The 125,008-nt window shown below is 47.6% G+C and overlaps 4 protein-coding genes and 1 pseudogene across 5 annotated transcripts; 3 read left to right on the top strand and 2 right to left on the bottom strand.

Annotated features, from left to right (window-relative positions):
• Window positions 1-3,285: 3,285 nt before the first annotated feature.
• On the bottom strand, window positions 3,286-3,848 carry LOC130870366 (60S ribosomal protein L19-like; annotated as a pseudogene).
• Window positions 3,849-16,017: 12,169 nt separating this feature from the next.
• Window positions 16,018-21,881, top strand: Pdcd5 (programmed cell death 5). Its single transcript, XM_057762286.1, has 6 exons — window positions 16,018-16,200; window positions 17,296-17,333; window positions 19,525-19,586; window positions 20,244-20,335; window positions 21,352-21,423; window positions 21,701-21,881. The coding sequence occupies exons 1-6, from the start codon at window positions 16,135-16,137 to the stop codon at window positions 21,746-21,748; spliced, it is 378 nt and encodes a 125-aa protein (XP_057618269.1). The 5' UTR covers window positions 16,018-16,134; the 3' UTR covers window positions 21,749-21,881.
• A 2,730-nt stretch (window positions 21,882-24,611) lies between these two features.
• Ankrd27 (ankyrin repeat domain 27) lies at window positions 24,612-77,910 on the bottom strand. Of its 2 annotated transcripts, XM_057761678.1 has the most exons (29): window positions 77,806-77,910; window positions 72,482-72,613; window positions 61,816-61,926; window positions 60,579-60,735; window positions 59,712-59,866; window positions 58,787-58,846; window positions 58,650-58,703; window positions 58,494-58,559; window positions 57,820-57,896; window positions 56,254-56,375; window positions 54,869-54,947; window positions 53,500-53,632; window positions 49,903-49,995; window positions 48,183-48,310; window positions 47,636-47,718; window positions 46,786-46,901; window positions 45,808-45,900; window positions 43,468-43,665; window positions 40,995-41,054; window positions 40,752-40,871; window positions 39,376-39,420; window positions 36,222-36,344; window positions 34,137-34,334; window positions 33,273-33,392; window positions 30,999-31,160; window positions 29,616-29,727; window positions 27,461-27,539; window positions 27,202-27,274; window positions 24,612-25,870 (listed from the first exon to the last, which is right to left on the bottom strand). In XM_057761678.1, exons 2-29 carry the CDS (start codon window positions 72,581-72,583, stop codon window positions 25,643-25,645), a joined length of 3,147 nt encoding a protein of 1,048 aa, XP_057617661.1. In that variant the 5' UTR covers window positions 72,584-72,613; window positions 77,806-77,910; the 3' UTR covers window positions 24,612-25,642. The 2 variants fall into 2 exon arrangements, with proteins under 2 accessions (XP_057617661.1, XP_057617662.1); XM_057761679.1 differs by lacking the exons at window positions 24,612-25,870; window positions 27,202-27,274; window positions 27,461-27,539; ... (2 more) ...; window positions 33,273-33,392; window positions 34,137-34,334 and having other exon boundaries at window positions 39,376-39,416.
• Window positions 77,911-78,947: 1,037 nt separating this feature from the next.
• Window positions 78,948-79,664, top strand: Rgs9bp (regulator of G protein signaling 9 binding protein). The gene has a single exon (XM_057763296.1). It carries the CDS (start codon window positions 78,948-78,950, stop codon window positions 79,662-79,664), a length of 717 nt encoding a protein of 238 aa, XP_057619279.1.
• A 30,072-nt stretch (window positions 79,665-109,736) lies between these two features.
• Window positions 109,737-115,926, top strand: Nudt19 (nudix hydrolase 19). The gene is made up of 3 exons (XM_057763339.1): window positions 109,737-110,543; window positions 112,172-112,379; window positions 115,126-115,926. Exons 1-3 carry the CDS (start codon window positions 109,863-109,865, stop codon window positions 115,335-115,337), a joined length of 1,101 nt encoding a protein of 366 aa, XP_057619322.1. The 5' UTR covers window positions 109,737-109,862; the 3' UTR covers window positions 115,338-115,926.
• The last annotated feature ends 9,082 nt before the right edge of the window (window positions 115,927-125,008 follow it).

Here is a 125,008-nt window from a genome sequence, read left to right as displayed (position 1 = left end):
TCATACCCCTTGGACAGAGACGTGCTAATTTGGAGCCGTAGACATTAAAATCTTATAAAGTTCTCAAGCAAGTGACATTAGGCTCGGTTTCTTCATCTGGGTGTTCTATCAAGACAAATCTGTGGGCATCTGGTTCCTATGGAGAGCAGATTCGTCAGTCTGTGAGCAGGTGACCCTATCAGACGTTCCTCTCCAGGCGGGGGGTTTGGTGTACGTGTGCACGAAGTACTGGGGACTGAACCTAGGGCCTTGTGCATGCTGGGCTACTAGGCAACCAGTCAACAACCCAACTACAACAACAGCCCTCTTCATTCACTTCTTTTTTAATTTTAGTTTAGAAATTTTCCGTGTATACAGGTATCTTGCCTGCATGTATGTCTATGCGCCATGTGTGTGCCAGTGCCCATGGAGGCCAAAAGAGGGTGTTGGATCCCCTGGAACTGGAGTTACAAACAGTTGTGAGCTGCCATGTGGGAATTGAACCTGAATCCTCTGGAAGAGCAGCTGGTGCTCTCAGCTGCTGAGCAATCTCCAGCCCCTTAATTGTTTTCAGGTTTGTTTATTTAGCTTTATGTGCATAAGTGTTTTGCATGTACGTTTGTACCGTGTGTGTGCCTGGTGCCTGCTGATGTCAGAAGAGGGCGCTGCGTCTCCTGGAGCTGGAGTCACAGATGCTAATTCTGGGAATTGAACTCCGGTCCTCTGCAATATGCCCTCATAACTGTTGATCTGTCTCTCCAGCCCCAGGGAATTTTTTTTGTAACCTTTCATTTTTAGGCATGTAAATATATTTTTATTCCAAAGTTAAATATGCATGAAAGTCAATTAACTGTTAATTGAAGAAAAGCAAGTCATGTTACAGTTATTTCACATTCATTTAATAATTCATTATTAAAAATAAATCCATTATTCTGTTAAGAGTTACCTAACATATTTAGATAAATAAAGGGATAGGGAACTAACCAGATTGTTCCCTTCAACTTTTCATTTAAAGTTTATTTAGCTATCTACTTATTTATTCTTTTTTTTTTTTTTGTGGGAACCAGTGGGTTTCTTGGGCTTCTAGAGCGCAGTGAGGGGTCACTTACAGGAGGATACGTGGCCCTCAGGCAAATGCAGTAGTACAAAGTCACGCCCCATCGTGGGTGCCGACCTCGTGAAAGGTGCCCAGGGTTCTGCTTTGCACAGCTTTTCACTTTTGTAGTCTATAGTGTCCCAAGTTCACTGCAGCCATCTGGATGACGTCTGACCCTTCAGAGATATTGAAAGAATAATGTGGCAAGCCTCCACATAGCACTCTTCATTGGGGGGGGGGGGGGAACGGCAGGCAGGATGTGTTCATTCGTACAGTGCCACAGAAGCCAGAAGAGGGCACCAGATTCCCTGGAAATGGAGTTACAAGACGTTGGATGTGAGAACTGAACTCAGGTCCTCTGGAAGAGCAGTGAGCACTCCTAACCCCTGAGCCATCACTCCAGCCCTGTCTTGGAGATCCGTGCTTGTTTGCTTGTGTGTTTCAAGATATGGTCACTCTGTGTAGTCCTGGCTGTCTTGGAACTCACTCTGTAGACCAGGCTGGCCTCAAACTCAACAGAGATCCTCCTGCCTCTGCTTCTGCCTCCTGAGTGCTGAGTGCACCCTCACACCCAGCCTTCTATCTTAGGCATTCTTGACGCAGACATCTTTAGAATCTGGGCATGCTGTTTTGTTGACTGCCCCTCAATCTGAAGTGTTCCACTAATCCCCATGATTAGATTAAGTTCAACATCCTTAACACCCTTCAGTTCTTACAGGAAACAAGTCCTTCATCAGGAGGCTCACAGCGTCAGCTGCTCTCTTACTGGGGGTTGAGTTGGAACCCTTATGTCGGACCTCTCCATAGAGAAGACCCCTTTGCTTCTTTTTTCTTAGATTAATTATCTTTATGTGTATGAATGTTTTACCTGTATGTACGGACATTACCACATACCTGCCTGGCATACTTTGGAGGTCAGAGGAGGCACTAGGTTCCCTGGAACCTGAGTCACAAATGGTTGTGAGCTACCATGTGGGGCCTGGGACCCACAAGAGCGTTCTCCACAAGAGCAGCCAGTGCTCTCACCTGCTGAGCCACTCTATGCCCCTTTTTCTTCTGTGTGGTGAATGAGTCTTTGAGGTGATCCGTGGAGGCACGAGCATCCTTTCCCACCACATCCTAGTCAATGCTGTTGTAGTTGGAGTATTCAATGTTCCCAGAAGCTCCTGTGTTGAACACTTGCTTCTCTGGCAACCATATTCAGAGGTGGAACTTTTGGGGAACCAATTGGATCATGAGATCTCTGGCCACCCCAAAGAAATAACCCATTGATAGATTCGCAGCTAAAGATTTATTGTTGCTGCTATTTAATTCTGTGTATTTTGTGTGGGTTTTACACATGTGAGTGCAGAGCCCATGAAGGCCAGAAGAGGGCACTGTGTCCCCCGAATCTGGAGCCTCCCAGTGAGTCTGGAACCTGAACTTCAACCCTCTATGCTAATAACTGCTGAGCTAGCTCTCCAGCCTCTGGATTCTGAGCTTAATGGGCTATTGGGAGGTGGTGGAAACTGGTGATGGAGCCTGGTTCAAGGGAGTGAGGACCAAGGATTACCTATAGCTCAGAAAGGTATCCCAACATGATGGAGGAAGGTCATTGGTTAATTAATAAAGAAACTGCTTGGTCCTGATAGGTTAGATCATAGGTGGGTGGAGTAAACAGAACAGAATGCTGGGAGGAAGAGGAAGTGAGGTAAAACGCCTCAGACAGATGCCATGCCGCTGCTCTCCAGGGCAGACGCGATGAAGCAAGCTGCCAGGTCAGACATGCTGAATCTTTCCAGGTAAGACAGGTGCTACACAGATTATTAGAGATGGGTTGATCGGGGATATGAGAATTAGCCAGTAAGGGCTAGAGCTAATGGGCCAAGCAGTGTTTAAAAGAATACAGTTTGTATGTTGTTATTTCGGGGCATAAGCTTGCTGGCGGCCAGGAGCCGGGCGCCCCCTTTCAACACCAACAGAAGTGTTACAGTTCTGTTCCTGTGGGGGTCGGTTTCCCCAGCAAAGTGTTCCAGTCCTTGCTCCAGGCAAGGGTTTCCTGATGCAAATCTAAGGACTCTGCTCCAGATCCTTACTTTAGGGGATAGATCTTATCCCAGTGCCTGGATGTGCACTTTTTTTTCTTTTTTTAAAAAAAGGCTTGTTTCATTTCAGTGACTGAACCACCTGAGGCTACAGGCAGCCCACTATGTACAGACTGGAGGTAAACTTTATTTCTTGGTCTCCTCCTCCTTGGACAGGGTCTTGATAATCTCCTCCTTCTTAGCCTAGAGGCGCTAATCCCTGTGCTTTTGTGCTTCCTTAATCTTAGATCTATGAGCCTCAGCCTGGGTGCGGGACTTGCCTGCCTTCAGCTTGTGGACGTGCTCCAAGAGAATCTGCTTGTCTTTGGAGACGTTCCCTTTGACCTTCAGGTACAGGCTGTAGTACACGTGGCGGTCAATCTTCTTGGATTCCCAGTATCTCCTATAAAGTCGGCACGGGCGCCCCATCCTTCTCAGTTAGGTCACCTTCTCGGGCACTTGAGCATTGGCATGCCCGTATGCCTGCCCTTCCGTTGAGCCAAAGTGTTTTTCCAGCATCGAGCCTGGGAATGGACAGTCACAGGCTTCCGGATGTTCCATCCATCTTTGATCAGCTTCCAGATCTGCTGACCGGAGTTGGCATTGGCGATTTCACTGGTCTCATTGGGGGTCCATCCAACCAGACTTTCTTTTTTACCACAGCAGAGAACGCTAAAAGCAAGTCTCTTCTGTAGCCTGAGCATACTCATGGCTGCAGACAGATGCAGAAGCGAAAGAAAAGAGCTCCCCCCCCCCCCGCCCCCATCCCGTCTCCCACCCCCTCCCAACACGTGCGCAAATACACTTAGTTCATCTCTGCTTCCTAGCTGTCACGAGGTCAGCAACTTGGCTCCATATTGACTCCCCACAATTATTCACTATCTCGCCGCAGATGCAAAAACAAGACAGCCAAGTGACCTTGAGCTGAAACCACGGTCAAAAGAAACGTTTTTCTTCTCGGCTGTAGTGTTTGGTGTTCTGCCACATTTAGGGAGCTAACTGACACAGAAAATGAGTTAGCACTTGTCACGCTTCAAACACCTCCCAGAGGATCATGCGTTTGAACAGCTGATCCCCTGGCTGATAATCTGTTTGGGGAGAGTTTGGAACCATTAGGAGGTAGGGCCTACCTAGAGGAAATGGGTTCCCTGCCCCCACTTCCAGACCAAATGTCCATGTCCTGTCTTCCAGGGCGATGCGGCAAGCTGCTACAAGCTCAGGCCTCCATAGACAAGCTGCTCTAGCCACCATGCCTTCCCTATCCTGAAACCATGAGCCAAACTACCTCTCCTCCCTTCCCTTGCTTCTGTCAGCAATCTTGTTATCTTTTTTTTTTTTTTTTTTTTTTTTGGTTTTTCGAGACAGGGTTTCTCTGTAGCTTTGGTGCCTGTCCTGGAACTAGCTCTTGTAGACCAGGCTGGCCTCGAACTCACAGAGATCCGCCTGCCTCTGCCTCCCGAGTGCTGGGATTAAAGGTGTGCGCCACCACCGCCCAGCAGCGATCTTGTTATCTTGAGGAGAATGGTATCTAGTAGGATATCCACTGGTGAATTTTGTTTAAGTCAGCTACAAAGAAGACTTGCTTCAGAAAGCTGTTTCTGGGGCTGGAGAGACATGGTTCAATAGTTAGGAGCAGTTGCCACTCTCGTAGAGGACCTAAGTTCGGTTCCCAGCACACATGTAGGGTGGCTCACAACAACCTGTAACTCCAGCTCCAGGGACTCTGATGCCCTCTTCTGGCCTCCACAGGCATCTGCACTCATGTGCACACAACCACAGCTGAAGCTAAGTCTGGTGTCCTCTGAACATGTTTCCATCAGTCCCGAGAATCTTCAAGTTTGATTTGTACACATATATGTACTGTCTGCTTTTCTCCACATCTGGAATCCTTTTAGGAAGGAATGATGCTTAGAGACCATGATCCAGGTATTGGGTTTTTCACAGTTTCTGAGCTTTCTGCTGCGTATTTCCTCTGGGAAAATCCACACACACCACTACACTACCACCAAAGTCTGGAAAGCAAAACAAAACTAATTTTTGGTTTCTGCTTGCTTCTTCCCTTTATCTGCCCTCATTTTCCTCCCAACTTTCTTTGGGCATCAAATCTTTGACAAAATGTTGGTATATTTGAATGAAGACTCTGAACCCCTGACCCTGATGACCCAGAGTTTGGAGGACGTCAATGTCCTTTCTTTCCCATTGCATCCCCTAAGCTGAAATCGGTCATAAGAAGTTGTTTGGGGGGTTCCTTGGGGAGAAGAGAACTGCAGGAGATCATTTCCTAGTCAGATGTTTTCCTGGGGCTTGGGGAAGAGGAGGAATTTCATCTAATACAAATATCATTTGAATTTTAAAACACTATGTCTAATTGCTACTTATGACTATAGTAAAAATTGATTTTATACGCTGTAATTGTATGGTTTGAATATGTAATCAGGAATGCAAAGTTTGATGCCTTTGGTTTTAATTTGCATAACGAGTGTTTCTCGGCTTACTTATTTCAGCAGTGTTTGGATAGGAATACACTTTTCTAATGAGGGATCAGATGCACACAGTAGGTCAAGATCTTCTAGGGGTCCGGACCTCCCCAAATGATGTCATTCATTTCTTGTCATTATTGTGTTTGGCTCTTTACTGAATTGGTCCTTGCTTTAGTCATAGAAAGACATCCCATCTGCAAATCAGTTCTTGAATTCCTAAGTGCCCCAAGATTTAGATAATCCTGACAGGTAAAAGGGTAAAATTTGCCACCACCCAGCACATATTAAAGAAAGAAGATGAAGAACTCCAGCTTGAGGGCCAGACGATGGCTCAGTGGTTAAGTGCACCTGCTGCTGTTTTGGAGTATCAGGTTTCAGGTCCCAGCACCCACATGGAAAGTTTGATGCCTTTGGTTTTAATTGACACACTGAATTAAAATAAATAAATTACATATTTGATTTGCTAAACTCACTTATTTCAGCAATATCAGGGATAGGAATATGTTCTCCTAATTAGTGATCAGATGCACACAACAGGTCAAGATCTCATAACTGCTCACAGTTGCCTGTAACTCCAATTTCCAGGGATATGATGCCCTCATCTGGCCTCTGAAGGTAACTGCATGCATGTGGTGTCTATACACACATGCAGACACACATAGCCATAAACAAATCTTGTAAAAATGTAGCTGTTGTACTCTAGTGTTTTCATGAAAAGTTCTTCATAAACTAGAGATTGGGACATCTCATAATTTCCCCAAGAAGTAGGCTAAGCCATGGGCTGCCTGTCACTCTGGCCTCCCTGGAGTGGTAAAGCATGCTAGTATATTTGCTTGGGTTTTGAAGTCCATTCGAGGGGCTGGAAAGATATGATCACAGAATATGCTGCTCCGGAGTTTGGTTGTGCTCATGTGATGGCTCTCAACTACCTGTAACTCCAGTTCCAAGGGATCCAGTTCCCTCTTCTGCCATCTGTGGACATTCATTGCACCCGGTACACATATGTACACTCAGGTACATACATGTAAAATAAATAAATAATTAAAACATACAATGATCAGGTAATAAGGGCTCAGACTTAGTCAATGATTTAATCTACTTATGAGCAGACTATTAGGAGATGGGGGATCATGGCACTGAGGGCATGGTCACTGGGGTCACACCCTTGGGTCTTGCCTCACTATTGCTGACCATAAACACAGCCACTCTTCTGTGTTTCCCTGCCCTGGGGGATTGAACACTTTCCTCCCTCACGTTATTTGTGTCTGCTACTCTGTTACATCAGACTCTGGCTGGCTCAGTTCCCAGGGGCCATGACAAGAGACAGAGCTTTGACAGAGTGCTTGGATCCCGAGGGCTCTGACATCATCAGAGGATCCATCCAGCAATGGCACCTAACGGGGGATGATGGAAATTCAGGAGTGGGGAGGAAGGGGGTCCTTGGAGGCACAGAGCTGTATTTCAGCCTAGACCCTTCCTCTTGTTTTCTCCCTCCCTCCTGGTCACAATGAGGCCATCCCTTTGCTCTAGCACACGACTGTCATCAAGATGCTGAGCTTTGGCTGGAGAGATGGCTCAGCGGTTAAGAGCACTCACTGGCCGTTCTTCCAGAGGACCTGAGTTCATTGCCCAGCAACCACATGGTAGCTAACAACCATCTATAATGAGATCTAGTGCCCTCTTCTGCAGGCATACATGCAGGTTGAACACTGTATACATAATAAACAAATAAATCTTTTTTTGTTTGTTTGTTTTTTTGTTTTTTTGTTTTTCGAGACAGGGTTTCTCTGTGGTTTTGGAGCCTGTCCTGGAACTAGCTCTTGTAGACCAGGCTGGTCTCGAACTCACAGAGATCCGCCTGCCTCTGCCTCCCGAGTGCTGGGTTAAAGGCGTGCGCCACCACCGCCCGGCCTAAATAAATAAATCTTTAATAAAAAGATGTTGAGCTTCAGCATGGACCCCCTGAAGAGACAGATGATAAGCATGGTCTGAGGCCACAGACCAACATTAACTTCTCCTGAAAGTGATTCTCTCAATCGTCTGTCACAGTGACAGGAAGCAAATGATGAAGCCCACAGGAATGTCCACTATTCATCCAAATATTTCACCATCACAGAATCATGTGAGATATGTATATATATATGTGTGTGTGTGTGTGTGTATATGTGTATGTGTATATATATCATAAGCTTTTTATTGTTGACAATGACATTTTTTGTTTTTTTATCCAAACACATCCTCTTGGGGGAAAAAAAGATGGTATTTTTGTGAAGAAATCTAGGAATCGTGAACTAACTGCAATAATACAAACAAAGGGCAAAATGAGATATGAAAAGATTTAGAATCAGACAGAGGGTTTTTAATTTTAGAAAAAAATTAATTCATGTCAAAAATCAATTAAGGAGAAGCTTCTAATTCTTCAGGCATTCAATACACTACTTTTTAAAATCCGATCTCATGTCACTGGCCTCCTATGAAAAGAGTGTAAGTTGAGGGACCGGGAGATAGCTCAGGGTCAAAGTGCTTGCACCCTGAGTGTGAGAACTGGAGGTGGGACCCCAGAACCCACTAGAGGCCCAGTAGGTGTGGTATCCCACTTGTAATTCCAGCCTCAGAAGGAAGAGAGACAGATCTCCAGAGCAAGCTGCTTGTGGAGAGCAGCCACATCAATGAGCTCTGGGTTTGATTGGAAGGCCTGCCTCAATGACTAAGGTGGAAGAGGGATTGAGGATGATGTTGAATATCAAACTCGGACTTTTACACATGCAAACACACACGTGCAAGTGTGTACACACATGTGCACCACACACACATGAAAATGGAAAATAAAGGGGTGGTTGAAGAATATAAGTAGGACCCAAAGTAACAGGACCCCAGGGGAAGTGACGTCACACAGGTCACTTAGCCTTGTTAAATGACAACCCTGTGTTACGATGCTCTGGTCTCTTAATGCATGGCCTTAGTGATGTTCTGGGACAGTCATCTCTTTCTGGTGTATTGAGTGGTGGCTGTTGGACACCAATGTGCCGGGCTTTGATCTGAAACTCCAGCACCAAGAATTCTGTGAAGACACAGAGCAGAGATCCATCTACCAGGCAAGGAGAGCAGCCTCAGAAACCAAGCAGAATTGTGACAAAATTTGTCTCTCTTGTCCCATCACATAGCCAGTGGCTCATTGTAGCCATGGTGGGGCCCAGAGGTCTCATCTGGTCTTCCTCAAAAGGCAAACTGGGGCTGCTGCTGTGGGTGGGTGGGTGGGTGGGCTGGGAGGTGAAAAGGAAAAGAAGGCCCCAGCCAGCCCCTTGCTCATCAGAGAGGCTTCTGAGGAAGGAGACCCTTATCACCTGCCTGCCCGCACCCTCTATCTCTTTTCTCCTCAGTCTGCCTCCTCTTGGGGTAGATGGACCCTGGAGCTTGGGGGACTTCCCTGGAGGATTGGGGGTGTCTCTAGACCTGTTTGTTGAATGTTCATCTTTCCAGGAGGATAATAAACACACCTTCACAGTCCTGAAGATGCCTGCTGGTTGGCTCATTGATGTTAATAACTTTTGACTTGGGGTGCCGACCGCAAAATTTGTGGGAGGATTTTAATTCACAAAAATAATAGGTTAAAAAAAATAATAATAGGTAAAACTATTTGGTCCTTTGCCACCAGCATTTATCTCGATATGGGAGCTGTGCATACATACACATATATTCATATGCATACATTCCTGTGTGGCACAGTTGGCTTAATTATGAATGAACGCATAGATGTAAGAAGTCTCCTCACACTGAATAGTAATTTTCTCTGACTTACAAAGTGAAATTTACATCAATCGCTTGTATTTGTTCAATTTTTTTTCAACATTGGGGAATCAAACCCAGGGCCCTGCACATGGTGGGCAAGTGCTTTCTCATCCAGCCGCAAGCCTTACCCCTTGGGTTTTTAAGGACAGGGTCTCACTATGAAGCTCAGGATGGACTTGACTTACTATGTAGCTTAGGCTAGCCTTGGGCATCATGATCTTCCTGCCTCCATTTCCTCAGTTCTGATGTTACAACTGTAGGCATCAGGCCTGTTAAAAAACATTTTCAAAAACCATCCAAAATTTTAGGATTTGTTTCTAGATAGATCAGAGTTATGAGATTTATGAGTCACGGGAGGCAGATGGAGAAAGGTCAGAGCTGTGGCAGAGGAGTTTAGGGTGTTTAGAGCTGATACTGGGTGCCTGTCACTCACGCTCCCCCAGGACTGAGCATGCTATCAGACACTGAGTAGATGTAGAATGGCTCATCCATCTGTCCGTCCATCCAGCTGTCTGTCCATCCATCCTTCCGTCCATCCGTCTGTCCGTCCATTCATCCATCCACTCACTATTTGGATTTTAGATTGTGATAGGATCTTCATATTCAGGCCTCAGTCTAATGATTCTCCTGCCTCAGCTACATACATGCTAGGATTATGGACACGCATTACCATATCTGTCTACTTCTTTGCCGTGATGGTTTCTCTTGGTCGTCCACTTGACTGCGCCTGGAATGAACTACAATCCAGAAATCGAGGGCACACTTGTGATCCGGACCTTGAGGCAAGAAGACAACAGGCCTTTGATGCAGATCCTGAGGCTGGATGAAGATGCTTTTAATCCAGATCTTGAGGATGAAAAGCACAACCTAAATATGGGCCAGCTCTTCTGCCAGAAGAACAATGGAAGAAGGAAGGGTTTGTTCGTTCTTTGCCTGCTTGTCCTCCCCTTGTCGGCACGTCCATTCCTTCACCGGCATCGGAGCCTGCGTCTTCGGGATGCCAACATCTACAGAAGAGCAGCTGAGATATCCAGCCCTGTGGGACTGAGCAACTACTAGATTCTTAGACTTTCTATTCACAGCTAGCCATTGTTGGACTGCAGCCTGTAGGTCACACACACACACACACACACACACACACACACACACACATATATATATATATATATATATATATAGAGAGAGAGAGAGAGAGGTTCATTCTATAAGCTGTGACTCTAGGGAACCTTCACTAATACATTTAGTTATCCATGTATTGAGACACAGTCTCTCTGTGTTGCCCAAACAACCCTGTCCTGAACTCCAGGGCTCACGCACATGATCTTCCTTCTACAGCTCCCCCACCAAGGAGCTAAAACTACAGGCACATGCCACTGCCCAGCTTAAAACACTTCTTGAATTAGTGGATGGATGAGCATTAAGACTAGGATGTCCCTCCCCATTTTATGAAAACAACAGTTTTTCAGATTGTGCTTTGCCCAAGAGACTCAATTTTACAAACATATTTTGATTTCATTCTGAGTGTGGTGGGTGGCTCTGAACCTGTGTGGACACGTAAGTGCCAACAAACACTTGGCACAGACCAGTAATAACTTATTCCTAAAACCAGAAAGAGGGTAGAGAGATAGCTCAGTAGTTAAGAGCACTGGATACTCTTCCAGAGGACCTGGGTTCAATTCCCAGCGTCCATGTTGTACCTCACATCCATCTGTAACTCCAGTGAGATATGAAACCCCCTTCTGGCCTCCACAGGCACTGCACACATGTGGTGCATAGTCACACATGCGGGCAAAATGCCCAAACAGGCATTGCTAACAATACAGTGTTTTTAACCAAAAAGAAACTGGATGCCCCATAAAGTGTTCTTTGTAGATGCAATGCTGTGCTCTTAAACTACATTATAGGGTAAGTGCTTTCTGTTGCTGTGACAAAGTCATGACCAAAAGTAACCCGGAAAGGGTTTATTTAACCTTTACCAAACAGTTTCATCACTGAGAGACATCAGGGCCGAAACTCAAGGTAGAAACCTAGAGGCAGGAACTGAGGCAGAGACCATGAAGGAAAGCTGCTTACTGACTTCCTCACCATGGCTTGCTCAACCTGTTTTCTTATACATCTCAGGACCACTTGCTTTGGAGTAGCACCACCCATGGTGAGCTGGGCTCTCTCCTAAGTCAGTCATCAATCAAGAAAATGCCCCATAGACTTGGCTACAGGACAATCTAATGAAGGCATTTTCCCAGGTGACTATGCTTGTAGCAAGCCCAACCAAAAAAACCAACCAGCACGGTAAACATAAATTTAAACTATTGTTTTATTTTTATGTGTAGTATGTGTGTGCTTGAGTGTGTACGTGTGCATGTGGGTGCCCCTGAGAGGCCAGAAGAGGATGCTGGATGCCCTGGACTGCAGTCATAAGTTGTAAGGTGGCGTGTGGATACTGGGCACCAAACCCACGTCTTTTACAAGAGCAGTGAGTGCTTTTAACTGGTGACCTATCTCTCCAGTCCTGGAAGAATAACTTTTATATGCATTGGGTAGAAATCATGGGATTAGCTTGACAGTAAGAGCCTGTAGCCAAACTTGCCGTGTCCCCAGGCGATGCTGGTGGAGTTGAAGAAACATTTGTCAGTTAGTATCTCAGCCTCTACTCTTGCTAATCATCTACTTACACACTGAGTTTGATGTGGGAGAGAGGAGTTCATCGCTCTGTTAGATAGATTATAAAGCAAGGGATCAGGGAGGTGCCAACCACGACGCTCTGCCAGGGAGAGAAGTCCTGAGCAGGCAATCGGGCATTCATCTACAACTGCTGTGGCAGGAGACTGACTAGCCGGTCTGCCTCTTGCATTTTGCTGTCATTGGTGATTTTCATCGCGTTTTCCATGACATAGCTGATCAGCTGATGCCCCATAGCTGAGAGATGGCCAGGAAGCAGTCAGTGAAGGTACAAACCCTGGGTGTGGGAGGTGACAGCACACAAAACAACATGCAGCAGGAACCGCACTGAAGCCCCAACTCTCCCACCGAGCCGCCTGAGGCTTTTGTGTGTATGGGCCCACAATGGAGCATGGATTTCCAGCAACGGGGATGTACGGGGGAGATTAGAGCTCTGTCTGTGAGGACATACTGTGTGGCACACAGGAACAATCCTGGTCCCTTCTGCTTTGTAGTATAACGAGGAACTTGATCTCTTTTGGTAGAGTATGGGCTCCCTCTGCTGCTGACAGGAGACAGCCAGGGCTTTGCTGCCTGGGGCCTCAAGGATATCAAGCAGAAGAAGGTGGCTTCACCAGCGGTAGGGGTACGCATGGCAAAAGAACCAATGGATGCTGTACGCATTGCCCCTGTGGGTTCTAGGATTGCTGTCCGGTCCAGATGCTGTCACCTGAGCAGCAAGAACTGAAAGCAATGGCCAATACAAGGAGGCCAGGAAATACCGTGTGTGTCACCTGTGTTCCTACCAAGTGCATTTTCCATGTTTTCCTTCCTCCCTCCCCTCCCTCTGCTCTCCTTTTTTCCTGTATGTGTGTGTGTGTGCATACCCGTGTGTGCTGTATGTCAGTATCCTCTGAATTGATCCTCTAGAGGGGAAGGCTGGTAAGACCCAGGAGATGGACCATTACTCTTTGTCACCATCATAAGACCCCATACTCCAAAGCAACCTACAGACATTATAGAAGGAAGAGTCTATTGGGGCTTATGATCCTATGGGGAGAGTTAAAGATGGCACGGCAGTGGGTGTCTAGAGCAAGAAGTGTACAGATCACATCTTCAACCAGGAACAGGAACAGAAAGACCCAACAGGAAGGTGGTGAGGCTATAAATTTAAAAAAGCCCACCCCCAGTGACATACTTCCTCCAGCAGCAAGGCTCCACCCACTAAAGGTCCTATCCCCAAACAGCACAACTAATTGGAAACCAAACATTCAAATACATGAGTCAACGGGGCACATTTTTCATTCCAAACACAATAGAAGTAAACAAACTGTCTCGTCTGGGCAATCGTCACCTGGTGGGAGGGGAGACTCACCAGATGAGAGGTTTCTCAGGCCTAGACACTGCCTGCAAGTTGTGCAGAGAGCCCCAGGGTTGCAGCTTTCATGGGTCCCCATCACCCATACTGGGGTGGACTTCTCATCCTCACACACCCTCCTGTCCGTGAGCCCAGTAAAAATGCTAAGATTCACAAAGTTGGACTTTGGTGCAATCATTAATTTGGTCTGTTTTCATAGGTCCCTTTCTGGGCTAAATTGATGAATACTGTGTCTTCCTGGGGAAAATCTACCACACTAGGGTCTACTTGTGTGTTTAGACATGCATGAATGTGGAGGCGGGAGGTGTATGAATTTTTTTTTTTTTAACTTTTAGGCTCTTTGAGGGGCCCATCACTCAGTTCCCAAATAAATACACACAGAGACTTATTATCTATAAACACCTGGTCTTAGCTTGACTGTGTCTAGCCAGCTTTCCTAAACTGAAATTATCCCATTTATTTTTTACCCCTGGGCTTGTACCCTTCTCTATTTCTGTGTGTCTCTTCTTTCCTTCTTATCTTCTGTCTGGCTGTGTGACTGGGTGGCTGGCCTCTTCTTCTCTCGATCCTTCATCTTCCCTTTTCTCTTCATCTCCTTCTATTTATTCTCCCTGCCTGGCAGCCCAGCCTATTTCTCTCTCCTGCCTTGCTATTGGCCTTTCAGCTCTTTATTGGAGCAATCATGTGTTTTAGGCAGGCAAAGTGACCCAGCTTCACAGAGTTAAACAAATGCAGCAGAAAGGAATGCAACACATCTTTGCATTATTAAGCAAATATTCCACAGCATAAATGAATGTAACACACTTTCTTATCAAGGAAGGCATTTAAATGGGGCTGGCTGACAGTTTCAGAGATTTAGCCCACTGTTATCATGGCAGGAAGCATGGTGTAGCTCGGACAGCCACGGAGCTGGAGAGGTGGCTGAGAACTCTACACCTGGATCAGAAAGCGGCAGGGAGAATCACACTGGGCCTGGTTTGAGCACTTGAAGCCTCAAAACCCACAGGCTTCCTCAGCAAGGTCACACCTACTCCAACTAGGTGACACCTCCTAATTGTGCCTCCCCCCCAGTCTATGGGGGTCATTTTCATTCAGAGCACCAGTAACAAAGACAGCATAGATGCAGCAGTTCCCCTACCCATGACTATATATTTAAACTGACTGAAGGCAGGATTGCAGGCTAGCATTGCACACCAATATTGATAAGAGCTTTACCTACAATAGGCACAAAGTGAAACAAGGCCAAACGGATGCAGGGATCTAATGTGCTTTACACAGCGGGTGTGTTCAGCCACGAAAGCAATGAAATAGAGGAGGGTAAAAGTTACCTGTTTGGAGACAAGGTCTTACTCTGTAGTGGCAAGCTGGTGTCCAATTCTAGATTCCCCTGCCTCAGACGCCCCTGGATTGACAGACTTGATAGGCAAACGCCACTAAGTCTGGTTAGGAATGAAGTTCTGTCACATGGTACAACATGAATTAAAAACTTGAAGGTTCGATGACTGACCAAATATGCCAGTCACACATTGAGAAATACTGCATGAGAAGTCAACTTCACAGAGATAGAGGGAGTATTGTTTGTTTGGGGATGGGAATAGGGGGAAATAAATAATACAGCATTGTGACTGGAGCGCCAGTTTGTGGCGATAAAAAGTTATAAATAGAGTGATCATTGCTCAAGAGTGGACGTAGGTATTCGATGGGCTGGAGGGATGCTTCAGTGGTTAAAAGTGTGTATTACTATTCCAGAGGATCAGAGTTCGATTCCCAACACTCTGTCAAGTAGTTCAAAACTGCCTGGAACTCCAGCTGCTGGGATCCGACGCTAGGTCCTCAAGTATACCCCCCCCCATACACACACACAATGAAAATGGTTAGGTATATTTTGGCATAATTAAAATATGTACACCTCAAGTAAGTCACAGGATTGGAGAACTGAGCGTTTTTCTCAGCCGCTCCACCCCATACCGAGACCCCCCACTTCAAAAGCAGTGTGTGTGTGTATACTGACAGAATTCACACACCCACAGCATCTTCTCGGAGAAGGGCCTGGGGGCGGGGGTAAGGCAGTCAGGGTATCCATCAAGGAGTTTACACTTTGCAGCACGGCCCCATCGCCAATCTCTGGGGATTATTTGCAACCCCATCCCAGCCTCCATCTGACTTTGCTTTCACTGATTTTTTTTTTAATGGCCAGGTATTTTCTTCCGCTTTCTCCTTACAGTTACGCGTCTCAATCCGCTAGAAACAATCAACTAGGTTTTAGTGTCTGTAAAAAATGTGCTACCATCGCCACAATCCACTTCTAGACCATGTCCAATCCCCACTTCGCCTTTCCAAGGCCCCGCGTTTCACCAGGGAAGCTATGAATAAATTGCACTAATTATTGTCCTTGCTAATCGATGTCTTATAACTAGACGATTTCGGGGAGGGGTTAAGAAGCATCCTCTTAGAGCGGCTCTGTGCCTCCTATCATCGAAGCATCGGTCTTCTGCAAGGCGCCCTGGCAGGGGCGGAGCAGCCGCGGCTCGGGACTCTATCTTTGATGCCTGAGCGCCCCTTGCGCCTGCGCAGTAGCGGGCGTCGGACTCGCGCTGAGGAGCTCCGCTCCGGGTGGACCCTCGGAGTTGCCGGTGCGGCTGCGCGACCCCCGACGGCGGCTGCGGCTGCGCGACGTGGGACGGCCGCGCCATGGCGGACGAAGAGCTCGAGGCGCTGAGGAAGCAGAGGCTAGCGGAGCTGCAGGCCAAGCACGGGGTGAGCGTGTGCGGGTGGGCTGCTGGGGCGCCGCCCTCGCCCCGGGCAAGGGCTCCCAGCGTCGGTTCGTGGACCACGGCTCCCCGCTTCCCCCGCATAGCTCTTTGGGTGTGCGGGATTGGGGATGTCCTGGAGGTCGCCTCAGCCCCTTCGACTCGCGCGGGGTCCCGCGTGGGCCTTGTGCGGGCCGGAGTGTGCGCGCCCTCGGGTCGTCCCCACATCTCGGCCTTGGCCGCCGTCGAGCCTGATGCCAACCCTGTCGGAATTCTGGTCGTCTGGGATTCGGTCTGCCTGACCGGAAGTCAGTACCGCGTGGGGGGGGGGTCCTCTGACCCCTGAGCGCGGAGGACACCGGCCCGACGGCGGCCTGTCCCCGGCGGGAGTCAGAAGCTGGACCCCAGAGTCGGTGCCCAGCCCCCGCGGTGCCATCTAGGAGGAAGTAGTGGCCTGGAAACGCGTCTCAGGGCCATCGCTAGTGATGGTGGGTGGCCTCGGTGGCAGCACCCATTGAGCCAGCATCCCTCAGGCCAAGCCAGGGTGTCTTGAGACAGTCTTCTTACTGGCAGAAGTAGGGCTCCGTGGTTCAGGGCCTCTCCAGGCAATGTGTGTGTTTCCAAACATTTTATCAGATTGTGACTTTAGAAACTCGTCCTCACTTTGTAAATGTGGGGGTGGGGGTTAGCCTGGGCCACAGTGCCAGCCTGGTCTGTCCGACACCCTCCTTCCCTTCTCCCGGGGTCCACCCTCAGCCCTTCCTTATTTAATAAAACAAAACATTGCAAATGGAAATCGACTCACTGATTTTTGTGAGGCCTAGTTTCCACCCCAGGAGTTGATCATAGCAGAAAGAAAATCTAATAAACCGTTTATTTTTGTTTTCATTTATTTGTTCTTTTGTTTTCTTTAGAGATAGGGTCTCTGCCTGTAGCGCAGGCTAGCCTGTCACTTGAGGTCCTCCTGCCTCGAACGCTAACTGGAGTTTTTAGATGTGTGTCACCTCGCCCTTTCCCCCACCCCTGCAGTACCTTCTCTTTTTCCTCCTTCGAAACGCCACTTGATGAAAAGGTAAAATTATCTTTTTTTTTTTTTCTTCAGGATCCTGGTGATGCAGCCCAACAGGAAGCAAAGCAAAGGTATGAGCTAGAGTTGGAACTTTCTGGAAGGTTGTCTTTTTTACGTAGTCGTTGTAATTGGTTTGACTCTTAACAGGTTTCCTAAGGAATGATTTACTAATAAGTCTGTCCACATCAGGGTAGTTCCCTTTTTAGTTTGATTCAGTAAATACTCTTGGCATTCCCTTAATGTCTTGTTTTGAAGTTTTGCCTGATGCCTCTCTAAGGATAATAATAGAATTACTTCATAGGGATGTCTCAACTCAGGGCCTCACAGTAAGTGTTCAGTCAACATTAATGTCCCTGCTATTTTACCCCTGCGCGTGGCAGAGCATTTTCACAAAGTACAAACATACATTTGATGGGTGGACACACCCTACTTTTGCCTCTTCCCTTCCTGGGGTGTACTTCAAATCTTAGCGCTCAGTCAAGTAGTTCCTTGTTCCCCACTCCCCTCCCTGGTAGTATAAATTCAGATAGCGGCCTGCAAGGTTAAACCTCTAAGCCCATGTTCCCGAGGAGCTGGTTTCATTTTCCTTCTCCACTCAGGATCTCTCATCTAGGGTCTCTTTTTCGCTCCCTTGAGTACATAAAGCCCATGCATGCATCTAGTCTCAACTGCTTGGGAGGCTGAGACAGGATCTCACGTTCAGTCTGCTTGGGTAGCTTAGCAAGACCCTGCCTCAAACTGGAAAACGAAAATGAAGAGGGGCTGGGGATGTAGCGCAGTGGGAGAGTATTTTCTAGCATCTGCAGAGCTCTAGGTTCTAGTACCAGTATGACGAAAACAGACTGGCATGTCTTATAACCCACAGTATCTTAGTTAGATTCAGAAACTCTGAGAAAATAACCTGAAGAAATAGTTTGTCCAGTTCCCAAAGCCCTTGCTAGTGGGCACAACTAGCCCCAGCTGTTCTGCCAGACCACGTTGCTACTGTCTCTAGGTTACTTGGATGGTTGCCTTGGAGAAATATTTTAAGTCACCTATGTTATAGAATATTATTTTCAGATGTGTTACATTTGTTTATGCTATGGAACATTTGCTTTAATGTTCTTTTTTGTTGCATTTGTTTAACTCTGTGAAGCTGTTTCTTTGCCTGTCTAAAACACCTGATTGCTCTAATAAAGAACTAAACAGCCAGTTCCAAGGCAGGTGGAGCTGGCAGGGAGAGAGGATACATGGGAGAAATCTGAGAGGAGAGGATGAAGCAATGAGAAAAGGGAGGAGGCCATTAGGGGCCGGCCACCCAGCTACACAGCTAAGCCATGCAGTAAGAAGGAAAGAAGGGTACACCGAATAGAGAAATACAAAAGCCTAGAGGCAAAAGACGGACAGGATAATTTAAGAAAAGTTGGCTAGAAAGAAGACAAGCTAAGGCTGTGCATTCATAAGAAAGAATAAAACTGTGATTGGGAGCTGGGTGACAGGCTTTCACAAAGAGTCAAAAAGAGCAAAGAGTAAAAAACAACCAAATACACTCCTACTTAGAGTCTTAACGCAGGGTGAGGTGGCACAGACCTGTGATCCTAGCACTTGGGAAACTGAAGAAGGAAGTTGAGGAGTTGAAGACCAGCCATGGCCACACAGTGAATTCCTAGCCAGCCTGAGCTCTGTAGCTAAGCTTTATCTCTTTAGAAGTTTGAAAGTAGTACGCCATGGTTCCTACTTGCATATTCAGGTTGAAGAATAAATGCAGAGTTAGAAGTCACAGGATCTGGTTCTACCTCGGCCATAGTTTTTCGGAGTCTCCCAGGTTTTTGTATCCTCCGTAATGAAAGCACACTTGTTCTCAACTTCCAAGACCGCACTACAAATGCGCAGCACGTGTCACACTAGGTACTTAATCGTTGTTGCACTGAAGTACTGCGTGAAATAGTGGGCTGCCATTCTCATAGGTTTACACCACAGAGCTGCCTCTTAGAAGGCAAAAACACCTAGCATCGTGCAGTCTGAACCACAGGTGTCTCATAGTGGCCTGCTGGATGGCTCAACAGGGAGGGGTACTTGACACCAAGCCTGGTGATCTGAGCTCAGTCCTCAGGACCCACATGGTGAGAGGCGAGAACACCACCCTCCATATGTATGCTGAGGCATGTGCCACCCTAATAAATAAATGTAAAGATTCTCTTAAAGAGGCATTGAATAAATGACTTTGTACTCAGCATGCTGACAGCTCAGTTCTAATCTTGTGTGACCTTTGTTTTGTTATAGGGAAGCAGAAATGAGAAACAGTATCTTAGCCCAAGTTCTGGATCAGTCAGCCCGGGCCAGGTGTAAGCATCTTCAATTTCCTTTATCCCCATAAAACTGGCTTGAGGTATTGGATGGGTGGATACATACAGAGTCACTGCTCTTGTCAGGGCAGACTTTTAAAGTACTGGAGATACGTTGTCCGGAAGTTCACAGTTTATAACCCTGGAGAGAGTTACTACTGTTGAAGCACATTCCCTGCCTTAGGAAGATGTCCCTTGGAGACATTTTCAGAAGGTTTTAAGGATTGACTTTTGAACAGTCAGAGTTGTGGTGGGGGCTAGGGGTTGATTGTATTCTGGGTTTTAGTGCTATGTCTGCAGTTTTTATAGTAAAATCTAGAAACATAGAATGAACCACTCAGAGTAAACTAGCATCTCTTCTTTTGAAAACCGAGTCCAGCCTCTGTTTAGAGGAGGCTGCTGTAGATGGATCATGCCGTCATTTCATGACCAGAAGTAGGAGATTAGAACCTGAGAACTCAAGCGTAGCCTTGGCTGTCCCACTATACTGAATGACTGTCTTGAGACTGAGAGGCGTAGCTGTACTGTCTGCCCTAACTGCCCTTTGCTGTCGACAGACATAAGCTTGTGAAATACTTTGGAAGTGTCAGTGGATAGTTTGAAGGTATAATTAGTGCATTTAATCTTCATGCTTTTTTTGTGTTTTTTGTTTTTTAGTAAGTAACTTAGCACTTGTAAAGCCTGAAAAAACTAAAGCAGTAGAGAACTACCTTATACAGATGGCTCGGTATGGACAGCTAAGCGGGAAGGTAAGCCCCGACTGCTTGAAGGAGTGCGGTGTTGCCTGTAGTCTGAAAGCCTGGCTATGGGGCCGGAAGATGGCTCAGCAGTTACAGTGCTTGTTCTCTCGCAGAAGACTGGAGCTCACAACTGCCTGTAACTCCAGCTCCAGCAGATCCAGTGCCCTGATTTCCATACATGCATATGGTACATATAGATACACTGTAGCAAAATATTTACACACTTGAATTTTTAAAACTTAAAAAGTCAGCTGTACCAAATTCTGTATTTGAATATAGAATTCTTGCTGACTCAAAAAGTTTTAGCCGGGCGGTGGTGGCACACGCCTTTAATCCCAGCACTCGGGAGGCAGAGGCAGGCAGATCTCTGTGAGTTCGAGGCCAGCCTGGTCTACAAGAGCTAGTTCCAGGATAGGAACCAAAAAGCTATGGAGAAACCCTGTCTCGAAAATACAAAAAAAAAAAAAGTTTTAAAGGAGAGAATAATCACTCCCACTGTAAATCTTGAGTGATGATTGCCTGTCCTAAAATGCTCAGCTTTCTCCTTTTCTGGTATTGTGTGGAATATCATTTGTATCAGTGTTTGCAGAAGCTCGGCTGTTTTTTGCACTTGGGAGGGGAGGTTGAAGTCCTTGGTTCATGTGTGTCTCTGTGTATGTCTGCTGTATCACCGTGAAGACTATTTGGGAAGTCTAGTCTTCAAGTTTCAAGTGGCCACACAAGCCCTGTCTGCACTGGGCTGGAGCTGGAAAGAACCAGCTTTTTTGAGGATGTCGGTCTTTTCTAAGTATGTTGTCTTTGGGGTGGTCTGGGCAGAGGTGGCATTATCCATTCATACATGTGACCTTTCATTGCTTTGCTAGCAGTGACAAACATGGCCGTAAACCCACTCACTTTCCTGAGGGCTGTCCTTCTACTTCCCTCCTGATCTATTCCTGCACCTTGGAGAAAGGAGAGACTTTACCATGATTGGTCTGCTTAAAGATGTTGTATGCTTTGAAACACTTTTTTCTTTCTGGTTATAGGTGTCAGAACAAGGTTTAATAGAAATACTTGAGAAAGTCAGCCAACAGACAGAAAAGAAAACAACAGTTAAAGTAAGTGCCCCGCATGCATGGCAGAGGGCGCAGCTGTGTTGTTTTCAGTGTGCGCCTGAGCAATCAGTGCCTTTGAGCTTTTAGACACTGATTTCTCTGATGGGGTTGGGAGCAGTCTGGCTACGTGGAGAGTTAAGATTCTTACCTCTAATTACTCCACTTACTAAGTTGTTTCAAAGACGCACACAAAGAAGCCTCACTTGAGTAATTAAAAATGTTTTTCTCAGAAAATTAGAGGCTTTAGAAAGTGTCTGACATTCATTTAATTTTCCCCTAGTTCAACAGAAGAAAAGTAATGGACTCCGATGAAGATGATGATTACTAAGAGGAAAAGTTTAGACTTACAGAGCAGCGTCTAGGGCAGTTACAACCTTTTAAATGTTTACTTTGTTTATTGTCTATATATGCCTTTCGAAAAATAAACTTGTTACTCAAACTAAAGCAGTTGGGGTGTTTCAGAATCACAGGCAATTCAATAAGATCTGCATTTGGAATAATTTTTCTCTTCCTTCCAAAGCTTTTAAATGGTGGCTGTGCAAGTTTACCCTTTGCAGCTGGGATGTTAACATGGGTGGAGAAATAGGAGCTGTGCCAGCATGCTTCAGCAGCCAGAGACATCGGGGGAGCGAAACTCTGGGCAGCCGAATCTGCTTTAAGATCTGAGCACATTAACCCGAGCAGTGGTGGCACTCGCCTTTAATCCCAGCACTTGGGAGGCAGAGGCAGGCAGATCTCTGTGAGTTCGAGACCAGCCTGGTCTACAGAGCTAGTTCCAGGACAGGCTCCAAAGCTACTGAGAAACCCTGTCTCGAAAAACTAGGAAAAGAAAAAAAAAGATCTGAGTACATCCAGCATATCCAGCATTCTTCAGGCAGAACTTGTAGAAGCAGGGACAATTCCTTTTCCTGTAGGTAGCATTTAAATTCCCAGCTTTTGATTTATTTTACTTTCCAGAGGTGTTGAGTTTACTTATCCAACAAATACCATTCTGATCTAAAACAACTAGAGTGGCACTTCTGCAAATAAGTAAGACAGCCTGGGGTAGCTGTTGGACAGTGACATGTTTACAAGAGGAGTGGGCTAGGGTGATGGCTCAGTGCTGACCAGCTCGGGACACAGTTCCTTTTCTAGCACCCATGTTGGGCAGCTCACAACAGCCTGTACCTCCAGCTCCAGGGGATCAGACATCCTCTAGCCTCAGAAACCTACACATGAACCCCCTTATAAGCACACAAATACATGATAAAAATAAATAGGAAAAAATGCAGATAAGTGAATTGTCAGTTTGACTGTACCATCGTGGTCGATCTGCTGACGGGTTCTGTGGGTGGATTTATTTATTTATTTATTTATTTATTTATTTATTTATTTATTTATTTTTTATACAGTGTTCTGTCTGCAGGCCAGAAGAGGGAACTATATCAAATTACCGATGGTTGTGAGCCACCATGTGGTTGCTGGGAGTTGAACTCAGGACCTCTGGAAGAGCAGCCAGTGCTCTTAACCTCTGAGCCATCTTTCCAGCCCCCTGTGGTCCAGAGGGTTTTTGTTGAATATGTTCGGGTTTGTTGTTGCTGTTATGTCAAAGCTGGTCTCCACTCTCCATTTAGCCAAGGATGATTTCAGACTGATTTCCTGCCTCCACATCTCTAGTGCTGAGATTACACCTGGTCTTTGTGATGCTGGGAACTGAACACGGTACTAAGTAAACAGTGCACACCTTCAGATTACCAGTTCTACTTCAAATTTTCAAAATTGATATGAAATGATAGAAAGATACCCAATATGTCTCTGCAAGTTTTGTTACATGTTTCCTTACAGTCACCAGTCCTGGTGCATGAGGTGTGCTGTTGAAGGACACATGGGAATGGAAAGTTGACTGTGCAAGGATGGGGTCCTGAAGACAGCTAACATGCTATGTGCAATCAGCCTGCAGGCAGGGTACTGGCAGTACTTGGAATTACAAACAACACAGGTTTGAGTATTGCCAATTTTAATGGCCATGTCAACATTTCATTTTAAGTGGGGAAAGCAACTGCAGAAACACATGGAAGAATAATTGCTCCAGTACTCAGTGCAGTGGTTGGCAAGTGAGCCTGCGCCCTTTAAGCTGAAACTCTGCTCAACTGCCTGTGTCTGCCTCTTTAGAATCTGCCCTGATGAACTATGAGGTCACAGAGCTAGAGCAGCACACATCAGTAACGTGGGTTTGTTAAAAATGAAAAAGGAAGGGCTGGAGAGATGGCTCAGCTGTTAGCACTGGCTATTTTTCAGAGTGTCTGGATGGGATACCCAGCACCCATAGGGCACCTCACAACCACCCAGAACTCTGGTCTCAAGGGGTCTGATGCCCTTTTCTTTCCTGTGTGGTCATGAGGCACACAAACAGAAAAGTAGGCCAATACCCATTCTCATTAAGTGGGAAAGAGAAGAATCAACAAATCAACAGAGTACCCATGCTCATTCTGTGCCAGGAGGCTAGATTCGTTCTTAGGAATTCCTGTTTCCTGTGCTGGTGCAGACCTATAGTCCCAGCTCCTTGGGAAACCAAGGCTAGCCTGGGTAACTTGTTTTACCAGGAGTGTCTGTGGGCAAACTTGAGAATTGTGTGTCCATTGAGTCATCTTCACTGCATCGATCCTGAGCGGGTGCATGGGCGATGGTTTGCTCTGAGTGATGGAGGTGAGTGTGCTAGTGACTCTCACAGGAGACACTGCATCCGTCCAGTGAGGACTGCTTTCACACAGCACGGTGTTGTGCAGGACTGTCCCCTCAGCCAGACTACACCATGTTCATCATAGTGGCTGGGTGGGTGTGTTGAATGTTACTGATCCTTTACAGTAGGAGTGGGTGTGACAGTCATGTATCCACCTCCTCCAGCCTGTGATTGCACATGGCCTCTGGGAGGGGCTAGCGTGCATATATAGAAAGGCAAGGAAAGACTAGGGAAGGGGGCTCCTATACAGGCATGATTCCTCATCCATGACCTTCCAGTGTGACTACTTTTAAGGCTTCTCATCCATTGCTCTGTAAGGAAGCTCAAGCTCAATAAACTCCATTCCCCAGAGTGAACTCCAGTGTAATCAATCATACCTTGGTTTGTCATTGGGACCTCAGGAAAAAGGAATAGGCAAATTCCATCTCCCTCGGGGGGAAATTTTCACAAGAGGTTTACAGAAGGGTGGCTGAGGAACTACACAACAAAATTAAAAAGCTTACATGACATGCTCAAGAATCATAGAGTTTACTGTTTTCGTTTCCATCATTTGGCACATATCCAAGGCACATTAGAAAATTAGAAATCATAAATTACTTTGTAGAAAAATAATCAGCCCCTCCCTTCTATACATCCACACAGATCTCCAAGAGTGTGCACAAAGTCATTTCCTCTTTACAAAGTCCTCTGAAAACGGACTCAGGATGAACCCATGTTTGCAACTTTAGGATCAGGAACATAAAAAAATAATAGAATCTATAGAAAGTTATAAAAAGGAATCCATGGCGATGAATTCTAACTGAAACTTTGACCTGGCTTGTGCTGTAAATTTTGAATTTGAATCAAAAGATTTAAGATGTGCCAAAGCTGCTCTCCGGTAACCATCGTCAGGTGTGCTGTCAGGGAGCTCTTAGTGGAAAGTAGTGTGAGCAGAAACTGCTACAGGTGCATACGTGCAGTGACCCAAGTGTCCGTGTTGTTGGGAAAGTGACGGCCAACCTTCCCCATACATGTGTAGAACAAGGCAAAATGGTAGGTCCTTTTCAGTGGGACGGACATCAAAATGGCATTCAGGCACTTCCCAGATCAAGTGTTTCCAGGTTCCATTTCTTCATCCCAATAGGATGCTTCTCTGCCTGGCATCCAGTTCCACGGGACTGACATTGCTTCTCTTGACGTCTCCCGGACATGAGGATCTTTCTAGCATAGGGTTTGCCTGCTTATCAATACCACAGACACCCAGCACCTTCCAGCCAAAGATCAGAATCTGATGGTGTGAAGCCTTTGCTCATAACCAGGAAATCCAAATCCTAAGCTGAAGGGGCTCATTCACTCCCTCTTATTCCTTTTCAAGTATATTAGTTAGCTTTGAAGAGAGAGGGTGATAAATCCAAGGGACGGTCTCTCAAGCTGGTTAAAGTATGCTTAGTTCTAAGCTGCATCCATGCTCACCATCTTACTGCAAACTCACGTCTCGGTAGCAGATTTACCAACCCCTTACTGCTAAGATTGAGAAACACCACCCTCTTGGGTGGTCAGGTGGCCAGTCACCTCTGGGAGCTGGAGTATGGCTGCTTCATTGACCGTATGCCGGCGGACCATCCGCCTGTGTCCAGGAGCATGCCTTGGTACAGGCCTCTCTGGGATCTCCTTGTTTTTTTCCTCAGAAGCCCGGCCTCTGTTCTGGTCTGATGAGTCATTCTGAATTTCCGTGACTCTTTGCTTCTCTGGCTGAAGAAAAGAGAAAACTGAGGTTGTGGCCGTACTGTGTATTTTAAACTATCACTAAGTAACACCAGCTCTATCTGATTACACACTGACAACCCCACAGACACAGTGACAGTTTGATGTTCCTGTGACAGGTGACTGTCATGCTCCATGAGACACACACTAAGTGTTTTGTGTGTTTTTCTCCTTTTCCCCCACTTTTTAAGGATTTTTGTTTAGTATGTATATAGTATTCTGCCTGCATAAATCCCTGCAAGCCAGAAGAGGGCACCAGATCTTATTATAGGTGGTTGTGAGCTACCACGTGGTTGCTGGGAATTGAACTCTCAACCTCTGAGCCATCTCTCCAGCACCACTTTGTGTTTCTAATCTCTGATCAGTGTGTGCTGTTGCTGCTCCTGCTTTTCCAGCAAGGAAACCACACAGTACGGGTATCTGTCACGCAGCAAGGAAAAAGCACACTTAACTGACCCTCAGCAAGATGTTCTACCCCTGCTCCTGGGCAGGATACCCAGCAAAGCTATGGAACATTAAATATGAAATCACACTTTGTCATGTAAGCTGCACATGGCAGCTCACACCAGTAACCCAGGCCCTTGGGAGACTGAGGCAGGAAGATAACCATGAGTTTGAGGACAGGTTACATTACTATGAAATTCTGTCTCAGTAAAGGGGGGAGGGTGCTAAACTTGCCACACTAATTGTTAAGTAGGTTCTCTAAAATGATCATCTGTAAGTTTTATGTATCTGTCCCAGCAAACCTGTGGCGAGCATGCCATTCTTTCTGCAGCAGCCGGGAAAGGCAGAATAGACTATATCGGAGTTTTTCTAACCAATTGATTCAGTAGGAAGTTGGGTACATAAAGAACCATGGGGGCGTATAACATTACATTATGCACACACTGTCCATATTCCAAATATTAGAAGGCAGTAAAATCTGGACTATTCTCTCTGTTCACACTGAGTTGCAGCTTCCCATGTACACCACAACTCTGCACGTCTCCCTGACTTTCTTGGCTCAGGACTGTAATTTTATAATTTTTGGAGACCAGGTTTCACTATGTAACCCTGGCTGGTCTTGAACTCAGAGATCCACCCACCTCTGTCTCCCAAGCGCTGGGAGCAAAGGCATGCACCACCATGCTTGTCCAGAGCTGTAATTTAAAATTTACTCCTAAGTCCACACTCTTGCTTCACGGTAGAGCTGAAGTTTCAGCTGCTGCTAATTCTTTCAGTGAAGGGGGCAGTGAGATGAGGAGTATTGAGGAGACATGTCCACTGTGGGTTATTTTTGAAAAAATCGGGTGATAAGCCCTTCTTGGGTAATCACTCACCTCCTGCAGAGAACCTCCAGAAAGATCAGGCACACTTGTATCCCTGCCCAGAGTTTCCCTTGAAGTTCTTGCCCTGAAATGCAAAATAAACCAAGTAGTAATCCAAAACCAAGTTAAGCATCTGGGTAATGGCTGGAAGCCTTCTGTCGGCCACAAGATGGCAGCATTGCACGCACAGTTAAAGCTGCACACTTCAGCAATCCCCTGGAAGCAAACCTCAGCTCAGAACCACGAAGGTCAATTGGAACTAGATACTCACTGGAGCCGCGCCCCAGAGTTAACGAGGCAAAACTGTCTCCTAAAAGGCTCTTCTGGCAGGTTGTACATTTTGGGATTCCCTGTGGAAAAAAAAGTAAAACATGAAAATTTATAAGTAAGAGGAAATGGGCTGGGCGGTGGTGGCGCACACCTTTAATCCCAGCACTCTGGAGGCACAGGCAGGCGATCTCTCTGAGTCTGAGGCCAGCCTGCTCTACAGAGCAAGTTCTGGGCTACACAGAAACCATGTCTCAAAAAACAAACAAACAGAAAACCTGTAGCACAACAAACAAGTTCTCTGATTTCCAAGCTCAACAAAACTCGGAAAACTAAGTGGGGAATCTACTTTAAAAACCTGTACCTAAAAAAAAAAAAAAAAAAAAAAAAAAAAACCCTGTACCTATGCAAACCCTGTACCTTATGCAAACCCTGGTTAGACAAAGCCAAGTCTACATACTGATGCTTCTCAGCTGTGGCCCATTATGGCCAAGGTCTAGGAATGCGAGCGGGTTTATCTAAGCGGTTGCAACTGCATTCAAACTCAGTTTTGAAACGCTCATAAAACAATCCCTTTCAAATAACCTTTTAAAGAGAAAGTATTCGGGCTGGAAAAATGGCTCAGCAGTTAAGAGCACTGATTGCTCTTCTAGAGGCCCTGGATTCAATTCCCAGCACCCATAAGGCAGCTAACATCTGTCTGAAACTCCTGTTTCAGGGGATCTGACACCCTCATCTGTGTCAGTATACATAAAACACCAGTGTACATAAAAATAAAACTGAATTAAACTCCTGCAAAGAATAAAAATAAAAAAAGAGAAAGTACTCAATCAGACACTGTTGGCCAGGTGCTGTTCCAATCACCACCACCACCCCTTGGCGCCCTGCAAATTTGAACCAAAAAGGGCTGGGGAGACAGCTCAGCAGTTCAGATAGTTAAGAGGGTGTACCACTATTAGAAAAGACACAGCCACCTATAACTCTGGTGTCAAGGGCTCTGTCGCCCTCTTCTGGACTCCAGAGCACCTGCACTCATGTGCACATACCCACATACAGATATGCACAAATATACATAACTAAAAACAATCTTAAAAGAGGGAGGAGAAGTTGGCAATTGCCTAGCAAGTGCAAGGTCGTAGTTTACATCCTCATCACAGTGGAAAAAGGGAAAAATCTTTAGGGCAGTGGTTCCTAACCTTCCTAATGCTGTGGCCTTTAATACAGTTCCTCATATGGTGACCCGATCATAAAATTATTTAATTAAAAAACAGCTCTTCACCCAATGAATCATGATGTAGCATGGTTTTTACGGTCCCCATGTCCCTCCACGTCATGACAAAATTACACTTTTCATTTATAATTAAATGAAAACAGAGGCAGGAGCATGACTCAGTAGTAGAGCACCTGCTTGGCATGTATGAAGCTGAAGCCACAGGTTCATGCCCAACACCACAGAAATGCCAAAACAAACAAACATACGTATGTATGTATGTATATATACATATATACTGTACTACATACATACATACATACATACATACGTACATACACATACACACTGTATATGTACTATATACACACTGAAGGGCTGGGGAGATATCTTGGTTGGTAAAGTGCCTATCATGGAAGCATGCAGATCTGAGCTCCTGCTCCAGTACCAAAGGCTCAGTGGTTCAGAGCACTGGTTGCTCTTCCAGAGAGCCCTGGTTTGGTTCCCAGCAACCACATAATGACTGCAACTCCAGTTCCAGGGCATCTGATGCCCTTCTAGTCTCCAAGGGCACCAGGCACACACACGGTGCACAAATACACCACCAGGTGTGGTGCTATATGCTTGTACTCTTAGCACTGGGGAAGCAGAGACAGATAGAGTCCTGCTTTGCTGGCCAGCCGGCCTTGCCTACTCTAGAGGCTCCAGGCCAGCGGGAAGCCCTCTGAAACACAAGCTGGGTGGCTCCCAAGGAATGCCACCAGGGTTGACCCTGACACACACACACACACACACACTCACTATCTCTCTCACAAAGACACACACACAGACCACACGCTCACTATCTCTCTCATACAAACACACACACACACACACACACACACTCAAAATGCACTAGCTACTCAGGAATTCCCAAATGGACCCCGATTAAGAATTTAGAAGCACTTACATTTTTTTCTGATCTTAACAGTCACACATTCCTTGTGGTCTGTCTCAGTGACATTGTTTAAGGACGCAACACAACTTGGCACTACCTGCAGCAACTCCATTATTTTTGAATCCTGCAGTTGGAGAGGGAAAATGTCACTGGGCAGGTTTAATGTTTTCTCAGCAGACTGTGGCTCGGGGTTCCATCTAAATATCAATATATTGGTGTGGCTGAACCCTCACCCTAACTTAGCTCTGCAACATCACAGCAATGAGAACACATCCGGGCTGTGCCTGCTGTCCCAGCACTTAGGGCTGAGGTTAGAGGACAGCTTGAGCTGAGGAGTTCAAGCTTGGGCAACAGAGAAACACTGTTTCAAATAAAGATTCTGTTCTTCCTTTAGGAGCTGCTCTGGCCTTCACTAGGAACCCCAGCCTGCATGTTAAACTGGGGTAAGCGCAGTAGGGCTGTCACTATATGGTTATTAAGAGACTGTTCAGGAGCCATTGCCCAGCCCACAATAGAACATTCTTGGCACCACCCATCTTTGAGAAAGTACTAAACAAAAAGTTATGCACTATCTGTTAAGTAACACCAGCCCTCACAGGTACTTCCACCCATTCAAGGACACCCAAAATTCACCAACACCTGACACACCTTACAGTATATCCCATCTCTAGATTAAGGCAATAAGAGACAATATTTAAAAGTTTTTCCTTTTGAGGTGCTAGGGATATTACTCAGGACCTTGCACCTCCAGCCCCTCACTGGGGGATTCTAGGCAGGTGCTCTACCCACTGAGCCATGTCACCACCCTTAATATTAAATAGGCCTAGAATAAGTTGGATTTATAGTGACTTTAACATCTCTATTGGATCAATCAGCAACCAACTGGCTGTCTATTTTGAGTTTAAAGCCGAGATTTACCATGAAGACAGGAACAGAGGAAAGCAACTTTCAGCATGATTGGCTGGAGGGAGTAGAAAGCTGGGGATCTAAATTCTCTCCGGATCTGAGGAATTTAAATCCCTACAATCTAAGACTCTCCATTACGCTACAGGGCTGGCCAATCCATCCTGGCGTCTACCCTGCCACTTCCCAGATGTGACAGCATCTCTGTGTACTAGACCAAGGTGTCTAATGGTGGCAACGGATAGGTGCTCTGCCTTCACTCGGGCCTTGGAACTACCCTAGAAAGAATGCGCACTGGCATTGTGAGCATGTCCAACCAGGTGACAGTGGCTAGTATCCAGCCCTACCAGTGGATGTCTGGCATGCTCACTTAGCTCGGCACAGAGCACCAAGGAGCCTGGCTGTTGCCCTCTCACACCTGGCTTGAACACAAGGGCTCTACAGTGTGCTTCAGGGAGCATTGGTGCTCAGCCTGCAAAAGCTGCGCATCACCTGTTCTGCACAGTCCACGGCCGTGTACTGCCTCTTGTTCAGGATGTCAACAGATGCTCCGTGGAACAGAAGTAGCTCCACCACCAAGGCATGCCTTCCCAGCACAGCCTCGTGCAGGGCTGTGTTGCCTTTGTTGTTGGAAGCATTGATGGCGGCCCCGTGCTAGGAGAGAGAGGGGACAGGAGATGCAGAATCTATGTGACTGCTCACTATAAAATTACTTTTTAAAATTTCCTTATGTGTGCCACAGCATGAATATGGAGGTCATAAAACAACTCTCTGGCCGGGTGTTGGTGGCGCACGCCTTTAATCCCAGGACTCGGGAGGCAGAGGCAGGCGGATCTCTGTGAGTTCGAGGCCAGCCTGGTCTACAAGAGCTAGTTCCAGGACAGACTCCAAAGCTACAGAGAAACCCTGTCTCGAGAAAAAAAAAAAAAAGAAAACAACTCTCTGGTTGATCCCTCCTTCTCTCTTGTTTCTGCTGCTCTACTGCATAAGGGAGCATCTTGCCAGCTCTCCTGTCCCTGCCTCCCATCTGGAGGTTGGACTGCTGGGATTATAGGCATGAACCCCAGGGCATCCACAGCTTTTTTTAAAGGTCTATTTATTTTTATTTTATGTGCTGGAATGTTTGGCCAGTGTGCATGTACGTGCATTGTGTGCATGCCTGGTGGCTTTGCAGGCCGGAAAAGGGTGCCAAATACCCTGGAAATGGATGGTTGCAAGCCACTGTGTATATGCTAGGAACAGAACTTGGATCCTCTGAAAGAGCAGCTAGTAAGCCGGACATGGTGGCGCACACCTTTAATCCCAGCACTCGGGAGGCAGAGGCAGGTGGATCTCTGATTTCAAGGCCAGCCTGGTCTACAGAGTGAGTTCCAGGATAGCCAGGGCTACACAGAGAAACCTTGTCTCAAAAACACAAAAATAAAAACAAAAAAGGAAAGGAAAGAAAAAGAAAAAAAGAAAAGAAAAGCCGGGCGGTGGTGGCGCACGCCTTTAATCCTAGCACTTGGGAGGCAGAGGCAGGCGGATCTCTGGGAGTTCGAGGCCAGCCTGGTCTACAAGAGCTAGTTCCGGAACAGGCACCAAAGCTACAGAGAAACCTTGTCTCGAAAAACCAAAAAAAAAGAAAAGAAAAGAAAAGCCAGTGCTCTTCATGCGGCTGAGCCATCTCTCCAGCTCCAGTGTCTACCTTTCCCTGGATCCCGGGCTGGAGTTTAGAATTTAGGGAGCTGGGCTTGCACAGGTCCTTCTACCTGCTGGGCCATCTCCCAGGACTGTAAACTTAGTTTCTAAAGACAGGGTAGTGAAACATACCTTTAATCCGAACACTCAGGAGGCAGAGGTAGAGGCAGAAGCAGCCTATCTCTTTGAGTTTGAGGCCAGCAAGTCTACCTGGTGAGTTCAAGGCCAGCCAGAGCTACACAGTGAGAACCTATCAAAAAAAAAAAAAAAAAAAAGTAGTCTGTTTTTGAGATGATGTCACTATGTACTCCAGGCTGGCCTCAAACTCGGTCTCCTGGGTGTTAGGATTACAGGTGTGTGATTCACTAGAAAATTCTTGCAACTTCTTTTTAAAAACTAAGTTGGACTTTTTTGTCTTCCCTTTCAATTTTTAATGATGTGCACATGTGTATGGTTGTGTGGGCCTGTGCGGAGGCACACAGGTGCCTAGAGGGGCAGAAGCAGCAATAACCGGGGCTCTCGTTTCTGGTGGGTGTAGGCCACCTGATATGGTGCTGGGAGCCAAAGTCAGGTCCTCTGCAAGACCAGGAGCCTTGACAGCTGAGCCATCTTGTTTGTCCCCAAAGCAAGGTTTTAAGCAACAGTTTTCTTTTAACAACAATTTCCTATGTTAAACAGAAAAATGTTTTCTTAAATTGCTGAGGATTAAAGACAGCAACAGTTCCCAGCAACATCAGACAGCTCACAACTGCCTGTTAACGTCAGCTCCAGGGGAACCTGTGCCTTCTGGTCTCTGTGGGCACTGCATATACACGGCATACATACAGACACGCAGGGCAAAACACAAACGCACATAAAATAAAAATAAACAAATCCTTAAAATCTATAAAAACAAAAGTTGTTTTAAAAAGTCTAGCTGAATGGTGGTGGCTCATGCCTTTTATCCCAACACTCAGGAGGTGGAGGCAGGCAGTAGAGAAACCCTGTGTAGATTTTGAAACTACAAAACCAAGAAAGCAGGGAGGGAGGGAGGGAGGAAGGAAGGAAGGAAAAAGTCTGGTATGGCAGAGAGGAGAGGGCTCTCACCTGCAGCAAGAGTGCAGCGACTTCATGGTGGCCACCAGAGCAGGCATAAATGAGGGGCGTGTTCCCGCTGAGGTCCTTTTTATTAGGTTTTGCATTGGAGTCTAAGAGGCATTTTACCACCTAGTTCAGAGAAGAAAAAATGTCAATCTTAATTATAATTTAGGAAAAGAAGTCTTTTTCCTCAGGGAAATGGACCCTGTGGAGGACAGAGATGACTAGCAGAGGAGGGTGCTCACAATGGACCAGGCATTGGGTTTCCATCTTTACTGCTGCCTACGGAGAGTTTGCAGCCATTGCTTCCAGTGCATGGTGGGAAGCAGCCTGCTGACTGGACACATGGTCCTGCCTTTAAAACCCATAGGGGAACGTCCCACAGCAAAGGGAAACATGCACACATAGACTCCTTCCCAAAGGAAACAGACTTTAGGAAGCTACTTGGTTCAAAGCCAGGTGCAATGGCACACAGTTGTAATCCCAGCACTCAGGAGGCTGAGGCAGGAGGACTGAAAGTTTGAGACCAGGCTGAGTTACATACTAAGACGTTGTCTCAAAACAAAACAAAGACTAATAACTGTAAACTCTGTATTGGACTGCTATCATACAATAATAAGCTATTTTGCACAGATCTAAGGGGGTGTAGTGATCGGCTCCAAGGCTCAATCTTGCTGCAGTCAGAATCACAGCGGCAGCTCTGATTGGCAGTGGGAGGGTGCTGGTATCCCCCAGGTGTGGGGTCCCACTGTGGGAAGAAAAGAAATGCTCTGTCCTCTAGGATCCCTGAACCCCGCCCCAGCGCACTGCCACTAAGTGGGGGTCTTGCCAAAACCAAGCATCTACTCAGCTGTCCAGGAGGTGGGGCCATACCTGGAAGTGGCCCTGCTGGCAGGCCAGGTGGAGCGGCACAGCTTGGCTTGTGTTTCTGGCACCAGAGTAGGCACCGTGCTTCAGCAGGAGGGGGACAAGGTCCGTCCGGCCATGCAAGGCGGCCATATGCAGGGGAGAGCAGCCGTCCTGGTTGGTCACATTGACACCAAGGCCACTGGCAGGAATCCTTGCCAGTTTCTAGTGAGGCCAGAGGGTGTAAATAAATGGCATTAACACTTAAGAGGCTAGGCCAGGGGTGGTGATGGAAGCCACCTCCCTGCTCCCTCCTGGCTCCTACACAAATTCTGGAATCACAGAGGGATCTGGATTCAACATGGCCCATGAGTGACTTCCCAATTCTCTGGGAGGAGCTGAAACACCAAAAGACTGACTTCTATTTTTCAATAAAGTAAGCCCTCCACAGGATGCCTTATCATGTTATGCAAGAGCTCCAAAGAGAAAAAACTACGCCTGAAGGAAGGGGCAGTCTATGAAATGTAATGAGAAAACCAAGCCTGTTCAATAAAAAAGACTGGAGCGTAGGGTGGTAGTGGTGGACGCCTTTAATCTCAGTACTTGGGAGGCCGAGGCAGGTGGATCTCAGTGAGTCTAAGGCCAGCCTGGTCTACAAACTGGGTTCTGGGACAGCCAGGACTGTTACACACAAAAACCCTGTCTTGAAAAACCAGAAAAAACAAACAAAAAACAAAAAGGACTGGGATGATCAGGAAACCACACAGGCACACTGGGCACCAACCCTAACTGCAAACACAAACTGGAAGGCATCACAGCCAAGAGAAGCGATGGTCATTCGGTGGAACAAAACGCTGCTCATGGCAGTGCTCGGCAACGAGGCCAGTTACCAAGGAAACGCACATCAGCGCCAGGAGTGACAGAGCCCAGTGCCAAGGAGAGACAGATCATGGGTCTGTAGGGACAGGAAGGGTGCGGGCTTCATCAGCAGGGGTACTGACACATAAACACAGTCTCTCTCCGTGAAGGTGGAAGACTATATGTGGAAGCTGGCAGGGGTGGGTAGCACACAGCTGTAAACCCATCACCTGGGTAAAGTAGGAGGGTCAGGAGTTCAAGGTCATCCTTAGTTACAAAGTGAGTTTGAAGCCAGACTGAGATTAAAGAAACAAATCAGCTACAGGTTTGCCAAACCTCCTGAGACAGTCAATACATTCCTCACCTCCCCACTTCCCTTCCATTCCTAGCATGAAACTGCCTTCCTATCCCTGATGGCTTTAAAGTCATGCTGAGAGGAGAGGAATCAATCAAAGGTCAAATGGAACTGCTCTGTAGAGCATCTCATTGAGAACAAACATTAAACTATGCATTGAAGGTTGGCTCTTACTACATGTAAGTCACACCTTTAAAAAGGTGTGTGTGTGTGTGTGTGTGTGTAGGGATGGATGGCTCAGTGGCTGCTCTTCCAGAGGACCAGAGTTCCCAGCACCCACATGGCAGCTCACAAACATCTGTAACTCCAGCTCTAGGGCATCTGATGCCCTCTTCTGGCCTCTATGAGCACTGCACACACGTGGTGCATCAATATACATGCCAGCAAAACACCCATACATAGAAAATAAAAAGTCTGGCAAGCCATGGTGGTGCGTGCTTTTAATCCCAGCACTTGTGGTACAGAGGCAGGTGAATCTCTGTGAATTCAAGGTCAGCCTGGTTTACAGAGTGACACCCAGTCAGGGCTACACAGAGAAACCCTGTCTCAAAAATAAATAACAGCAGGGCGTAATCCCAGCACTCCGGAGGCAGAGGTAGGCGGATCTCTGTGAGTTCGAGACCAGCCTGGTCTACAAGAGCTAGTGCCAGGACAGGCTCCAAAACTACAGAGAAACCCTGTCTCGAAAAACAAAATAAAATAAAATAAAATAAATAAATAAATAACAGGTGGGCTGAAAACAACCAAAGAAGGGATGGTGTTCTCCTCATCACATGACTGATCAGCCCCTGGGGATGCCTGTGTCACTCAGGCATGACTTAGAGAACTTCCTAGGCAGAAAGAACAGCACGTGCCTCCCACCTCTCCACCCTGTCCCACAGATACAGGCAGAATCGAACCTTCTGGACTGGAGCACACTTGGGGCACTGGCATAAGGGGTGACAGAATTCTAGATCCACTGAGCTGACGGCCTCATCCCCATCGTCCAGGTCATCCTCTGTCCACTCCAAAAGGTAGCGAACCTGGTGGTAGGCAGAGAGGAGAAACCGGGACTCGATTATTCTGATGCCTTTACTAGTGGATGCACATGCACGCACACTTTCCAAGTCAGCTCCTTGGACCACTGAAGTCACTGACAAAAATCATTTGTTCCTCAACAATAAATCTAGGCTCCACTTGTGTTCAGGCCATTCTAAGTTCCCTGGGTAGCATAGAGGGATTAACCTGTCATTTCCCAGCATATTAGTCTCTGCCACATTAAGAGGGACAGACTGAAGGAGGGGAGGAGGGCAGGCTGTCAGACCCTGGCCCTGACCCTTATACCACCTAAGCAGGTCAGTTCCAGATGCTCCCTTACCGCCCAACAGAAACCTCATGATAAGTGTTCCGTGCTGTACTACATAAAGAGTGCACCCCAGAATCCCCAACCCTCTATCACGGTCCTTCCATTGGTACATGCCAACATGCGTGGCAGAAGCAAAGAAACCCCCAGACTGGGCATGCATGGGTTCCAGCGCAGGCTAGTTGCTAGCCTGTGTGGTGGCCCATGCCTAAAATCCCATGCCTAAAATCCCAGCTGAGGCAAGAGGGTTGCAAATTCAAGACCAGCCTGAACTACATAGTAAGACCCTGTTCCCCCGTAATAATAATTCATTTGAGAAAAGAAAGCAGCCACAGACGTGCATTTCTCAGCTTCACTGCCAGTGTCTGCAAGGGGACAACTTGCAGGGAACCCCATCAATGCTAAACCTCCTGTCCCCCATGGCCCTTCCAGATCCTATGCAGGGGTGGCAACTACAGAACCAGCCAGCTCTGCTCACAAGTCAGGGTAGGAACCAGATGGGCAGGTGGCCTTGAGAGGGACCCTTGTGACAGCACAAGGTCAGTCGGATGGTGACTCAGAACACTGCGTAGGATGTCACTGTCCACCCCTTTCCACAAGGGGCCTGAACCCCATCTGCCCCCAGTGGGAGCAGAGTAGCCGGTCATAACCCGGGCTAATCTTTGCCTCCCACACAGACTATAAACCGGGCTCCTACAGCGGCTTTTAGGAACCTAGAGACCACAGGAATGCTGGGTTCTGCAGAGCTGGTCTCATGAATGCAACAGCCTAACACCAGCTAGGTGCAGACACCGAGACAGCAGTCCGTCCCAGAGGCTGTTAGAATGCGACCTCACAATTCCTGTTCACCGCCTCTGCAATGGTTTGACTAGGAAATGCCCTGTGCAGGTTAGATGTCTATACCCCAACTAATGGTGCTGCTTTAGGAAGTGGGAGAACCGTAGGGGGTGAGGCCTAGCTGGAGGACGCAGGTCACTTAGGGGTGGACCCTTGTGGTATCTAAACAACCTCTAGCTCTGCCTTTTTAAAAAACGTTATCATTGTTCGTATGTTTGTGTGTGTGCACAAGCATGCCTGGGGGGGGGGTGTCATATACATGCCTGGGGGGTGTCATATACATGCCTGGGGGTGTCATATACATGCCTGGGGTGTCATATACATGCCTGGGGGTGTCATATACATGCCTGGGGTGTCGTATACATGCCTGGGGGGTCATATACATGCCTGGGGGTATCATATACATGCCTGGGGGTGTCATATACATGCCTGGGGGGTGTCATATACATGTCACAGCGAAGTGTGGAGGTCAGAGCAGAAGACAACTGGCTGTCTCCTGACATGGGTTCCAGAGCAAGCTCAGGTGACATCCAGGCCTGTGCAGCAAGCCCCTTTACTCACTACGCCATGTCATAGGCCCTCTCTCTACAGCTTTCGCCTGCCACAGAGTGAAGAAACTCCTTGCCCAAATTCATAAACCCCAGTGACTCTGCTCAGTCCCGAGACTGGAAGCTGCAACAAACCGGTTTGCTCTCGGGTCATCTTGTTACAATAACACAAGGAGCAAACATGGCCCCACTCAGTCCTCAGTGAAAAGGCACTTCTAAAAAAAATGTATTCATTATTTTATGTGTATGTGTGTGTGTCTGCATAAATTTGTATGTACCACATGTGTGCCTGACGCCCACAGAGGCCAGAAGGTGTCAGGTTCCCCCAGGACAGGAGTAGGTGGCAGCTCTAAGCCACTAACGTAGGTGCTGGGAACAAAGCCTGGGTCCTCTGCAGGAGCAGTGGGTGACCGTCTCTCCCCACAGAAGCACTCTTGTTTTTTTTTTGTTTGTTTGTTTTTGTTTTTGTTTTTTTTGTTGTTTTGTTTTGTTTTTTTGAGACAGGCACTCTTGAAAGCTGTACACACCCTTAGAAGGTGACTCATTCAGAGCTCCAGGTTTGCTGCTTTCGGAAGCCAGTGGAAACTGGCCGGGAAGACTTGTCTCTACCAGCTGCTGCCCTTGTGAGCCCCGTCCTTGTGAGCCCCGTCCCTGCTTGTGACATCCCAGAGCCCCAAGCCTGCTGGCCCGGGAGTCCACAGACTATCTTCACTGAGACTCATGCAGCCCTGGCTTTGTTTGCCTTCTCCATTCCTCCCGTTCCTGTGACCGTGGTCTGGATTCTTGCCAACATCCCTTTGACTCCCAGAAGGGCCCTCTCTAGAAGGCAGGACCTAGCTTGCTAGGCACTTCCTCCCTGAATAAGCCTAGCATTACCATGACAAAGTATATGCAAAGTACATGTAAAGTAGATGCAAAATACAGGTAAGCTTCCTGAGGAGCTTGCAGGGAGGCCAAAAAGCTAGAGGATCAAACTGAGGTCACTTCACACTGAGAGCTCTAAAAATGCTCTTCCTTGGGATTTTAATCTCAAAATGTCCCTCCTGTTTTGGATGCCCACTCACTAGCTGGGGCGTTGTGATTCATGTCACACCAAAGATGGTGGAGCCTTCAGGAGCCTGGACTTAGCTGTGGGATATCCCACACTAGGGACAGGCCTTTGGGGGGGGGGGTTCTCTTTGCTTCCTGGGCCACCCCATGTGAAGAGCTTCATGCTCCCAGTACCACAGTGTCCCTGCAGTGATGGACTGAACCCTGTTCCTCTTCAGTTATAAACTTCAGGTATTTTGACACACAGTAGCGAGAAAAACACTCTGAAAAACTCACCATTTCGAGATCTCCATCAGCAACCGCTCTTAGAAGCTTTTCTACCTTAATGGAAGGAGAAAGCAAGTCAGGGAAACGGTTTCATAATAATCTAACAACGGGAACGACACTAGCATTCTGAAAACCTGGTAGCCCTCTCCTGGCCCAGCGACTCGCTTGCCACCTTTAAAACATGTCCCCAAGACTTCATCTAGATGCCCGACAGCTGCACAGGACCCCTCCCACTTAATATAAACCAGAACGCTATTTATATGAGAGGTAAGATGACAGTGACCCTAACACAAGATGACTTTCTTCTTTCGGCTTGGTGGTACTAAGAACAGAACCTAGGGCACTGCCCATCCTGGGCAAGTGCTCTGCTGCTGGGATAAACCCCAGGGCTCTTTACTTTGTATTTCAAGACAGAGGCTCACTAAGTTCTTCAGGCTCAGCTGTGAACTCACACTAAGGCCCCAGCAAACCTTGGGTTGTGGTCTTCCTGCCTCACCCTCCTGAGTAGCACGTAGGTATCTGCCACCAGCGCAGGTCAGGATCCCTTCTGAAGAAGCCAGCTACCCTGACCCACTTCATACACCAGCTCTCATACTTTTTGCTAGGTACAGGGGTGTGAGTAGACACCGCTCCCAAGGACCATCTCAGGCCTCTGAGAGACTGGAGGCCCTGTCTGGGCACACCTTGGCTTCTTTTCGATGACTCTGCATGAAGTTCACTGGATGCTTTGTGTGTGTGTGGGGTGACCCCTCTGGGGTGGTCAGTGACCCATGAGAGGGGCAATGGACAGGGCTACAATGGTCCACACCTCTGCAGAAGGATGGGGCAGATTGGTTGCATGGACAGGGCTACAATGGTCCACACCTCTGCAGAAGGATGGGGCAGATTGGTTGTGCTGAGACTAAACAAGCATGAAGAACGAAAGGAAAAAGACAAACCGTAAGCTTTTACAAAATGTGGGCCGTGCACACATCAGACTGTAAGGGATGAAGTGTGCCAGGCTATTCACAGGGATGCTCCGGGGGCGGGGACAGAGGATATACTAAGAGTCTGAACTTGGAGCTCTCAGCTATCTCTATACAAGCACATTTTTCTTAGACTACAGTTTCTTCGGCTACTTTTTGTTCTGCTCCATCTCTGTGTTTGTCTCTTTCTGTGTGTGTCTCTGTGCCCCCCACCGTCTCTTTTTCTTATATACACACATTCCGAGAACTGCTATGGAGAACAGACCCAGAAGAGCCAGAAAAAGTGAAGGCCACGTGGCATGCAGTTGGGCGCATCTCAAAGGCATTGACCTTGGAGCCACAGACTGGCTGATTTGTAAGCAGGCTGCAGGCTGGCCCAGCTCTGGCTAGCCTACGGGTCCACCCATGTGGGAGGCTCACCTCCCTGTAGTCCTGTCTGACTTCTTCCTGCCTGAAGCTCGCCGAGATGGAAGAAAAGCTGGAAGTGGAGGAGCCCTGGCTGATGGAATCCACAGAGCATGTAGGGGACAGTGCAGGGACCTGTGGGAAGGCAGCACGGTCAACGAAAGGGACATGGGCATGGTCACAGGCATGTCAGCTCTAGAGGAGGGGCGCCAAGCTCATGACAGCAGGAAGCATGACCCTACAGACTTAGAGACTTACCTCAGAGGGCCTTGGCCTCCGTTCAGAGGACAGCTGATGGGCTTCCATGATAGACAGAATCTAGGTGACAATGAGGACAGGAAAGGCATCCAATGAGATGGCTGTAACATTCCCAGACTCCTCGGCCTGCCTGTCCCCAGGGGACAGTGACAGAGATGGCTGTAGGTCTATGAAAAGGCTCATTTTGGGCTCTACAGAGACTGTTCTGCAGGCGAAAAGCAAATGCTACCAAGCCTGACCAACGGCGTTTGATACCCTGAACCTATGAGTTAGAACAAGAAAATTTCTGACATCCCACACACAAAATAAAATTTAAAATGTAACATTTTTAAAACTAAAATTTACAATAATTATTGAGAATTTTCCCACTATTTTTAAGATTTTTTTTCCCTACCAGATGCTAGTCTGTTTTACACTGGTGGGGCTGGGCTTCACAAAAGAGCCGTCTGCTAAGCGTCCCCAGCAACCTTTCTCCTCTTGTGATCAGAAAGAGTCTTCTAAACAGACTTTTTTTTGTTTTTTTGTATTTTTGTTTTTTCGAGACAGGGTTTCTCTGTGGTTTTGGAGCCTGTCCTGGAACTAGCTCTTGTAGACCAGGCTGGTCTCGAACTCACAGAGACCCGCCTGCCTCTGCCTCCCAAGTGCTGAGATTAAAGGCGTGCGCCACCACCGCCCGGCTAAACAGACATTTTGAGACGTAGGGTATTCTACTACTGGCCACACTTGAGGAGATAACTTTAGGACTGGCTGAGGAACCCCACCAAAGATGACTGCTACCATGGATGCCCGAGTCCCCACCAAAGATGGCTGCTACCATGGATGCCCGAGTCCCCACCAAAGATGGCTGCTACCATGGATGCCCGAGTCCCCACTGAAGATGGCTGCTACCATGGATGCCTGAGTCCCCACTGAAGATGGCTGCTACCACAGATGCCCGAGTCCCCACTGAAGATGGCTGCTACCACAGATGCCCGAGTCCCTACTGAAGATGGCTGCTACCACAGATGCTGAATCTGATGCTCTCTTCCTCTTATTCCATCTGTTGTTAGAGCTGGCTTGAAAGTTTGACAACAGCAATAATATTCAGGGACTGGAGAGATGGCTCCGTGGTTAAGAATACTACATGCTGACTGCTCTTCCAGAGGCCCCAAGTTCAGTTCCCAGCACCCACATCGGGTGGCTCCCAGCTCCAAGAAGATTCAGTGCCCTTTTTTGGACTCTAAGGCCACTGTACTGACATATGTATGCATTCACACAGACAAGCATGCATACACGTAATTTAAAATAAAATAAGTAGGGCTGGAGAGATGGCTCAAGGGTTAGGAACACCTTACTGCTCTTCCAGAGGACCTGGGTTCCATTTCCAGCAGCCATGTTGGGTGGCTCACAACTGCCTGTAACTCTAGTCCTAGAGGATCTGATGCACTTGTCTGGCCCTCAAGAACACAATACATACAGATACATATAAATTAAAAAATAAACTAATTGAGCCGGGCGGTGGTGGCTCACGCCTTTAATCCCAGCACTTGGGAGGCAGAGGCAGGCGGATCTCTGTGAGTTCGAGACCAGCCTGGTCTACAAGAGCTAGTTCCAGGACAGGCTCCAAAACCACAGAGAAACCCTGTCTCGAAAAACCAAAATAAATAAATAAATAAATAAACTAATTTAAAAAGAAGTATCTAACACCAGATAGTGGCTGCACACAACTTTAATCCTAGCACTTGGGAGACAGGCAGAGCTCTGTGTGTTCGAGGCCAGTCTGGTCTACAAAGTAATTTCCAGGACATCCAGGGCTACACAAAGAAACCCTATCTCAAAAAACCATAAATAAATAGATAGATAAAATCTTTTAAAAAAAAAAGAGAACATGCCTTAGGCCCTGCAAATCCTCCATACCCTCAGACAGATGGAAAAGCCAAACTTCCTCTTCCTCAAGACCAAGTCTAGAGGCACAATAATCCCAGCACTCAGGAGACGGAGGCAGGAGAATTTCTGTGAGTTAAAGGCTAAATACAAGACTCAGTCTCTAACTTATCGAATTCAGCCGTTCAATTTCGGGCCAAACTAAAATGCAGTTTCTAGAAGCAGAGATGAAGGGAGAGGAGGCGGCGCTTGTCTCTGTGGTGTCTTGTCCCTCCGTTTGCTCTCTGTGGCTCCTCACAGCCACTGTCCAGTCTCATACAGCAGCACACAGTCCCTGGGCCGGGAGAGGCACAACACTCAGGCCGGAGCCGAGTCTGCCAGAAGCTGCTCCTAATGACAACACTGAGAGAAACTGCCAACAAAACTGGAAACTCTGTCCATCAGGAAAACCCACTAACAACAAGGTCCCAAATAGAGCAAAAGGATGGAGTTTATGGAGTTTGAGTTCTGTCCTCGGGTGCTAGCGTGCATTTTCTCAGGAAGGCTGGTCTATGTGCTGATTTTTTATTTTTTAATAGTCGCATAGCTGCTCAGAGATGGAAAGAGCTACCTTTGAGTTCAGAGCACACTTGAGTGGCGTTTCTTTCAGTCTGTTCTGGATCTCTGTGGGGGCTCCATTCTGCAGCAGCGTCTCTATGATGCTCTGGTAACCCCAGCGTGCAGCAACGTGCAGGGCTGTGTCTCCTTTCTCGTTTCCAATGTCCATTCTGCAGGCCTCGACATCATAGTAGACCAGAGCCTTCACACACTGCAAAGACATAGCAAAATCATCGTTCTCTAACACGAAGGAACGCCTAGGGCAATGCCAGTGCTGCCCTTAGCCAGGGGCCATGCCCTAGTTTGACTGAGGCTCCACTCACCAAGATAAAAATACAGAAACCAGCAGTTCTAATTCAAGGGTTCCACATTCCCTGATCAAGAAACCTCATTTTTTTTTTTTTCAAAAGACCCCAACTGGGTCATTGGTAGAGTCTGAAATCCTCCAGTGGGAGGTTGGGGACATGGCTTAGTGGTGGAACACTTGCCTAGAATCTTCCGGTGAGGGGCTGAGGCATGACTCAACGGTAGAGCCCCTGCCTAGGATCCCCCAGTGACGGGCTGGGGGCGTGGCTCAGTAGTATAACCTTTGTCTCCTAGTCTAGCATGCAAGGAGGCCTTGGGACAATTCCCAATAAAAAGCGAAACATGAGGGTGAAAAAAAAAAGATTCACTAATCGCCAGTCAATAAGAGAGTAGCCTTGCTCATATTCCCAGTGTTTGGAAAACTGAATGGGCTTGAGGGAAACCTGAATAACAGACAGAGATGCCTGTCTAAAAATAATCCAAAAAAATAATAAAAGAAGTTTTCAAACTTGCAAAACAAAGTTGTACCACTGCAAGTTAATTACATATATTGGAAAAACCTTTAAGAAAATGAAATTGGCCAGGTGGTGGTGGTGCACGCCTTTAATCCCAGCACTTGGGAGGCAGAGGCATAGGAACTCTGTGAGTTCAAGGCCAGCCTGGTCTACAGAGCTAGTTCCAGAACAGCAGTTAGGGCTGTTACACAAGGAACCCTGCCTCAAAAAAAAAAAAAAAAAAAAAAAGAAAAGAAAAGAAAAAAAGAAAGAAAGGAAAGGAAAGAAATAAAAAAAAAAAGAAAATGAACTTGTTTAGTAGACTGCAGAACCATCCAAAATGAATCTCAGAGCAGGCGCTGGGTAAGTATTTACCAAGGAGGTTATACACAGATGGTGGGTGATTCCAGCTGGAACTAGAAATGACTTTTCTTACTTCGAGGAGCAGTTACATAAACAGATACAAATTATGTAACATTAGATGTAGATTTTCTACAAGGACATCTGCGGTGAACCCACACCTTTGACCCCACTACTCATTGACCAGACCACACAGGAGGTCTAGGAGGTTCAATGCTATCCTGGGCTACACCATAAGACCAGGAAAAAGGGTGTGTAACTCTAGAGATGGGAGGGGAGTCTACGACGAACATGTGCATAGAAAAGTCAGAGGAAGAAGCGGAACTCTCAGAGTTCCTCGATGCTAGCATCAAATGTGAAGGAGTTCAGAGTCAGATGGTCATGTGGGTGATTAAAACTGATTTAACGTCAGGGTGAGATCATGGACAATTAGGTCTTAAATTTCTCCAGGTATCTATCACATCTATAAAGCTTTCGACATTTAAATGTTGTAGATTACAGGGCCAGCAGGTGGCGCCATAGGTGAGCACTTGCTACACCAGCCTGCGTTCCATCCCGGAACCCCCGTAAAAGTCAGCTTGACAAACAAGAGTGCTCTGGGAAGAGGGAGCCTCAGCCGAAAATGCCTCCATCGCATTGGCCTGTCGGCAAGTCTGTGGAGCACCTTCTTGATTTGTGATTGATCTGGTAAGCCCCAGTGTGCACCGTGCCATCCCTGGACTGACGGTCCTGGGTTGTATAAGAAAGCAGGCTGAGCAAGCCACGATGAGCAAGCCAGTAAGCAGCACCACTCCACAGGCTCTGCTTCAGCTCCTGCCTCGAGTTCCTGTCCTGACTTCCCCCAGAATGGACCGTAACCTGTAAGGTGAAAGAAACGCTTCCCTTCTCAAGCTGTGTGAGGTCACAGGTTCATCACAGTAATAGAAACCAATCTAGGACCCGGTGGGAGGAGAGAACGGGCTCCACACAGCTGTCATCTTCTGCCCTCCACACACATGGTGGCCCCTGTCCCATCGGGTACATACCATAACCACACAGGATGGCAAAAAGTAAACAAAATTTTAAAAAAATTACACACCAACATTTTGATAACTATCCACACGCAACCCACCACAGGGCTAGTTTCTAATCTGTAACTCTTCACAAGGGAGAAATACGTAAAGCAGTGGTTGGGCACAGCGGGGGCCACTTACATCCTCGTGCCCGTAGGTGCAGGCCAGGTGCAGCGGGGTGTTGCCATTGTTGTCCTGCACCTCCGCGCTGGCCTTGTGGTGTAGCAGCAGCAGCTGAGAGGAGAGAAGACAGCAGCTGAGCTCCAGGAGGAGCAGGGGGCGCCACAGCATCCCCAAGGGTGTCCTTCTGGGGCTGGGGTCATGGTCAGATCTTAGACATTACACGGGCTGTATACTCTTGGCCCTAGATCCAAAATATTATTTTCATTCTTTTATTTTCACTGCTAGGGGAGGAACGCAGGGCCCCACCCATGGTAAGTAGAAGCACAGAGATATGCCCCCAACTCCCCAAACCTGAAAAGTGAGCTTTTGACATAACCTAAGCAGAAAACTTCATACCAGGTCACATGTGACAGAGGCATGGAGCATGTGCCAAAGCACAGGCACACAAGAATCTTAGAACATTATACAAAATCACCTTTAGGCTATGTGCCCGATATTCCAAAATCCAAAACACCCGAGCATTAAGATGTGGGATCCTCAACCTATACCCCTGCTAAAATGATGCCACTGCAGGCTGGCAAGATGGCTAAGCAGATAAAGACACTTGTCACCAAGCCTGACACCCTGAGTTCAAGCCCTGGGATCCGCGTGGTAGAAGGAAGAGAGCAGATTCCAGCAAGTTTCCCTTTGACCTCCACATGTGCACGGTGGCTCACATGCACGCATACAGATGTAACACACACATAAATTATGACATGCTCACTGCTTCCTGCCAAAACAACATTTAAAGAAAAATGTCTAGGACCCTGCCCTTCCCTCCCTGAGACGATCAGGAAGTTTCCCATCTCAGCCCATCTCCAGGGAGGTGCCTCGGCCTCCGGGGTCCTTGTGCCTGGCAGCAGTAGAGCCAGCCTTGGACTAGCGCATGGTACCGCCACAAGTCCCTACACAGAGAGGAATCGGCTGCACAACGCTCCACACAACCCTGCCGCTCACCGTCACACTTTGGAAGCCTTTCTGACATGCCAGATGGAGGGGAGTGGACCCATGATAGTCGGTGGCGTTCACTATGGCACCTTTGGAGACCAGGAAGTCAATGAGGGATGCCTGACCTGCAGAGCAGAAGGACCTCTCACTGGAGGAAGCAGAGTGGCTTCCAATGACGATACCACCTCACTCTCGATGGCCCTGGCAGGACACCCACCAGGGGACATAGTCCCAGCTGTACAGGAGCCAGAGCTGACAGGGGTCAAGCACTGAAGACTTGAATCACTGTGGGATGCCCTATAAAGGGATCACACCCTGGTCTACTTCAACAGCAAGAATGCCAATGGGCCAGGGGCTCGAGAGATGGCTCAGTGATTAAGAGCGCTGGCTGCTCTTCCAGAGGACCCAGGTTCGATTCCCAACACCCACATGGTGACTGACGACATTTGTACTCCAGGCCTCTAGTTTTGAGATGGAGTCTCACTATATAGCCCAAACTGGCCTTGAACTCATAATCCTCCTGCCTCAGCTTCCTGAGTGCCTGAGATGACAGGTCTGTGCCATCACACTTGGCTCAATACTGTCTTTAAAGACAGAGATATGTGAGCCCCAAACCACAATTCTGAGACGTCTTAGCAGACATTCCAGCCGGTCCTCACTGACCAGTCTCCAACCTGGAGGGCTACACGAGTGCTCCTCCAGCCTGCGAGGTGGCACAGTGGCTAACAGGTTTGTGGGGATACTAATCAGTCAAAGGGACCCTTGCCGGTACCCCATCAGCTGGGCCTCCACTGGCTTTGGGGGTATTAATCATCCTTTTGTCTCAATAATTCATAGGAGCCAGCCCAAGGCCACATACCACAGAGGGCAGCCACATGGAGGGGTGTTTGACCCCGGTCATCTCTGGAGAAAGGAGTGACAACCGATGGGTCATTCAACCTCCTGAAACAGAAAGAAGATGGGGAAAATACAACAGATAAAGGCACGGCAGAGCCCTCCCCACCAGGCTGCACGAGACGAGGTCAAACTGGACGCCGTCCAAGATGAGAGCCTTCGCCACTGGTAAAGGATCAGGCAGAGGTGCCTCTTATTCTCCCGGGCGCTGAGGATCAGAGGCCTGTGGCTCCAGCGTCCTTCCCCACTGACCCTTTAGGCCTCAACACGACAAAATTGCGCATCAAGCATAATGGGAAACCAAAAATGGTATCAGAAGAAACTGGCATTCGCCCCTCTCCCTCTTAAAAGCCCTTGTGAGGCTCAGGCAGGACCGGTGCTGAGGATGCGGAAGAGGCAGGTGTCTCCCTGCACTCAGGACACAGCCAACAACTGCAGGGCAATGGAAAGCGCCTTCTCTGCACCCTGTGAATTCTCACCCGGGCTCTCCGTGCCCCCGAGGCCCATCTTACCCAGAGACAAGCTTCTCACAGTCCTCGCAGGAGCAAAGCGGGTGGCACATCTTTTGCATGGTGTCTTTGTCCTGGTCATCTTGGCTCAGAAGTCTTTCCACCTCCTTCTGGTTACCAGACGCAATGTGCTAGATAAAGGGGCACCCCAACAGTATCAATGCTAAAGCATCACTTGCTGGCCTCAAGGGGTCTTGAGGTTTGCTTTTCGCTTGATTTAGCAGTACTTGTGGCTGGACCCAGGATGTCACACACCCCAGGCAAGCACTCCATCATGGAGCCACATCCTAGCCCTTCTTCTATTTAGACAGGGTCTCACTAAGTTGCTTATGCTGGCCTTGAACTCACTCTGTACACCAAACTGGCCTAGAATTTGCAAGCCTCCTGAGTCACTGGGATGACAAGTCTGACCACCGAGTCTGGCTTATTTTGTTATTAAAAGATGTCTCAATCTGTAGCCCAGGCTATCCTCGAACTCTTTTGTTTGTTTGGATTGGTTTTCAAGACAGGGTTTCTCTGTGTAACCCTGGCTGTCCTGGAACTCACTCTGTAGACCAAGCTGGCCTCTAACTCACAGAGATTCACTAGCCTCTGCCTCCTGCTTCCTGAGATGGGACTAAAGGTTTATCTGCGATTACACTGAAATGGCTTGTTCTCTGGGGCTGGCTTCAAGTCTGTCTGGGCAGATGGAGACACTGGGCTGGTGACTGCAATGAAACCAGCCTGGGTGGCAGCTTCGGGATAGCTTTTACATTTCATTACATGGTTTCTGAAAACTACCTAACAAAATTTCCAAAGTACCAAGAAAAGGCCCGCAGTCTCTCTCAGACCCTCAGTGTGGATTTTGACACTTTATTAGCAAAATCCTTGACTGTGCCTGCTGACATGCGCCTTTAATCCCAGCACTCAGGAAGCAGAGGCAGGAGAATCGTGAGTTTAAGTCCAGCATGGGCTGTACAGGTAGGCACTGTTTCAAAACACCTAGGCCTGAGGGGGTGGCTGAGCTACGGAATACCCATCTAGACTCCAACAGTCAGAGGCTGGGCTGTGGTTCAGATGCAGAGGGCTTGCTTAGCATGTGCGTGATGTTAGGTTCAATTTCCAGCATCAATGAAGGAGTAGGAGAGAAAGGAACAGACAGACAGACAGAGCCTCAGTGCAATCCCTATAGTAATCAAGCAGAGCCTAGGCTTAAGAGAAACAAAACACCTGCAATTAGCAGGAGACCCCCCACCAGCACACAAACCCACAGGGTTTGGCTTCTGTAATTCACAGATGTGCCCCCTTCTATGGGCTCTCCCAGGAGCCTGAAAACATCAGTAGACCCTCAGAGAAGGTCCAGTCTCGTGCAGTCCTCGGTGATCAGTGATCTTTAGAAACTGCCTCAGGAGCCTTCCAGGAGTCCATGAGCATCTGAAGAGAGCTTCCGGCATTCTGGATCAAAGCCCCAGGGCATCAGATACTACACTCTCAGCTGAGTGCCTCGGGTCCAGGAGAGGTCTCAGCTCTATCGGGTACCAGGGAGAGATCCCACTGAGCTGAACTTGAGTGGTGGACAAAGGTTCTGAGGCCCGGCAGCCCCAGTGCCGTGCCATAGTAACGGCACAGCGTCCACTGGGGAATTAGGCTGTCTTCCTGCCACCCTCCCAGACAGAACACAGACACCGAAAGATGGAAACAACGCTCCTGTGTCTTCGCCCTCAAACACATCCTGGGGTCTTACCTTAAACAGGCAGTCGATGGGTGTTGATGTCATCTGGGACAGTACGTTCATCCTCTGCTTGAGAAACAGTCTGTCACCAACTCCCTCGGAGTCCTGTGGTCATCACACATCACAGACCCTGTCACAGATCCTCCCCAGAAAGGGCCCAGGCACAAGCCCTGACATTCAACCCAGGAGTGGCCCTCAGGGGCTCTCCCCACCCCAGATCTGCTCTCTGAGATGAAGCGCAGATCAGCCTCAGCGCAGAGAGGGAACAAAGGGAGGTGAGCTCTGAAGTTTGTAGCCTGGGGCAGCAAGGCGACAGGGTGAAGACAGTCATCTAGGAGTGGAATATGCCATATACACGCCGCCATCCTCCAGACGGAAGACTGGCTTGGCCTGGCCTCCGCCCCTCAGACTTCCCTCCCATTGCCCGAATGGCCTGACGCTGCCACTTTGACCAGGGCTGTGGACAGTACCGCCGGACACACTGGTTTCTACTCCCTGGTGCCAAGCAGCAAGGGAAGTCTTGTTTTATGACTGTGCCCATGGGGACATGACTCCCTAATTCATGGGGAGGAAATCTAGGCAGACACAGGGGAACTCGACAGATCTCTCAGCACCAATCACTCATTGCATTTCAAGGAGCCACCAAAGTTAGTAGAATCAGATCCTCCCAGCAAAGGTAATGCTTACCTGCTTATCTGGGCAACAAATATCTAGAAATCTGGGACTGAGGAGATGGCTCAGGGGTTAAGAATGCTTGCTGCTCTTCCAGAGGACCCGAGTTCTGTTCCCAGCACCCACATCCAGTGGCTCACAACTGCCTGTAACTCTAGCTGCAGGGAATCTGACGCCCTCTCTGGCCTCCACAGGCACTTACATGCGTATGCACACACATAAACATATGCACACATACACATATACACACATACATATGAATAAGACTAAAACCTAAGAATGCCTAGAAATTTACACCTTATCATTTATTATAGTCATTGGTTACTGTTACTCCCTGACTGTAGGGTGGCTGAACCTCTGTGCATGCGGTAGTGGTAGTATCTGAGCCGAGATGTTCAATGCTGTGCTCTGTTTCACTGTGGGCTCCCTTTGTTTTGCAAAAGCCCTGTCACAGAGAAATGACCCCAATCTCTCAATGGAAAATTTGAAGCAAAGTGATCAACACTGAGTCACACCCCCTAGTCTCTCACTGTGGGGTTCTAGGCAGGGGCTCTACCACTGAGCCAAACCCCAGACCCTCACTGGGGGATTCTAGGCAAATGCTCTACCACTGAGCCACGCCCCCAGTCTTGAGCCTGTTTTTACGAATGCTTCCATGCTCACTTGGGCCCCTGGAACCAAATGGCACAATGACAAATGAACTCCTCCACAAAGAGTCTTGGTTGGAGGTGAGGGAAATCCCCCTCCACAGGTGATGCTGGAAACTCACAGGCCCCTGGCAACGTGGTGGAACAAGGTTCTTTCTTCACCTGTCTCTAAGATCTGCCTAGGCTATAGATAAAGCCAACAGTGCCTCAGGGGAAGAATCATTTCCAAGGTCCCCTCCCAAGCGCCATCCCTCCTGTCTGCCCACCTCCAGTGCGGACTAACTAAAGTGACATACAAATCCTGCCAGCACCTCAGAAGGAACCATTTCTGTCCCCAGCTGCCTCATCCTATATAAAGCTCCAGCAATCTGCTTTGTACGGTGACTGACAGCCAAGTAGCTTAGAGCCAGAGAGACATCAAAGGCACTGGTCAACACGTCAGACAGGGCTCTCTGCTCAAGTCTAGGGTGCTTCCTGAGGGGCAGTGCTGACGGTGGCGCCCCCAGGACTAAACCTAGAGGGAAGAACAAGCACTCAGAGAGGCTGTGCACCCCAGAGGCTCACGGGAAATGAGCAGACACTGTTATTAGGAGCTCAGAGCTGGGCATGGTGGTGCATCCTGTCATCTAAGCAGGAGGACTGGGCACTGAAGGTCAGCTGAGAGATCTGCCCTCCAAAAACAAGGGTTCGGGACACAGCTCCAAAGAGGCTAGTACGCCTAAGGACCAAAGTTCCACCCCTGGCATCACCTTTCCAAAAGCAAAACACCAACAAGAAAGCGAAGCTGACCAGGAGTGATTTAAAAAGAGGCAGGGAAATAAAATATTTTAAATATCTAGGGCTGGAGAGACGGCCTGGTGGTTAAGAGCTCTTGCTGCCCTTCCAGGACCTGAGTTTGGTTCCCAGCACCCACATCAAGGGGCTTCGAACTGCCTGTAACTCCAGTTCCAGGGGATCCAGCACCTTCTTCTGCCTCTTCAGAAACCTGCACACAATGAGCACACACAGGCACAGACACACGTAAATAAAAACTTTAAAAATGAAGTAGGGAAGTGTCCATTTATTCCAAGCTCTCTGCCTGGATCCTGAGGACATCACTGCAGTCCTTGTTTCTGGAAAGCTGGCGTCTCCATCAGAGGACATCCTAAGGGTGCCTGTGGCCAGCTCGAGTTTCACGACCCTCTGGAGAGAAAATTCTCGTGACGCGGAACTGACGGACGGTGAAACCAGTTCAACCGATGGACATGCAGAAGCCTTGCCCGCCACGTGGAGATGCACACAGGCTCTCTCCCCAGGGACGTGGCATCGTGACATCACTGCTGGCTTCACACATTCCTACCCAGACTCCGTGACCTAAAACCCGGGCTGTAGGAAAAGCCGAGTCTGTACTTACAGAGTCCCATGTGGAGCCATAAAAGACAAGGACATCCAGTACTGACTGGGTCCACAGGCCAAGCAAGGTGAAGTTGCAGCGTCTGTCAGGCCTGACTTGCTCAATACCCGGGGGACAGTATGTGTGTGTGTGTGTGTTTTGTTTTGTTTGGTACAGGTCTTACCATGAGTAGCCCAGGCTAAACTCAAACTCATGGTCCTCTCTGCTTATTTTCTTTATCTTTCTTTTTCCTATGTCTTCTGATACCGTGTCTCACAGTGTCGCCCATGCTGACATGGAACTCACCATGTGATTAGGTCAGCCTCAAACTCACAGCCATCCTCCTGCCTCAGCTTCCTAAGTACTGGGATTACAGTCATGGACCACCACACCTGCTCACTCTTCATTTTTTGACTTCAGTGTGGAGATTTTTTTTGAGTCCTACTAAGTTTTAGCATTTATCCCTCACCATGTAGTAAAACAGGGCCAGCGGTGAAATCTTGGCTTCAGACTCTCATAACTCACACAGGAACAGCACCACTCTCTCTCGCCGAAGCGCATCAACCAACCAAGGCAGCAATAACAAGGCCAGGAGCCCTCAGACTGCACACAACAATGATCATTTCTTGCCTATCACCCCCACGACATCTGGTTTCCTTTCCCACACATGGCTTCTTTAGGTGAAAGGGTTAATGAAGCGGGATATTGCCGGTGTAAAACCCACTGTTCCCACAGCAGCTTCCGCAACCAATTAGGGGCTCAACAACCGGTTCCTTGAGTGGTTCTCAAGCCTCGGAACAGTCTTGGCAGACGTGACAGAACCCCCATCATCATCCCCTCATCCCCAACTCTCTGCAGCGCTCTACCAAAGGTTCCCCGATATCCCAGAGGAAGGGCGGGTTGGCAGGGAGGACTTACAGGTGGCTTCATAGAGAGACTTCCTTGCCGGATGTATTCGATGGCAGCCTCGACTGAGGTCAGGCAGTATCCCAGCTCATCTTTGGCCGAGCTGCTAAATCTGAAGTTTTTGATGTAACTCAAATTTGCCACCCTGACCAAAAGAAGAAAAAGTGGGTTATCGTTGTATAATTAACACTTACAAACAAAAAATGCTATTGATTCGGATGGATAATTAAAGATCTCCAACAAGTCTATCCACTAGGGTAGGGGTGGTGGTATAATGTCTGCTAGCTCCTTCACCCCACTGTAGATATGTGGAAAATTAGGACAAGAGAAACTACTTGTGACTTCCCTGGGAAAGGCTGGCTATCAGAAAGCTGATGTGATGGTTTGGATGAGAACGGCCCCCACAGGCTCACAAGGTTGAATGACTGCTCTCTAGTTAACGGAACTGTTTGGGAAGGACTAGGAGGCATGGCCTTGTTGGATCAGGTGGACCTCTTTGGAGGAGTGTCACTGGGGGGTGGGCTTTGAGGTTTCAAAAGCTCAAGAAGCCAAGGCAATTTCAACTCGTATGTGCTGCCCCCCAAGCCCCACCTGAAGTTTACAGATCATGTGAGTACTCAGCTATAGCTTCAGCACCTTGCCTGCTGGCAAGTCACTATGCTGCCTGCCATGATGATCATGGACTGACCCTCTGAAACTGTAAGCCAGCCCCCAGTTAAATGTTTCCTTTTGTAAGTTGCCTTGGCCATGATATCTCTTCACAGCTACAGAACAGGGACTAAGATAGCTTATTATTGGGGTTTTGGGTTGGGGGTTTTGCCAAGAAGTTTTCACTGTGTAACACTGCCTGCCCTGGAATTTGCTGTATAGACCAGCTGTATAGACCAGGTAGGCCTTAAACTCTCAGAGATCCACCTGCCTCTGCCTCTTGAGTGCTGGGATTAAAGGGATATACTGCTACACCTAGCTAGAAAGCTCACGGTTGTAAAGTGAATTATGGTTACTTGTGGGAGAAAGAGCTATTTGCTTTCTATTCAGCAATGGTCTAGCCACATACTTCAAAAGGTCAAACCAGGCCTCAGTTTCCCCATGTATCCACTGAAAGGGAGCCACCCCTGAAGGGTGTAGAGAGAGCACATGCTCTTAAGAGAAACATCATTCAAGGCATCTTTCTTGGAGTCATTCCCCAAATACAGGACAGAGTGACCAGATTTTAAAGTATTTAATGCTGGGCAGAATGGATCACTCCTGCAATCCCAGAACTCAGAGGCTGAGGCAGGAAGATCAAGAGTTGGAGGCTAGCCTGGGCTACAGGAGAGACCCTGTCTCAAAGGAGCCTAAATAAGGAAACAGTATTTTAACAATGACAACAAAACGTTACCAGTTAGGAATCTCTGTTTTCACAAGCAGATACAACAGGACAGAGAGAAGGTCATCAGCACACATGGTCTCCAAATTCACTGCAAGGGGAAAGAGGGTCATAGACACTGTGAGACACAGACGGAAGGACAGACGCAGAGTCTCCTTCACTAACCAAGCTGCAAAACCACATCCCAGGAAAATCACACGCCAGGCAGAAAACACTGCTGCTCTCTTGACAGTGTCCTGAACAGATGTCAGAAGAAGAGGATAAAAGAGCGTACAGTTGGCACATGCCTGTCACCCGGTTTTGGGGAGTCGAAGGCAAGAACACCTGAGTTCAAGGTCAGTCTGGGCTAAACAGTGAGTTCCAGGCCGGCCAGGACTACAGAGTGAGAACCTGTCTTAAAAAATAAAAAGAAAGCTGGGGTGGTGATGGTGCACACCTCTAGTCCCAACACTCAGGAGGCAGAGGTGGGCAGATCTCTAAGTTCAAGGCCAGCCTGTTCGACACAGAGTGTTCCAGGACAGCCAGGGCTACACAGAGAAACCCTGTCTCAAAATAAAATAAAATAAAATAAAGTTAATTAATTAATTAAAAAGAAAAGGCTGGGTGAGATAGCACACACAACCCCAGCAATGGGTGAGCTGGAGCCAGCCTGAGCTAATGTGACCCCGTCTCAAAACATCAACGACAAAACCTAACTGTATAAAGAAGTAAAAGTCAAATGGTGCAAAAGGGACAGACCACGAATACCCTGGCCACCTCTGCCACTTGGTGTCCTTTCTGAGAACCTACTTTTGGAGACAGTCTGTGAATCTACCACCGTAGACATGGGCTGCACCCACTCCACCCTCTTCTTCTGCCGCTGTTGGAAGCGCCCTGTATACTTGCTTGGTTATCCCACAAGATTCTTTGGGAGTTGTTCTTCAACTATACACTACATTTTTCTTTGCTTCCTTTGTCTTAACCTTTCTCTGTAGTTGTGCTGTTTTAGAGCCTGGGTAGAGAGGCTCAGCCAGCAAGAGCTCAACTACTGAGTGACAACCTCCAACCCCTAACTTTATTTTTTACCCTTGAATTTTTTATTTTTAATACAAAATGAGGTATTTGATACAAAAACAAAAAACAAAAAAACCCAGACAGCTGAACCTCCAAACACCTGGCAAGGTTGGCCCAATTGAAGCAGCTGCTTCTCTCTCTCTCTCTCTCTCTCTCTCTCTCTCTCTCTCTCTCTCTCTCTCTCTCTCTCTCTCTCTCGTAATTTGCTATGCTAATCCTGCCGAACCTGCTTCCCAGGGCACTCCCCCATGCAACTCCGGTCCCTTTGCAATGCTCCTCCTCTAAGGACCTTCATATCTGTGCATCTGCTGCCTTGCCCAGCCCGGCCCCTTCCCAGCACCTACCTCTCTGGCTGGGAGACTGTGTCATGAGCTGTACCACCTTCCGCAGGCACAGCAGCTTCTGCTGTGGGGACGTGCACTTGTTCAGCTGCCCCAGCTCTCTCTTTGCACGAGGGATGTTAAAGCTGTGATTTGGGACATGGGAACTGCAGGTTAGGCGGAGGGCCCTGCTGCTCTTGTCCTGGTCATATGCCTGCTTAGACACTTGTTACAGAGGAGTGACCAACAAGAACAGACCGAGAAGAGCTTTGACCCAGGTCGGTAGCATTTACTCAGGCTTGCAGATGACAGAACTTCGCCAAAAATGTGGAAAAGGAAAAATCCAAACGCCTGTCCTAGAGGTGCAGGCCTGTGATCCTGGCCCTCGGGAGACTGAAGCAGGAGGATTACAAAGCTAGCCTGGATTGCACAAGGGGCTGCTGTCTCAAGAAGTATAGGTTGGGCTGGAGAGATGGCTCAGTTATTAAAGGATAGGCTCACAACCAAAAAAGAAGTAGTAGTACAGCCTGGAGAGATGGCCCAGTGATTAAAAGCATTTAATTCTTGCAGTTGAGTTTGATTTCCAGCACCCACAACAGGCTCACAGCCACCTGTTGTCCAGCTCAAGGCAGATCCAACTCCTCTGGCCTCTGAGGGCACCTGCACTCATATGCACATACCTACAGAGAGACATACAGACACATAATTCAAATAATAAATTTTTTAAATAGCAAGGTGGTGGAGGCACATGCCTTTAATACCAGTACTTGGGAGGCAGAAGCTGGCAAATCTCAGTGAGTTCAATGTGAGCCTGGTCTACAAAGTAAGTTCCAGGACAGCCAGGGCTACACAGAGAAGCCCTGTCTCAAAAAAACCAAAAATTTAAAATAGTATGGGGCTGGAGAGATGACTCAGAGCTTAAGAGCACTGACTGCTCCTGCAGTGGACCCAGATTTGATTCCCAGCACCCACATGGCAGTTCACTGCTGGCTGTAACTCTAATCTCAGGAACTCTGATGCCCTCTCCTGGCCTCCAAGGGTACTGCACGCATGTGTGCATATACATACAGGCCAAATACTCATACACACTGAAATAAAATATAATTAAAGTGAAGGAAAAGTTTTAAAAGGCAACAAAAATAATAACTTTTAAAAACTTAATAAAAGCTAAATAAATGGAAATAATGCAAGGGTGAGAAGAGGCTTGCACATCAATACTTCAGACATTTTTACCCTAATGGAACTTCACTGGATAGCAAGCGCCCCCATGGCTGGGTTCTCTCAGACTGGCAGGTGAGGGCAGACAGCCTTCATGGGGCGGAGGAGGGGCTGAGTGAGTCACATGGCCCCTCCCTCAACTCCCACCAAGCTGGTACACTGGCCCACAAACACAGGAGAGGACGGCCACAAGACTGTCCCAGGTCAATGTCAGCTGCCGTCATCAGTAGGGAGCAATTGCACAGCTCCGTAGTGGTAACAGCAAGTCAGTGGCCATGACTACTGCGGAGAAGCCCTGCCGAAGCCACTGAGGGGAGAAGATGCCCCCAGCCGCCAAGCACGCTGAACTTGTGAAGCCGTGAGAGTTCTTACCTGAACTCAGGTTTCACCCCGATGTCTTTCTGCTGAAGATCTTGAAGGCTTCTGGTGATTTTGTTAAAGGCGGCATCCTAGCAACAGATTTGAACAAAGCTTCAAATTAAGACTTTTGTAGCTGGGCGGTGGTGGCGTGCACCTTTAATCCTAGCACTTGGGAGGCAGAAGCAGGAGGATCTCTTTGAGTTCAAGGCCAGCCTAGTTTATAGGACAGCCTGAATTACATGTCGAGTTTCAGGACAGCTAGGGCTGTTACACAGAAAAACTCTGTCTCAAAACAATGTCTTTTGAGACAATGTCTCTCTACATAGTCCTGGCTGTCCCCGAACTCAACAGGTAGATCAGGTTGCCTCCAAACTCACAGAAATCTACCTGCTTCTGCCTCCTGAGTGCTAGGGTTAAAAGCATTACTATTTATTTTTCATTGTATGTGTGTGTCCTATGTCTGTGCACGTGACCACGGGTATCCACAGAGGTCAGAAGAATGTGCTAGATCTCCTACACCTGGAGTTACAGGAGGCTGTGAGCCACCCTTCATGGGAGCTAGGAAATAAATCATCTGCCAAAAGCAGTCTGTGCTCTTAACCGCTGAGCCATCTCTCTGCCCCCACAGGAGCTTCAGATTTCTCAGATAAGGCGCTCATCCTGGAGAACAAAGATGGCAAACTTACCTCGCTCGCCTCCATGGTCCCCACGTATTTAAAGATCAGGTCGTAAAGATCGTGATGGACGTAGATCTGTGGGGTCGACAGAGCCAGGCTTGGGGTGTGTATCAGGTGCCAGCGAGCCTCCCAGCCACTGCCCTCCGCTCTCCACTCTCTCCTTACCTCTACTGCCTGCTTCATCAGGTTCATCTGGGACTCCTGCTTCGCAAGAACCTTCTAGAATTCAAGAGAAATGCTGCGTGAGCGTTTGGGTGTGCATGCGTGCAGGCTGCTCTTGTTTGGTGCGGTTATCTGCTTACCAGGTGAGAGTCTCTGAGAAGCTGCTGGAGGCATTTGGTGTAGAGCGCATTGACGGAGTCCTGCAACACACAGAACAGGGAAGACCCCTCTTACCACCAGAGCCTGAGTGGGTAGCGCATCCGAGGACAACGGGTCTGAGGGCACAGGTGAGCTTTACCAGATCATCTTTTTAAATATTACGTTTATAGATCTGGGATGTGTCTGTAGTGGGGGGTGGTTCGGAGGACAGCTTTTAGGAATCACTGTCTCCCCCCACATGGGGCCAGGGACTCCAACACACACTGTCAGGCCTGGCAGCAAGCGCCTTTAGCTGCTGAAGCATCTCGTCAGTCCTCAACTTAGGAGCATACTTGCAGATTTACATATGTGTGTGTGTGGCACAGCACCCGTGAGTGCAGAGGTCAGAGGACAGAGGACAACCTCGGGTGTCAGTTCTCACCTTCTGCCTTCCTAACAGCAGGGAATCTCTTGCTGTTTGCTATTGTGCCCTGTACTTCATGCTAGCTGGCTTACACACTTTTGGAGGATCCTCCAGCCTCCACTCCCACCTCCTCTCTTAAGCATACTGAGATTACAGACACATGCCTTGGGTGTCCACCTTTGATATAGGTTCTGGGGACCTGAACCCAGGCTGTCCGTCTTGCCTTTTCTACCCACTGAAGATTCCTCCTGGCTCTCAACTTCTTTTTTCAAGGAGTGTATGAAGAAAAGAGTTCCCCTTGGTGCTAACATAGCCAGCAACAGTAAGTGTGTGTGTGGGGGGTTGTTTCTTTATGACACTCATCAAGATTGTTCACTTCCTAAAGGGACTTGGGCTACTCCCAGCCATGGACTGGTCCCCAGAGGGATTCCAGAGCTGAGAGGAGAAGCAAAAGCTCTGGAGCGAGAGCTGCCAGCCAGGCAGAACAAGACACAGCTACTAACGATGTGGTGGCGGAGGCTCTTTCTTTCACAGTCTCGGAATGCCCGGTGGAAAGACGCGATGTTCTTGTCAAATCTCTCCGAGTGTCTTCCCAGAAATTCCCTCACATCTTCAATGGTCTTCAGGGAAAAAGGATCTGAAGGTGCGGAGGGTTCCTCTGCAAAACAGATGGAGGGGTAGGCTGGCTACAGTTTTCACCGGTTCCTGACTGATGGGGGGGAGAGGGAGGGTGTCACACCCTTTCCCTTGTTCCAGATGGGTCTAGAGCCCCAGGTTTCCATGAAAGGATGGCCAGGGACCAGGGAAGAAGGTGAAGGAGATCATGGAGTCCAGAAAGTCATACAAGGTCTTTTCAGGGAACAAAATCATATTAATCCGTGACCCTAGGTACAACCCATGGGGCTGAGTAGAAACCAATTCCTGGCAATTAGAGCTTCGCGGTGCATTTGGCAAAGGGATTGTGTTGTTTCCCTGGGCAACAAAATAACCTGTTGAAACCCAACGAGCTCTCAGTGAGACAATAGTGCAGGCAGCTTAACAATACCTCAGGCTGAGGCCCAGACACAAAGCCAGGGCTCCGGCTGCTCCAGGGACAACCTTGTCACAGGCTGAACACAGAAGCGGTGAGGCCTCCAGTACCACCTGAAATCCTCTCATATCCGGCACGGCAGCCTCAGCCAAGGGAAGCCTTAGACCAAGCCCCAGAGGGGATTTTTATAAAGTTATGCACATCTCTAGTGGGCTCTTTGATATTTTTTTTTTGTGTGTGTGTGTGTGACATTCAAGCTTTTAACAGCTGTGTGAAGGGAAAGGTGGTGTCTGCACAGACTTTTCCTTGTCAGGAGAAAGGGGAGACTCTCCCCAGGTACCTGAAGTCTCTCTCTTCTCCAAGGGATGAGCGATGCAGAGAAGGCTGAAGCTCTCTTCCTTTTCGTTATAAAAAGTCTCTTCAAAGAGGATGGGCACAGAGAGAAGACAAGCAAAACCAGCTCCTAACTTAATCCTGTTTCCTTCAATGAGGACACCCTGGAATCAAGAAAACGTCACAGGACCAGCCTGGGGGTGGTAGCCACGGACGCTCCGTGCAGTTTCCTCCCAAAAGGTACCCAGGTAGAGCCTGTGACTCCACCTCGGTGTGTGTCAGCTGGACACGTGACCAGGAAGCAAGAAACAGGTGTGGTAAGTAATTTGTGGTACTTTGCATCAGATGTCATGAGCCACAGGGATGCCAACCGCCTGAGCAGACTTACAGATAACCCTCACCCTTCCGGATCTGCCATAGTACCCTCAAGCCCTGGATGCTCAGGCCCTGGCGTCAAAGTGTACATAAAACCCAGTGAGAAGAGTAATTATGGTGGCCTGGACCGGCGGACCATGCACTAGTTGGGGGAAAGCGACCAGCTGAGAGCAAACGAAATATCCAGCTCGTAGAGTTTACCTGATTCTATTACAAAACAAACAAAAAACCATAGACACAGCTGGGGAGGGTGGCTCATGCCTGTAATCTCAACACTTAGGAAGCTGAGGCAGAAGGATCAGGAGTTCCAAACCAGCCTAGTAAATGCACCAAAACCCTCAAAAAATAAGTATGGGCGAGGCATGGTGGTGCACACCTTTAATCCCAGCACTTGGGAGGCAGAGGCAGGTTTGTATCTGTAAGTTCAAGGGTATCTTGATCTACAGAGCGAGTTCCAAGCCAGCCAGGACTACAAAGTGAGATACTATCTCACTTTGGGGGCGGGAGGGGGGGGGAGGAGAAAGAAAGAAGAAAAAGAAAAAGAAAAAAAACCAGCCACAACAAAAGAAATAACCCTGTAGGACACAGACCTGAGAAGGGTGTACCCAGGACCACTAACATCAGTAGATGACTCCCCTTGGCTAAGAGAGGGAAGAACTCCAGCCCCACATCACGTCCCATGACACAGTCTAGATCCTAGTCACTATTAACTATCACCATGGCCTCCTGTCAGGTAGCTTTTCAAGGCTGCTATGTACATATAAAAATCAACATTCCATGCCAACAATGTGAAAGGCCAAGACACAGGGTTATCTTGCCTCTGTCTGCCCCTGCCCCCATCAACCCTGAGCCATCCTAGAAGGGGGTACCTTTCCATCTAGGGTCTGAAAGTGTCCTTCGGTGGGCACCAAAACGTAGGACTCGAACTGACAAGATGACTGAACGCTGCTTGGCAGGCTTCCTCTGCAGGGCACCAAGACCTAGAAAACCAAGGAGGATCAGCACTAGACAGTGTTGTCATGCTGGGGACCTGCCGAGGGATGCGGCATCAATGGGAAAATGGCCCTGGTTAGGGCTGGAGGCACAGCTTGTTATGGGTGGCAGCAAAAGCTTTTGCTCACTGAGTCATCTCAATAGCCCTAACCCGTTTAACTTCTCTTTCTTTTCTTTCTTATTTCTTTAAAATATTCTTTGGAGACAGGGTCTCTCTGTTAAGTAGCCCTGGCTGTCCTGGAACTCATTCTGTAGACCAGGCTGGCCTCGATGCACAGAGATCCCCCTGCTTCTGCCTCCTGAGTGCCAGAACTAAAGGCTGCACCACCATTCCCAGCTCAATTTATTTCATTTCTAATATGTAAAAGTAGACTAAAAAGCAATGGAGTGAGCCCCACATGTCCTTCATCCAGCTTCAAAAACTAGGAATTTGCCAGGCGGTGGTAGCACACGCCTTTAATCCCAGCACTTGGGAGGCAGAGGTAGGCGGATCTTTGTGAGTTCGAGGTCAGCGTGGTCTACAAGAGCTAGTTCCAGGACAGGCTCCAAAGCTACAGAGAAACCCTGTCTTGAAAAACAAAACAAAACAAAATTAGGAATTTGGTGGCCAGTCATTTGTCATCTCTAGCTATCCCTGAACTCTGGGTTATTTCAAGAAAATCCAGAAAGTTACATAAGGCCAAGAAGTGACTCACCCCTATATATATATTAGAAATGCATTTCTGAACAATAAAGCTTCTTTTAAGAAACAGAGCTAGTAGACTGGAGAAATGGTTCAGTGGTTGAGAGGACATATTAACACTCTTACAGAAGACCACCCATGTCAGCCCTCTCATGACCACCTGTCACTCCAGCTCCCGGGGATCCAATGCCCTCTGCACAGGCATGCACAGACATGCGCAGGCACGCACAGGCATGTACAGACATGCACAGGCATGCACAGGTATGCACAGGCATGCACATATACACATAACTTTAGGCAAATAAAATTAAAATAAGTATAACCACGATGCATTATTATGCACAAATGCCTCCTTACTTACTATAAATTTCCCTAGTTTTTCTTGTTCTTTAAAAAACTTTTTTTTTTTTTTTTGAGACAGGGTTTCTCTGTGTAGCCCTGACTGTCCTGGAACTCAGTATGTAGATCAGGTTGGCCTTGAGCTGACAGAGATCTACCTCTGCCTCTGCCTTCCACGTGAAAAACCGTATTTGTAAATGGCATGGGAAATTCTTCTGTCTATGTGTTGCTTTTATTGGCTAGTGAATAAAGAAACTGGCTTGGCCTGATAGGGTAGAGCAGAGCTAGGCAGGGAAAACTAAACTGAATGCTGGGAAGAAGGAAGCAGAGTAGAGAGAAGCCATGGCGCTGCTGCCAGGAGACAGATGCACTGAAACTTTGCTGGTAGGCTACGGACCTCGTGGCAATACACAGATTAATGGAGATGGGTTAAATTAAGATGTAAGAGTTAGCAAGCCGGGCGGTGGTGGCGCACGCCTTTAATCCCAGCACTTGGGAGGCAGAGGCAGGCGGATCTCTGTGAGTTCGAGACCAGCCTGGTCTACAAGAGCTAGTTCCAGGACAGGCTCCAAAACCACAGAGAAACCCTGTCTCGTAAAATCAAAAAAAAAAAAAAAAAAAAAAAAAAAAAAAAAAAAAAAAAAAGAGTTAGCAAATAAGAAGCTAGAGCTAATGGGCCAAGCAGTGATTTAAATAATATGGTTTCTGCCGGGCGGTGGTGGCGCACGCCTTTAATCCCAGCACTCGGGAGGCAGAGGCAGGCGGATCTCTGTGAGTTCGAGACCAGCCTGGTCTACAAGAGCTAGTTCCAGGACAGGCTCCAAAACCACAGAGAAACCCTGTCTCGAAAAACAAAAAAATAAATAAATAAATAAATAATATGGTTTCTGTGTGATTATTTTGGGGCTGAGCAGCCGAGAACCAACAAGCAGTCTTCCCTGTAACATGTAAAGAGATTTTTTTAATTGTATGAGTACAAGTGTTTTGCGTGAATGTCTAGCTATGCACTACATGCATGCTGTGCCCACAGAGGCCAGAAGAGGGCGCTGGATCCCCTGGAACTGGGGTTACAGACCATTATGACTAGAAACTGACCCAGGCCCACGCAAGAACAGCAATTTCTCTTAGGCAATGGGTCATCTCTCTGACCCACATGTTTAATTTATGGTGTTCATGTCTTCACTGTTTATATTCAGGAAAAATAAAACTGCCTTTTTTGTGTTTAAATTCTATTCTGTAGCTTTTCTGAACTTCCTTGCGAGTTCCCAGCATTTTTGAATAAAAAGTAGCTTAGCGGCATATGCCTGTAAACCTGGCTCAATAAAATCCAGGCAGGAGGCTCATCCTTGCAAAGTCACCCTCAGTAAACTCAAGACCAGCCTACAATCTGAAATTTTCCGTATTTGCTTATTTAAAAGATAGCATGTGTTTGGGTGTCCTCAGAGGCCAGAGGAGGTAGTTACAGGCACTCGTGAGGCAGCTGATGTGGTTGGTGGGATCCGGACTCTGGACCTCAAGACTGGGCTGCAGGTGCACTTAACTGCTGAGCCATCTCTCCAGACCCCTCCTATCTAAGATTTTAATTATAAAACAAAGGGAGGCATTTGGATACCAACTTTGAAATGGGAAACAATGCCCAGGCTCCACGGGCGCCTCACAACTACATAAAAATAGCAACACAGACGAAACACAGGCAAGACAGCCTTGAACTCAGTGTGGGTTCCAGCAAGGGAATGCCTAGAAGCAGTCCTTGGGGCATTTAATGCCAGGATTCAGAGGCTTTGTGACGGTCCCTGTGGCAGCACTGAGGACCTCAGCAATCCTGCTGCAGGCCTCCTTCTGGCCTCCACGGGACCAGAAACCTCTGTGTGTTCTGAGAAGCTCCACTTGAATTAAGATTGCATGCTGTCACGCCCTGCACTGGATTCCCACCACCAAACACACCAGGGAGAGTGACACACATTCATTGACTGCACAGGAGACCCTCCAGTTTCAGACACTACCCCAGTTTCCCAACAGACATGGAAAGGAGGCCAACCCCTCCCCATTCCAAGGAAGAGGGTCCCCTGCTGCACAATGCCCCCCCCCACACCAGGCTATAGATAGCCCCAACCCTTGTTTGTTTGTTTGTTTGAGATAAGGTTTTGCTATATAGCCGAAGACAGCCTGGAACTCCAGATCCTCTCACCTCTACCTGCCTTCTGGTAATTTTTCTGACAGGCAACTAGACCCCACACCCAGGTCACATGGGAAACATGGACAACTTTCTCTAGGCAGCTGTCATGAGCCAGTCGTCCATGTCCTAGCGGGAATGACGCCGCTGTGCAGTAAACCACCATGCAGCTATACACCCAGACTGCAGCAAGACCCTTCACCCAGCTGGGCAGCGTTTGCTGAGCCCAGCAGTCTCTGATCATTATCACCTGACTTTCCCCAGATCCGGTGCTGCCTGCACTGCACGCTGTCTGAGCCTGGAGTTAGTTCCCTGCACCGCTTCGACAGGGGTTGGCACCTGAATCGAAGTCTGCGCCGATCCTGCTATGCTTAGAGTAATTATAAAATAGGAATCTGATAAAAAGTGGTGGGTTGTGGACTTAAGAAACTGTAGCTATGGGGGCCGGAGAGATGGCTCAGTGGTTAAGATCAGTGGCTGCTCTTCCAGAGGACCTAAGTTCAATTCCAAGCACCCTCGTGGAAGCTCATAACTGCCTGTGACTCTGGTTTCAGGGGATCTGACACCTTCACGTAGACATACATGCAGGCAAAATGTGAATGCACATGAAATAAAAATAAATAAATTAAAAAAAGAAAATGTACAGTCTGTAGTGACCACTGCTATATAAGTAACCCTGAATAAATTCATTTTACCCATCCAGATGAATGTGAGTCATGGGGGGAGGAGTTGGTACTGTCTCACCTGGGGATAGATCTTAATTATATCTCTCTCCTACAAAGTCAGAAAACAGCAGCCAATCCACAAGAGCCCCAGATGGACCTGCCGGAGACACTCCCAGGAAGCCCCAGGGGCATTATTAGCCCGGATAATAGGCACAGGGGTGGCTATTAGAGCAGTGTGGGTGTCACAGAGCCCTGCATCTGAAAGATGAGGGAGTATGGGAGAAGGAATTTCTATGGTGCAACCAGGTAGCAGGAAGAAGACTCCTCCCCTCCCAGAAAGGGACATCCTGGAAGGAGGCCAGCTTGAGCGGTGGCTGGGCTGTGTAGGGGAGCGGACGTCTGCCGCACCCCTGTTACCACAGACCAGCACATCTTATCGTGGTGGCTGTCGGGAGAAGGGTCAAAGGTGGCTGATGCTGAAACTACAGACATTACTTATTATTCTGTCGTTTTAATTTTTGCATTTGGGTGTTTTGCCTATGTGTATGCCCACAGAGGCCAGAATAGGGCATTGGATCTCCTAGAACTGGAATTACAGGCAGCCGTGAGCCACCATGTAAGTGCTGGGAATGAAACCTGGGTCCTCTGTGAACCAGCCACTGAGCCCTGACACAATTTCTAGTGATGAGCTAATAGCTTAAGTCTCATGGTTATGGTTTGACTCTGAAATATCTCCCACAGTTCATGTCTTAAATATTAGGAGTCTGTGGAGCCTTTAGGAGGTGGAGCCTGGTGACCGGAAGTCTGTCACCAAGGGTGGACCTTTGAAGGTTCTGTTTCCACCTGGTTCTGGTCCAGCACCCTGCTTCCTGTTCCTCCATGATGTGGAGATGTGTCTGCCAAGCACCCCAGCCATACTGAATACTACTACCATGCCTTCCCCAGCATGTGATGGAATGTAACCCTCTGAGGCTGTGACCCCAAATAAACCCTTCCTCCCTAGGTCGTTTCTGTTTGGTGTCTGGTCACAGACACAAGGAAGGTTAATGCTGCACCCGTAAAGGGTTCTGATCTCTGGTGCTGGGCCGGTTAATTCTCGGGCCTGTCGGCAAAGCTCCCAGGACAGAAATTAATCATGATACTGCCGACAGCACGTTGCTCTCTCAGAAGTGACAGGAAGGATGGGGAACCTTCTAGGAGCAACCCTAATATTCTACTGTTTAAGAAGCATGCGGAGACCGGGCAGTGGTGGCGCACACCTTTAATCCCAGCACTTGGGAGGCAGAGGCAGGCGGATCTCTGTGAGTTCGAGGCCAGCCTGGTCTACAAGAGCTAGTTCCAGGACAGGAACCAAAAGCTACGGAGAAACCCTGTCTCGAAAATCAAAAAAAAAAAAAAAAAAAAAAAGCATGTGGAGCACACTGTACAGTGGAGAGCTGTGTCCCTTGCCCATCCTATGAACAACAGGGGCCAGAGCAAGCCATCCAGCTCCAGCCCCACCCTGGGTATGCTGGCAGAGTACTTCATTCCACGCTTGACTTCTGCAGGGAGGCTACATCATCTGACGAGGCCAGGGAAGGCCAGAAACTTCTAGCTACCCAGTGTGGACCTCAAGCGGATCCCATAGTTCTCAGGAGGGGCTGGAGCCGAGTACCGTTTCAAAAGATGGGACTGACCATGGCGGTGCACATCTGGGGTCTAAGTATTGAATTTCGGTCCTCACATGCTCTTAGCCATCAAACCTTCACTCTGGCCCCTTATTTGTTTATCTACTGGGTTTTTAGTTTTATTTTGTTTGCTTTGGTTTTGCGAGACAGGGTTTCTCTGTAGCTTTGGTGCCTGTTCTGGAACTCACTCTGGACTAGGTTGGCCTCGAACTCACAGAGATCCGCCTATCTCTGCTTCCCGAGTGCTGGGATTAAGGGTGTGTGCCACCACTGACCAGCACACCCACTGGAGTTTTGTGAGACAGAGTCTCACTTCGTGGTTAGTGTATGCTGGCCTCAAACTCACCATGTACCTTCAGCCAATCTGCTTGTTTGCATTACAGACCTGTTCTGTCAAGCTCCGCCACTAATCATTTTTTCTTATATTTATTTATTTATTTTATTTTTATTATTATTATTATTGGTTTTTTCGAGACAGGGTTTCTCTGTGGTTTTGGAGCCTGTCCTGGAACTAGCTCTTGTAGACCAGGCTGGTCTCGAACTCACAGAGGTCTGCCTGCCTCTGCCTCCCAAGTGCTGGGATTAAAGGCGTTCCCTGTGGTTTTGGAACCTGTCCTGGAACTAGCTCTTGTAGACCAGGCTGGTCTCGAACTCACAGAGATCCACTTGCCTCTGCCTCCCGAGTGCTGGGATTAAAGGCATGTACCACCACCGCCCGGCCTTATTTTTATTTAAAAAAAAAAAAAAAAAAAAAAAACCATATTTTTTTCATTATACATACCAACCCATTTCCACTCCCTCCCCCTCCCTTTCCTCCATTTATCCCCTGACCCCACGCCCCATCCACTCCACAGAGAAGGGAAGGCCCAAGGCTCTCCCTACTATATCTAGGCTGAGCAAAGTATCCATCCAAAGAGAATCGGTTTTCCAAAAAGTCAGTACAAGCAGTAGGGATAAATCCTGGTGCCACTACCAGTGGCCCCTCAGTCTGCCCCATCCATGCAACTGTCAAGCACAGTCAGAGGGACTGGTTTAGACCTAGGTGGTTCCTTTCCTGTCCAGCTGGAGTTGGGGAGCTCCTATTAGCTCAGGTAGACTGTTTCAGTGGGTGTACCCATCATGGTCTTGACCTCTTTGCTCATATTCTTATTCCTCCCATTCTTCAACTGGACTTTGGGAGCTCAGTCCAGTGCTCTGCTGCAGGTCTCTGTCTCTGGATGAAGGTTCTATGGTGACATTTAAGATATTCATCAGTCGCCGGGCGGTGGTGGCGCACGCCTTTAATCCCAGCACTCGGGAGGCAGAGGCAGGCGGATCTCTGTGAGTTCGAGACCAGCCTGGTCTACAAGAGCTAGTTCCAGGACAGGCTCCAAAACCACAGAGAAACCCTGTCTCGAAAAACCAAAAAAAAAAAAAAAAAAAAAGATATTCATCAGTCTAACTACAGGGCAAGGCCAGTTCGGGCACCTTCTTCTCTATTGCTTAGGGTCTAATGATTTTTAATAATGAATTCTATAGCATTCAAAATCCAAATTTTAAAAAAACTTTCTGGTTAATGCACATGAAGGAAAATACTAATCAGAAAACCCAGAGTGAACTTCAGTGACAGAGGTTCCTGCGGGCACAAATAAGGCTCACACTCGTTCGTGCTTCCAGAAAAGCCGCCAGCAACCAGAGGCTGACCTGAGCTAAGCAAACTTCTCCTTCTGTTCAAGTCCTCCCACGCGTGACCAGAGCTGTCACCACAGAAGAGAAGTGGAGACACGGTGCAGGGCGAGGTGAGAGGGAAACAGGTCACAACGAGCCAGCAGGGACTTCCCAAGCAGAGTCAAAGACAGCACCAGTGTGCCCAACACACTCAACTTAAAACGACGCTTTGAAAAGCAGCTGGGCTGGGCGGTGGTGGCGGACGCCTTTCAGCACAGCACGTGGAGGCAGCCGGATCTCTGTGAGTTCAAGGCCAGCCTGATCTACAGAGTGAGTTCCAGGATAGGCTCCAAAGCCACTGAGAAACCCTATCTCAAAAAACCAAACATAAAGAAAAAAAAAGAAAAAGAAAGAAAAAAAGAAAAAGAAAAGAAAATGAAACTGTGAGTCTCGGAAGGTAGATAGCTCAGTCAGTGAGGTACAGGACTTGAACTTAACCCTAGACCTCATATGGAAAACCAACAGGACAGGTCTGGTGGAGTATACACACACTCCCAGCACGGAGCAAGCAGAGAGCCCTGGGGCTACTAGGCCAGCTAGCCTAGCTGCATAGGTCTCTCGGAGTCTTGAAGAGACCTTGTACCAAAAATAAAAAAGGTTTATAGTGTCTGAGGAATGGCACCTGCAGCTGTCCTGTGACCTTCACATTCATATACATACGTGTTCTCATACACAAATTCTCATCCACACAAGATACTGGGATAAGGGCCTAGAATCCCCCAGTGAGGGGCTGGGGGTGTGGCTCAGTGGTAGAGCCCCTGCCTAGAATCCCCCAGTGAGGGGCTTGGGGTGTGGTTTAGTGGTGGAGCCCCTGCCTAGAATCCCCCAGTGAGGGGCTGGGGGTGTGGCTCAGTGGTAGAACCCCTGTCTAGAATCCCCCAGTGAGGGGCTGGGGTGTGGCTCAGTGGTAGAACCCCTGTCTAGAATCCCCCAGTGAGGGGCTGGGGTGTGGCTCAGTGGTAGAACCCCTGTCTAGAATCCCCCAGTGAGGGGCTGGGGTGTGGCTCAGTGGTAGAGCCCCTGCCTAGAATCCCCCAGTGAGGGGCTGGGGTGTGGCCCAGAGGTAGAACACTTGCTTAGTATGTACAAAATCCTGATTTTCCTCCTTGGCACTGAAAAAAAAAAAAAAAAGAAACAAAAGAGAAGCCTACTGTCCTGGTTGTTTTATCCAACTTGATACAAGCTAGAGTTATCTGAAAAGAGGGAACCTCAACTGAGAAGATGCCTCCATCATCCGTAGGGCATTTTCTTGATTAATGATTGAGGTGAGAGGGCAGTGGGTGGTCCTAGACTGTATAAGAAAGCAGCTAAATTGCTGGGTGGTGATGTCACACACCTTTAATTCCTTGGGAGAGGATCTCTGTGAGTTTGATGCCAGCCTGGTCTACAGAGCTAGTTCCAGGACAGCAGGACTACACAGAGAAACTCTATCTCAAAAATTCAGGAAAGAAAAAAAGAAAAGGGAGGGAGGGAAGGATGAAGGGAGAGAGAGAAAGCAAACAGTTAAGTCATGAAGAAGCCAGTAAGCAGCGCTCCTCCATGGTCTCTGCTTCAATTCCCGCCTCCAGATTCCTGACTTGAATTCCCACCCCGACTTCCCTTCATGACAGACAGTGATGCAAACCAAGACAAACACTAATGTGCAAATACAAAATGTCCCCTGAGGCAGGCTCCTGTGTTAGAGGCTCTGGGGCCAACCTGGTCAGAGCAAGTCAGGCGTGCCTCTGGGGGTTGAGCTGGTCCTGGTCCCTCCCTGCTGTTTCCTTCTCCACCAGTGAGAAGAACCTTCCGCATCAGACACTCCCACCACCAGTGTTGTGCCTCACCATGGGCCCAGAGCCAACAGCCCAGATACAGACAGCAACCTCTGAAATCGCTAGTCAAACAAAATCACCCCGTCCTCCATCAGCTGGTTTCTGTTAGTCATTTTTGTCACAGTATCCAGAAAATTAACTACCCCTCCACCCCACCCCAAGTCAAATGCTAGGAAGATCTGCAACATCAGGACATGGGCTGCCCTTCCAGGCAGCAGAGCCCACCCCCCCATCCACCATGTCTCCTGCATGCTTCTCCCATCCCTGTTGCCTGGCCACCCCTGTAGAAATTGTGGTTGTGGCGTTTGTTGCAGAAATGCTTTCCCTTTGCGAAACGTCTTTCTAAGCTACATCCTCGTTCTGTCTCCACTGCTGTGATCAAACAACATCATGGCCAAAACTGACAGAGGAGAAGAAAGCATCTACTGAGCTTCCACTCCCAGTTACTGTCCATCCGGGAGGGCGAGCCAGGATGTCAAGCAGTCACCTGCACAGTCAAGGTGCAGAGACGCGAACACACCCGTGCTGCCCGCTTGCTGCTGCGCATGCTCAGCGGGCTCATGAAACAGCGTGGCCCGCAGCAGGCTGTGTCTTCCCGCACCGATTAACAACCAGACAGGACCACAGGCCAACCTGATCTAGATTCCCTCAATTGAGTCTTTCTTCTCAGGTGACCTGAGCTTGTGGTGAGATGAATGCTTCTTAATTACTAAGTTGGTGCCCGGAACTGAGCCTGGGGTCCTCTGCAGAAGCAGGAAGTGCCCTCAGCCAACGAGCATCAAGCACTCCAGGTTGACAGGTAAAGCTAATCATGCTGCTGTGTGTGAGTTCACAGGTCCCTATTCCCCACCTCCATAGGAGTGACGGCCCAGCTGAGCAGATGAGAACTGCCCAGCATGGGGCGTGCTGACTAGTTTATGTCTGATCCCATAACATCCTGCGGTAAGGATTTTTCTTAACTAGTGATTGATGGGGGCGGGCCTAACACGTTTTGGGTGATGCCATCCCTGGGCTGGTGGTCCTGGGTTCTCTAAGAAGGCAGGCTGAACAAACCATGGAGAGCAAGCCAGTCAGCAGCACCCCTCTGTGGCCTCTTCATCAGCTCCTGCCTCTAGGTTCCTGCCTTGTTTGAATTCCTAGCCTGACTTCCTTCAATGATGAATAGCAATATAGAAGTGTAGGCCAAATAAACCCTTTCCTCCCCAACTTGCTGTTTGGTCATGGTGTTTCAACACGGCAACAGAAACCCTAACTGAGACACCAGGCTTCAGTTCCAGGCAGCAGCGGTTGGTGGCCCCTCACTGTTTGCCCTGTATACACCCAGCATGCTGTAATACCTGGGACACAGCACGGGGCTTTGCTAAACTCAGCAGCTTTGTAACCGACTTCCTCTAAATGTCTCGTCTGTCTGCCACATTTCTGGCATTGCTCACGTGCTTGAGAGCCACCCTCAGGACGGGGGGGGGGGGGGGGGGGACGGGACGGGACGACTTACAATGCCGTGGATCTGGGCCACCTTGCTGCACAAGTCGGGGCGCCACTTCTGAAGGGCCAGGTAGAAAGGGTTCTTCAGGAGATCTTCGTCATATAGAGCCATATGGACTTCAGGAGGGTCCAAGTGAGCTTCCTGGGACAAGGGAGGAAAAAGCTGTGACTAGGGGCAGGGCTTACTAGGTACCAGTCAGCCTGGAACTCACTTTGTAGACCAGGCTGACCTCAAATTCACAAAGATCCACCTGCTTCCGTCTCCCAAGTGTTGAGATTAATCACACCCAGCATAGTCGGTTGTGGATTTTTGCTTTTTGTGGTTTTTTTTTTTTTTGGTTGTGTTTACCCGCCTACCCATGAGCACACACACACACACACACGGTTAGTTCTAAGGCCTGAACACCAGGTCTTGTTCTTGTCAATGAGCTAATGCCCGAACACTTGGTTCTTGCTTTGTCTCTGAAGCTGCATTTCCCTACATGCATAGCCCAACCTGATCTCAAAATCAGGATTCTCCTGCCTCAGTCTCCCTAGCTCTGGGACCAGAGTAGGTCTGCAATGCTCTATCACCAGCTTTCTTCACGCTTTTCCATCCTGAGCCGCCCTGGGGCCTGACTTGATTAGCGACGATTTCTGAGCCTCAGCCTGCAGGGCTCTTACATACGGCCCAAGCAAGAAGAGACCAAGGCAGGGGTTGTCCAAGAGATCTAGTGAACGCAGCAGGCAAACAGGAATAAGATGCAGTCATACCCTTAAGACAGGTGAGGTGGACAAAAACATCCCGAGACTAAGGTAAGGCAAGGAGGGCAGATGGAAGCTGATACATTTTGACTTGCTTACACAACGAAGGCCACCTGAGGCCAGGTCCCTCCCGCTCCACAAAAGCAGGCCCTGCGCCTCAGAAAAACCCGGAACTTTCTCACATCTCCATCTCCAGCCCATCTGGATGTTATTTCTGTATGTGCTATAAATCGGCAGTTAGTTTCATTTTTCCATATGGTAAGCCAATTGTCCCAGCATCGCTTTGGCATAATCTCCGTCTTCCATACCAGTCGGGAAAGCTGTCTTTGCCACACTCCAAGTCCTCATGTGTGCCTGTCCTATTTCCATTCCCTACTCATGTTTCAATGGTCTAGGCCAGTTCAAAAGGAGGCATGATTAAAAAAAAAAATAGAATTACAGACACAGACCACACAGTTAGATTTTATTGTATTTTTGTTTTGAATTATTACATTTTCTTTTTTGTTTTCACACGGGTGTCACGACACATGACACACTGTGCCTGTCCATGGAGGTCAGAGGGCAACTCTGGGCAGGTCCTGGGGGTGGAATTCAGGTCCTCGGGCATGGTGGCAAATTTGTTTACTGACTACACCACCTTGCCAGCTGGCTGTACTTGTTCTGATTTTATTGCACCCGCATGGCCTCAAACCTCTGGGCTTCATATGATCTTTGTAAGTCAGCTCTCTAAGTGCTCGGGACTACAGGTGTGCACCCCCATGCCTGATACATGCATAATATAAATGTCTAGAAGCCACACTAAAAAGGAAACAGCCGAAACTGCTTTTAACATTTTATATACTGTAACCTATCCAAAATACACTTTCAACATATAATTATTATTTTAAAATTAAAATTAACGCGGCCAGTGAGAAAGACGGCTCAGCGAATAAAGGCGTTTGCTGCCAGCCCTGATGACCTAAATTCAATCCCTGGCACTCACGTGGAAATGACTCCTGCATGTTGTCTTTTTTAAATTATTATTTTTATTATTTACCTTATGTACATGGGTGTTTTGCCTACATGTATGTCTGTGAACCATGTGCATGCCTGGGATATGTGGGGGTCAGAGGACGGCGTCATATCTCCCTGGAACTGGAGTTAGCAGATGGTTGTGGGTGCGGGAACTGAACCTGGGTCCTCTGCAAGAGCAACCAACACTGTTAACCACTGAGGGACCTAGCCAGCTCCTGTCCTCTAATTCCTCAAACACACGCACACAAAACCGATGTTTAAAATAACATGTTTAGCGATAGAGAAAACAACACCTGGAAGCATTATTTCATAAACCACAAATGGACAAGACCAAACTCCATCTCCGCAGATGGAAAAGTCTACCTGACAGCAGGCACACGGGCCCCACACAAAGTCTCTTTGCCCAGTAAGTGCTAATTTGACTATCGGCCCCACTGGGGTCTGATCCGAGGAGCTCCTTGAAAAGGAGACTTTTAAGAGGAGCCTAGAATAAAAACTGGGTGCAAATAATCCTTCCTTGAGCCCCCCTGGGAGAGTTCGGTAACGGTTCAGGTGCTTGCTTCATTGAATTCAGTTATTGCCAGAGCCTGGCTAATCCTTTTATGAGCCCCCAACAGAAGCAGCAGAGAATGCGGTTTTGAGGGGACAGAGGCATGGGGGAACAGTAATTCTTTCTGGTTTCTGATAGTCGGTTCCCCGGGGGTGGAGTGTGGCAGCAGAAGATGCTTTGGATAAAAAACACTTGAGAAACAGGATGTGCGTTATGGTGAGACCAAGCTGGGGAAGGACATGGCCACACTGGCAGAGCACCAAAACTGTCACTCCCCGGCTAGGAGATAAGGCCAAGAGGAACAGCACTAGCAGGGAATAGAGAGGATCCGGGATGAGGACACGCCTCAAACGTACAGGAGCAAAGCTAATGATTCAGGAGGCTGGGGGTCTTTGTGAGCACAGAAAACCAGGATAAAAGATTTTTCTTTTAAATTAAGTAATATAAGTCCCTAAAAGTCCTAAGAATCCAAGCACGGTGGGAGTCTTGACCATCCCTGCCAGCCTTCCAATGAGGAGATAATTTACAGAAAAGTCAGTAGCATTAGTCAGAAATGCCAAAGACCACTGACCGTGAGCTATCTGAGGCCAGCTACCCCATGAACAAGACAGCTGTACAGGGGTCCACATTAGTCTGAACGTTTCAGGGAGGAGTGTGCACACTTCAGTGTGGTTTTGTGGTCTTCAGCTGTCCTGCCAACCCAGGTAAGTCTGGGTGGTCAGGACCCATGGAGTGACAGGATACAGCCCTGCTCCCCAGAATCCAGCCCAGGGAGTCTGTGGCTCCCAGAGATGCACTCCTGGCCGAGTACTACCACTGAGGCTATCTCTGTCCTCGGAGGACCCTAACCAGGCACACTTGCCAAGTGATGAGCAATGCTCTCCAGTAATATATGATTCAAAGTGGAAGGGGGGACTGGCCGAAAAAGGAACACCTTCTAGTCATCTATTTTTAATATCAACGGAAGCATGGGGGAGGGGGGTGGAATCTGTGCTTTCTAGTCACCTGGGTCCTTCTGGGCCTGTGAGATCTACAGACCCCAGCTAGATCTTCTTTATAGTCCCTTGTTAAAGTACTCAGCACTCCTTCTGGCTCAGAGGAAGCAAGAGGACAGCTGTCTTGCCCCAGTGGGTGAAGGGTTAATCCCAGGCAGCAGCCACGCAGGTAAAAAGGGAAGGAGCCCAAAATAAACAAAATGTTCAAAGCTGGTCAGACAACAGTGGCAGTGGGATGATGGTACTGGGGAGGAAAGGGGGGACAGTTAAGTTTGGCGGGCTACAGTCACTACCCAGATTCCCACCCTCCCACCCCATTACTTGCCAGGATTTCCAGCATGTGGGCAGGCACTCTGAAGGAGGTTTCTTAGCATCTCCCAAAGACACATTTCGTCCGGATTCCTCTCTAAGCCTATTGTCTATAATTATGTGGAGAGAAAGAAGTTACCAGCCTAATGTCACCAGCTAACAATCAGGGAGCGTCCTAACAGCACAAAATCACTGACAAGCACACAGACAAATCAATAAGAAAAAGCCTGCAGCAGCCTGAGGTGAGCACAGCACAGTCGGGTTGGCACTCAGCGGAGGGAGGCCAAGGCCCATGAGCTGGACCCCAGGCCCTATGTAGAAACGGGGCTGCTTCTCTCCTAAAAATGCTGCCTGCAGGGTGACTTCAGGTGAGAGCTCACCCAAGGTCTAACTTGGGAACACATAATCACCCAGCTTCAAGGCCATCCTCTACCTCTGCCTCCCAGATCTCCCACACACCTGAACCACACCCAAGTGACCACTTCAACCTCCAGGTCAAGGCAGTGTTCTTCTGTCTTCCCATCTCTGCCCCGCCTCCCCCCCCCCCCCAGCCAGCTGAATGGTCTGTACTTGGTGTTTGGCTTTTGTCCACTTTTGCAGCCTCATCATTCCCCATCCCCCTACAGCTTCCCAAAGGGATGGGTTCTCCCTCCTTCCACTCATTTAGTCCTGAAACCTATTCCTATATCAAGACCCATGCATGACCCCTGTGTGCTGGCATCCATCCTCCCCAGAGAATGGCCAAGTCCCACAGCACCCAAGTTCTGGATGCAGACGGTCAGTTGAGTTGGCTAAAGGATCGACCCCCCTAAGTTACAGTAAGTATTAAACCTCCTTGGCTGCCGAACCACCATGGCCTGCACTGGGGGACCCTCAAAATACTAATAAGCGTTGCTGCGCTCCACGGTCAGTGGGAAGTCTACCGCGTTGAATAAAAACAGAAGCCTTACTCCACAGAACGAAGCAATTCCCAGCCACTGAGTCTGTCCAGTCTCATCAGCCCTCCCACCCTAAGTCCCTCACTCCTCAATGATGATGTGTCACTTGCTACCACCGCCCCCCCTCCGCCACCCACCGGGAGTGTCCAAGTCCCCTGCAGCTGGAGGCAAGGCTGGAGGGGCACCGACAGGGGCGCGCGCATCTGGACAGTCCGTTTTCAACCAAGAAACTGAACAGACTACCGAAGAGTTTTCCAAAAGTATTCTCTACCTACTGGGCGAGAGAGGTCGTCGCCACGTGTAAAGCTGGCAGGGACACCCTCTCCTCCTTTATCCCTCGCGGGGACCACAATCCCAGCCGGCCTAGACTGGGACCTGCATATACAGCTTCCTCTCCAAGTATTCAGGCTGGCCACCAGAAAACCTCCCAGGTCACACGACCTGTGAGCGACGGTCCCATCCACTGCCCCAAGTCTCAGATCCCGGGACCCGGGCCTGCCATGGAGCCCCGAGAACAGAAGACGCATTCTCCGCGCCGCCTCGCCTTCCCTCTCGACTCGGTGGGCACCGTGGGCAAGGCGCGCCCCGCTGCGGACAGCAGAGGAACCAGAGGGGCTGGGAGGCTCAGCCAGCAACGGGTCCGGGCCCGGGGGCCCATCAGCCCTGCCCCGGGCTCCGGCTCAGAGCAGGGAGCCCCTCCCCCTTCCGCTCCCGGTCCCCACCCGACCTCCGCGCCCCCCCTAGAGTAGAGAGGCGCTGGAGGACACCCTCCGAGGACACTTACTTAAGAGGCTACATAGTTTCACCTCTGAGCTACGACAGCACCTCCCAGGCTCTGGGCTGGGACCTCAGTGCCCACCACCCGGGTGCGGCAGCGCCACTCTTCAGCCCACCCCTTTACTCCTCCGTTGGGCGGAGCCTCACCCCAGTCTGTCCAATAAGAGGTCATTTTCACTGAGACTGACATGTAAACAGAGCAATCATTAAGTCCAGTTCAGTCGGGGGTGGGGCTCAGGCGACACCGCGCTTCCTACTCGGACTAGCCCCGCCCAGAGTCAGGGAGTGCGCGTGCCCAGAATGTGAGAGGGCGGGACCTAGGGAAGATCTGACACTAGGGGTGGGGTCCTAGCTGGGTCCCTGAACTCGGGCTGGACCGCGAAGGAGAAGAGCCCCACCTAGGTAACCATCCTGCCCGTCCGACCGCCCTGTGTTGCCGGTGGCACAAAACGGAGGTGTTCAGTCCTCTGAGCCACAGTATTCTGTTGCCTACAGGTTCTAGGGGTCAGTATCCCTCGGTCCTGTCTCCTCACTATCATGGGCTCCGCATAAGCTACTTTCTACCGAGCCTCAGTCTTCTTCGTCTGCGTAACAGGAAAAAGTTGAATTTGCCGGGCGCTAAGGTTCCAGTACTGTAATGGAATACACGGGAGGGAGAGGAGGGAAAGCCACACTTGACCTCCCCTGTCAGGGCTCCGCCTACCTGTGGTGGTGGCGGCGGGAGGGGGGAGGGAGCTCCTGGCCCAGACCCGCGGCAGGAGGCGTGTCCTACGAAATTGGATCGCTGTCCTTGGCCGGAGCTAAGGCGTACCGCTCAGCCTGGAGACGTGGAGTCGACCAAGGATGGGGTCTGCACCCTGGGCTTCTCAGGTAGCCCCCGTGAAGGAGAAAGTCGTGCAGAGACACTGCGAGTGACCCGGAGCGCATCTGGGAACAATGGAAGAGAGGATGGTAGGCAGCTAACTGGACTCCCTCTGCACGCGGGGACGTCGGAGGCGCACGTCGAGGATCCCCGGAGACCTCCAATTAGAACGGCGGCGAGGCCATGAGGAGTATTCGGTCCGCCCAGCCCAAGGCTTGCATCAGGGCTGGAGGCGATCAGCGAAGCTGAAGAGTGCCAGTGGGGCACCGCCGCCCGAGGGCAGCGCCATGGCCAGAGAGGAGTGCAAGGCGCTACTGGACGCGCTTAATAAGACCACAGCGTGCTATCATCACTTGGTGCTGACTGTGGGGGGCTCCGCGGACACACAGGACCTGCGCGAGGAGCTGCAGAAGACCCGCCAGAAGGCGCGCGAGCTGGCCGTGGCAACAGGCGCCCGGTTGACCGTCGCGCTGCGTGACCGGGGCTTGGCGACCGAGGAGCGCGCGGAGTTCGAGCGGCTATGGGTGGCCTTTTCGGGCTGCCTGGACCTGCTCGAGGCCGACATGCAGCGCTCACTGACGCTGGGAGCAGCCTTCCCGCTTCACGCGCCGCGCCGGCCACTCGTGCGCACTGGGGTGGCTGGCGGCTCCTCTGCAGTGGCCGCGCGCGCCCTGAGCGCACGCAGCCTGCGACACGAGGCCGAGGGAGACTTCGACGTCGCCGACCTGCCTGAGTTGGAGCGCGAAGTCCTCCAAGTGGGCAAGATGATCGACGACATGGAAATGAAAGTCAACGTACCCCGCTGGACTGTGCAGGCGCGGCAGGCGGCGGGCGCTGAACTCCTCCTGTCCGGTGCCAGTGCTGGTGCGTCCTCGGTTGGTGGCATTTCGGTACAGGAACGCGCGGGACCCTGCGACCCCAGCAAGGCCCTGGCCGCCACTGTTTTCAGTGCCGTGCTGCTGGTGGCTGTGGCACTCGCCTTATGTGTGGCAAAGCTGAGCTGACTGACACCCAACGGCCGCCCGCTGCCCCTTCTCCTTCCAGAGTATGGGCGTGAAGGCTGGCCTGTTTAAGAGAGGTAGTGAACCCCCGCTGTGTGCGCGTCTGAACACGATCCTTTCAAGGGCACCTTCTGCCTGGGCAAGACATGTTTTGTTTTTCTAACTTACTGGCCCAAGAGGAGTTAACTGCACGGGGCTGTCAGGGCATTACCTTCCGCAGGAGCTTTATCTCCTATTAATAGAAATCGGTCCACAGTGTCCCCGGATCCCTTTGAGCTTGATGGGTTAACACGTGTGTCCCAAGTTTGGTGCCCTCACCCTAGTAGTTGGCTCCCACAGTGCATAAGACAGGGCAATTTGGGAAAGGTGTAGGGTTGCATGAAGGGTAGCAAAGGGGGTGTTTTGTCCCTAGACAAGAAGCAAACTGCAATAAGATAGATAAGTAGGTTTTATTACCTTAACCCTTTGGGGCCTATGCTTTGGGAGAGCGTGCTGATAGCGGCCCATGCAAAGTGCTTTCTCTAGGGTACACTATTGCACTTCTTGGCGGAGATTGCCCGTTAGACACCGGGAATGGCAGCGAGGGCAGATTTGGTGTTGTGACTCCATTTAGGAAACCAAAGAAGGTTGTTTCAACAACTCGATGTGGCGGTCGGGGTTGGATCCCCTGAACACTTGCCTCAAGGAAAGACTTCTCCCTCCCGTCCCTGGATGGGGGGGGCGGGGATGGACAGTTGGCCACCGCTTTGGGAGGGGCCACACCACTATGTAAACAGGCACGGTCTCCTTCCCAGAGGCTTATTTTATTCCGGAATTAGAGCACAGTATTTGACCCTCCTTTGAGGGAGGGCTGGGGGAATCCTCTTTGAAGCCCTTAATCCTGTCTATCCCCGGAATTTACCTGCTAGCCAATAGGAGAACGCGTTTTCTGGAGAGCTGTCCAACTGGCTGACCCCATGTGACAGGAAAGGGCAATACCGGTATCATTAGTACACAGAGGCTGAGCCGGTCGGCTGAGTTCAAAATGTAACAGTTTTGGCTTGGAATTTACAGACCTTTAAACACACACACATACACACACACATACACACCCCTACATACACACATGCGCAGACACATACACACCGACATACACACATACACAGACACACACATACACACACACCTACATTGTCTGAAAGAATGACATTAATACTTTAGTAACCAAAGCTGAGCTGTGTTTATTTGTTTTTAGTATAAAGGAAACTGGGCCACAAGCTCATATATGCCAAATGAGTCAAGCATAGAGATCTTTTACATGTACACAGTGTAGGCTACTAAATATGATCTGCATCCATCTTTTAAAATCTATATTCTTTTCGAGACCAGCCTGGTCTACAAGAGCTAGTTCCAGGACAGGCTCCAAAACCACAGAGAAACCCTGTCTCGAAAAATCAAAAAAAAAAAAATCTATATTCTTGTGGCCAGAGAGATGGCTTAACAGAAGTTTGTATTATAACCGGGCACAGTGGTGCATGCCTTTAATCCCAGCACCCTGGAGGCAGAGGCACTCAAATCTCTGTGAGTCTACAGAGTGAGTTCTAGGAGAGCCAGGGCCATATAGAGAGACCCTGTCTCAAAAAAAAGTGTATATATTGTTCTTGCAGAACATGAACGTTCTGTTCCCAGCACCCATTTCCAGCAGCTCACAACTGCCTGGAACTCCAGCTCCAGGAGAGGTCTGACGCCTTCTTCTGACTTTCTCAGGCACTTGCCCTCACACACACACAACACAACAGACACACCTAAAACTAAATCTTTTAAAAAGAATCCAAATTCTTGAATAGAGACTGAATTTTGAGATCATGGCTCAAACTACCAGAATCATCTACATAAAAGGCACAAGCAGCTTCTGCTTTCTACTTATAAAGAAGGAGACGCCCTCTTTTGGCCTCCAGAGGAACTGCCTGCAGGTGGTGCACAGACACACATGGGTGCAACCCCCCCTAAATGCAAAATGATGATGATAATGGTGATAATTTTTTAAGTGAGGAAGAGGATCAGGTGGAGGGAAATAGCAGCCCTTTACAAGGTCAGCTTGGAAGACTGATGCACGCAAGCGAATAGGGGCTCATGGTTCTAAGTGCTGCGCCCTACACCCACCCTTGCCCACGTGACCTCTCCTCACACAGGTTCTGAGGCCTCAAAGAGGAAGCTGTGGAATCTCTTTGCAGGTGTCTTTGATTGTGCTTTTAAAAGATTCACGGGTCTTAAAGCCTACTGAACCCTTTACAACAATTACTGGTAAGAGTTCCTACGTCCTCCTCTGGCTGGGCTAGGCAACTCTGACGAGGTACGACTTTCAACCTTTTTGTTGCTGCTTGCCCAGGATGCCTTTAGAGACAAGGTGGAAAGTTTTAAACTCCGCCTCCCACACACGACACAACATGGAGTCTCTGTCACCTTCTCCAGAGATCACCTCTCTGGGAAGAGAAGTTTGGAGGCATTTGGGGACTTGGTATTAGGGAATCTCGCTACAATACGGTTGGTGAAGGCATCCTGACATTTTCAAGGTTGTAACTTTGTTCTTATTGGGAGTTTTATTTATTTATTTAAAAAAAAATTAGGGGCCAGAGAGATGGCTCGGCAGTTAAGAGCACTTGCTCCTTTTAGAAAGGGCTGCAGTTCAGCTCGCCGACACCTTTACTCCTGCTCCTGGGGATCTGGCGCCCTCTTCTGGCCTCCATGGGCACCTGCACATACATGGCAGGCGCGTTTGTGCACACACACAAATATCAATACATTTCTCAAAATTGTTCTGGAGAGAGTATTGAAGACATACACCATCTGGCACTGAATAGGCCATTAAGACAGTGGTTCTTAACCTTCTTAAGCTGTGATGCATTAATACAGTTTCTCGTCTTGTAGTGACTCCCCCACCATACAATTATTTTGTTGCTTCTTCATAACTGTAATTTTGCTGCTGTTATGAATTGAAATGTAAATATCTGATATGCAGGATATCTGATTGTGACCCCTATGGGGTCGCTGCCCACAGGTTAAGAATCGCTGCTTTAAAAGCAGAGCAGACAAACAAATTTCCCATGGCCACTCTTTCCACCCACTCGGCCATTCTTTGGATAGTTAATTAGCTGAGTCGTTTGTGAGGGTTCTCAGATCACTGCAACCTACGATAAAATGTTGCAAAAAGAAAAGGCTGAATTAAGGAAACATTCCTCTAGCAGACCTGTGAGCCCAAGGAACTCACTGAGTTTCAAAATGTTAAATATGAGGTGAATTCTTTGGTACTTGAAGCTGTGTAAGGGAGCTGCTACAGGACGTCACTTCCTGCCTTGTACAACGGGCTCATTTCTAACTAATATGTCTACTCTTGTTTCTACGTGTAATTGATGAGCTTTGCCGATGCATACTTTGCTGTTGAAGTCATCCATTTTCTACAGATATTTGGTCTGATCTTATACCTGATAAAACTGATGGGGAAAAAATTCAAAATGCATCTGCTAAGCTGGGTTTCGTGCAGACCTGCTACTTTAAGAATGAAGCAGGAAGATCACCTGTTCAAGACTAGCTTGGGCTGCAGTGTGAGTTCAAGGCTAACCTGAGCTCAAGGCTAGCCTGGGCAACTTAGACTCTACCTCTCAAAATAAAAAAGTGAAAAGAGGGGGGCTGGAGAGATGGCTCAGAGGTTAAGAGCACTGGCTGCTCTTCCAGAGGTCCTGAGTTCAATTCCCAGCAATCACATGGTGGCTCACAACCATCTATAGTGAGATCTGGTGCCCTCTTCTGGTATGCAGGTAGAATACTGTACACATAAATGAATGAATGAATGAATGAATGAATGAATGAATGAATAATAAATAAATAAATCTTATATAAAAACAGTGAAAAGGGGACTGGGGTTGTCGCCTAAGCCAGAGAACTTGCTTAGCATGTTTGAGGCTTAAGATTCAACTCTGTGCCCCTCAAAAATGTATTAGCTGATATTAAAAGGCGAAAACTGGGGATGTCAAGGGACTGTCAACCTATCAAGGGAATGAATGCATTCTGAACTAGCAGTAAGCTATTAATGATTACCATAATCATATTGAAGAAAGAAAATAGATAATTTTTTTCAAAGATAGGATCTCACTATTGTAGTCCTGGCTGTCCTGGATCTCATGCGTAGACCAGGCTGACCTTGAACTCAGAGAGGTCCTCCTGCTTCTGCTTCCTGAGTGCAGGGATTAAAGGCACGGCACTACACCTTGCTTTAACTGTGTAGCCACGATGGCCTTGAAGTAGTGATCCTCCTGCCTTAGCCTCTTCAGAATCCGCTGCCAGTGTGGGCCACCACAACCCATGGGATGATTTTATGTAATATAAAAGGTTATACTTTGAAATGCCACGAGGAAAACTATTTAGGGTAGGATTGAAACCCGAGCGTTGTGGTTTCCATAGCGTGTGTAAAGGATGCTTGATGCTGAAGAACTGGAAAACAGTTTTGGCTGAAGAGATGTCTAATTTGCATGAGGTTCCTGGCAATGCTGCAGCCTCCCCACCCCCCATGTGCACACTGGTGCATTTTGAAGCTGCCCCCTCCCTCTTTAGAGTCTTCGATGGTGGATGCTTTGTGAGGCTGTGAGCTCCTGGGTGTGAGGAGTGGGTGAGCAAAATGTTGTAGAGGAAGCTCACCTCTGTGTCCCTTGGGGTGTGCCTCTCCCTGGGGTGTGCCTCTCCCGGGGGGGGGGTCCACCGTCTGCCCTGGTCTGGGAATTCTGCCTCTGTCCCTGTACCTCAAGTCATTTGATATCCCCATGCCTCGGATTCTCTACTGGTGGCATAAGGGTCTTGACCAGTTAGCTCGGTGAGCCCCCATGGAGCTTCAGATGTTCAGGGTATCACCTCACTAACGTGAATAAGGCTTATTTTGTTGTTTGGTTTGGTAGGAGGCTTTTTGCTTTGCTGGTTGGTTTAGGTATATCCTCGTTGAATGTGGTTTGGTGCTTATTGTCTCAAAATAACTAGCGAGATGGCTCAGAGGTTAAGGGCACATACTCTTCTTCCGGAGCTCACAAGTTCGAGTCTCAGCACCCACACCAGGTGTCTCACAACTGCCTGTAACTTCAGTTTCAGGTGGATCGGACACACCTCTGGCCTCTGTGGACACCTGCACCCAGTGTGCACACAGATACACATACATACACGGGATTAAAAATGAGAAAACATTTTAAATGTTTAAAAAGATTAGAAGTCAGGCTAGTGAGGTGACTCGGGGTAAGGGAGCCCACTGCCAAGCCTGACAACCGGAGCGCCGTCCTGAAACCCACGTGCTGGAAGGAGAGAACGGGCAACCAAGAGCTGCTCTCCGACCTGCACACACATACTATGACGTGCGTGCGGCCCCGCTCTCCACGCACACAAAATAAATAAATAATCTGTGTAAAAAAATAACAAGTATTTAGTTTTAAAATACCGAAATTAAGCTTCGCATGATTTCAGTGCACACAGAGTTAGAGCATAGACTTTCAAAAGCAAGCGTGGGATTCAGGGTGTAGCGCAGCAATAGTGGGCTCAACTAGTACTCCAAGTCTCTGGATCCAACCCCCAGCTCTTCAAAGGGAAACAGAGGCCGACGTGTTATGCTATCTGTGTATAGTATTGACATAGATAAGGAATTTATAGTATGTGTACAGTATTTAACTAGATAAGGAATTTAAATTCAGACTCTTAAAAGTCTGAGTCCAAGTATTTATTTTTAGGGGCTGGAGAGATGCTTTACAGATTAAGAGTGCTTATTGCTCCAGGGTTCAGTTCCTAGCACCAACAAGAAGCAGCTTGTACCTGCCTGTAACTCCAGCTCCAGAGTATCTGTCCCTCTCCTCTGGCCTCCAAAGACACTGACATACAACTCACACAGGCACACACACACACACACACACACACTAAAATAATGAAATCTAATCTTCAGTCTGTTTTGCAACAATCAGGCCGCCTCAGGAGATTCTGGGAAACAGTAAAGACAAGCTCCTGCTAATGTCACATCATTCGGAGACTGTACTCACTCCCTAACCTTGGAAAACCAGGCAGCAGGGCTTGTTTCTGTGTGATGGTGAATCTATGAGGGAATCAAGGGTTTCACGTCTACATTTGTATCAACGGGTTCTAACCACGTTTGTGAATAAGCAAAAATATTAACGATAACAGGCAGCATTAATAACTCGCAGGAAAAGGCACCTTCAGATGACTCCACTGTCGAGTTGCAACCTGAAAGAATACCCTTCATTTTCATCACCCACATTGGAACGGAGGTGTGCAGCCCGACCAGCAGATCTACTCTCCACAGACTGAGGCATAAAGAGATGTTCAGCGAGCGTCAAGACTGCAGCTGCTTGCTGGATGTTTTCCTCTGCGGTACAATCGTACTCAGACTTCAACACTGACGGCGAGGCTGTGGGCAACACAGATCAAAGCCATACTTCAATCCAGTTTCTTCTGGTTCTTGAGGACTGACCAAAGATCCCATGATGGTGGGACAATATTGTTTGGAAAAATATTCCTGTCATCTACTTGGTTTCTATCTCATTCCATGGAGGGTTCCAGATTTTTTCCCCCTGCAGGATTGCAAGGTAGAGGACACCCTAGTTCTTTAGTGTTTGAGAAGTTTAAGACCATAAGTTTATATGACCTGTGGAAATACAAGAAATGACAGCTGTTTTCAAATGATTTTAAAGAGTCTTTCAAACATTCTGGTGCCAGAAAGCATAGTTGAGCGTTGCCTGTGTGGATATGTATGTATTAGGTGCGAGGAAAAGTCTACAAAGAAATACACAGAAGTGAAAATATTTGTAAAGGTGGTGAGATTATGAATGATGTTTTTCAATATTTTTATTAAATGTTATATTGTTTTTACAATAAAACTTTAAATGCTATGATCATCTGGGAAAATGTTATTATGCTATTAAAATGTAATTTGTAACAATCAGGGTGTCTAGCTGGATGGTGGTGGTGCAACGTTTTTTGAAACAAAGCCTCTGTCTTAGTCACGGTTCTGTGGCTGTGAAGAGACACCATGACTGCATCTCCCCTTTTAAAAGGAAGCATTTAACTGGGGGCTCACCTATAGTTTCAGAGGGTCAGTCCTTGCTCATGGCAGGGAGCAGACAAGCATGGTGCTGGAGCAGTAGCTGAGAGCTTTGCATCCTGATCCACAGGCAGCAGGCAGAGAGACACTGGGCCTGGTAGGACTTTTGAAACCTCAAGGCCCACCCCCAGTGACCTCCATCAAGGCCACACTTCCTAACCCTACCATAACAGTTTATCAACTGGAGACATATGCAAATACATGAGCCTATATGAGTCACTCTCGTTCAAACCGTGGCAGTCTCTCTACATAGCCTCGGCTGGCCTGGAACTCACTCTGCAGACCAGGCTGGCCCGGAGCGCAGAGGTCCTCCTGCCTCTGCCTGACCACTGAGGGCTGAGACTAAAGGCTTGATAGCAGATTTTCAATCCAAGCACTCCAGAAGCAGGCGGATCTCTGTGGGCTCCAAGGTCAACATGGTCTACATTGAGAGTTCCAGGTCAGCCAGGACTGTACAAAAAAAATAAATAAATAAAAAATAAAAAAAAAAGATAAAAAAATAAAAGCAGCTACAATTACACTCTAGAGTATAACGAAAAATAACCATAATCTTTGCCCCAATAACAAACAAGTGTTTTCTTTTATATTTCTTTTTCTCTCGTTGCTGGAGGTTGTAGCAGGACTTTGCACATGCGCTAGGCAAGTTCCTTACCGCCAAGTTATAGCCTAAACAGAGAGACTTTGTTTTAGGGTCTCTGGGAGGAAGAGCCAGGAGCAGTAGATACAGACCTGTGATCATAGCACTTGGTGGGCGGGGCAGGAGGATTCAGCATGCAAGGTCATTCTTCACTATAATAATAGTGTCTTGGAGACTAGCCTGGGCTACGTGAGACACTGTCTCAAAAATAAAAATGGAAGAGAAAGGGGTGGGGGAAGGGCGAATCAGGGCAGGTTTTTGAATGGGCTGACCAGATGAATCAGTGTAATGCCAAGAGCGATGACTGCCCTTGAAGAGGACCCAAGGACCTCTGCAGGAACACCACACACACACACACACACACACACACACACACACACACGCGCGCGCGCGCGCAAAGAGGAATCTTAAAAAGATGAATAAATAAAATATACCATCACTGTTATCATCAATCATACTGTATTAAAAGTCCTGAAAAAGAGCCAACAGTCAATACACAAACTTTGACTTTTCCATAGCTAGGTAAAATCTACTAAAACCTTAAAGTGAAAGACAATTATACTTTTCAAAATAAAAGAAAAATACATTAAACAAAAAAACCCTTCTATACTCCCTACTCACCCAACTTAGAGTATTTACATGACCATACCTGAAGGTTTTATTTTTGTTTTTTTGGTATTTTTTTTCCTTTTTGGCTTTTGTTTTACCTGTGTATAAGGAATTCTCCATGGTCCTACAGAAGCCAGTGTCTGTGTCAATGTCCGTGGCTTCAGTACCACTGAAGGCCCTGCAGATGCCCAGGATCTGATCAGCCACCTGAGTCCATGTTGGCATCTAAGAGTCATTCTGCTTCAGGGCCATGCTGATCTGACTGGTCTATTGCTGCCACAGGGCCCATGGTGATATCCAGGCCTGGGCTGTGATGTAGGGCCAAGTCTGGGTCTGTGGTTCTACCATTGCCAGGGGCTGTGCTGTTGTCTGTGGTTCCCGTTACCCCATAAGGCTATGCAAATACTCTGGGTTTGGGCCATCAACTCCTTAAAATCCAGCTGTAGGCAAGCCTGTAGGGCATTTTCTTAATTAGTGATTAATGGAGGTGAGCCCAGCCCATTGCGGGTGGTCCTATCCCTGGGCTGGGGGGTCCCGTGTTCTGTAAGACAACATCTGAGCAAGTCAAAGGGCAGCACTCCTCCATGGCCTCTGCATCAGCCCCTGCCACCAGTATCTTGTCCCAGCTCTCTTCAGTGATGGACAGTGCTGTGAAGGGTAAGTTGAATAAACCTTTACCTCCCCAGCTTGTTTTTTGGTCATGGTGTTCTGTTACAGCAATGGAAACCCTGACTAAGACAGCAGGTGTGACTTGAATCAGGATGGCCCTCATCGGCTCATATATTTGAATGCTTAATCATCAAGGACTGGCACTATTAGAGAAGGATTGGAACTTGTTGGAGGAAGTGTGTCAATGGGGGTGGGCTTTAAGGTTTCAAAAGCCCATGCCAGGCCCAGACTCTCTCTCTCTCTCTCTCTCTCTCTCTCTCTCTCTCTCTCTCTCTCTCTCACACACACACACACACACACACACACACTCTGTTTGCAGATCAGAATGTAGCTCTCAGTTACTTCTCCAGCACCAAGTAAGTCTGCCTGCCACCATGTTCCCCACTGTGATGATAGTGGACTCACCGCTGAAACTACAAGCAAGCCTCAATTAGATGCTCTTTCCAAAGAGTTGCCATGGTCATGGTCTCTCTCTTTTCTTTTTCGAGATACGATTTCTCTGTAGTTTTGGAACCTCTCCTGGAACTCGCTCTGTAGACCAGGCTGGCCTCGAACTCACAGATATCCGCCTGCCTCTGCCTCCCGAGTGCTGGGATTAAAGGCGTGCCCCACCACCGCCCAGCTGGTCATGGTGTCTCTTGACAGCAATAGAACCAAGACACAGGCAGCAGGCTAAAGCAGAATGAGAAAGTCTCTGTTATGGGCCCCAGATTCTATCCAATGGCTTTCTTAGCTTTCTGGGTTGCTGGAAACTAAGGTTTTGTTAAGTTACTATAATCCAGAAATTTCATCTGTTAGGATGTTAAGTCAGGCATAGACGTAGACAAGGCGTGGCTACTTAGGGGACTATAAAGGTAACCCAAGATAAACTGTAGTTAGGCTCTGGACCTGCAACATTCCAACTCTTCCCTATCACTGAGGTTGTTTTGAGAGACGTGGGGAGAAGCACGGCCTCTCCAGGAGCCTCCACTCACAGGGAGACGGCTTGCACCTGTGACCCTGGCTCGCAGAGGCAGGAGGGCTGAGAAACCTAAGCCAGCCTTGGCTATATAATAAGATCTTATACTAAAAGAAATAAATAGACTTATCCAGGTGGTGGTGGGGCACACCTTTAATACCAGCACTCAGGAGCAAAGGCAGGTGGATTGGTGAGTTTGAGGCCAGTCTAGTCTGCAGAGCTAGTTCTAGGGCAGCCAGTACTACATAGAGAAACCCTGTCTCAAACAAACAGTTTCACCTTTCCCCAACCCCTCTCTAATGAGCCTGCCCTCCACCATAGCATATGTGTCCTGAGCTCCAATCCTTTGTATTTGGGGTGGGGACGTGGTGCCAGGGACTGACCAGGCTGCTGCCCTCCAGTCACCCAGCTACATCCTCAGTCCTTGTAAATTAGTGGCTAATGCCGGTTACCAACTCAAACGGACTGAGAGACCCCTAGAAACCTAGTAAGCATACTTCTGTATGCACGTGGGGGTGTTTTAGAGAGGACTGGGGTCTATCTGTGACATGAAGACAACTCCTCAAGCTGACAGCACAGTGTGAGCCAGTCTTGGGCTTTGGAGACGGCTCTGGGTGCTATACACACGTGAGGACCCGAATTCTGGCCTCTAACATCCATGTAAATGTAAGTGTCTTCCATCCCGGTGCTTGGGATGAGGCAAGTGGATCTCTGTTAGTCTGAGGCCAACGTGGTCCACAAGTGAGTTCCTGGCCAGCTGGGACTACATAGTGAAATCCTGTCTCAAAAAAATTCAAATAAGAAATTGCATGTGGATGATATGATAGTATACATAAGCGACCCCAAAAACTCTACCAAAGAACTCCTACAGCTGATAAACACCTTTAGTAACGTGGCAGGATACAAGATCAACTCCAAAAAATCAGTTGCCTTCCTATACACTAAGGATAAGGAATCAGAGAGGGAAATCAGAGAAGCATCACCTTTCACGATAGCCACAAATAGCATAAAATATCTTGGGGTAACTCTGACCAAGGAAGTGAAAGATCTATTTGACAAGAACTTTAAGGCATTGAAGAAAGAAATTGAAGAGGACACCAGAAAATGGAAGGATCTCCCTTGCTCTTGGATTGGGAGGATCAACATAGTAAAAATGGCAATTCTACCAAAAGCAATCTATAGATTCAATGCAATCCCCATCAAAATCCCATCAAAATTCTTCACAGACCTGGAGAAGACAATAATCAACTTTATATGGAAAAACAAAAAACTCAGGATAGCCAAAACAATCTTATGCAATAAAGGATCGTCTGGAGGCATTACCATCTCTGACTTCAAACTCTATTACAGAGCTACAGTATTGAAAACAGCTTGGTATTGGCATAAAAACAGAGAAGTCGACCAATGGAATCGAATAGAAGACCCGGACTTTAACCCACAAACCTATGAACACCTGATTTTCGATAAAGGAGCTAAAAGTATACAATGGAAAAAAGAGAGCATCTTCAACAAATGGTGCTGGCATAACTGGATGTCAATCTGTAGAAGAATGAAAATAGATCCATATCTATCACCATGCACAAAACTCAAGTCCAAATGGATTAAAGACCTCAATATTAGTCTGAACACACTGAACCTGATAGAAGAGAAAGTGGGAAGTACTCTACAACACATGGGCACAGGAGACCACTTCCTACGTATAACTCCAGCAGCACAGACATTAAGGGCATCATTGAATAAATGGGACCTCCTGAAACTGAGAAGCTTCTGTAAAGCAAAGGACACTGTCACTAAGACAAAAAGGCAACCTACTGACTGGGAGAAGATCTTCACCAACCTTGCAACTGACAAAGTCTGATCTCCAAAATATATAAAGAACTCAAGAAACTAAACTGTAAAAAACTAATCAACCCAATTATAAAATGGGGCACTGAGCTGAACAGAGAATTCTCAACAGAAGAAGTTCAAATGGCCAAAAGACACTTAAAGTCATGCTCAACTTCCTTAGCGATCAGGGAAATGCAAATCAAGACAACTTTAAGATACCATCTTACACCTGTCAGAATGGCTAAAATCAAAAACACCAATGATAGCCTTTGCTGGAGAGGATGTGGAGTAAGGGGTACACTCATCCATTGCTGGTGGGAATGCAAACTTGTGCAACCACTTTGGAAAGCAGTGTGGCGGTTTCTCAGGAAATTTGGGATCAACCTACCCCTGGACCCAGCAATACCACTCTTGGGAATATACCCAAGAGATGCCCTATCATACAACAAAAGTATATGCTCAACTATGTTCATAGCAGCATTGTTTGTAATAGCCAGAACCTGGAAACAACCTAGATGCCCTTCAATGGAAGAATGGATGAAGAAAATATGGAATATATACATATTAGAGTACTACTCAGCAGTAAAAAACAATGACTTCTTGAATTTTGCATGCAAATGGGCAGAAATAGAAAACACTATCCTGAGTGAGGTGAGCCAGACCCAAAAAGAGGAACATGGGATGTACTCACTCATAATTGGTTTCTAGCCATAAATAAAGGACATTGAGCCTATAATTCGTGATCCTAGAGAAGCTAAATAAGAAGGTGAACCCAAGGAAAAACATATAGTCATCCTCCTGGATATTAACCTTCATCAGGCGATGAAAGGAGACAGAGACAGAGACCCACATTGGAGCACCAGACTGAAATCTCAAGGTCCAAATCAGGAGTAGAAGGAGAGAGAGCATGAGCAAGGAACTCAGGACCGCGAGGGGTGCACCCACATACTGAGACAATAGGGATGATCTATCGGGAACTCACCAAGGCCAGCTGGACTGGGTCTAAAAAAAGCATGGGATAAAACCGGACTCGCTGAACATAGCAGACAATGAGGACTGCTGAGAAGTCAAGAACAATGGCAATGGGTTTTGATCCTACTGCACGTACTGGCTTTGTGGGAGCCTAGGCAGTTTGGATGCTCACCTTGCTAGACCTGGAAGGAGGTGGGAGGTCCTTGGACTTCCCACAGGGCAGGGAACCCTGACTGCTCTTCAGGCTGCTGAGGGAGGAGGAGTTGATTGGGGGAGGGGGAGGGAAATGGGAGGCGGGGGCGGGGAGGAGGCAGAAATCTTTAATAAAGAAAGAAAAGAAAAGAAAATTAAAAAAAGAAATTGCGTGTGGCCATGATGTCCGGCTGGTGTGGGAAAGGCAACAGGGCTGCGACAGAGGCATCATTGAGACCATCTGGCTGCTGTCATCATCAGAAGAAAAAGTGCTCAAGCTCCATGTTCAGTGAAGGATCCTGCATGCGCATGCACACATACACCATACACATACATATACACATACCACACGCATGTACATACCACACACACACTACATATACATATGCGCAACCCACACAACCCACACATACATACACACATACCACATGCACACACATACCACACAGACCACATATACATACACACAACCCACACATACAAACACACATACCACATGCACACACATACCACACAGACCACATATACATACACACAACCCACACATACAAACACACATACCACATGCGCACACACCATACACAGACCACATATACATACACCAACCCACACACACATACACACATACCACAAACACACACACACCATACACAGACCACATATACACACATACAACCCATACATACAAACACACATACCACATGCACACACACATATACACACAGAGAACACACACAGCCCACACATACATGCCCACACTACATAAATGCACACAAATATACAATACACAACACACAGAGAACATATACATAGCATACACATACATACATACACACACAACATACAGCCCACGCATACATGCCCACACCACATACACAATACGCAGAAACATACAATGCATAACACACACATAGCACATGCACAGCCCATACACACACATACACACAGAAACACACACATCAAGATAAATCTCTTTTTTTTTTTTTTTTATAGTTGACGTTGAAAAGATAAATCTCTTAAATGTTATAACTTCTACTGGCTTTATTTCTCTAGAGACTACTGTTAACTGGCTGTATGGAACAGATATCCATGTCGCTGGCCTAATTAATGCCATCTTGTCCTTCTCTGGGGCCTGCATTGGCCTCTCTAACCCTTCTTTTTGAGTCAACTCTTTTCTACAGTAACCTCAGAACAGCAGAACTGATCAATAGGATTGATCAGTAAGACTGATCGATAAACAGCTTGTGACAAGGGACTGAAGCTACCTCTAGGTCATGGTGAAGCCTCCCAGGATGGGTGAGCCTCAAAATGAGGGTGAGTGTCTGCACGCAGTGGGGGGTTACAAGACCATTCCTCTCAAGTGAGGACAGCAACGACGCCCTCTTAGCACTGCCTGGCAGCACCAGGCCTGGCTCTGGCTAGCACTGTTTCATTACACAGACCTCCTCCCCTCTCTGAATTCTCCAGCATCGCCCTCCTTAGCTGGGTCATAGGGAAGGACAGCCATACTAGTCCTTTGGTCCTGCTGGAGACAGCACTTCACCCCGAAGCTCTGATTACACTGTGTCTATTTTGTGTTAACAGGCTTAATAATTTGCTGTCAGAACCAGACAGAGCACCTACCTCACTTACATTAACTAGCCTGTTCAAAAAGCTACTATAAAGGACACAGAAGAATAGCCAGGTGAAGAGACGCGAGGGGCAAGACATGAGCACGGGACCAGGCTGGCCTCGAACTCACAGAGATCCGCCTGCCTCTGCTTCCTGAGCGCTGGGATTAAAGGCGTGCACCACTGCTGCCGGCCATCCTTCTCTCTTTAAGCATACCATCCGCCCGCCCTGCACTTCTATGGGTTTAATAATTCAAAACCACATCAAATGTCTTATTACAGAGGCTTACAGAGGTTTTGTTTGTTTACTTATTTATTGCTTGCTATTTGTTTTCAGGAGACAACATCTTGTCTTGTCACCTAGACTGACCTTGAGCACACTCCTGAGCACAGACTGTATGAAACATTTATTTCCTCCCATCAAAGTTAGTCAGCTCAACCGCACTTATATTCCCTGGGTCTCCCCTGACTCTTTGCACCTATTAGCCTATGATGTCACTCTGTGGAGCTCTGACAATGGGATGAGACAAGGTCATTAGCTTCGTCAGGCGTAAAAGCCAAGCCGGAGGCCATTTCAGCCCTGTGTGCTTGCTAACCTGGTTTACATTTCTGCCCAGGTACCCTTTTTGAAGGAAACTGTTGCCTTGTCAAGTTCTTTTACTTTGTTTGTTTCTTTCTGCAGCACTGAGATTGTCCTTTCTAGCAAGGCTCTCCTTACACACAGGCTCCTCCTGCCTCAGGCTCCTCTGTCACCACGTGTGGTTTTGTTTCAGAGTTGTGTGGTGTCTTCTCCTCCCACGTCCCCAGGGTTGAAAGCAGTGATTCTAATCCTCCATCACTGGGGGGAGGGGGGCTTTCCTGTGGCTCTAGCCCCAAGTTACCTCATTCTATAAAGTCAGATGTTTCCAAAGGAGCTTATTGTAAATACGACACTTTTATTATTCATGAACTCTCCGAGGGGAAGAGATAAAGACACAGAGAGAAACTGGCAGGACATCTTTAGGACAGGAGCCTTAAAAACAAGCAGCTCTGACTTTCCTGTTCTTGACTAGTGTTAGGTTACTGTGTGGCCCTGTGAGACAGTTGTCTCTGCAAGAAACCTGCTCCCACAGCCTGGAGAAATCAGGCCTTACCCATTGCAGCTCTCTCCCTGAGACAGAATTAAGACACTGTCTGTTGGGGCTGGAGAGATGGCTCAGCAGTTAAGAACACTGGATACTCTTCCAGAGGACGTGGGTTCAATTCCCAGCACCCACATGGCAGCTCACATCTGTCTGTAACTCCTGTTGCAGGAGATCCAACCCCCACACAGACATGCATACAGGCAAAACACCAATGTATATAAAAATAAATTATATATAAAAAAATAAAAAGAAACAACTGTCTGCCATATGCTATGGCCTAAAAGCAGTCCCTAATCTCTGGTCCTAACCAGCACCTAGCTCTCCCATGCCCGTGCTCTTTGACACATTGCCTGTCCCAAATTAAATCAAGGGGTGTAGAACTTCCCGACACCCCCTAAAACATATTAAAGCCTGATATCCCTTTTTGCAGGGGATTTCTCTAAAGGTACTTTCTGTCCCAAGCCATCTCTGTCCCCCTCATGGCAGCTCTCTCTCTCTCTCTCTCTCTCTCTCTCTCTCTCTCTCTGTGTGTGTGTATGTGTGTGAATGTTTCCTTCCCCTTCTCTCTCCCTCCACCCTCTCTCTTCTTTTCTCTTTCTGTCTCTGTCTCCCTCTCTGTCTGTCTTTCCTCCCTCTCTCCCTCCTTCTCTACCTCTCTGTCTCTCTTTCTCTCTCCCCCTCCCCCATTTTATTCTCACTCCGAGTCATGAGGAGCCTCACAGGATGGGTGACCCCCAATATGAGGGCGAGCGTCTGCACTCTGTGTGTGTGTGTGTAAATGTGTACATGAGTACATCACCCATGGAGACCAAGAGAGCATTGGATCCCTGGAGTTAGAGGAATTGTGGGCTGCCCAACATGGGTGGGATACAGGAACTCCCTTGCTTCCTTCTCTTAAGCTCCTAGCTATGAACCTATAATAATAAATTCCTTGAGAAAAATCCACCTTCCCCATTGTCCATGAAATTGATTCTTCAAGTTCCTAAGACAAAGAACCTGGAAGTGTTGGGCGAGAGTTGGTTTTCATGGCCCTTGATTTTTCCAGAACCCCAGCCACAGAGTTACTGCTCACCTGGGGTAAGGAAGTTCTCTAGGACCTCCGCTTTCCCCTCTAGCAACAGAGGAGAACAAGGCAAATCTATTTCACAGTCTCCTATTACAAAGGGATCTGAGAGTTTCTTCTCATTAATAAAAAAAGAGTTTAAAAATGGACTCAGAAGGAAGCTGAAGGGCAGATTTATATATGTTTGAGAGGAAATAAGAAAGGGGCAGGAAGAGGGAGGGACAAAACTATGCCTTCAAACATGTTTGTACGTCTATTATCTATCTATCTATCTATCTATCTATCTATCTATCTATCTATCTCTATCTATCTATCTATCTATATCTATCTATCTATCTATCTATCTATCTATCTATCTATCTATCATCTATCTAGTGTGTGTGTGTGTGTGTGTGTGTGTGTGTGTCAGAGTCCAATTACAGGGGCCAGTTCTCTCATTCCACTATGTGGATGTATGAGGACAATTTTCTTATAGTTTAGGAGAAAAACAACAGAACAGACAAGCTGTACTCTTGGCAGCTGTCAGTAGGAGGGAGAGGAGAAGGAAGAGAGAAAGCCATGTCATTTGTAAGCACAAAAGACAAATGGGTGTGTAGCTTCCGAGAGAAAGAATAAGAAGATCCAGAACACAGGGGAAGGCATGTGTAGGCTCTGGACAGCATCTAAAGAAAGAAAAAGATAAAGAATGGAGAGAGAAAAAAATGCAGAAATGCAGGGCAATCACATGGTAGAGGCTTTGCAAGCAAATACACTGGGGTGTGGTTTCTGGGGAGATTAAGTATGTTATCTCATTAAAGGGATAATTATTCCTCCCCAATCCTTTACATGTCGTCTGGTGAGCCAGCCTTCCTGAGAGGTGATTGCCCAGCTAGATGATTGACAGGCGCAGCTGGATTACTCTGAAAGGAGAAGGGGGGAGATTATGTAATGTTCTCTTTTTAAAGCAGATCGGAAAGTCAGATCTCTACCAGAGGAAGATTCTATTCTTTTGACCAGAAGGAAATAGCTGTCCCTTAATGGGCTTCAGCAGAGCCCTGATCCCCATTCTCAATGGCCTCCAAAGTGACTGCAATATCCCTCCCTCAGGAGACTCTAACGTCATTTAGGAGACAGACTGAAATAGATTTAGCTGTTTCCACCCTGCACTTCTGCCTCTCCTAAGTGCTGAGCTGACAGGTGTGCGCACCACGCCTGCTTTCTGTGCTTCTAGGGTGTCTTACTGTCTTAGCGTTTCTTTTGCTGTGAAGAGACACCGTGACCAGAGCAGCTCTTATGAAGCAAACATTTAATATGGGCTTGCTTGCAGTTTCAAAGATTCAGTCCATTATCATCATGGCAGAAGCATGGCGGTGTGCAGGTAGCGGTAGACCTGAGAGTGTTATGTCTTGCAGGCAACAGGAAGTCGACTGAGACACTGGATGGTACCCTGAGCAGAGGAAACCCTAAAGCTTGCCCCTTCCTCCATCAAGGCCATACCCACTCCAACAGAACCACACCTCCTAATAGTGCCACTCCCTGTGATATTATGGGGGCCAATTGCATTCAAACTGCTATTTCTACTGTAATAAAATGATGTGGCTGTCTTATGTAGGCTTTCTATTTCTGTGGAGAGACCCCATGACCACAACAACGCCTATCAAGGAAAACATTTAGTTGGGGCTGGCTTACCGTTCAATGTTTAGTCCATTGTCGTCATGACAGGAAGCTTGGCAGCGTGCAGGCAGACACGGTGCTGGAGAGGTAGCTGAGAGTTCTACATCTTGGCAGCAAGAGGAGAGAGTGACCCTGGGCCTGGCTTCGGCTTCTGGGACCTCAAAACCCCAGTGACACACTTCCTCCAACAAGACGACACCTACTTCAAAAAGGCCACACCTCCTAATAGGAGCCTATGAGGCCATTTTTATCCAAACCACCACAGTGATCCAAAGCAGCTTGGGGAGGAAAGGGTTTATTTGGGCTCGCTGTTGACCTGAAGCCATTGTGGTCTGGACTGGAGTTTCATTCACACCTTCACCCACCGTTCTAGGAAGAGGTGTTTATTTATAAGAGTGAAAGTAGAACTCTCTGACATCCCTGGCTTCCAGCCAGGACACAACCAAGGCTATGTCTGGCTTCTGGCTAAGGACAAAAATGAAAGGGCTGCTTTCAGAACTCCTATCCCTAAGTCTGTCTAACCAATTGCTATCTCTTGTCCTCACACACACCCATACCCATAAAATACAGTTCTCATCTCAAGGGGATAAAAAATAGGTTATTCTGGAGGTGAATATGAGTGCCTTGGCCTGAGAAACATGGGTTTCGATGACTCCAGATTTCGTATTCCATCGGACAGCAATTTTGCAAAATTCTTATAGTGATAGAACAAAGAAAATCATACATGAATACATTTGCCAAATACAGCTGGTGGATGCATGAGCGGGAGAGTCTGTGTAAAGCACCGAATCCTCAGCTGGAGGCCCCACTGCTGTCTGATAGGCTCTTATTCTGGGGTAGAAGTTAGTAGTGTACTGAGCACATTCTAGAAGGGTTCCCAGAGAACCAAAACAACGCTCAGTCTGAGGCAGAGATCTGGCAATGGGTGTGGCTACTAAAAGGGCTAAAGACAGCCCAAGGTGGTTGTGGTTCTGCATTTGTACCATCCGGGTGCTCCACAGTCACCAAGCTCTGATTGGCACAGTTAGCACAATGGAGACACAGCTCCACACGGCACTAAGAAGTCTTTTCTCAGACCTCCATCCCGACAAAACTGGGATTTGATAAGGAGATGCCCCACTCCTATCATGGTGCTTTTCATTTGATAATCTGTATCTTTTGGGGTAACCATTCCATGCAGAGCACCTGTGCTTAAATGCCCGTGAAAAAGTATTTTAATTTCCCTGTAAAGTTTAGTGGTGTGAGAAGTCTTTCTGTATATGTGTTGTTTTGATCGGTTAATGAGTAAATCTGTTTTGGCCAGTGGCTTAACAGAGTAAAGTCAGGTGGGAAATCCAAGCAGAAATGTAGAGAGAGAGAGTAGGCAGAGTCAAAGAGACGCCATGTAGTCACCTGCAGGAGACAGATGCACCAGAACCTTGACGATACACAGACTAATAGAAATGAGTTAAAATATGAGTTAGTCAGAAATAATGCTTAAGCTATTGGCCAAATATATACATATATATATATATGTATATATATGTATATATACATTGCATATATATATATATATGCAATGAATATAGTTTCTGTGCGTTTATTTTGGGTCTGAGCAGCCAGGAACAAATAAGCAGCCTCAAACAATAGTTTAGCCTATAGGTTTCCATGTGGATTTTTTTTTAAAACATTGTTTGTTTGGGATATTTTGCCCTAATCCCAACCTCTCCTACTCCATCCCATCTTCTGAGACAGAACCCCTTGCTAACCTGAAATTTACTATGTAGACCAGGCTGGCTTAGAACTGATCGAGATCCAAGTGTCTCTGCTCCCCAAGTTCTTGGTTCACAGGAGTGTGCCACCTTGCTCAACAGTAAACAAAGTTGTAAGGTGGCATTGTCTTTTGTTTTGTTTTTGTTATTTTTGGATTTTCAAGACAAGGTTTTTTCTTTCTATGTAGCTCTGACTGTCTTGGAACTCACTCTGTCGTCCAGGCTGGCCTTGAACTCACAGAGATTCACATGCCTCTGCCTCCTGAGTGCTGGGACTAAAGGCATGCATCACCGTGTGGGGGCTGGTAGGGATTTGAGGAGAATTGCTTAAGTGTTTTAGGAGGAAACACTCAAGCTTAGGCATCATTTTAAGCCTTGGTAAGTACATTTATTGCTTGTGACATCTTATTTAAAATTTTGTGTGGGAGTCAGAGAGAAGGCTCAGTGGTTTAGAGCCCCAGTGGCTCTTACAGAGGACCAATTTCCAGCCACTTACAACTGTCTAGAATTCTAGTTCTAGGGGGATTTGAATGCCTTCTTCAGGTCTTCTGGAGCACTGCACATAAGCGGTGCACACACATGCACATGTGCATACACATACATATATAAATATATGCACACACATATATAAACTGTATATATACACACATGTGTGTGTGAGTCTTGTGCTGCCTTTATATATCGGTGCATACATATATGCAGATACGCATATTTAAATTTTTATGTGTATGTGGTGTGTGAGTGTGGGGGTATACACGTGTGTGGGGATATAGCTGGCAGCACATGAACACAGAGAACAGAAGAGGATGTCAACTGTCCTTCCATTGTTCTCTGCCCCCACGATAGAGGGTCTCTCACTGATTCTGGAATTGCCAGGTTTTGGCTAGACTTGAGGCAGGCAAGCACCGGGAATACCTTAGCAATCTGGAACTCCACTTGGTTTGAGCCATGCGCCTACCCCTCTTCTAGCCCTCATCTTTGTCTGAAATGTCTGTAAATATGGACTGTGCAGTAAGGAAGTTCAGCTTTATCAGGGGGTCTGATGGTTCCCTTCCTTTCTCAGAAGCAAAAGCATTTCAGGGCTTGTAACACAAGAACCACTTTCTCTCCCAGGCTTCTCTTCCCAAGTCGTCACATTTCTCCATATTCCCATCCTGTCTCACAATCAGTGAATTGGAGAAGCTTTAACATACGTAGGGCTTTGTCAGATGGTTAGTTCCCGAAGCACAGTCTACACGAGATGGCGTGAGGTACACTTACAGCCGTTCCCAGGCACTTAGGGCCATCAGCTCATCGTCTTAGTAAACAGAAACAAGGGGGCTGGAGAGATGGCTCAGTGGTTAAGAGCACTGGCTGCTCTTCCAGAGGTCCTGAGTTCAATTCCCAGCAACCACATGGTGACTCACAGCCATCTGTAATGAGATCTGGTGCCCTCTTCTGACCTGTAGGCATAATTGTATACATAATAAATACATAAATCTTAAAAAAAAAAAAAAAGAAAAGAAAAGAAAACAGAAACAAGTAAAGAAGAAAAGATTTAGTTTGGCCAGAATTGAGAAAAGTTCTTAGATTCCCTGTGCTCTTCTGCATCAGCTACAGTCTTAGGGAGAGGATGAAAACAATCAGGAACAGAAATACATGGTTTCCCTTTGCTCTACATTCTCGGAACTGTTTGAATCTCTTCCTGGAGGCCTGCACTCTTTCTTTGGTGCCAGGACTTCAGCCTTCCCCTCCTAAAATTCCCTAGGAAATTTTTAACTCCTTAGCATCTGCTGTTTCGAGCTGCTGGTTTTGTATCTAGTAAGGATTATTTAATGCAGACACCACAATATTGTGACAGTCTACGGAGAGCAGAATGACGGCCCCCGTACTGGACAACGGGATGCCTCTTCTCCTGCGTATGACATGACTAAATTTAGAATCTCCTAGTAAACACACCTCTGGGAGTGCCCATCAAGATGAAGTGAGAAGGGAGGTCCGCCATAAGCCCATCTGTCGCTGCCGCTGTGACCCTCCAGTTATCTGCTGACATCAGACCCAGCTTCCTCAGATTTCCAATGTGGACTGAAAACCAGTGACTTTCCAGGAAACTCCCAGGCCTTCAGCTCCAGAGTGGGACTGCTGAGGTATCTATCTTAGAGGTCTGAGCTGCTCCCAGGTTTTTAGCCTCTTCAGAGTGCAGAGAGGTGGAGAACCATTGTTGGAACATCCAGCCCCTTGGAATCCATTCTAACAACCCAGCCCACCCACCCACTTGAAAATGTTTTCCTGGATATACATATGCATATCACGTGTGTGCTTGGTCCCCAAGGAAGAGCATGGATCTTCTGGAACTGAATTTACAGATGAATGAGCCACCATGTAAATCCCCGTGTTCTAATGGAGGACTGCACCTGGGTCTCCCATAAGAACAACAATTGCTCTCAGCCATCTCTCCAGCCCCTCATTCAAACACACACACACACAGAGCCATATATATGTGGTGTGGGACATTAGTCTATATTCTGTCAATTATGTTTTAAATAAATGCTGATTGGCCAGTAGCCAGGCAGGAAGTATAGGCAGAACAACCGGACAGGAAGTAGAGGTGGGTCAAGGAGAACAGGAGAATTCTGGGAAGGAGGAAGCCTATTCCTCCCCAGTCCTGTCCCAACCACAGAAAAAGAAAGATGTGATCACTCCACTGAAAAAGGTACCGGGCCATGTGGCTAACATAGATAAGAATAATGGGTTGATATAAGTTATAAGAGTTAATAAGAAGCCTGGCTAATGGGCCAATCAGTTTATCATTAATATAGACCTCTGTGTTTTCTTTGGAACTTAACAACTGTGGGAACTGGGCAGAACAAGGACTGGGCAGGACAGAAACCTTCAGACAACATATATGTATATATTATATATTAGCTAGACAGATAATACATATAATATATATGTATTATATATTGGTTCTGTTCCTCTAGAGTTCTAATACAGCCTCTGGTGGGCTTGCTAGATGACAATATCAGGAAGTCAGTGGCAGAACCACTGCTCAGGGACAAGGAGCAGAAGAGCTAGAGAAAGGGGCTGGGATTCCACAGTCCCCTTTAGGTAAAAGTCTTCAGTGACCTAAGGACCTCGCCCCCCCCCACACACACACACAATAGCTCCACCACCTCCCAATAGTCAGCCTAGGACCTAACCCTTTGGGGGAACATCCAAGAACCAAACAGCTGCAAGGAAACAGCTGTTGTTATGTAAGTATAGAATGCTTCCCCCCATGACTTTTGTAGACTCCTGTTCTCCTTCCCTAAACTCTGGCAAATACTGATCTATCTATATAGTTTTTGCCATTTCCAGGATGTCATTATACAGAGACAACATGATTAACAAATTAGGTGATGGATTGTGGTGGTTTGAATAAAAATAGCCCCCATAGGCTCATATATTTGAAGGCTTAGTCATTGGGGAGTGGCACTATTTAGGAAGGATTAGAGGGTGTGGCCTTACTGGAGTGGGTGTAGTCTTTTAGAGGAAGTATGTCACTAGGCGTGGAATTGAAGGGTTCAAAAGCTCTTGCCAGACCCGGTCTCTCACTCTCTGCCTCTGGATGAGGGTATAGCTCATGCCCCAGAACCATGCATGCCACCATGCTCTCTGCATGGTCACAATGGACTGACCCTCTGAAACTGTAAACAAATCCCCAGTTAAATGTTTTTTATTAAAGTTGCTATGGCCGTGGTGTCCTTCCACAGCATAGAACAGTGACTAAGACACAAATCAAATTGGTTTTTATCTGTAATTCATTATTTAGAGCAGTTTCCATTTTACAAAACAGAATGAGATCTCCAACTGGACAGTAGGATTTGTGGACTGGACAAGATGACTCGGTGGTTTAGAGACTTGACTGCTCTCACAGAGGACCCGGGTTCAATTCCAGCACCATGGCTTACAACTGCCTGAAACTCCAGTTCCAGGGGACCTAATGCCCTCTCAATACAGCTTGCTTTAGGGTTTTGTGTATTATTTTCCACACTTTTCTTTTCTGCTTCTGTGCACACATGAAGGTCAAAGACAACTTGCAGGTGTCAGCATTCTATTCTGTGGGGTCTGTGGGTCAAGTTTGGCAGTCAGGGTCCCTTCCTGTTGAACCATCTCCCTGGCCCCCAGGTTGTTGTTTTACCAGGGTTAAAGCAGGCAAATCCTCTACCACAAAAATAAAACCTCAACGTTATTCCTCTACCCTCTTCACTGAAAAACTGGATAATAAATTGTTAGGAGCACAAAGGTCCTTGCCTTAACCAATAGCACTAGGGGAAATAGGAATGTTAACCAGGCAGGGTTGTCTTTTTCAAGGAAAACATGTATAGCCTGTTTTCTACCCAGAAACCTGGAATGGGGGTGGCTAATAACCCCGGCAATCCCTATGCTAGCTGTAGGCTCCTTCAACCAGGACAGGAGGTGGCTAATAGCCTAGATGGCCTCTGCATTATCTCTATGGCCAAGGGCTCCCGCAAGCAGGAGAGATCATTAATGACCTAAGTGACCCCAGTGACCTCTGTGCTATCTGTATGACCAAGACCACACCAGATTCTCCTGTAGGCCTGTGAGATAACACATACAGCCCATCTCTAGACCCCATCTTGAGGGAAGAAGTAGCTGTACTTTTGAGAAGAGTTTTGATGTAATTATGCCTCCTCATGCACAGGCGATTGTGTTACACCAGGAAACTTTTTCCAAATTGTACTGTACTTAAATATGCCTAAATTAAATTGCCCAGGGTTAGACTCTTGAAGTTTGAACCAACACCAGCTACTGCGCCATGGTGAATCAGACTGCCTTCTTGCCGCATGCAGATGTTACTGTTAGCCATGGCATTTATAGGAACCCCCACAATGAATAACAGAAATGTCTGTGGGCTTGTTCAACTTGGAGCTGAAAGAAGGCTCACATGGACCTATGGAAACAGCAACATGACCTGGTTGAATTTTTTTTCTGCCTTTCTTTCAGAGTTTTATGTATGTTCTGATAAGTCAAGTAGGACCATTTTTCATTGTGGGGGAAGATCATTGGAACAGAATGAACAAGCCAGTAATTTTAACTGTGAGGTGAGCAACTGTTGTAAACAAAGCCACTCGCTCCCTGGTGACCTACTGGCATACAATTAACAGTAATGATCATAAAGAGTTCCTGTGTGTACCTATTGTTGGGCCCTCAGATGCTGGCAGTCAGCCACCACACTGCAGAGCAGGGTCGGACACTCTGGGAATGTGTGGTTAGGTGGTGTGGGAGGTCCTTCTGTCTATGTGTTGCTTTTATTGGTTAATGAATAAAGAACTGCTCTGAGCCTATGGCAAGGGCAAAACAGAACTAGGCAGGAAAAGCTAGGCTGTCTGCTGGGAGAAAGAGGGCAAAGTCAGAGAAAAGCCATGGAGCCACTGGAGACAGACGCTGGGAACTTTACCCAGTAAGCTACAGCCATGTGGTGATATACAGATTAATAGAAATGGGTTAAATTAATATGTAAGAGTTAGCCAATAAGAAGCTAGGGCTAATGGGACAAGAAGTGATTTAATTAATACAGTTTCTGTGTGATTATTTTGGGTCTAAGTTAGCCATGCGGCTGGGAACCAACAAGTGGCCTTCCTCCAACAGTTAGGTTTGGAGGCAGATTCAAACACTTGCCAGGCTTCTGAACCTAAGGAAACCATGGTGATCTGTCTTTTCTTTTCTGGAGTTTTCCCTTGAAGCCCTCTACTTTTCCTGAATTCGAATACTTCATGACAAACATCCATATTTGCTAGTTTGTTGTGTCAACTTCACTGCTAGGGTTATTTTGAGTTTTGTTCATAACAGTTACGTATGTAGAAATCCAAGTTGATCAAACATCTACATTATTGCACTTAAATGTTGAGCCAAGTGTTACAGAAGTCTCTAATGTTTTCTTATTGTTCTTAAATGGTTATGGCTGGGGTTCTAGCTCAGTGGTAGGATTCTTGCCTAGCATTTGGGGAGCTCTGGGTTTAAACCCCATTGTTGACAGTAAAAAGCTAGACAGTCTCATTGTTTTTAATCCACTGTGGTAGCCAGCTTCCAAGATGACCCTGCCTTTCCTGGATCTGACCAGTGTAACAGGTGGAGCTATGGAGTGTGGCCACTGCGGCTGTTAAAGGCATCAGAGTCAATAAGTCCTCAAGACAGCCAATCAGCCAAATGGAAGGATAAATGTATTAAGAAACTGAGGCTTCAACAGTCATGTGAGTTACCAAAGAATGGGACCCAGGCAGGGCCTGGGTGACCGTGCTGACCGTTCTCATAGAGGTTATACTGAGTCGGGGCCACTCAACCAAATGTTCTCAGATTCCTTACCCAAAGAAGGTTTAATAAATGCTTATGGCTTTTTGTTGCTGTTGTTTTCAAGACAGGGCTTCTCTGCAACTGCCCTGACTGTCCTGGAACTCACTTTGTAGACCAGGCTGGCATTGAACTCAGAGATCTGCCCGTCTCGGTCTCTCACGTGCTGGGACTAAAGCTGTACTGGTTCAGATCCAATGTCTGGGTTGAAGGCTCAGCAGTAAATGTATTTGTTGCTCCTACAGAAGACCTAAGTTCAGTTCCCAGAATAATCCACTTTGGGCAGTTCACAATTGCCTGTGATTTCAGGTCCTTGGGGATCAGATACCTCTTCTGGCCTTTGAAGGTACATGCATTATGTGCAATTCACACACACACACACACACACACACGCACACACACTGATTTTTAAAAACCCAGCTCGACTGTGCTGGTGTATATCTGCAACTCCGTAACTTCAGAGACTGACGTGGGACGACCAGGAGCTGGAGGCCATCCTGGCCTACATGACAAGATATTGTTTCCGAAAACCACAGGCTAGCAATGCAGTGTAGAGGCAGAACACCTGCCTGGCAAAAATAAATACATAAACATCACTTCTGCTGCTTGGCTTGGTACTCCAGGGCTTGGTGAACTTGCTCTGGAGTGACTGGAATCTGGGAAAGACCAGCTGGTATCAGAACAAACATTAAGAGCCACAAAACCATGGAGCCATTTTCGTGAATGTGCCCTCTCTTAAAACACTTATTCCCTTGTACAAAAGATTAGTCACCATAGTAATCACTTTCTACCTTATTGGCTTTGGCAAGTATGACACAAGGAAACTGACGAAGTTTCAGTGTCTCACACATAACGTTGTCACTCCTAGGACTTGAAGAAAGGTCACCTCAGTCCCATATGTCCAAACTTAACTTCCTCCTCTCTTTTGCTCGGCATTGTCAATCAATCATCACGCTGTGTCACGTCTGTTTCTGAAACGCACTTTAAATCACTTCCTCATTTCCTATTCTACCGTTCTGCTCACTGAGGCGGTCTCTTACCTAGCATGAACTATGGGCCTAGCCAACTGAGTCACCGCGCATTTCTCAGTATGGCTGTTAAAGACGCTGGTGCCATCCAGCTACAAGAACTTTCTTCTTCTTTAAATGCAGGGGGCTGGTGAGATGGCTCAGGAGGTAACGGCACTTGTGGCCAAACCTGATGACGTCAGGACCCACATCATGGAAGGAGAGAACTCACTCCTGCAAGGTGTCCTCTGGGCTCCACATGCACTCAGTGGCACTTGCGAGTATAAACAAGTAGTAAATGTAAAAGAATATGAAGTTCCCACGCCACCTGGATTCTATGATAGATTAAGAAATGACTTTCAGATCAAAATTCCTGCAGCAATGCCAAGAGCATCGGTTTAGACTTGGGTAGGCTGTTGACTCAAAAGCAGATGGCAGATGGCAGGTATCCTCCCTTCCTCCTCTAGGCGTGCCTTTCAACCTGTGGCCCCATTTTCTGTTTCTGGAGATGCAATTGAAGGAGCAGAACAAACTCCATTTTGAAAAAGAACACCATTTTAGACAGGGCCTCACTAGGGGATGAATGCAGCCCAGCAAAGTCATAAACATTCCCAAGAAACTGTGCCAGCCCTGGTTAAAGTGACCCACCAGGGTGTCCAAACAACATCTTGCTTTAAACACCCCTGGAGGTATTTGATTAGCCTCTGTTTTAAAATTCTTGTCTGCTAACTCTCACTGTTTTGAAATTCCCCTATACCTCAACCAACTAATTCAAAAGTTGTATACTTTTACCCAATCCTGAAACACCAAAGCTTGTGCCACCCTGATTGTGGTTTTTCCCTTTAAAAAGCCCTTACCCTGAAGCTCAGGGGCCTTTCTTCCCCACCTGATGTGTTTGAGTGTCGGATTGAAGTCCAAGTTAGCTAGTTTGTAATCAGTAAACCCCAATGTGTTTGCATCCATACTGGCTCTGTGATGGCCTTATTTGGGAGTCCCACGAAACGGGCACAACGCAGTCAGTATACAGGCACCTGCATCTTTAGATGTGATGTTAACAACAAGTTAACTTTAAAATAATGGCGGTCGTGCACACCTTTAATCCCAGAACTTGGGAGGCAGATCTCTGTGAGTTCAAGGCCAACTACAAAGCTGAGTTCCACAAAACCCATGGCTATATAATGATACCTTTTCTCAAAACAAAACCCTAAAACCAAAAAGATAAAAAACAAATAAACAAATGAAAAACCATCATTAAGCCGGGCAGTGGTGATGCTCGCCTTTAATTCCAGTCCTTGGAAGGCAGAGGCAGGTGGATCTCTGAGTTCAAGGCCAGCCTGGTCTACAGAAAAGCAAGTTCCAGGACATCTAGGACTGTTACACAGAAAAACCCTGTCTTGAAAAACCAAAATAAACAAATTAAAACAACAACAAAAAACCCATCATCAGCAACAACCCCACTGTAGACAGGCATGATGGTTCACATTTTTAATTTGAGTAGCCTTGCTTTTCTAGAACTCTCTCTGTAGACCAGGCTGGCCTGGAACTCACAGAGATCTGTTTGCCTGTCTCCCCAGTGCTGGGATTAAAGGCAGGCACCACCATTGCCAGGCTGATGGGTCACATTTGTAATTCCAGCACTTGGGAGAGTTCAAGATCAAGTTGGGCTATATACTCCTTCTAAGCCAGTCCTTAGGTAAGTAAACATTTCCAAGACACTCGGCAGGAGAAAAACCTTTTAAAAGAGTTACTTATTCTTATTCATCTGTAGGTGCCTGCCTGTCTATTCCTGCTTTACGTAGTTGCAGTGCCCACAGAGGTCAGAAAAGGTCGTAAAACCCTTTAGAACTGGAGTCACACTGCTGAGAGCTGAACTCAGGAGCACCAAGTGCACTTGGCTGAGCCCTCTTTCTAGCCCTCCAAAACCAATAAATCTGTCATCAGTTAGGATGGCATTTGCAAGAGCTGGCGACTGAGGAGATGTAAAAGGGGAGAAACAAGCTGTTTCCAAAAAGTAGCCATGCTGTTCTTAGGAGTGCAAGTCTTTCGGCCAATTAAAAGTTAGAGAGGAGGGGAAATATTGCTAGGGTAGGACTCAACATCTCCCACGAAAAGGCAACTAATCACACTATCTAAGATGCTTTCCCCAGGTCCTCGGGTGCCCTGGCAATACAAGCAACTGCAGACAAACTACTCGAAAGGACAGGGACTCACCAATGACATTAAAAACTACACAACAGCAAATTCCTAACTTGGCATCTGGTCCACCCACTAGTTTCTTATTAGTACGGTTCCCGTGAATTTGCCAACACCGATCTGTTCCTGCAACTTCCTATTCCAATGCCATACAGGCAACAGACTAGATTATCAGGGGACAAAGTCCTAGGCACTAGAGTTTAGTGGGAAAGATTCATAACTAGATTTTGGTTTCCGTTCAACACCCTTCCCTCCGCTCCAGCGCCCTAGGATGATCACCCTGTCCCAGTCGCTGGCAGGTGATAGCAGCAGCTGTGGTCGGGTGAGATGACCCTTTCTAACACTCTAGGTGGTGCTCTGGCGCCGGGATCACGCTCCTCCCACATGTAGACGCGTGGGAGCCTAGAGGCTGTTCTTTCTTAAGCCGACGAGTTCATCGAGTTTCGGGAGAGCGCTCCACGAGCTGGATCTGAAGGCCACCTGACCATGAGCGTCCCGCTGCGATCCGGCCCGAGCTCCTGGCGGCGGGCAGGCACCGTGGTGCTGGCCGCAGCCCGGGGTCCCGCCGCTCGTCAGTCCGCTGACGGCTTCCGGCTGCTGCTTCTCCAGCGCGCCCAGAACCAGCGCTTCTTGCCGGGCGCGCACGTCTTCCCGGGCGGTGTGCTGCACGCCGCCGATAGCTCGGCCGACTGGCTGCGACTCTTCGCGCCTCGGCACACACCGCCGCGTTTCGGCCTGGGCCCCGCGCCGCCTTCGCAACTCCCTTTTCCGGGACTGTTCTACGAGGACGACGGCGCCGGCGCTGGGGCGCTGCCTGATGATGTGGCGCTGCGTATATGCGCCATCCGCGAGACCTTCGAGGAGGCTGGGGTGCTGCTGCTGAGACCGCGGAGCTCGCCCCCCGCTTCTCAGGAGCCAGGTCTGGCTCTGCCGCCTCCGCCGGGCCTGGGCGACTGGCGCTCGCGCGTGCGCAGTGACCCGCGCCACTTCCTCCTGCTGTGCGAGCACCTGGACTGTACGCCCGACATCTGGGCTCTGCGCAACTGGAGCGGCTGGCTCACGCCGATCGGGCGCGGGAGTCGCCGCTTCGACACCACCTTCCACCTGTGCTGCCTGCGCGAGACCCCGCGCGTGGAGCCCGACCTGACCGAGGTGGTGGGCTACAAGGTAGGGGTCGCGAAACCCGTGGGCTTCCCTGAGCATCACCGCAGACCAAGGCGTGACCTTGCTGGGTTCCCTATGCGGGGACCCTCTAGCAGAGCTTCCACTGCCTGTTCTGCAAACTTCACAATGATTCATTCGCTTCAGTCCCTAATGGTAGTAATTCGGTTTCTAGAACATATTACAAGATTTCAGCCCTATCAACTTTCTTCTGCCCCGCCCCCTTATTTGTATCACTAGCACCAGGCACAGTTATGTTTCAGGCACCTTTCCTGCATTTGACATGTCTTGGAGTTTTTGATTACATGTTAGCATTTTTTTTTAAGTTGTTGACTGCTGAGTTTTGTTCTATTCTTTTAAATTGTGTTTCATTTTTCCCGGAAGGCAGTTAAGTTATTAGAGATTATCCTTTTAAGGTATGTTTTAAATGGTCTGGGGAGGGGGGGGTCTACAGTATATTCTGGACCTAATTTAGCTACAGTTCCATTATGTGACCCTCTTCTGGCCCCTTGAGTGCCCGAGTGCTGGCTACATTTAATTAAGGCTTTCCCGCTGTGGGCAATATGCTGCTGGAGAAAATTGGGAAAAAATCTTGGCTTGAGGTAAACATAAAGTTTATTCGGGAACTGCCCAGGTGACTGCTCTTTCCTCAGAAGTAGCCATCGTCTCGGCTAGCATATGGTTCTACTCTGTGCACTAAATATGTAATAGAGTTTTGGGGTTCAATTTTGTGTAGACCTTCTTAGGCACACTGCTCACCCAATACTACCCCACGTGATCCTCCAAATTCTGATCTGTCTGCTTGAGTCAATAAGACTTAGATGTTGCTCAGGTTCCCCCACTGGTCTGTGGTCTGGGATGACTTTACGCGGAAGCCCTAGGCGAGTGGTAGGTCTCACTAGATTCTCTTATTTGCTTACAGTTCGGTCATTTTTGGTGTTTGGAAATAAATTTTATTAAGTCGTCGTGTGGTGTGTGAGTTTAGTTCTCAGGGCTGAGAGGATTTTTCAATTATTTCTACTAATTGTCAGCATTCTAACTCGCATTTGATGATTATTAATGTTTTTAATATTATTATTTAATAACTGTGGCTTGATTGTTATTATATTGCCCTTCAGCATGCCTGCAGCTGACCGTGGAGGCCAGAAGAGGGTGTTGAATTGTCTAAGGCTTGAGTTATGGGTGGTCGTGAGTTGCCCAGTGTGGGGCTGGGAACCCAACTCTGGTCCTCTGGAAAAGCAGCGGCTGCTTTTTTTAGCCACCAAACCATCTCTCCAGCCACCAGTTCTTTCTTTCTGAGACAGAACCTCACTATGTTGCCCAGGCAGGCCTTCATCTCCTGGACTCGAGCAATTTTCCTGCTTCCACCTCCTGATTAAGCCGGCCAGTAGGGACTTGGCAGCGTCCGGGCCTCTGAATCTCAGGCTCCCTGAGAGATCTAGCAAGGCCTCCGGATACGTTAGCTTTCCCATCAAATACATCTCATATACCCATCTAGCAACCTCAGACCTGGCCGTTGGGGGTGGGGCGGAAGGGGACGGGACGACGGACGGACGGACACGGGACTGGGGGGGGGCGGGGACGGACGACGGACGATGGACGGACTCACAAAGCTGCTTCCTCTGTCCCTACAGTGGTTGTCTCCAGCAGAGGCAACGGAGTGTTTCCTGTCCAAAGAAATCTGGCTGGCGCCACCGCAGTTCTACGAGATGAGAAGACTTGAAACTTTCGCCTCTCTCTCCGCTCTCTACAGCTTTTTCTTAGCTCGCCCCTTCGACATAACTGAGAAATGGCTGCCGATAATTCTTTCCACTGCTGATGGCTCCATCATGCTCTTCCCAGGTGAGGCGGGGAAGTGCCGGTGCTCTCCTTAGTGTCCACGGTTGCTCCAGCCAGGCTGCCAGCAGAGGTGGGGGTGATAGCCCGGTTCACAGCCTAGGCCTGTGGGTGTGGCCAACATCTGGCTTACAGGCGACATGCATCCCCTGATAATTAACATGCAGTCCAACACAAAATCATAAGCTTCTTTAAACCACTGAGGTTTTTGTTTTTAAAACTTTTTTTGTAATTTAGCTGTCTGGTTCTCAGACATAAGCTTTGTAATATCAAGAGGTTTGCCATGCTTGGTGGAATATTAATTAAAAGAAGGGGGAAGTCGTAAAATACACAGATTATCTAGTTTCGTTCTGTTCCTATAAGAAATATCATGACCAAAATCAAGTTTGGGGAAGTAGGGGTTTATTTCGGATTATGGGTTATGGTTCGTCATTGAGAAAGGCGAAGGGAGAAACCTGAAGACAGGCTTTCAACCAAGGAACGCGCTTCACAGCCAGAGAGGAGCATCAGGGACCCTGGAGAATTCGACTGACTAGCTGGCTCACAAAGGACTCTGGTTAGCTAGCTTTATTATTCCATCTGGGGCTCCCTGACTAAGGGATGGTGCTGCCCACAGTGGGCTGGCCTCATCTATATCAAATAACATTCAGGACAATCCTCCACAGGCCAAGGACTGGGTAGTCCTTCAATTAAGACTCTTTCCAGGTGACCGTAGGAAGTATGGTTTTTGATAATTAAAGCTAACTATAGGATACATAGTGTTTTTTTTTTTTTATTTATTTTTGAGACAAGGTCTAACTATAGATCTTAGGCTGACGTAGAACTTCCTGTGTATCCCAGGCTAGCCTCAAACTTACAATTCTCCTGCCTTCATCACCCCTGTGCGGGGATCAAGGGTGTGTCAGTGTGTACAAACCCATGTTTATTATAACTAGGGAGACTGACTTTATAAACTTGCATATATACATACATACATATATATATATTTCCTAGGCATGAACAAAATTCTTTTCTCATGCGTTATTATCTCACTTTTACTTTAGTTTTCTAGACAAAGTTTCTCTGCATTGCCCTGGCTGTCCTGGAACTCACTCTGTAGACCAGGCTGGCCCCAAGTCACTTTTACATTTTTATTTCAATTATGAGAACTTGTGAACTGTTAGCTCATTTTAATCAAGAGATTTGTTGATGGTCAGTTACAGTTTGGCAGACACTGATTCGTGTGTTGTAGCAGGCAGGCACTATGTGACTGTCCTACTCCTTATCTGCCTCTTCAGTTTCAGATAATACCGGTGAGATTTGTTACTCACCCTTCAGAGGGACAGTTTAGCAGCTTTGAAAAAAAAGACTTATTTTTACCTGGTATACCAGTGTTGCCTACATGTATGCATGTATGCACAGCACCTGTGTGCCTCGTATCTGCAGAGGTCAGAGGAGGACATCAGATCCCCTAGACCTGGAGTCGCACGTGGTAATGAGCTGTAATGTGGGTGCTAGGAACTGAGCCCGGGTGCTCAGGAGAGCACCTAGTTTTCCTAACCCCTGAGCCATCTCTGCAGGCACTAGCAGTTTTCCTATTAGGAGCCATGGACTCTAACCTGAAAAACCTATGACGTAGCTAGGTCAGGCCAACTCCATGATTCCCTGATGCCTGAATCAAAAACTAACATGGAGCCGGGTGGGGGTGGTGCAGCCTTTAGTCCCAGCACTTGGGAGGCAGAGGCAGGCAGATCTTTATGAGTTCAAGGCCAGCCTGCTCTATGGACCTAGTTCCCGGATGGCTAGGGCTGTTACACAGAGAAACGCTGTCTTGAAAAACCTAAATAAATAAATAAATAAATAAATAAATAAATCCTGAAATACCTAAGGTGGAGAATGATCGATAAAGATAGATTAAGAGTTTAAATCCCCTGAACCGGGATGAAGAGCCAGACATGGCGGCAGGTACCTGTAACCCCACAGCATTGTAACGGTGGGTGGGAGGCTGAGACAAGCAGATCTGTGGAAGTTCAGGGGCCAGCTAGCCTGGCCTAGCTGGTAATGTTCCAGGCCAGTAAGAAACCCCATCTGAAACGAAAGGTGGACAGTTCTGGAGGAACAATCCCTGAAGTTGTCCTCTGGCCTCCGTTAGGTCTCACGTTCCTGTAGTCGCGCATGCTCACTTGGCGGAGGGAGAGATCCGACTGGCAGGCTGGTCTCTGACCTCTACTTGTGGGAATACACATACCCACAGGTGCACACGTGCACAAGCACACACACACCTCTCTCTCTCTCTCTCTCTCTCTCTCTCTCTCTCTCTCCTTTTCTTTCTCTCCTAAATGTAATAAAAACCTGAAACTGGGTAAGAAAGAGTCTCAGCGGTTCGAGGCTATGCTGCTGGATCTGGGTTTGGTTCCCAGCACCCATGTCTGACACTACACATATGTGCCGCACGTGCACACACACACACACACACACCCTGGATTAACAATAATCACAGGATCTGGTTCAGTTCCCAATACCCACGTCAGGCAGTACACATACATGGATTAATAATAATCAGAGGATCTGGGTTCGGTTCCCAGTATCAGGCAGTGCACACACACATACCATGGATCAATAATAAATTTAAAGGTAAATTAAAAGTAGCAACAAGAAAAACTAACTAAGCTTCAACATGAAATACATACAAAAGACACTGGTTCATGTCATTAATCTATTGGGGTAATTTATGAGGCAGTGTTTGTGGTAATGAAGTTTTACTGTTTTTCAGGAGATGAACTGTACGTGAAAGACACAGATTTCTTAGAAAACCCAATGTCTACTGACAAAAAGACTGAAGAGATCTTGAAGGAAGGCAAAGTAGTTCACCGATTGGTGCCCCGCAATCCCCATCTCTATGAGCTCTATGTGTCTCTCCGGTCAAATAAGCACGTGTACCCTAAGAACTTTGCAGTGGACGCGAGCCTGACCTCCCGTTTGTAAAGCTGCTCGACTTGTGAGGGTCGCCTGAACTTGCCTGAAGCAGAAGGAATGGGCCTGCGAGTGGGACAGCGAGGTGTTGCCTGTGTCACGCGTGTTGTGGGCTCCTCTGCCAGTTCTCAAGCTGCACAGCAAGCCATGTATGAGATGTATGATGTATTAACAACCTTGTTACTAAGATAAATGCTTTCACAATGGTTGTCCTTTCTGTCTTATTAGCTTAAACATTTAAAAAGGGGTCTCCTGCCGTCGCCTTTGTTGTTGTTGTTGTTGTTGTTGGTTTTCCGAGGCAAGGTTTCTCTATATAATAGCCCTGGCTGTCCTGGAACTCACTCTGTAGACCAGGCTGGCCTTGAACTCCCAGATCTGCCTGCCTTTGTCTCCTGAGTGCTGGGATTAAAGGCACGCCCCACCACTGCCTTCCGGTTCTCCTTCCTTCTTTTGACTGTCCCGCGCGTTAGCAAGTTTCCTGATGTGCGGTGGAAACTGAGTCCTGGGTCTCTGAGACTCTGGGCAGGAATTAGTTCAGGGGTACCTAATTAGATGTTGTTACGATTCGAATGTGGGACTCCTGCGCATGTCCATAGCTGGTAGCCCTGTTTTGGCAGGCTTTCTTTTTTTTTTTTTTTTTTTTTTTTGGTTTTTCGAGACAGGGTTTCTCTGTGGTTTTGGAGCCTGTCCTGGAACTAGCTCTTGTAGACCAGGCTGGTCTCGAACTCACAGAGATCCGCCTGCCTCTGCCTCCCGAGTGCTGGGATTAAAGGCGTGCGCCACCATCGCCCGGCTGTTTTGGCAGGCTTTAACCAGAAAATGTGGGCTGCTGGCGCGGGTGGGTCTTGAGGGACTGAGTCCCACCTCAGTTCCAGAAGAATTCTGTTTTCTAGTCTGCGGAGATGTGAGCTGGCTGCCTCAGGTCTCCGCCTCCATGAATGTCGCATTGCCTTCAGCGCCATGACACCGCTGAAATAAACCCTGCTCTTTAAATTGTCTCTGTGAGGCACTTGGTCATAGCAAGGAAAGCAGTGACGCAAATAAACAGTGGTTGAGGCATCCTTCAAGAGTGGGTCACACTCTTGCCATGTACTTAACTTGATAATTAACATACATGGCCCGCACCTTTAACCCCAGCACTTGGGAGGCAGAGGCAGATGGATCTCTGTGAGTTCGAGGCCAGCCTGGTCTACAAGAGCTAGTTCCAGGACAGGCACCAAAGCTACAGAGAAACCCTGTCTCGAAAAACCAAAAACAAACAAACAAACAAAGAACCATACAGTATCGTAACCAAGTAGCATTCATTTTGACATCTAAATTTTATCTTTTATTACACTTCTTTCTATGCTCTTGCACACACACGAGTGTGTGCCACGGAACAGTATGGAGGGCAGAGAACAACTTACAGGAGCCTTTCTTCTTTCCTGCTGCGTGTGGGTCTGGCCGATCGAGCTCAGGTCCCACGATCTTGCCAGGCCATCTTCCTGGTCCCATGTCTCCCAAATTTTAAAGACTTAGGAAGCATACAGAACACAGGCTGATGCGATGGGTCAGCAGGTCAAGGCACTGACCACGCATGCCCAGTGATCTGCTTTTGGTCCCCAGAACCCACGTAAAGGTGTGAAAAGAGGACCTACTTTTCCACGTTGTCCCCTGCCTCCACACGTGTGCCATGGTGTGTGTGCCCTCGCACACGTCATGCACACACAGACACACACCGTAAAACCAGCCTTTGTGCCCACTTACGAAGTGGTTAATGAATGCAAGAGGTTGGAGAGAGAATGCTAATTTCACCGGGTTTTAATGTGTGTTTAATGTGGGTGATTTCTTTTTGACTTGTTAAAGGCGAATGATCTTTACTGACTAAAGGTGAGAAATGATAGTTAAGGCACGATCTGTTTTGTTGTTGTCGTTGTTTTTGCTTTGTTTTGTTTTTTAAAGACAGAGTCTCTACAAAACCCTGACTGTCCTGGAACCCACTGTGTAGACCAGATGGCTTCAAACTGACCAAAGATAATGCCTACTTTAGCCTCCTGAGTGTTATGATTAAAGGTGTGTGCACCACATCTTGGCAGGACACTAATTCTGTTTGTAGATCTTTGTGTTGTATGTTGTGGTGGATTTAAATTTTTACAAAAATGTCTTGATTTTCCTGTTAACACAATAAAGGCAATAATAAATAAAGCATTTTAAAATAAAGTGTTTTGTTCCTAAGGATGTGTGTGTGTGCAAATATGTGTCTGTCTGCATAAATTTATGCTTATCACATGGAGGCCAGAAAAGAGCACTGGATCCCCTGGAACTGGAGTTACTGATGGCAGGCCGCCAAACCCAAGTCCTCTGGTGTGTGGGGACACAAACCCAGGTCTTCTGCAAGAGCAGCAAACGGTCAAACCATCTCTCCAGCCCTTTCTCTGTTTTGATTAGCTCCCTGTTAGAGGAATAAGAGAGAAGAAGAGCATTGATTCTTAGCTTGTTCCCCACGTTCTTAGCTTGTTCAAGGCTGGAAAGGTTTTCAGTTGTCACCACTGGGGAGAGGGTGATATCGCCACCTAGTGGATAGAATGTGAAGGTACAGTAGGATAGACTGCAGTGTACAGGAGAGGTAATTTAACTCTTGTTAAATTACCAGACCGGGAGTAAAATCTAACAGGCCTGGTGCTACAGATCTGTGATCCTAACTACTTGAAAGGCTGCGGCAAGGAATCAAAAGTTCAAGGTCGCCGGGCGGTGGTGGCGCACGCCTTTAATCCCAGGACTTGGGAGGCAGAGGCAGGCGGATCTCTGTGAGTTCGAGACCAGCCTGGTCTACAGAGCTAGTTCCAGGACAGGCTCCAAAACCACAGAAAAACCCTGTCTCGAAAAACCAAAAAAAAAAAAAAAAAAAAAAAAAGTTCAAGGTCTGCCTAGGTTACAAAGTGAGTTCAATGGATCTACACCGGAAGGTGAAAAAGACAAGATCTCCTGAGTAAATTGGGAACATGGGAGTCATGGGAGAGGGGAGGAAGAGAGGAGGGGAGGGGAGAAAAATGTATAGTTTGATAAAAACAATAAAAAAAGAAATAAAAGTGATTTCAAGACCGACTTTGACAGCCTAATGACCTTGCCTCAAAAACGTAACAGAAGGCTGAGAAGCTTGCTCAGCATGTGCGAGGCTCTGATTTTATTTATTTGTTTGTTTGTTTGTTTTTGTTTTTGAGACAGGGTTTCTCTGTGTATCCCTGGCACTCCTGGAACTCACTCTTGTAGACCAGGCTGGCCTCGAACGCAGATCCGCCTGCCTCTGCCTCCTGAGTGCTGGACTAAAGGTGTGGGCCAGCACTACACGGCTCACCAGGCTCTAACTTTAATATGCAGCACTGAGAAAAAGAAAAATGTCAAATCTATTTTTTTAAAATAGAGTCTCTCTACGGAGCCCTGGCTATCCTGGAAGTTGACATGTAGAGCAAACTGGTCTTGAATTCACAGGGATGCCTGCTTTTGCCTCCCACGCGCTGGGATTAAAGGTGTGTGCCACCACACCCAGCCTCAAATTTAAATATTTTAACTCGGTGTTGTGTTTGTGCATATATGTCTCTATTGGTATATGTGTGCGTCAGCAGAGTTCCCCACAGACCCAGAATAGGGCGCTGAATCCCCTGCTGAGGTTTTGAAGGTTGTGAACCATTCTATGGGGATGTTGGGAACTGAATTCAGGTGCCCTCGTCCTCTTAACTGCTGAGCCATCTCTGCAGTCCCAAATCTATTTTTTTTTAAAGTAAATGGTCCCAATATGTAAATTTGAGAATCATAGATAATAATATTCTAAGTGGCTTCTCAGTCTACAAAAGTTCTTCTGATTGTTGGCCTTGAGCACAGTGTTCACGAAGGGAGTAGGCGAGAGCACCTTGGCCTAAGCACAGCCATTTTGACTTCAGACTCCATTTTACCTGTAGGGTAAAATAAAGTTTAAGCTCCCAAGTCCTAGAGGAGCTGAGAACTTTCCAGTGGGCTGGCCAACCTCCTCTCTAAACTATAGAAATAGTTGTCATGCATCTTTAGTTCTTAAGAAACATGACTTTCCCGAGTCACAGAAGGAACAAATGAATCCGATTGGTTGGGCTGAAAGGCTTGCATTGTATATCTGCTGACCATGATGGAGCACACAAGGAAGCCCCTAATCTCTAGATCCTGATTGGTGGAGTTTTAACTGTAACTTAGCAGCACATGTTGGTAGATTTTATGCTTACAAACCCCACTTCTGCCCCTACTCAGGGCTGCCGGGAGAAACAAGGCTCCCAAGTCCTTGTCCTCCTGCCCTGATGAGCGGTGATTCACTAATGTGGCCAATTATTGGTCTTTGGAACCCACAAACGTCGTCTCTCTTCCTCCCCATGTCCTGTAATGGGCCAGGTGTAACAGTTCATTCTCAGGGAGCGTTACTCCTGGGAGGGACCTCAGTGAATGTCACCATTCTGCAGTGGGGAAGTCGAGAAATGGATGCATAGAGCGAGTTTTCTCCCTGGCTGAGAAGAACTTGGATTGCAGCCCAGGCCTATTTGTGAAGTCACCATTTTCCCTGGTAATTTTAGTTGTCCAAGAAAACTACAACTGGCTTTGCTCATAGAAAAGATATCATTTAGGTATGCTTGTTTCTTGATAGAAGGACTCCCTATGCGACCCAGGCTGTTCTCGAACTCCCAGACTCCAGAGTGTCCTCCTGCCTCTGCCCCTGAGATCTGGTATCACAAGAGTGTGCATCACTCCTGTTTTGTCACAGTCTTGTGTATCCCAGGCTGGCCTTGAAGTTGCTACGTAGCCAAGGATGGCCTTGAATTCCTGATCCTCTTGTCTCAGCCTCCTGAGCGCCAGGATTATAGGTCTGTGCCATTGCTTGCTGAACCCATTGCTGATGTGTTTAATCTGAAGGAAACTTGTTTCCCACAAGGAGTTGTTCTCAGAAGCTCACATGACTTCCTACGTGCAGAGACCACCTTCTCCAGCAGCCTCAAATAGCAGCTGCTGTTATTATTAGAGTCCGGGTCATGTTCGTTACTCTTATCATTTGTAGTTCTCTTTTCCCCTCTTGCTCCCTCTGCCTCTAGAGTGCTGGAATTAAAGGTGTGAGCCACCAAGCTGGGTCTCAGTTGGTCTTTCTTAGCCAATCAGCTGCCTGGACCTCGCACTGGTGGATTCTAGGCAGATGCTCTACCACTGAGCTATATCACCAGACCCTCTTTACTTTTTCTTTAGAAAACTTCTTGAGAAACGATCTCATTTTGCAGGCTTGGCAGGTCTGGAACTCACCAGGTAGACCAGGCTGGCCCCAAATGCACAGAGATCTGCTTGCCTTTGCTTCTCAAGTGTTGAGACTAAAGGAATGCACCATCAGGCCCGATAATAACAACAAATTATGTGTGTGTGTACATGTGTTTGTTGATGTTTCTCTGTGTATATATGTTTACACATGTCTGCCGTACTTGTGTGTCCATGCATCTGTCAGTATGTGTGTGTGCTCGCGTGCACACACGCACTTGTCTGCCGATTTGTAGAATCCAGAGGTTGATGTTAGCTATCTTTCTCAATTACTCTCCGCTTTACTTTTTGAAACAGAGTTTCTCACGGAACCAGTACCACTCACCAAGACTGGCTGAGCAAGCTCCAGAGATCTGCCTGTCTCCACCTTCCCAGCGCTGGGGTTATAGGCACTGGCCACTGCATCCAGATTTTTACACATGCTGGGGGTCCAAACTCAAGTCCTTATGCTTGTGGCACTGAATCAGCTTCCCAGCTGTTTTTAATTCTGGGACAGGGCTCAGAAAATTGTCCGGGGTGGACTTGAACTCCCTCTGTAGCCCAGACAGACTTGGAAGTGGTACTCTTCCTGCCCCAGCCTCCTGAAGAGCTGAGATACAGTACTCTGTCATCAGGTCCAGTTTGGTACCATACATCTATGTGTTGATAATCTCATAGGTAAAGAATTGGGAAGATGGCCCAGCGCTTACCGTAAAACACTTATTGTACAACCACGGGGACCTGAGTTCATATCCCTAGAACTCCTGTAGAAGTTGAACATCTTAGTCTCCTGTAAACCTCCATGCTGGGAGGTGGAGACAGACAGATAGATCATGGGGACCGATTTAACACTAGCCCATGTATCCAAGGCAGTGACTACTAGGTTCAGTGAGAGACCCTGTCTCCTAAAGTAAGGTGGGTTACCCTGGCTCAGCCTCGCTGTTTGAGATTAGCAGTCTCCAGCTTTTACCAGAGAAACCTCTTATTGCAGAGACCCCAGCTGGCCAACGCGCAGAGAAAAAGAGATGATAGAGAACTTTATACCACCCTCTTCAAGGCTCGGGAGGCTCAAACATTGTAGAAGAGGGGCAGAAAGAATGCAAGAATCTACAGCTGGGGAGATGTGCAGCCAAACGATGTCCTTTGAACTTGACATCACTGTTGTATTCGTGAACTCAGTGCAGCTGTGGTTATCTACTCACAACTGCAATAGAAGTGTGCATGCAGTAGAAACCCTGATAACAAGCACAGAGATCAAAAAGAAGCAGTAAGTCTGAATAACTGTGGATGGCCAGAAAACACTGCAAATATTTAAAAGAACTATACCATTAGCCTGTTTTTAAAAGAACTCAGATTTTTCTCTGATAACTCATTCTAGATTGCATTTTTATTGAGTGTCTATGAGAGGGATAGGAGAGGATCTGAGAGAAAAGAGTTGATAGTTTCATATAATGTTGATGTTACACAGAACAGAAAAATACCTGGGCACGGTATGAGCAGACAGTGGCAATAGATACCGGAGAACTAGTGACTGGATCCCCGGGGTCAGCTCCCTCTACGCTACTCTTTTAAATTTCTATTATGATCCCAGGCATGGTGGCACAGACCTTTAATCTTAACACTTGCCGAGGGAGATAGAAGCAGGTAGGTCTCTGTGAGTTTGAGACCAGACAGGGATATGCTGTGAGACCCTGTCTCAAAAAGACAAAGAGGAATTGTTATTGTTGCTGTTGTTTTGAGACAGGGTTTCACGAACTTGCCCTGGTTGGCCTAGAACTACCCAAGAGACACAGGGAGCCTTGCATTCACAATCCTCCTGCCTCGGCCTCTGGAGTGCTGAGATTACAGAAGTGTGTCTTCACAGGAAGCTTGCAGTGGTCTTGACCATTCAGGGTCATGTGCATATAAATTTAGCTTGGATAAGTCATGTGGAAAAAAAACTGTAAAGCACAATCCCATAGCACGGGGCCCGGTCAAAGGAGAAAGCCTGTGTCCTGTGCTGTAAACAGAGAGGCTGTTTGTTTTCCTCCACCTTCCTGGGTCCTTTTGAAATCCACCACAGCAAACTGTTGGGTCCTTCCCACTGGGACGTCTGTTTATTCCCTACTGACCTCTGCTAGCAGGTACATCTTGCACCTCCTGGCCTAACCCAAGCTCCTTGTTCTGCTTAGTTTTTTACTGACTCGGCCCTTCAATAACATGAACTTCCAAACCCTGGGTTTTTCCACAGTGTTGCAAGCCCGTATGTATAGACCACGTTCGCCCTTCAATAAATGGCATTCTCTTAGCACGAATGACCCGCTGTGTGGTGCTTCTTTTTCTTTTTTTTAATCAGGTTCTTTTTTTTTTAAAAAATACATTTTTCTCTGCTCCCCTCCCTGCCTCTCTTCTCCCCCCTCCAACCCTCCCCCAAGGTTCCCATGATCCCAATTTACTCAGGAGATCTTGTCTTTTTCTACTTTCTACTTCCCATGTGGATTAGATCTATGTCTCTCTTAGTGTCCACATTGTTGTCTAAGTTCTCTGGGATTGTGGTTTGTAGCCTGGCTTTGCTTTATGTTTAAAAACCACCAATGAGTGAGTACATGTGATAATTGTTTTTCTGTGTCTGGGTTACCTCACTCAAAATGTTTTATAGCTCCATCTATTTTTCCTGCAAAATTCAAGCTGTCGTTATTTTTTTCTGCTGTGTAGTACTCCATTGTGTAAATGTACATTTTCCTTATCCATTCTTCGATTGAGGGGCATTTAGGTTGTTTCCAGGTTCTGGCTACAACAAACAAAGCTGCTATGAACATAGTTGAGCATATGTCCTTGTGGCACGATTGAGCATCCTTTGGATATATACCCAAAAGTGGTATTACTGGGTCTTGAGGAAGGTTGTTTCCTAATTTTCTGAGAAATTGCCACACTGACATCCAAAGGGGTTGTACCAGCTTGCATTCCCACCAGCAATGCAGAAGTGTTCCCTTTTCCCCACAACCTCTCCAGCATAAGTTGTCATCAGTGTTTTTGATCTTGGCCATTCTTACAGGTATAAGATGGAATCTCAGAGTTGTTTTGATTTGCATTTCTCTGATGACTAAGGATGTTGAACATTTCCTTAAGTGTCTTTCAGCCATTTTAGATTCCTCTGTTGAGAGTTCTCTGTTTAGGTCTGTACTCCATTTTTTTTTTTTTGGATTATGTGATCTTTTGGTGTCCAATTTCTTGTGTTCTTTGTATATTTTGGAGATCAGCCCTCTGTCTGATGTGGGGTTAGTGAAGATCTTTTCCCATTCTGTAGGCTGTCGTTTTGTCTTGTGAATCAGGTTCTTCTTATTACAGTCCAGCTGACCTCAAACCCGCAATCTGGCCTCATTCTTCAGCTGCTGGGATTACAGTTGTAAGCCACCGTGCCTGGCGTATTTGTTCCTGTGTGCCTGTACTTGCGGATGGCAGACAAAAACCTTGTGTCATCCCTCAGTAGACATCCACCTTGGTTTTGCACATGTATGTGTGCACTTGTGCAATGTGCACACACGCACGTGGACACAAGGAAGCCAGCACACAATAATAGTAATCCCTCAAGATGGGGTCTCTTCTGCCTGCCTCTGCGCACCCCCATCTCCCTCCAACCCCCCCTCACAGAGGAGCTAGAATTAAAGGCGTGCGCCACCACCCAGGCTGGCTCCCCAAATTTACTTCTGAAATTAGATGCCAAACACGTGACCCCCCCCCTCCAATTTCCACACCTTCTTGAAACCAAGTTTCTTTGCCATCTTGATTCTCTTATCAGAAGATGAACACGATTGAATACAAACTGAAAGAATTTTGTTTTCCAGAAATCAATCATCAAAGAATTCTTTTGTAAAACCAATTGGGTCTGCCACCTCTTGAGAGTTGTGGTTCCTTTCATTTTAAGGGACTATCATTCTACTTCCTTTGTTTGTTGGGGATGTCGGAGAGAGCTTTCATTGTTAGCCTTCCCTGTGCTGTTGGGTGTTCTTTGTTTCACAGTGATCGATCACATTGAACTCAAAAAACACTGTATCTACCCATTCTAAAATGAGATGAGAAATTGGGAGTTTAAAGAAGCCCCGTGTTACCACAACAGTGAAATACAGGTGTGGGCAGAACCCGGCTCAGGTGGTGGGACCTTTTCCGGAATGTGGTCAGGTGGAAAGGATGCCAGGAAGCCACAAGACCTGAGTTACTGATTAGAAAAGCCCACCCTGGCTGCAAGCCCAAATCAGGCATTGACATAGGAGAGATCCAACAGAAGCGCTGTGATGGAGGATAGAAGCTGTCCCAAGTGGAATGGAGACCAGGCCTTCCTGGCAGGCAGTACTGCTAAAGACTTGTCTAGCATGCAGCCACTCCCTCCTGGGGGCAGGGGAAGGGTCAAGAAAGACTGCAGGTTTCACTGG

The sequence above is a fragment of the Chionomys nivalis genome, chromosome 2, assembly GCF_950005125.1.
Source record: "Chionomys nivalis chromosome 2, mChiNiv1.1, whole genome shotgun sequence".
Taxonomy (NCBI): domain Eukaryota; kingdom Metazoa; phylum Chordata; class Mammalia; order Rodentia; family Cricetidae; genus Chionomys; species Chionomys nivalis.
Note: the sequence above shows the minus strand (reverse complement) of the source record. Positions and strands in the feature narration are given on the sequence as shown.

Bases quoted from the DNA above. Each gene is read 5' to 3' on its own strand.
- Pdcd5 (XM_057762286.1), top strand. From the start codon at position 16,135: ATGGCGGACGAAGAGCTCGAGGCGCTGAGGAAGCAGAGGCTAGCGGAG. The intron at 16,201-17,295 runs GTGAGCGTGTGC...TTTTTTCTTCAG, and splicing joins AGCTGCAGGCCAAGCACGGG to GATCCTGGTGATGCAGCCCA. The intron at 20,336-21,351 runs GTAAGCCCCGAC...TTCTGGTTATAG, and splicing joins ATGGACAGCTAAGCGGGAAG to GTGTCAGAACAAGGTTTAAT.
- Rgs9bp (XM_057763296.1), top strand. From the start codon at position 78,948: ATGGCCAGAGAGGAGTGCAAGGCGCTACTGGACGCGCTTAATAAGACC.
- Ankrd27 (XM_057761678.1), bottom strand. From the start codon at position 72,583: ATGGCTCTATATGACGAAGATCTCCTGAAGAACCCTTTCTACCTGGCC. The intron at 49,996-53,499 runs GTAAGTCCTCCC...TGATGACCACAG, and splicing joins GTCTCTCTATGAAGCCACCT to GACTCCGAGGGAGTTGGTGA. The intron at 29,728-30,998 runs GTGATGCGCAGC...CTCCAACTGCAG, and splicing joins CCGTGGACTGTGCAGAACAG to GATTCAAAAATAATGGAGTT.
- Nudt19 (XM_057763339.1), top strand. From the start codon at position 109,863: ATGAGCGTCCCGCTGCGATCCGGCCCGAGCTCCTGGCGGCGGGCAGGC. The intron at 110,544-112,171 runs GTAGGGGTCGCG...CTGTCCCTACAG, and splicing joins CCGAGGTGGTGGGCTACAAG to TGGTTGTCTCCAGCAGAGGC. The intron at 112,380-115,125 runs GTGAGGCGGGGA...ACTGTTTTTCAG, and splicing joins CTCCATCATGCTCTTCCCAG to GAGATGAACTGTACGTGAAA.